This window comes from Hemitrygon akajei, chromosome 15 (assembly GCF_048418815.1).
Source record: "Hemitrygon akajei chromosome 15, sHemAka1.3, whole genome shotgun sequence".
In the NCBI taxonomy this organism is placed as follows: Eukaryota; Metazoa; Chordata; class Chondrichthyes; order Myliobatiformes; family Dasyatidae; genus Hemitrygon; species Hemitrygon akajei.
The window spans coordinates 47,787,149-47,931,327 of NC_133138.1; the positions used below are offsets into that span (position 1 = coordinate 47,787,149).

The 144,179-nt window shown below is 39.4% G+C and overlaps 2 protein-coding genes and 1 long non-coding RNA gene across 9 annotated transcripts; 1 reads left to right on the forward strand and 2 right to left on the reverse strand.

Annotated features, from left to right (window-relative positions):
- Nucleotides 1-1,506: 1,506 nt before the first annotated feature.
- Nucleotides 1,507-54,178, reverse strand: LOC140739326 (mitogen-activated protein kinase 9). 7 transcript variants are annotated; one of them, XM_073067517.1, is made up of 13 exons: nucleotides 54,055-54,168; nucleotides 50,332-50,402; nucleotides 39,790-39,951; nucleotides 38,878-39,007; nucleotides 38,332-38,390; nucleotides 38,081-38,219; nucleotides 37,634-37,799; nucleotides 35,479-35,550; nucleotides 29,730-29,912; nucleotides 27,394-27,518; nucleotides 22,301-22,364; nucleotides 13,846-13,923; nucleotides 1,507-6,474 (listed from the first exon to the last, which is right to left on the reverse strand). In XM_073067517.1, the coding sequence occupies exons 3-13, from the start codon at nucleotides 39,909-39,911 to the stop codon at nucleotides 6,332-6,334; spliced, it is 1,281 nt and encodes a 426-aa protein (XP_072923618.1). In that variant the 5' UTR covers nucleotides 39,912-39,951; nucleotides 50,332-50,402; nucleotides 54,055-54,168; the 3' UTR covers nucleotides 1,507-6,331. The 7 variants fall into 7 exon arrangements, with proteins under 7 accessions (XP_072923618.1, XP_072923617.1, XP_072923621.1 ...); XM_073067516.1 differs by having other exon boundaries at nucleotides 54,028-54,140; XM_073067520.1 differs by lacking the exon at nucleotides 50,332-50,402 and having other exon boundaries at nucleotides 1,507-6,479; nucleotides 54,055-54,178.
- Nucleotides 54,179-54,289: 111 nt separating this feature from the next.
- Nucleotides 54,290-61,440, forward strand: LOC140739327 (uncharacterized). Its single transcript, XR_012101604.1, has 2 exons — nucleotides 54,290-54,335; nucleotides 60,566-61,440. It is a non-coding gene; the product is annotated as an uncharacterized lncRNA (long non-coding RNA).
- Nucleotides 61,441-94,528: 33,088 nt separating this feature from the next.
- LOC140739592 (glutamine--fructose-6-phosphate aminotransferase [isomerizing] 2-like) lies at nucleotides 94,529-137,958 on the reverse strand. Its single transcript, XM_073067991.1, has 19 exons — nucleotides 137,829-137,958; nucleotides 127,912-128,019; nucleotides 124,788-124,892; nucleotides 123,194-123,319; nucleotides 118,992-119,050; nucleotides 118,771-118,905; nucleotides 117,885-117,946; nucleotides 113,814-113,893; nucleotides 112,928-113,036; nucleotides 110,058-110,221; nucleotides 108,220-108,315; nucleotides 107,989-108,086; nucleotides 105,099-105,219; nucleotides 104,677-104,834; nucleotides 102,336-102,450; nucleotides 100,970-101,097; nucleotides 99,061-99,228; nucleotides 96,252-96,413; nucleotides 94,529-95,152 (listed from the first exon to the last, which is right to left on the reverse strand). Exons 1-19 carry the CDS (start codon nucleotides 137,833-137,835, stop codon nucleotides 95,108-95,110), a joined length of 2,046 nt encoding a protein of 681 aa, XP_072924092.1. The 5' UTR covers nucleotides 137,836-137,958; the 3' UTR covers nucleotides 94,529-95,107.
- Nucleotides 137,959-144,179: the final 6,221 nt, after the last annotated feature.

A 144,179-nucleotide genomic window follows, 5' to 3' on the forward strand; every position in this document is an offset into this window, starting at 1 on the left:
GAGAGCAAACAGACTAAAAACAACCATTTTGTGCAGCACCTGTGCTCTGTCCACAATGACCGCCTTAGCTCTCAAATTCATGCCATTTCAACTCCCCTTCCCAAATATACGGCTCTGTTATTGGCCTTCAGTGCCATGGCGAGGCCAAGTGCCAATCAGAACACCTCATATCCTAGTGGTATGGACATTAAATTTACCATTTTCTGGTAACTCACATCCCTTTTCCATCTGATCCATCCAGCTTTCTCACTCCTTTCTCCATATCCCCATTATCTAGCTTTATTCCCCTGCCAGTTGACTCCATTTGCTCATCACCCACACATTTTACTGCTGGGTCTCCTGTCCAAACCCCTCCACTCAAATTTGTTCCAGATGCCCAACAGATTCAACGACCATTTTCCACCTTCTAGCCTGTTTCTACCTCACACTCAACCCACCTTGGATCCATGACCCCTCCCATTTTTCCTGCTTGCTCTCTTTATATTGTTCACCCACCACCCGCTCTCTCCCAATTCCATTCATCTGCTACCTGACCCCATATATCCATCACTTTGTTTTACCTTGGCGCACCCTTCCTATCAACTCTTGATGATCATCTCCTCTTTACATACCGAGTCCTGAAGTTAGGTTTCAATCATATTGACCTTCCTTTTACCACTATAGATGCTGCGTAATCCCATTGTTCCTTTAGCAATTTTGACCCCAGAGCTTGAATTATAAAGAGAGTAGATAGGCTAGGTCATTTTCTTTGGAACAAAAGATGCCATGTGATAACACAAGTATTTAAAATTATGAGAAGCATAGATCTCTTCATAAAGGTGTCCAAAGTTAGAGAGCATAAGCTTAAGGTGAGAGGGAGGAAATTTAAAGGGTTATTGAGGGATTTTTTTCACTCAAAAACTGATTGGTATCTGAAATAAGCGGCCAGAGGAGGAACAGTAACAATATTTAGCAAGAATTTTCATTGGTGCACGAATGAGCAGGAAATAGGGCACAGAGGGGAGTAGAATTAACACAGGACTGATGATTGACATGAAGGGTCTGTTTCTATTCTGTATGATTCTAGGAGAGGCAAGTATTCAACAATTCACACTTCAAGCTTCCCTTGCCAGCTAAATTCTGAAAAGTCAGTCTCTTCCTCTTTCACTCACCCATTTTTGTGGCATTTTATGGAATTCTATACCATACAGACTGACCTTTTAAAATAAAAAGGGGAAAGGAGGAGCCGATACAATGACCAAATACTAAAATCCTACCAATATTTCCTCTTGTCACTGAAAATGTGATTGGAATGACAAACTTCTAAGGATTACACTACTTTATAATCATTATGGGAAAATACATTTCTTGAATTTAACTATCCAGAAATAACATGCATTGACATTGTTCAGAAATGTAAATGAACATAATATGCAAATAACATTGAGATATAAATGTAGATTCACACTACATTTTTATGGCAATTTGATGAGTGTGGTTTATGAGGAAAAATATAAAAATTCACAGTGTTTTTGAAGACCACAGTTTTATTTGCATTCACATGTGAATCCTCTGTAGAGAGGCTCTTAGGTAAAATTGCTTTTGGAAAAACCTTCAGATTTATCTTAAACCATTCTATATCCTGGAGCAGTTGACGTTAGCTGATCATAATAGTTCCTTTAAAAACAAAGTAATCTATAAAAATCTTTTCTTAAAAAAAACAAAAAGCAGAACTGTTGTCAGTACAAAAAAAAGCACCATCTAATGTCAAACTTGAAATCAAAATAAAAAATCCAGCATGAATGTCAATTGGCAACAATCTTTATATACAAGATCTCTTATTGCACAAACACCGTGTAACAGGCAGACGATGGAACATAGCTGGTTAGGTTGCAAGTACATTTTCAAGTAACTACTTTAAAAGCACTTGTAACATTAACAGCTTCAGGATACCAGTATTTAACAGCAGCCCTTTCTGTCAACATTATGCTTACTCAATGGAAATGACTCAGAGCATGAACAGAAAAACACTTTGCAAATATCAGGCCTTGACGCTGCTAATCTTTGACAACTATAACAGAAAAACATGGCAGTCTACAGAATTCACAACTCAATTTGTACATTGTATTATGTTGCAGGGGGCCTGAAATTGACAAAACATTGATACTGATTTTATTTAGCTCTGGTTTAGCGTCAAGCCCTGATGCACACTGAGATCAAACATATACATATACACCTATAGTGGCTACAAACAGTTAAAAGCTTTACACTTATCTTTCTCCAATCTTAATACAATCATTCTAAACAGCTTAAGGAAATCAAATTTTTGTGCAAACCACCTTCATGTGCAGTTTGTGCAATCTTGCCATGAGGCTTAGGCACCCAATGATTATAAACAAACATGCTTAAAGATGCAATTGTTTCAATTCATCATAACATTGCCTCTAAGACACATTACTCCTCAAACAGACACAAAACTGTAAAGCCCCAAAATCATTCCAGGTGAGCAGTTGAGTTCTAGCAAATTTTAAATACTTCATAAGTGCAAACAAGGGACAAATGTGATACAAGGTTTTTTAAGCAAAGAATTTGGATATGGAAATGTGAACTCAGTATTTTATATGCAGCTTCTATAGAAAATTAATATATAACAAATGAGCAAGATACCAAAAGTCAGACCTAGCATACGTGACAAGGCAAATCAATATTTTCCATTAAATGTTAAATGCCACAGTATCTTAAATTTCTCCACAGATGTGGCACATTTAGGAAGTATTTCCAGCTTCCATTGAATGTGATTAATTTATTTTGGGAAGGGTTTGTATTATATGCTAATCAAACTGCAGTTATGTTGCTGAGGCAAGACTTCATTCACTTAAAGCTAATCCATCTAATAACAATTGGATTTCAGTTGAAAGATGATTTAACTCCACTCAGCTTTAATTTGCTGTCAATTGAACAGAACTACTAGTAATTGAAGGTAAAATTATTTTTCTATTAACTATACATAATCCAAAAATAAGTTACTGAAACAATTTCAAATGTTTTGATAAAACAAGGCACTATTTCATTAGTCTTACTGAGAAAATTCTTTTAAAATCTCCTTGTTTCAGTACTACCTTGCAACTAAAGCTAGATTGTAAAACATTAGTACTACTGTATCACCATTGTTAATTTTTTCCCATGAAACAAGAACTTCAACATCAGAAGTGAAGGTTAACTACATATCTTAAGAAAAAAAGGAAATGAACACATTTATGTCAAAACCCAGGTGGGTCTGGATTAAATTATCAGGAAATTTGCAGTGATACACTGTAAATAATTGGGTGGGAGGGTGGAGATACATCTCTACCAAAAGAGGTGTAAGGTGCTTCTTCCCTCTGCTAGCCTGAAGGTCACCCTAGGACAAGGAGACACCTGCTTAGCTCCCCCATCAGGGTCACGTGAAGCCATGGGAGCAGGTGGTGCATATCACAAGTCCTGATTATGTGATCACTGATGCCAAGAAGACAATCTCTGAAGAGTATTGATAATGGCTGGGGTCACCCCTCCTGGAAAGACACTGCCCAGAAGGCAGCAATGGCAAACCACTTCTGTAGAAAAATTTGCCAAGAACAATCATGGTCATAGAAAGACCATGATCGCCCATGTCATACAATGTGGCATATAATGATGATGACTGTAAATACAGGTGATAGAACTTTGTTACAACAAACATTCCTGGGCAATATTTCATTCAGTTAGTATTGAAAATTATCCTTAAACAACGTAATGCAAAGATTAAAAATTAAAGACTTGCAGGAAAAAAAATCATACATTTCCATTATACAAGCCACAGCTCAAATTAATTGTGCCTTTACTATGAAGCAAGGTTTTAAACATTGAGTTTAACCATCCTAGTTCACTACACAGAAAAATTATTTTGCAAACATGTGTGAAACAACTTATAAAATCTACTTTGGTTTGGAGTTTATTTACTACATGAACCTACTGCTCCATCTTTAATTCAAAGCATTTTGTTTTTAATTTACAATTTAAGAGATGCACTTTGTTCAAAGATGAATGTACTGCAGCTAATTTAGATCTTTAATCCAAGTCCTCTGATGACAAGGCCATGTACTTAAGCCTCTCTTATTTACCTATACTTCAAATTCTATTGCTCATAAATTCAGCATCAGCTGATGTTTTACTGGCAAAGTGCAGGTGGGAGGGGAAACCCTAATCTGAAATGGTTCAACCTCTTTTCTCCCCTTTATGAATTCTAGGACAATAAAAACCTAAAATTATATTGGCCAGCTAAATTTGTTTATTCCAACATCTACAAGGAAAATACATGATCAAAGGTTTTCATTTATTCCAGGAAATGCAGGCCTGCCTACATATTCCTGACATCTTGCCATACTAAGGCAAGAGGAGATGTCAGGGTGGAGCATGAAGTGAAATACCTACATTCAAAGAATGATCTGTTTACTTTTTTCAATTATAGCACTAATTAACACAATGCCAAAAATGACAGAATTCAGCACCGGGGATGGTTTGAGTCAATCCACTCCAAACAGGTAGGAATCTGAAACAGTATAACCCCTAGGCACAAAATATCCTAAAAAACTTGGCTTTAGGATATTCAAATAGACAAAACACAGTGCTAGAGGGCACTTGGCAATTCCACTTTGCTCTTTCCAAGTGCCAAACCAGTAACTTTCAAGCCATTGGCACAGAGAGAATGCCAAATTATTCAAATACTATCTGCACAAAAAAATCAGCGATTATTTATATTGAAATTAACAATTCTATTTAACATGTTATAAAATTCATGTCTAGATTTAATTTAATTTCAATTTTTACCTTCAATTGACAAAACCAGTTTGTAATAATAGCCGAAAACCAAAAACACCTTCATGACAATCTCTCTTCAATAACCTGCCATTCCACTCTTTCAGTTTGCAGTTACCGTCTGGTAGAAGACCACAATTTTGTTCAAGTAGCATATAAGGGCAGGCCTTACGTTAAACAACAGATACTTGCATCAGCAGAGCTATTCAAATTTAAGAGAAATTTACGCTCCAACAAAAGAGATAGGGATGACTTCCTCTGTGCATAATATATTCAGAAATCTGATAAGTTTAGTGTATAATTTTGCTACAGATCATAGAAGAAATTTTGCCTATACATTCCATAATAATGCAATCTTTTTTTTGGTTTGAATTATTTAACTTTACCGGCAAGTTGAAATTCTTGCCATTAGTGCAGTTTTAAAAAGGCATACTGGTTAGTTGTTGCCGTATAAGTTTAAGGCAATAGATTTTAACTACAATTTATTCTGGACTAAATGGATTTACTCTAGTGGGATACACAATAAGTATTCTAAACAGAAGTTTTTCATGATAACCTTTGGCTTATTCTCCAAGCAATGAAAACTTTACAAGGCACATTAAATGTTAATATTGGGTTTGTATTTCTATGAATTCGTTTTGAAAATCCCAAATGAACTCATTTCAAAAACCCGCATTTCAACATTTTCAAATGGCTTTAGCAATGTTCCTCCACAACAGGGAAATCATTACTATAACTCTGAGCAATTTGTTAAAACGTAGTAATTTAGAAGCTATTTTCTCTTTTTTCCCCCGTTTAAACTATAGACATGAAGCTGAGTTCTGTCCTTCTTGGTCATCTTGGACAATCAAATTTGCCTAACAAATTACAAGTGTATCATTTGACCAATTAGAAAATCCATTTTACAAGGTCTTAAACTGGATCTTTATTCTAATCTAGCCAATGAAAAGTAAGTTAAAAGCTCAGACCAACATCATACAAAAACTTTTATCTTGCTTTCTACTACCAGAAATAATTGCTTAAATAATTAACGTAATAGATCTGAAGTCCACAACATTGCATCTTTAGAGCTCATTAATATACCAGTAACATATGGAATATGTGAAGAAATGATTAGAAAATATGAAGGGCTGCTAGTTGCTTCCTTTACATACTTTTGGAATGTACTTAAATCTTAAACAAATGTGTGAGATCATGAGGACGAAGTGTTGGTATATTTTGCACACATTTATATTCTTCATATTTTTCCCACATCTGCTCATCTGAATTTGGGGCTAAGAGCAGTTTGCACAAATATACATTGCATTATAAATTTCCTTTTCAAATTTTACAAGACTTATTTGTAACCAAAACCAGGCAATCATACAGTAAAGCACAGGCATTATGTTTGTGGTACATGCAACATATATGTATATATAATCATTGTAATGGGGTTTCATTAAATTAAAAGCAACTCAAGCCAAGAATAACAGTTGTAGTTACTTTCTGATAATGCTCATTTTTGAAGTCAGGAGGCTGATCACCTGCAACCATCAAGTGGTCCTGTTGAAGCATCCAGGCTGCTGTCGGTATCGGAAGCCAAGGTCTGCTCTGTTGACATGGATGATATGTCATTGATGGAGGAAGACTGAGAGGGACTGTTGTTGTTATTCACTGCTGCATCTGTTCTAAGAAAACAAAAAAAGTAATAAAACCTGAGAAAATAGCAAATTGTTTTGCAAATGCATGCCCCAGAATACTTTTTAAGAAAAGGAACAGCAAAACTCACACAAACTATCTACGCTAAAATGCCTGCAAGGGAGATAAATGAAGATCTCAAATTTCTTATTCCACACAAAGAAATAATCAGAAGCTAAGAGGATATAGACAGTGTAGACCCTATTTGGTAATTCACAAGAGAAAGAGTGATACTTTCTCCTTTCCTATAATTTATACAAACAAAAAAATACAATGCTCTAAAAGATAAACATTCTAATAATGAGTTAGAGCAGTACGAGTTCTAAACTACCGTAGATTCCGGACTACAGAGTGCACCTGATTAAAAGCCGCTGGCTCTAATTTTAGAAAGAAAATCAATTTTTTACTTGTATAGGCCGCACCGGATTTTAGGCCGCACCGGATTTTCGGCCACAGGTGTCCCACGTTGTAATATGAGATATTTACACAGAAAGATATTACACGTGAGGATTTTTTAACTTTTAATTAAATCCATATGGTAACATAAACAAATACATATTGCAAATGCTTTTTTTCGAACCGTGCCTGTAACGTGGCTACTTTTAAATATACGTTGCGTATACTTTTTTACTGAACAACATTCCAATATCTCCTAACGACTGGTAAAAAATATATATACTGCAGCCTACCAGGAAAAGTTATTGATCGCCTTTAACTTAAAAGCAGCGTTCGCTCAGATCCAATGCCGCTCGCGTAATGCGCTCCCCCCCTCCTTCCCGTTTATCGCAAACTGGCATTTTTCCCACAAGACGCGGCGAAACCGGGTGTGACGTCATAGCATCCCGCGATGTAGTACAGAAAACAAATATAGTTAAAACACTTCTAACTTTAACTAGAAAATGAATTACTAAGCGAAAATATTATAAACTAAATAACTGCCATAAAGGCAGCACAATGCTTTTCTTCGAGTGTTTTCCATGTTGATGAGGGTGAGTACAAATGACTGATTTACAATAATTTAATTGTGAAAGTGCGCTTGATTTATCGTACAATTTCATTGGACCTCTGTGAACTACTCATCAATTTTATTGGTCTACTGTTACGAGGCAAAATGTTTTGGGCGGCTTGAAAAAAATCATGCATTAGTCGCCCCGTATTAAAGGCCGCAGTGTTCAAAGCTGTTCAAAATGTGGGAAAAAAGTAGCGGCTTATAATCCGACATCTACGGTATCTTGGCACAAAGTGCAAAAGGTAGAATCAGTTTACATTGTGAAAAAGAAGCTTCTGGTAGGACCAGTCTACAAGCCTCCAAATAACAATTACAATCAGAACAAAGTACAAGTTTAAAAAAAAAATGGGCCTTTAAAAATAGTGCTGCAGTAATCCTTATAAAATTGGATATGTCAAACTAGCAAAGGCTTTGTGTGAATGAAAGGTATAAACTGTTGTGACAACTACTGGTAAATTAGGAAACATTTAAGAAACTAAAGGATGACTTAAAAATAAATAAATCAGTAGAAGTACGATAACAGAGACCGACCAATGTAGTGGCTTGGGATTCAATGCAACAACACCCTGCTGTCCACAATTTAGAATATACTAAGATGGCCACACTTTCAGGAGAAAAATACATCATATTTTTCTGCACTGGAGTAGGAGTTGTGTGGTGCAAGGGTGCAGCGTAGTGGTTCACATAACACTTTAAAGCAGCAGTGATCAGGGTTCAATTCTCGCTACTGTCTGTAAGGAGCTTATATGTTTTCCCTGTGACCACGCGAGTTTCCCCTCGGCTACTCCAGTGTCTTCCAATGTTCCAAAAGATATACAAGTTAGGGTTAGTAAGTGTGGGCATGCCATGTTGAATCTGCAGGCTCCCCCAGCACACCTTAACTGCGTTGGTAATTGACGCAAACAATGCATTTCCTTGTACGTTTTGATGTACATTTGACAAATAAAGTAAATCTTCAAAAACTTGTGATGAAACAGCAATCTGTTTTATTTACTTAGTTTAAAGTAAATCTAGCAGTTACACATAAATACTTAATGTTTAATCTATTTACAAGTTTTCTAATATTTGGAAAAACAATTAACATGCAAGTCATCAACTTGCCGAACTTCTGTTATCACAGGCATTTTCTGTTTGTTGCAGGAATCACTTCAGTCTTTTTTTTGCATTAATGCACAGTACAGGTTTCCCCGCTATCTGAAGGTAGAGCGTTCCTATGAAACCGTTTGTAAACCCAAATGTCGTAACGCAAAGAAGCAATTTCCATTAATTTACATGGGAAAAATTTCTGAGCATTCCCAGACCCAAAAAAAAACCTACCAAATCAAAACAAATAACATAAAACCTAAAATAACACGAACATATAGTAAAAGCAGGAATGATATGATAAATATACAGCCTATATAAAGTAGAAATATTGTATGTACAGTGTAGTTTCACTTAGCAAAATCGGGAAGACAGTGAGCCAAAATCGATGTGGAGAGAAAAAAAAAAAAATCGGCACATACACGCATGCACACACAACTGCCCGCACAAAGCTTCACGGTCACGGTAGTCTTTCTTGGGGTAAACACACATATAAAACAGGCGTCTTTTTTTCCCCATAAAAGTGAAAATCCTCTTTGGTTAGCAAAAACAGGTACTAATGTAGGTCTTTCATAACAGCAAGCTGTCGTAAAGTGAACGTTCGAAAAATGGGGGCCACCTGTACTGACAAAAACTTAGTAGCTATTACAACCCAGAGAAGAATGAAGAATGTTCTTCCATGAAGAACATGGCTCTGAATTTAGCAAACTATGAATTTCAGCTTTTGTATAAAAGTAGCTTTTGTTTGTTCCTTCCAATACAGTACTTACATTAAATTCGAAGTTGCTCAATTCCAAATACCTGGGTCTACTTTTCATTCAAACACACCTACTTGTAGAGAATTATAAACCCTCAATATCTGTAACATTCAGAACAGCAGAAGGAGCTACCAAACAGTTCCATTCACCTTGGACCCCACTGTCCCAATGAAGTGGTGAAAAAGATTCAAAAGGTCTTAAAAATGTTGTACTGAAACAACATGCTCTTAGAAGTTAATGAATAAAGCCTTTGCAGTACATTATTGGCAGTATGGTGGGTCACAATCAGGATAGTCTGGTTCACAGTAAAAGGACAGATAAGACCACTGCTTTAAGCTGGATCAATTTCAATACACACAGCTTACCTGGTAAGGTAGACGTACACTGGGTGTGGATTGCCTCCAAAGATTGGGATATTGTGACCATAGCAGAAATGTGGCTGACAGAAGTACAGGACTGACAGCTCAATGTGCTGGGATATTGATGCTTTAGGTGTGACAGAAGAACAAGTAGGAGTGGAGAGAGGTTGCACTTTTAACAAGGAAGGACAAAACAACAGTGCTTGAGAGAATATTCTTGAGTATGCTAGTGAGATTTTCCTAGTATCGACTGGACCACCCAGACAACCAAAGAGGGGTTGTACATTCAAGACAGAGATGATGGAATTTAATATGGACAAATGTAAGGTGTTAAACTTTGGGATGAAAAACCAGGGTAGGACTTATATGGTGAGCAGAAGGGAATTGAGAAGTGCAGTAGAACAGAGAAACCTAAGAATATGGAGTCATGTTCATTGAAAGTGGTGTCACAAGCAGATAGGGTCATAAGGAGAGCTTTTGACATATTGGTCTTCATAAATCAGAGTACAGAGGATGTTATGTTGAAGTTGCACAAGATATGAATGAGGCCTAATTGGAATATTTTGTGCAGTTCTGATCAACTATCTACAGAAAGATATCAATAAGATTGAAAGAGTGCAGAAAAAAATTTCCAAGAGTGTTGCCATGACTTCAGGACCTTTGTTACAGAGAAACCTTGAATAGAAGGTTAGGACTTTATTCCCTAGAACATAGAAGAATGAATTGATAAAGGTGTACAAAATTATGGGAGGTATAGACAGGGTAAATGCAAGCAGGCTTTTTCCACCAAGGTTGGGGCAGACGAGAACTAAAGGTCATGGATTAAGAGTGAAAGATGAACTATTTAAGGAAAATATGAGGAGGAACTTCTTCACTCGAGACAATGGTGAGAGTGTGGAACTTGCTGCCAGCAGAAGTGGTGGACTCTGGTTTGATTTCAACACTTAAGAGAAATTTGGATTGATACTTGGATGAGAGAGGTATGGATGGCTATGATCCAGATACAGGACGATGCAACCAGGCAGATTAATAATTTGACATAGACTAAAGGGTCAAATGGCCTGTTTTGGTGCTACAGTGTTCTATAGTTCTATTACTTTAAGACTCACAATAAATAGAGGAACCTTCTCTTAGGGAATGAGGGGAGCATGTAACTGAACTGGCAGTTGGGGAGCACTTTGGATCCAGTAAATACAAGTCTATTAGTTTTAAATAGTTATGCAAATAGATAAACCACTTCTACAGATTGAAGTCCTGAACTGGAGAAGGGCCAACCTTGAGGCTAGTCGGCAGGATCGACCTGGGGCCATAAAGGCAAAGGAACAGTTGGCAAGTGGGAGAATTTTAAAAGGATCATATTAGGAGTCCAGAGGCAGCAAGTTCCTGTTAGGGTGAAGTATCCCTGGCTGATGAGCAATAAGCAAGATTGAAAGAGTACAGAGAAAATTTACAAGGATATTGCCGGGTCTGGAGGACCTGAGTTATAAGGAAGGATTGAATAGGTTAGGATTTTATTTCTTGGAGTGTAGAAGATTGAGAGGAGATTTGATAGATGTATACAAAATTATAAGGGGTATTAATAGGGTGCATAGTTCGCTGAAAGAAACCACACAACAGGGCTGTGAAGATGTTTAGCATGCTGGCTAAATGGAGACAGGCTAGCCCCTATTAACATCAATGAATCTGGGGTTGAGAAGGTGAACAGCTTCAAGTTCCTCAGCACTGAGAATCTCACGTGGTCTGTACAGACCGGCTGTGTGGTGAAAAAGGTACAACAGCACCCCTTGGGCCCCCAAATCCTAAGAACTTTCTATAGGGGCACAATTGAGAGCATCCGGACTAGCTGCATCACTGCCTGGTATGGGAACAGTACCTCTCTCAATCGCAGGACTCTGCAGAGAGTGGTGCGGACAGCCCAGTGCATCTGTAGATGTGAACTTCCCACTATTGAGGACATTTACAGAGACAGGTGTGTAAAAAGGGCCCAAAGGATCATTAGGAACCCAAGACACCATGACCACAAACTGTTCCAGCTGCTACCATCCGGGAAATGGTACTGCAGCATAGAAGGCAGGACCAACAGGCTCTGAAACAGCTTCTTCCACCAGTCCATTAGACTGCTTAATTCATACTGACACAAATGTATTTCTATATTCCAGACTGTCCTGTTGTATATGCTATTTATTATAAATTACTATAAACTGCACATTTAGACAGAGAAGTAACGTGAAGATTTTTTACTCCTATGTATATGAAGGAAGTAAGTAATAAAGTCAATTCAATTCATCAGTTGGAGCATGTGTTTGGGAGCAGGGACATCATTTGCTGCTACATGTCACTGGTGTGGCTGCTCTTGGAATATTGTGTGCAATTTTAGTTACTGCCTTATACAAAAGACATTATCAAGCTGGAGAGGGTGCAGGAGAAATATACGAGGATGCACTCTGAACTAGAGGAACTTAGTTATAGAGAGAAGTTGGTCACGCTAGATCTTTATTCCTTTGGGCATAAGAGATTGACAAGTGACCTTATAGATTTATTAAATCATGAAGGGTATGGATAAGATGGATGGTAATAGTCTTTTTCCTAGGGTTGGGGAGTCCAAAACTAGAAGGCACAAATACAAGATAAGAGGGGAAGGGTGTAAAGGAGATCTGAGAAGTAACCTCCAGAAGAAACAGTCAAGCAGGTACAGTTACAGCATTTAGATGACGCATGTGGATAGGTACATGCAGGGGAAGAACTTGGAGGGTTAAGAACCAAACGTGGGTAACTGTGACTAGCAGGGAGGATCACAAACATGAGAAAATCTGCAGATGCTGGAAATCCAATGCTGGAATAACTTAGCAGGTTAGGCAGCATCTATGGAAATGAATAAACAGTTGACATTTCAAACTGAGACCTTTCATTAGGAGTCCTGACGAAGGGTCTTAACCCGAAGCATCGACTGTATATTCTTTTCCATAGATGCTGCCTGGCCTTCAGCATTTTGTGTGTTTATCAGGGAGGATGCTGGGGTCAGTATTGATCAGTTGGGCTGAAGGTTCTGTTTCTGTGCAATATTAACTTAACCTATCCAGACATGGTTTTAACACCCATTGGTCGACCATGGATGTTGTGTCCTAGCTGTCTTACTGTGTCCAAGTCAGGGCAGTACAATATGGAGGGCAAGCTGTTACCCATGCAGCAGGCTCCCTTCTCCACTCAGATGAATAATCAAAAGGAACGGCAGAGATCAATACAGTTTGGCACCAGCAGTGTCACAGAAATTGCCAGTCAGTGTTAAACTCAACATGGGATTGCCATAGGGACTCCTACTCTTGATTTTTTCTTTGGGGTTTACTCCTGAAGCACCCCCTCCCTTGAGTGAATATAGCTGCAAGGCAGCAGAGGTTTGAGATCAGAGTTTTCCTTCTCCTAGATGAGCTACCAACCATGGCTGATGAACCCCATCTGCCCGAAGTGACAGGTTTTAGCAACCCTCCTTTGCCCCTTCTCCTATCAGCAGAAACAGTTCTGTCAGGCTTAGTAGTTAAGCCACAAATGAAGGCCAGGAGCTTGATTTGGTTGTCAGCAGCTATTTGAGACGGACACCATTGAGAACATTTAATAGGCAGTGGAAGTTTATCACCACTTCCTTTCCTGGTTATGACAACCTTAAGGAACCTAGGTACACCCATGTCTCATATTTCCACAATCCTTTCAAATGATGACAGTGGGTGGATCAAACAAAGGCTGGGCAGTTAATTATCCCAGCCAATATTTTTAACAATGATACGCTGTATAGCATTACAAGGAGTGGTTTAGAGAAACAGGTTTCATGTAATTCTAAAACTAACCTGATACTACTGGGTATCAGAAAAGAAAACTGGCAAGTAAACTTAAAAGCAAGTTCTACTTCACACAAGTTGTCAACTCATCACTACAAATTACTAACCAGAACATGTCCTTACAGCCAATCAAAGTACTGACAATTATTTTCCATATACTAACCATTTGATTATTTATCTCAGGTACCTATCCAGTCTAATGTTAATGTTAGTAACTTACTGCAGTTTCTCACATTGATAAGTACAGTAAATATGGTCTTAGCAAGGTTCAAACCAAAGGAATTTAATAAAATTGAAAACCAAAAGTAACCACCAACCTGAAGGTAAGGGTTGTTCCTTAATAACACCATTCTTATTTCTTTCCTCCCAGTCCACAACTTCTTTGTATATCAATTCTGAAAAAACAAGTTTATAATGATGATATTTAATTGCTCAGAGACAATGAAGCAGTGGAAAATAATGAGCTGCAAAAGAATGAAGAAACATATGAGAAATCTGGGCCATGGCAAAGGAGGGAAAAACAGTCAAAGCAATAGAATTGATGACATTGACCTTAATGACAAAGTCAAGCAAATCTTTGTCCTGCATGTTGGAAGAGAAGGAGCTGTTAAGAAGTCCAATAGCATGGTCCACAGTAAAATAGTCAAAATTTACCCGTCTTCAAGTTCAGGAGTAACTGAAAGCTTTGACAGCTCAAAAAGTATGTGATGATCCGCCCAGATTTGGTGATTGATAAATCAACCAGATTCTTCTGCCCTTCAATCCTCTCCAACTCCCACATTTACTTGAACCCATGTTCAAGAGACAAGTGTGCAACAGAAGGAGTATAACAAAGGCAGACCTGAATTAGTACAATTAATGTTATGACCATTTCCTTGGCAACAAGAAAATCAAGGTGGAACTCCAGTAAACTGTTAGCACCTATGAGATAATTCTCCAGCACAAAAAAATTATCGGTATGTGCCCAAGAAACATATCAACACTACAGCACAAAACCTCTTCCCTTGCTTCTCATAGTAACCTGGAGTACATCCAGTACAGCCCCAGGGACTTAACTATTCTAATGTTTTTCCAAAAGTTCCAGCACATCCCCTTTTTAACGTCAACATGTTCCAGCGTATTAGCTTGTTCTATACCGTCGTCATATTTTCAAGGTCCCTCTCACTGGTGAGCACTGAAAACAAAGTATTCATTAACTGCAGTCATAGGGGTTTGCTTTTCTCCGTTCCTCCTACAGTCCACGACTAGCTCCTTTATCTTTGTGACATTGAGGGAGAGGTTGTTTTCTTGACACCACTATGTCAGGCTACCTCATTATTATCTGAGATAAGGCTAATCATTATAGTATCATCTGCAAATTTAATTAGCAGATTGGAGCAGCAGGTGGCGACAGTCTTAGGTAAACAGAGAGTAAAGGAGGACACAGCCCTGAGGGGCACCTGTGCTGAGGGTCAGAGAGGCAAAGGTGAGGAAGCCCACTCTTACCACCTACCAGCTATCTGACAGGAAGTCCAGGATCCAGCTGCACAAGGCAGGGTGAAGACCGAGGTCTCTGAGCTTCTCGTCAAGCCTGGAGGGAATTTTGGTGTTGAATGCTGAACTGTAAAAAAGATTTAGCTCATCTGGGAGAGAGGCAGCAATGTTGACAGCGCCACTGTGCTTAGCTTTGAAGTCTGCGATGGTGTGCAGACCTTGCCATAAGCTGCACGTGTTGTTGGTGGTGACTTGTGTCTTGATCTTGTCTGTGTATTGTTGTTTCGCTGCCTTGATGACTTTGCGTAGACTGTAGCTGCATTTCTTGAGTTCTTGCTGATTACCGGCAATGTAAGCTCTGTCTCGTGCGATTAATGCTGCTCGCACAGAACTGTTGATCCAGTGTTCAACCAATGCTCACCCACTGAGAGACTGACACTTAACTTGGTCATTGCCGAGCACCCGATCCAATACGGCCTCTCCTCTAGTCAGCCTGTCTATATAATGTGTAAGGAATCTTTCCTGGATGTACCTAACAAATTCTACCCTGTCTAAACCTTTAGCAGTACAGAGGTGCTAATCAATAATAGGGTAGTTGAAATCACCGATGACAATGACCCTCTTAATTTTGCACCTTTCCAAAATCTGCTTCCAATTCTCTGCACTGCTCAAGTATTTTGTGTAGGTGAATAGATATGTTGAACAAAAGCATCGAAAGTACAGACTGTTAATTCACTGCAAAGACTGAAATAACATTAAGGTAAAGGATGAGTGGGATAAAATTGAAGATGTGAGAAAGAAGCCTGCTGAACAAAATAGAAGTGGAGAAGAAGGAAGAGCGATGTTGTGCTAATTATATAACCAGCTACAGTGCCTCTAAGGTATCTCTAGACCAGGGGTTCCCCACCTGGAATTTCAGGGGGTGCGACAAAGAGTGGCTTGTGTCCTTGAGTGACGAGTCACGAGTCATCATTCAGCCAACTGCCAGTGTGCCTTGAGAAGTGATAGTAACGTTTGTCCCAAGCACACTCCAGTCTCCCGCTGCCTGCGTCAGCATTGAGGATTCTCATTAGTGTTACCTGGGAAGTTGCACCTCAGAGTTGAGGAGTCTCATCAATATTAGCTAGAAGGTTACATCTCAGAGTTAAAAATCATCTCATAATGCCAAAATGTTTATACATCCAGAATCAACCATCGAGTTACGACTTCACGTTAAAACCAAACCTGCAGACAGTAGGTAAATTACTCAATTATATAATTTTAAAAAGCCGTATTTTGTTAAAAAGCAGCTGAAGTCATTCATTCATATTTGTCTCAATGCATTACAGAAGTTTTTGAATTTCAAAGGTTTTTTTCTTGAATCGTTGATAATTTTGAATTGTGTTAGTTGAGGAGGTATCATGGTTAACACCGAGGACTTTGAATTGTGTGATGGGAGTTCATATCTCCGGTAATCATCGGAAATAGGTGTGTAAATTCAGTACAGAGTAGCCTAATAAGTCGCGTCGCGTCCCCGTAGCATTGCCACCTGACAATATATCTCGGCGTAACCGCAGATATTGTCGTAATATAATATTCGAAAGCGTATTTCTCGCGATACTTTGCTATAGGCGTGTCTGGTTGAGTAAAGCGGTCATCCCTGACTTAGTCAGGTAGTTTTTCTCATATTAGCTCATATTTTTCTCTTTACCCTTAACCCTTCATTAACCCTTCATCACGTCAAAAAGAAGGAAATGGAATGATGACTATGTGTGCTTTGGTTTCACTTGCACAACAGGAAATGATGGCTTGCAAAAACACCAGTGCATTCTTTGTAGCGTTGTGTTTTCCAACTCAAATTTGAAGCCGTCCAAGCTTCAAGAGCACTTCAAGATCAAGCATGGTGGAGCTGATGTTGAAGGACATGATGTTGGGTCATTGAAAATCAAAAGAGTTCATTTTGATTCACAAGGAACTCTTCCAAAATTAGGTTTTGTTTCTGTTGAAAAACCACTACTTCTTGCTTCATACCAAGTGGCATATTAAGTGGCCAAATCCAAGAAGCCCCATACAATTGCGGAAGATCTCATCAAGCCATGTGCACTGGAAATGGCAACAATTATCCTGGTCAAAGAAGCAAGAAAAAAATTTGAACAGGTGCCCCTATCAAATAATGTCACTCACAACCGAATCAGTGATTTGAGTGAAGATATTTTGAATCAAGTCATCTCAGATGTCAGAGCAAGTCCTCTTAAAATCTCTATTCAGTTGGATGAGTCAACTGATGTCTCCAGTTGTAGTCAACTCATCACATTAGTGAGGTATGTCAATGATGGTGCTGTGAAGGAAGATTTCCTGTTTTGTAAAGATCTGAAAACAAACACAACTGCAAAGAACAACACACACAAAATGCTGGTAGAACACAGCAGGCTAGGCAGCATCTATAGGGAGAAGCGCTGTCGACGTTTCGGGCCGAGACCCTTCGTCAGGACTAACCGAAAGGAAAGGATACAACTGCTTCACAACTGCAAAGGATGTGATGCAGCTGGTGAAAGACTTCTTTGCCAAACATGATTTAGATATCAAAGTCATTGGTTCTGTGTGCACTGACGGGGCACCTGCAATGCTTGGAAATAAATCTGGCTTTTCTGCATTGATGAAAAAGGAGATTCCAGACTTGCAAGTTACCCATTGTTTTCTTCATTGGCATGCTTTGGCATCAAAAATATTGCCTCCAAATTTGAAGAAAGTCCTTGATACTTGTGTGAAGATCATCAACTGGATCAGGGGGCGTGCTTTGAACCATTGCATCTTCAAATCATTTTGTGAGGATCTGGGAAGTGAGTATTCAGTTTTGCTTTTCCACACAGAAGTCCATTGGTTGTCACGAAGCTTTAACACGCTTCTTTGAACTGTGGGAAGAAATCAAAGTTTTTCCTGGAGGAGTGTGAATGTGATCTGGTTGGGGCAATGGAATCACAGGAATTCGCCCAAATGCTGGTTTACTTAGCTGACATTTTCACTTGTATGAATGACCTGAGTGTTTCTCTTCAAGGAAAAGGGATAAACATATTGAAGGCTTGTGAAAAGTTGAATGCCTTCAAAGAAAAGTTATGTCTTTGGCGTCAAAGGATGGAAAGAAGCAGTCTCTCAAATTTTCCTTCACTAGAAGAAATGGTTGATGATGCTGGATCCATAACTCCTACTGTGCGTGAAGAAATCGTGGCACATTTGGAAATGCTGTCAGAATTGTTTGATGGATATTTTGCTGCTGGAGACCTGAAGATTTCAGAAGAATGGATCATGAATCCCTATTCCTACAATTTGGAGAAAATGTCAGATGATGAAGAGCTGAAGGAAGATCTTACAGATTTGCGGACAAATTGAGCTCTTGAAATGCAATTTGAAAGCAAGACTTTGGAGGAGTTTTGGTGTGTAGCACTGGATATGTTCCTAAGACTTGGTGGAAAAGCACTCCGTGTCCTCATTCCATTTGCAACAACATACGTGGGTGAATCTGGATTCAGTTCACTTTTGTCAATCAAGACAAAATCTAGGAACCACCTGGATCCACAGGCAGACCTGCGGATTGCAGTTAGCAAGATAGTTCCACATTTTGACAAAATCATGAATGAGAAGCAGGAGCAAAGAAGTCGTTGAATTTTATGTTCACAATTGGGATTGATTTTGCTGTTTACAATTTTTTCTGAATAAATTAGAATCCGATTGCTCAATTTATATTTGCATTTTATGCACTGAGTTAAAAGCTTATTTTTTTAAGTTCAATTTGTTCACCGGCAGAATTGTACGTGGTTCAAAAATTAGAAATTAGACTTCTTCATCTTCAAATGTGATATTACTTTTGTAGGGGGTGTGAACATTAATCAAACATTTCCTAGGGGTGTGGGGCATAGAAAAGGTTGGGAACCACTGCTCTAGACAATGTAACTGGTCTTATAACAGGGCCATCGCAGACTACCACGATAGGACAGTAGTGAAGCAGAGAAATTGAAATGCATCAAGGTAAGCACAAAATATTAGTACAGAACTTTAAAAGGAAACTACATAACAGAAAAACAAAGTAACAGTTCCAATTAAAAAAAACAGCATAAATAATGAAACATTCAAGCTGAGAAACTAAAGTAACAAATTATTCCAGGATTTCATATCCAGAATCCACAACAATTGTGCACTGAAGAGATTCAGCTCTGCAACGAACAATGATTGGTTATCTTAGCTGGGATGAGTTACTTTAAATTATAAAGGAATTGCAACTGAGGCAAAGCATGACAGTCAAGATAATGCAAGATGGTCTGTATGGCAGAAAAATCCATGCATCCAAAAAATAAAACAAGCAATGCACTGGACATTAAAACAACATGATAAAAACATGTTCCTATAGCTTAAACAAAGCTGCATTTACTCTACAATAGGTGACAGGTGCTGGAATACAAGGCTGTTGAAAAAATAGTAATGGAGGTCGTGGTCAACCATGGGTACTGTGCCTCTGGTAGTCACTGGTTCGTCGAGCAGCGTTGACTGTGGCTATTGAGGCCAATCCTGGAACGGCAGGCTCTGACACAGTTGCTGCATGTGTAGGGTGTTGTGGAATTGTTGTCCGCTGTGCTCTCCGCTCCTCAAACTGACTCAGGGTCACTCTTTCACCTTGCTCTAGGTATTGCTGAAGAGTACCTCGCTATTTGATGCGGTCATCTGCTGTATCCTCCCAGCACTCTGTGTTAATTTTCAAGGCTTTCATGTCGCGCTTGCAGAGGTCCTTGAAGCGAAGCTGGGCTCTACCAACGTTCCTCTTGCCTGTTGCTAGTTCTCCGTAGAGGATGTCCTTTGGCAGTCTACCATCCTTCATTTGACAAACACGGCCCAGCCAGCACAGTCTGCATTGTCTTAAAAGTGTGGACATTGTGGGAAGTCCAGTGCGGGAGAGGACCTCAGAGTTTGGGACTTTGTCTCTCCAGGTTATGCCGAGGAAGCGGTGAAGGCTGCGCAGGTGAGAACTAGTGAGTTTCCTCTCCTGTTTGGAGTAGATGGTCCAAGTCTCGCTACCGTACAGGAGGGTGCTGATAACGCATGCAATGTACACAGCAGTCTTGGTCTTTGTAGCGAGTTTTGGATTCTCCCAGACCTGCGAGGAGAGTCGAGCAAAGATCGATGTTGCTTTGCCGCTACGCCTATTGATTTCAGCATCGATGGTCGATCCCAAGTATGTGAACTCATGGACCACTTCTAGATCATAAATGTCGATGGTAATGACTGGTGTCCCCACTACGTTCTGGGCAAAGTCATTTGTTTTCTTTAGGCTGATGGTAAGTCCGAAGTCCTTGCATGCCTTAGAGAACCGGTCCATGAGAGTTTGTAGTTGCTGTTTGGTGTGCGAGGTTGTAGCAGCGTCATCGGCAAAGAGCATGTCACATATTAAGATCTTTCGCACCTTTGTTCTTGCTCTCAGGCACGCAGGGTTGAACAGCCACCTATCAGACCTGGTGTGCATGTAGATGCCTTCTGTCAACATCCCAAACGCGTGCTTCAATAGCATAGAGAAAAAGATGCCGAATAATGTTGGGGCCAACACGCATCCTTATTTGACTCCACTATGAATAGTGAAGAGTTCTGATGAGCTGCCATCGTACTGAACAGTAGCCCAGCCGATCTTGAGGAGAATCTGAAAGAGCTCATCCCTGCTGACAAGGTCAAACGCCTTGGTCAAGTCGATGAAAGCGACATAGACCAAGACACTCCAAACAAACTGGAAAACTTCGTATCAACACAACAGAGATGAAACAGTCAGAAAAGATTGACCAGTTTGCCAAGTCAGTACAGGGTGCTATGACTACCTCCTCACATGGAGATACTGCAACAGAACAATGGTCATACCTTTGCAACACTATCCGCGAATCAGCACCCTCTATCTTTGGAAGAAAGACCACAAAGAGCAGTGACTGGTTTGAGGCAAAGTGTAACATCATGACTCCTGTTATCATTGAAGCCAAGCGTGCAGCTCTCACAGAGTACAAGCGCTTACCATCTAACCAAACACTCCAGGCACTTCGAGCTGCTAGAAGCAAAGTGCAACAGACTGCAAGGCAGTGTGCAAATGAGTACTGGCTCCAGCTCAGTGAGGACATTCAGACAGCAGCTGTGACAGGCAACAACAGATCGATGTATAATGGTATCAAAAAGGCCCTTGGCTCATTGCAGAGCAAGACAGCACCCCTGAAGTCATCCAGCGGTGAAATAATCACCGATAAAAGCAAGCAGATGGAACGCTGGGTAGAACACTACTCTGAGCTCTACTCGAGGGAAAATGTTGTTGTTAGCTCAGCCATTGATTGTCTACCAGTCATGGATAAACTCAACTCTGAACCAACCATTGAGGACCTCAGCAAGGCAACTGACAGTCTGGCTCCAGGGAAAGCTCCTGGCAATGATGGGATTCCTCCAGACCTGATCAAACACTGCAAGGGCTCACTCCTCCAACCTTTACACGAGGTCCTCCATCAGTGCTGTAAGTAAAGAGCCATACCACAGGATATGTACGACTCCAAAATTGCCACTTTGTGCAGGAACAAGGGTGATAGGAGCGACTGCAACAACTTCAGGGGTATCTCCCTCCTGAGTATTGTTAGCAAAGTTTTTGCTCGTGTAGCTCTGGCACGTCTACAAACAAGTCTACCCAGAGACCTGTTGTGGTTTACATGCAAGGAGGTCAACTGTTGACATGATTTTCTCACTCTGTCAACTCCAGGAAAAGTGCAGGGAACAACAGTGATGGAGGACAATGAACAAAATTACTACAAGAGTTCTTTAGAGAGCTGCCAGTATAGAAATTATTATTTAACCTTATTACCAAGATTGAGCAATGTTGAACAAGGAGATAAAGATTTCATACTCAGGCACCTCTTTAAAATCTATTTGATAAAGCAAGAATGTATTAATTGAATTGTTAAACTTAATTGTTAACTTCATGTTTAGAGTTGTGTTGCGACAATGATAGTAGTATATTGAATGACATTTCCTTGCAACTGTGAAATATTTTTATATAAACATTTCTATCATGTCCCTAAAATAGGAAAATGATTAACCTGAATTTTTATGCTATTTATTCTAGAATTTCTTTTGTAATAAGGAAGTGATTTGATCAAAATTATAACAATGTAGAACCAGCTTGATGTTTAAATATAACACAGCTGCACATTCAGATCTCTTTAAAATACAGCACAAGAAATGAAGTTTCAGTACAAAACAATGGAACTCCAGTGGAAGAGAAATAACAATGATAAAGAACAACATATGAATGTTTACCTTTCCATTCCTCTATAGTGTGCTCCCTTTCTTCCAACTGTTTATCATATATCTGTGGAGGGGGCTATTGCACAAACAAAACCTTATTAGAATGAGATACATTAAAGGCTGTATGATAACTATAACAATCATAATCTTACATATGCGTAACACTTTAATGTAATTATAGCTCAATGGTTGGTTTTTAGTTTACTGGACTATTAATTACATAAATACTCTAAAATCATAGAAGTTCATTGATTAAGTTCAAGTGGTATATGTAGCATGGTCCCATCAATTTGAATGGAGTTGCCCACCTGAATTGAAATGTTTAGTGCATTTTCCCCTTTATTTTGTTATAGATAGATACTTCATTGATCCCAAAGGAAATTACAGTATCACAGAGGCATTGTAAGTGCACAGATATACAAATATTAGAAGAAAGAATAAAAAGTAAGTTACCTCAAAACATTTTAATAGGAGGGGTTCATCACTTCCCCAGCTATAGGTTGACTCATTATAGAGCCTAATGGCCAGGGTAAGAATATAATGCTCCCTGGAGCAGTGTTGTTGTCTTAGTCTTGTCCTTGCAAATTGAATTATACAACAACATAAGACTCAAGCTCCTATACGCAATGCCACGACCGATGAAGACCAACACACTAAATGTCTTTTTCACCACCCTGTCTACCTGTGACAATGCTGTCAACCGACTACGTACTTGTACTCAATTCCTCTGTTCCACTACACTCTCTAATGCCCTATCATTCACAGTATCAGTCCTAAACTCGTTGGTCTTTCCAAAATGCATTACCTCATAATTATCTGTATTGAAATCCATTTGCTACTTCTCAGCCCACTTCCCTAACTGATCAAGACTCTTCACTCCCCCCATAATTCATAACAACCTCCTTCACTATCAATCTTTCAATTTCATGTCATCCTCAAAAGTACTGCTCAAGCCTTGTGCATTCACATCCAAATCATTCAGATAAAGAACAAAACTAATACACCACTAGCTAATGGTCTCCATTCCAAGAAACAACCTTTAACTATCACCCTGTTTCCTACTACTTCCAATCTAATTTTGAATCCTCCTAACTAGCTCTCTCTGGATTCCATGGGACCTAACCTTGCAGATCAGCCTCTCATATGGGACTGTCAAAAGTCTTGCTAAAATCCATACAAACAACATTCACTACCCTACCCTCATATCTTTTTGGTTACCACTTCAAAAAAATTATAAAAGCTTTGCTAAATATGATTTCCGATGCACAAAACCTAGCTGAATCCTCCTAATCAGGCTATGTCGATCTAAATGCTGGTTGACTAAAGACTCAGCACGAAACAAGTAAAGGATAACAGTAACTAATCTGGTAGATGCACACATACATATAAAAACACAGGAGTGTAACTGTTAGCACAACACTATTACATCTCGGGGCGGAGTTCAGAATTTAATCCCGGTATCCACTATAGGATTTCTTATGTGTGGGTTTTGTCCAGGTGCTCCAGTTTTCTCCCACAGTCAAAAGACATACCGGTTAGTAGGTTAATTGGTCACTGTAAATTGTCCCATTATTAGGCTAGGGTTAAATTGGGCTTTGTTGGGCAGTGTGGCTTAAAGGACTGGAAAGGTCTACTCTGCAATGTATTTCCAAATAAACAACTACAAACCCAATTTCCAGAAAAGTTGGGATATTTTCCAAAATGCAATAAAAACAAAAATCTGTGATATGTTAATTCACGTGAACCTTTATTTAACTGACAAAAGTACAAAGAAAAGATTTTCAATAGCTTTACTGACCAACTTAATTGTATTTTGTAAATATACACAAACTTAGAATTTAATGGCTGCAACACACTCAACAAAAGTTGGGACAGAGGCATGTTTACCATTGTGTTACATCACCTTTCTTTTTAATAACACTTTTTAATTGTTTTGGAACTGAGGATACTAATTGTAGTAGATTTGCAATTGGAAATTTTGTCCATTCTTGCTTGATATAAGACTTCAGCTGCTCAACAGTCCGTGGTCTCCGTTGTCTGATTCTCCTCTTCATGATGCGCCATACATTTTCAATAGGAGATAGATCTGGACTGGCAGCAGGCCAGTCAAGCACACGCACTCTGTGTCTACAAAGCCACGCTGTTGTAGCCCGTGCAGAATGTGGTCTGGCATTGTCCTGCTGAAATAAGCATGGACGTCCCGGGAAGAGATGTCACCCTGATGGCAACATATGTCTCTCTAAAATCCTAATATATGCCTCAGAGTCAATGGTACCTTTACATACATGCAACTCACCCATGCCATGGGCACTGATGCACCCCCATACCATCACAGATGCTGGCTTTTGCACCTTTCGGTGATAACAATCAGGATGGTCATTTTCATCTTTGGCACGGAGAACTCGTTGCCCGTTTTTTCCGAAAACTAGCTGCAATGTGGACTCATCTGACCACAGCCCACGGTTCCACAGTCTTTCGGTCCATCTGCGATGAGCTCGGGCCCAGAGAAGTCGCCAGCGTTTCTGCATAGAGTTGATGTATGGCTTCCTCCTTGCGTAATACAGTTTCAAGTTGCATTTCTGGATGCAGCGACGGATTGTGTTAAGTGACAATGGTTTTCCAAAGTACTCCCGAGCCCAGGTGGCTATAATTGTCACAGTAACATGACGGTTTCTTAGGCAGTGCCGCCTGAGGGCTCAAAGATCACGTGCATTCAACAGTGGTTTCTGACCTTGCCCTTTACGCACTGAGATGTCTCTGAATTCTCTGAATCTTTTCACAATATTATGTACTGTAGATGTTGAAAGACCTAAATTCTCTGCAATCTTGCGTTGGGAAATGTTCTTTTGAACTGACTAACAATTTTCTCACGAATTTTGGCACAAAGGGGTGAGCCACGACCCATCCTTGCTTGCAAAGACTGAGCCTTTGATGGACTCTACTTTTATACCCAGTAATGATACCTCACCTGCTACCAATTAGCCTGCTTAATGTGGAGTCTTCCAAACCGGTGTTACTTGAATATTCTGTTCACTTTTCAATCTTATTTTAACTCTGTCCCAACTTTTGTTGAGTGTGTTGCAGCCATCAAATTCTAAATTTGTGTATATTTACAAAATACAATTAAGTTGGTCAGTAAAACTATTGAAGATCTTTTCTTTGTACTTTTGTCAGTTAAATAAAGGTTTACGTGAATTAACATATCACAGATTTTCGTTTTTATTGCATTTTGGAAAATATCCCAACTTTTCTGGAAATGGGGTTTGTAATATAAAAAACAGCAAAAAAAAGTGACTATTGCACCATTGTGTAATGTAGATCATGGACTCCAAAACACTGTGCTCTTCAATACAGATCTGGAAGCTCAAACAAAACACCATGGACTATCAGCAGCAGGAGCCTCATTAGAAGCAGTTATAATCTGATCAAGGGTGACAAATTAAATATTCCAGCATGTTTAACTTTAAAAAGAGGAAGGCAAAATGGAAAATAAATGAAAGCGCAATTCCAACATTAAAGAATGTGATAAAAGGCCTCAGCTTCTAATCAGTAATTAAAATCGAGAAACAGCAAGGAGCAGCAAACATTGGTAGGAATATTATAAACTCCAAACAGTAGTAGCAATGCACAGCATTGTATAAATCACATAATTACAGGTGCACACACAAAGATAATGCAATAATCGTGGGAGCCTTTAATCTGTATGTAGACTGAGCAAAACAAATTCAGTAGTACTGTGGAGGATGCATTTATGAAATGTGTACGAAATAATTTGTTGGGAATCAACAAGTGAGCAAACTATTCTAGATCTGCTGTTGTGTAATTGTGAACTAAATAATGATCTGGTACCTAGACTTTCACGGGCTAGTAATCATAATATGGTAGTTCTGTAAAAAAAAAGGTGGTGATTTAACTGGAAACTAGAATCTGAAGGAATGAGGTTTGAATTGCCTAGGTTGATTGAGAAGCATTGAAATAAATGACAGGAAGCAAGCAATGGTCGTTTAAATAATTAATGCTTAGTGAACTAGTTTTTTTTAAAAAAGACAAACATTTTAAAAAAGCAATTGGAAGAGTTGTGCAATCATGGTCATCAAGTTACAGTAATATATATCAAAGGAAAAGGAATACAATGTGCCAAGAAAAGTTAGCACGAAAGATTAGGAAAATCGGAAATCAGCAAAGGAGATTCAAAGTACTGAAAGAGGGTTACAAGAATGGCTAGAAGGAAACATAAAAATGTAGGAAGACCCAGATTAGTTGCCTCCCCATCCACTAAAATAAACATTTATCTTCTTCAGTTTGCTCTGTCCACAAAAGGACTGAGGTTTCCCACCTTGGATACTTCACTGGCACCTTCTAAAACTTCAGACTACCTATTATTCTATTAGCTAAGCAGACAACATCATCAAGCCATACATTATCTTAACTGAAAAATCTATTGCTCTTCCTTTTTAATGTCAAGGATAAATCCTGGAACTCCCTCTAGCCAGGAACTAACTTCACAAGAAGGTCTGCATTGCTACCTTCACCATCATGAGTCAATTAAGGGTAGACTATAAATGCTAATCTTGCCAAAAACCCACAATCTATTGGGGGGGGGGGGGGAATTGCCAATTGTCTCTTGAAAACTAAGCAGAAGATTCCCTGCAACATGCTTATGTCACTCATCCCAGATTCTGGAGCATTTTTGGCACTTGTATCATTCTTTTCAATTGCAAATAGAGTAAAGGGCATGAATGTGCATCTATCATTAGAAACAGAAAGAACAAACAGGTTTTCTAACAGTAAAGTCACTCTTATCCTGTAAAATGTTTTTTTAAAAAACTAGATTCCAAAGGTAAATTTACTGGAAAGAACCATACAGGTCAACTGTTGCTACTAGTCAACAGAAACTCCTAATTAATCAATTTAAAATGGATACTAACATGTTTAGTAGTCTTGTTGCATGTTGAATGGGTTAGAAAATTTGCATCCAAAAGGGATGTTAGGAAAGAACTCTATTCAATGCTACATTTCACTGTAATTAAGCACCAATGCAAAGCAGATGTGAAGCAATCAATCATTAGTTCAAAAATAGTCATGATGAAAAATAATTTGCTTACTGCTTCTACTTCAGAAGGATCATACCAGACGGAAATATATGGATGCTGTAAGGCATCATCCACAGAAATTCTCTTGTCAGGATCAATCACTAGCATTTTCGAGAGAAGATCTCTGGCCTGACTTACTGCAATTTAACACAACATACATATTTTAATGGCTGACATATTTATAATTTACTCACTTTACAAGTTGTGTGGTTCTAATAAATACTGAAGGACCCAAGTCTTCAATAAATCTACACAAGAGGAAATGTACCCCAAGAAAATATCTTAGACTATACTTGCAAAATCTACAGTGATGCTAGAATGTTTGTGAACCCTGTAGAACTTTCTCTATTTCTACATAAATATGATCCAAAATGTGATCAGATTTTCACACAAGTCCTAAAACTAAATAAAGAGAACCTAATGTTGCCTGGATTGTGGAGCATGCCTTCTGAGAAGAGGTCAAGTAAACTTGGCCTCGTCTTCGGAGTGGTGGAGGATGAGAGGTGACCAGATAGAGGTGTATAAGATGATGAGAGGCATTGGTCGTGTGGATAGTCAGAGGCTTTTTCCCAGGGCTGAAATGGCTAATGTGAGAGGGCACAGTTTTAAGGTGCTTGGAAGTAGGTACAGAGGAGATGTCAGGAGTAACTGATTTTTTTTTTTAAACCACAGAGTGGTGAGTGCGTGGAATGGGCTGCTGGCAATGATGGTGGAGGCAGATACGATAGGGTCTTTTAAGAGACTCCCGGAAAGGTATATGGAGCTTAGAAAAATAGAGGGCTAAATTAGGTAATCTCTAAATAAGAACAAGTTCGGCACAGCATTGTGGGCCGAAGGCCTGTATTGTGCTGTAGGTTTTCTATGCTTCTAATTAAACAAATAACATAAAAATCATTATACATTTATTTTATTTATTGAAAATAATGATCCAATAATACATGCATTTGTTGGAAAAGTATATGAACCTTTGTTTTCAGTAACTAATGTGACCCCTTGTACAGCAATAACTTCAATCAAATGTTTCCGGTAACTGTTGATCAGTCCTGCACATCGGCTTGTAGGAATTTTAGACCATTCCTCCTTACAAAACTGCTTCAACTCTGGGATGCTGGTGGACTTCCTTGCATACTGTTTGCTTCAGGTCCTTCAACAACACTTCTATAGGACTAAGGTCAGGATTTTGACTTGGCCATTCCAAAACATGAGTTTTCTTCTTTTTAAACCATTCAGTTGTTGATTTACTCGTCTTTTGGATCACTGTCTTGTTACATTATCCAACTTCTATTAAACTTCAGGTAACTGACTGCTACCCTGACTTTCTGCTGGAAAAATATGGATACAAATTTGAATTGATTGTTCCCTCGACAACTGCAAGCTGTCCAGTCCCTGAGGCAGCAAAGCAGCCCCAAACCGTGATGCTCCTTCCACCATGCTCCACAGATGGAATGAGATTTTGGTGTTGGTGCAGTGCCCTTTTTCCTCCAAACATAGCAATGTGCATTTCTGCCAAAAAGTTCAACTTTTGTCTCATCTGTCCATAGAACATTGTCTCAGAAGCATTACGGGACATCCAGGTGGTCCTATGCAAATCTGAGATGTGCAGCACTTTTATCCCCCAGAGAGCAGTGGTTTCTTCTGTGGTGCCCTTCCATGAACACTATTCTTGCTTAGTATTTCTCTTACAGTGGACATATGAACAGAAACTTTAGCAAGTTCTAGAGATTTCTGCAGGTCTTTTGCTGTTACCTGACTTTGTGCATCTTTTTTTATAGGGCAAGGCACCTCTACAACCCACACCTCCAAACTCATCTCATTGACTGGAACACCTGACTCCAAATAGCTAATGTAAAGGCATTACCCCAGAGGTTCACATACTTTTCCCAAAAATACATAATATTGGATAATTTTTCTCAATAAATGAATAATTATAACGTTTTTGTATTGTTTATTTAATTGAGTTCTCTTTATCTAGTTTTAGATGAAGATCTGATCACATTTAGATCATATTTATGCAGAAATAGGGAAAATTCTACAGCATTCACAAATTTTCTAGCATCACTGTATCTACTTCCTTTTAAGTATTTTGGTTACAAAATTCCAAAGCAAAAATCACAAATAACAAAATTAATTGAGCTATTTTAATATTCCCCCTAATGTCACAAAATTGAAATATCCAATATTTTCACAAAGTAATGGTTAATTTGTGACTGGTATATTACAGATAAAACAATACTGTCTTTCAGCAACTGATTCATAAGTAGTTTTATTTCAGCTTATTTTTCTTTAACCTTAAAACCTCAAGCATATTTGAACTTAATTGAAGTACCATTTAAAAAAGTAAAGCATACCTTTTAACTTGTCTCGCTCAGAATCTGCTGGAAAAACCCAATCTGGAAATAACGTTTCAAAACCAAGCCCTGGATACTTAGGCCGATTCTCTACATAATTTCGTACAGTTGGCTGCAATTTCTTCATGAATTCTGCAGATGGGGTTCCTAGCTGTTCAATGACTTTATTCCACTGATCAATATCTGTGCCAACTGGTTCAGGAAAACAGGTCCACACAATCTCAAGCCCCTAAGTTTTATTATTTTAACTGTAATAAATTTTATTAATTCACTTTAAAATGACTTCCTATTTTCATTTGCTTTCTATTTGGACTTTCAACTCTATATTTATATTTCTATATTTCTCTATATTCCAAACAGTATATTTAGCAAAAATGTTTTGAAATACATATTCCAAATGAAACAAAACATTTAAGGAGAAACAGGTACTAAACTTCAATTTAATTTAAGCAATGTTAAGGCTACTAAGCAATTCATCCACATTCAGGGTCATGGACAAAAAAGACCTGAATTAGCAAAGAATGAAGACAATGGAAAGTAAAAAAAAAAAATCACAAAATTATAAAGTAATTAAGAATCAAGGTTAGCTTCAAGTACATCTTCAAAATGTTAATTTTAGCTCATGATTAATTAGGCTACCCGATAATGAACATACTTAAAATATCCCTTTCACTGAGTATTGCTCTTTACTAATCCTCCATCTATATGCAGAAACCTATTTGGAAGTTTAGTTGATCTCAGAGCTTAGCAAAATGTTTGCAGATGCCTCGACTCCAATTGAGAAGCCATTATCAGTGCGCAGCTGAGGATGTTGTCTCCTCAGAATGCTGGCTTATATACTCCTCCAGGATCTGAATGGATATTGATTAGACATGGTGATCTGGTTGGCTGGTTCAAAACACTGAACAGTTTACCAGTAGCAGATTCTGATTGGCTAGTCCCTCAAAGCTAGCCAATCAGAATCTGCTACTGCTAAACTGTTCATAGTGTTTTGAACCAGCCAACCAGATCACCACATCTAATCAATGTCCATTTGGACCTGGAGTATATCAGCCATCATTCTGAATAAGACAACATCCTCAATGTGCACTGTGGTGCATGGCCAAGTGGTTAAGGCATTGGACTAGAGATCTGAAGGTTGTGAGTTCTAGCCCCAGCCCAGGCAGCGTCTTGAGCAAGGCACTTAACCACACATTGCTCCAGTCCACCCAGCTGAAACTGGGTATTGAGAAAATGCTGGGGGGGTAACCTTGTGTCCTATCTGGAGGGGGGGGGGGAGAGAAAGAGAGAGTCTCGTACTCTCAGTCGCTTCACGCCATGGAAGCCGGCATAAGCACCGGTCTGATGAGCCTATAAGGCTCGGGACAGACTAACTTCAATGCGCACTGACTGGCTTCTCAACTGGAGCCAAAATGTCTGCAAACATTTGGCCAAGCTAGGCAATCAGCCAAACTTCCAAATAGCCAATCTGAACTACCAATATTCTGCAATATGTCAGAAATCTATTTATAAATAGCAATCCTGATAATCCAGAATTCTTCTAAAGCATTAGCCTTAAAATTGCAAAAGGAGCAAAGGAATTTAGTTTCTATATTTTAGCTTTGAAGGAGGATAGAGTTATCTATGCAATTACCCTTGGTTTCAATACAATTACAATACTGGCAGTAAATTATGGAGGCAGTACCAGAACCAAGGGTTAAATAATCAGGAAATTAAGCCTACTGGTACTTGTCTTAAACATGCAGAACTACTTTTGACAACAGTTTACCTTTTTAAAAACATCTTTAATACTGCCAGACACTCCAAACTACTTTGTAATATCTGATCCAAAGAGGACTATGCAGCAAAGAAACCATCAGGACAGAGTGTTCAAACAGGCTTAAGGATGTAAAACCAGAAAATGCCTGAAATACCCAGGCCCAGCAGCAAAAAGAGAATAAATACTTCAGGTTGATAATTTTTCCATTATAAATGGGGAAAGTTAGATATCAAGCATGTTTTAAGTTGTACTCCACCCCACCACAGACACTGTTTCCTCCAAGCTGTGTGGGTATGCAGCTACGCAATAACTGAAATGCTCCCACACACACGGCCCTTGGTGCTACGCAGCTGAAATCTTCTTTCATAAAATATTTTATTAAAATGCCACACAGTTTTCAGGCCATGTAAAAATTTCCTACTCAAAGCAATGGTTGGTCTGCAGAGCTGTAAAAATAAAACTTAGAGGGAATGCGGATCAGACATTCCCTTTGTTCTCTCTATCTCTCCTTGCAACTAATTTCTTTTATAGTTCTGATACAAGGTTATGACCCACAATAATACGTTTTCTCCTCACAAATGTAGCCTGAACTTTGTCATTATTTCAGATTTTCAGCAACAGCACTTGCCGCTTTTCTATTAGTATAAAGGATGCCATTATGAGAAGGAATTTCCCAGATAATCCATTTGTACAGAAGCTATTGGAAAACAACAAGGTTCAATGGCCTTTAGAGCCTTATGGAAATCTAGCTCTGGATGGCTAAGCTATCTTGTGCTAGATACGATCATCTCTGTACCTCGTAAACTCCTAGAATCAAGACAGCAAGGTTGGGGCCATTCTGAGTGGATAGGATGGCAGAGAGGGGTAAAAGCTTTTACACAGACAAAGCTGTTGCATGTATTGAATCTTCACAAAGGGAAATATAGAATTATTTTGATATTAAAACTAAATCTTCTAAATAAACAAATCATTTTGAGATGGAGGGTTAAGGTCTTCAGGTCCTATGGATCCAAATGAAGTTTCTCACTTCTTTTAATGGCATAGATTATTAGGCATTTTTGCAGTTGAAGCTCTCTCAATAGGTATCTTGCTTAAATGCTCTTGGGAGGAGGTCATAGTAATGACATCACAAAATCATTTTATGCCCTTATGTTTAGTTAAAACTAGTTATTACATTTCAGTGTAATGTAAATCAGTTGTAGCCTGTCTGAATGATTACCATCCTGTCACCCTGACCCTCATAGTGATGAAATATTTTGAACGGCTTTGTCAAGCCTCATATCACAGCCAGCCTCCCCTCATCGCTGGATCCTCTAAAGTTTGCTTATCGTCCAAATCGCTCTACGGAGGACGCAATATCCACCACACTGCTCACAGTTCTCTCTCACTTGAACAATAAAGACACTTATGTCAGAATCCTGTACATTGATTTCAATTCAGCGTTCAATACCATCATCCCGCAGAGACTAGTGGAGAAACTGTCGCTGCTTGGCCTTAACACTGTCATGTGTCGCTAGATTCTGGATTTCTTGACAGAGAGACCACAGTCAGTCCATGTTGGCAGCAACATCTCTGACTCCATCACACTGAGCACTGGATCCCCACAAGGCTGTGTGCTCAGCCCATTGCTGTTTACACTGCTAACACATGACTGTGCAGCCAGATTCAAGGGGAACCTGATCATTAAATTTGCTGATGATACCACAGTGGTGGGGCTCATCAGCAAAAATGATGAAACAATGTACAGGGAGGAGGTCAAACACCTAGAGAGCTGGTGCAGTGACAACAACTTGATACTTAATGTCACCAAAACCAAGGAGATGACTGTTGATTTCAGACGGTCTCAGCCTGAACACACACCCCTTAGCATCAGCAGCTCCACAGTGGAGAGAGTGGAAAACATCAAGTTCCTTGGGGTGCAGATCTCGGACAATCTCACCTGGTCCAGGAACACCACCGGGATTGTGAAACGGGCCCAGCAGAGATTGCACTTTCTGAGGAAGCTTAAACAAGCATCACTCCCCACTAACATCTTAACTACATTCTACAGAGGCATGGTTGAGAGTGTGCTGACCTTTTGCATCACAACCTGGTACTCCAGCTGCAGTGCTGCCACCAAAAACGCCTTGCAGAGGGTGGTTAGGGGAGCAGAGAAGGTTATTGGAGTCTCCCTACCTTCTGTCCAAGACCTCTCTCAGAGTTGATGCCTCCAGAAGACATAGTACATCATTAAAGACCCCTCACACCCTCTCCATAAACTGTTTGTTCTTCTGCCATCAGGCAAACGTTACAGGAGCAGCTTCCTCCCACAGGCAGTCAGACTGCTAAATAGCTGCGCTACCTGACTCTGCTTTGGACACTTTTAACTTGCACTGGACACTTATAACTTGATGTTAACCGACATGTGGCTGTTGTGTTTTACTATTTATTGTTGTGTTTATTATTTAGTGTTGCATTTGTTATGTTATGATTGCACTTGCCCCTGGGAAACGCTGTCTCATTCTGCCCTGCAGAGCTGATGTACGGTTAGCATGACAATAAAGTTTTTGAATCTTGAATCAGTACATCAAAGATGCTACACAGCTGAGAAAGCTCATTTTCGTTTAATCAATTCCCTTACATCCGTCTGAAGCAGAACTTCCCACCCTGTTTCATGCCATGGATCAATACCATTAAGCAAAGGGCCCATAAACCTCAGGTTAGGAACACCAGAAAGAAATAAAGTTTAATCTATCTCATGTTCACTAATTTATGGATTTTTATGTTATCACTCAAAGCAAAGATTAAAGAATCTGAGTCAATCGAGTGTCTAAATATTCTGCCTGCATGGTTTATCTTGGCCAGTATCTGAAGTAGGGCAAATTAAATATTTTCAAATCATGAGAACATTTCAGTAACAATCGGAGAAAATACTGTAAACGCGCTGCATGATACATTGAATATTAGCCAATAATTACAATACTCATCAATATGCAGATATTGCAAATTTACTGCCACTATATAATGTGATCAGACTAATTATTTAAGATACAACTTTTATCTTGGAATTCTTAAATACCTGCAATTTCTTTCAACTGATTATTTGTCAGGAAACTAGCAACAACATGAAATTACAGTTATATTGATGTGATCAAACAACCGCATAACACATGATGCATCAAGAAATGATATGGAATCAGTATCAATGCTCTGCACAGTGGCTTGCATGCATATCAGAAGAAACATCCAAATAGAAACAGACTAGAGCAATACAATCTGAAATGATTGTTGGATAATTTTATATGAAAAGAATTTACATAAACGGGCAAAGTTAATGAATTAAAGTATAACAGATTTCAGTTTTTAAAAAAATTGGTCTTAGTGTATTTTTTTGTATAGACAAAACCCAAAAGTATGCTTTTTTATTTCTGTCACTTGCCGTTCTAAAGGGTGAATTGTGAAATTTCATTGAAGTTATACTAAACTCAAATGGGAATTTTATGATTTACATTTTTACAAAACTAAAATCATTTGCATGAAAAGCCTTCAAATGCAGTAAATGTCAAAACTTCAAATAATAAATAGCATCAAATATAATCTATAATCTTAAATACAACTTGTACACAAAATACAATTTATAAAAAAAATTTTTGTCAATGATTTAGCCAAAATTTGGCTAAATCATGTTCTTTGTGAGTGTACCAATTCACTTCAGAAACTACTGCTTACTCTCTTTTGTTGGACAAATATTTTCAAACAGCAAAAGTTATGATCCAGGTGGAAAGGAGAATTTTAAATGTCATTAGCAGAGGTAATTAACGTCATGCATGCCAATAGATTAAAGAAAAACACATACAGACAGCTTCACAAGAAAACATTCAAGAATGGCAAACTAAAATAACCTCTATTTTCACCTTAAAACTATTTTTGGTCCTCAGAATGAGGGAAAGTAATTGTCTTTTTGCCTGAACATGTATGACTCTAGATTCGGAAATGGCTGGGCAAGGATACGATCAGTGCCTTGGAATAGCACAGAACCTTTCAGCATTTCTCCCATGATGCACCCCACTGACCAGATATCAACTGAAAATAAAATGAAATGATGGATAATTAACATGCCTGTCAGAAAATAAAAACCAACAATAAAAAAATGTATTGAAATTTACACAATGTGACAATGACAAAGAATATCAATTTGAGCATTAAGACATTGCAGGGTTTGGGAAATGCATAGAAGCAAGCCCAGTATGCTTTTATATATTTTTAAACAATTAATGTAAATAAACAAACATGTATTTCTGTATGTACAAGGATACAATCCCTTCCAGAGAACAGGATTTTGTGGAGCACCATTTCTGCCATAATGCAACCAACAGACCATAAATCCACTGTATGGTTTACGTGGGTAAGGTTAACAAAACAAAAATGAAAAAAAAATTCTATTTAACATGTTACTGATCAAGTGCAGAAAAAGCAATTAAAAAAGGGTGACAATGGCACAATTTACCAGTCTTGGTACTGAAAACTTCGATTACATAATGATACATTGTTTTATTATTTGAGCAATAAGTGTCATGCAATTGCAAGCATTAAGATACACATCAGATTATGGGGTTTTAAGTGCTGAATTTTAAAACAAAGATTTTAAATTTTAATTAAGAAATTCTTAAAACAATGTCTGAAATCTACTTGATCTACATGCAACTAGTCTTGAACCAGACACTATTTAAGTTTAAATGTTTCTACAATGTGCCTATCTATTCTACAAATTGTATTCTCAAAGAAAAAAATATCAAGAAAATAAAAAAGGTGCATTTCCAACTCAGCTGGAATTTAATAAGTAATTTGCTATGATACTCCGTGATGAAAAACTTGAATAATATGGGAAAGTCATTTTTACAAATGCCACAGATCCTTTAAAAAGAGACACTGATACAGTTTTAAAATTCATTACACCCTCAGTCAATTATCAGCAACTTTTTAAGAACTACCATTTGTTTTTTTTTAAAAAGTCTGATCATTTAAAAATATTCTATTTCAATATTTACCGATGTGAATCAGATTACAAATAACTGGAACAATCCATATTAATATTATTTCTGTTTCTTTCACACTGCTTTAAGAAATTGTATTGCAGGCCCCTACAGGGGCACTACAAATTTAGTATTTTGCTTAGTTAAATTGTGACATGTAGCTTCATCAATTCCCCTCCACTTTATTTTTAAAAATAAAGCTAAATAAATATAAGGTAGATTTGAACTACTTGAGCAATCCTTCTGGTCACCCACTCAACAGCATTGCTGGATATTCCACACAGAGTTGGAATTCACTACCTGCCATTATTATGAAGCTTAAAAGGGAAAGCTTGTTGCAGCATGTCAAATCTAAGCCCTTTGCAATTTGAGGCTTACTGGGACTGATCAGCCTAGAGTCGAAAGTCATGGAAAATTTGGCTGCTTAGTAGTTCAAGATTCTGTAACAGGACTAATTCTGGTAAACTGGACTAATTAGCAATTTTAACAATAAACTATTTCAATCGGTTAAGTTAGAAATATCCAATATGAAATAGCAAGGTGAATAAAACTTCAAATTTATGTAATGCATGGAAGAGAAGAAAATCCCAGAGACACACTATTAATGTAAGAGATCATAGAACAGTTTCAAAACCTTATTTGGGTAATGTTTTGAAAGACATGCTTTCTACTTTCCCAATGTCAATTATGTTCAATTCTACATCCTTGTTTTTATACTGTACTAATAAAAGTAAACCATGCTGATTAAAGTATTTATATGCTGGTTTCAGCTGAATAAACTTATCATAACCAAACTGAACTTAAATACTTCTTGCGGGTTTAGTACAGACAATCTCAGGATAACTATGGCTAAAACGGTTGTATCAGATACTTTTTTCCTGTCAAAAAGTATATGTGGGAATGCATTTACTGACTAGATCAGTCTTAGCTATGATGTCCACCAGAAATCAAAGGGTCAATTGCCAACACATTAAGAAAGAAAACTGGGGTCATTTTATGCAACACTATTGGCAACAGGGTACATATCATCAAAACAAAAACTAACACCTGCAGTTGATAAAGGGGCAACAATGGCTCATGTTTCAGGAATTCATTGTGTCCTGTAAGTAATGCATCCAGCAAGAAATCCTTACCGTTTTCTTTGTACCCCATTCCTAGGATAACTTCAGGTGCTCTATAATATCGTGTCACTACATATGGGGTCATCATAAAATTAGTACAGGCAGTCCTTGCCAGTCCAAAATCTAGAATTTTCAGTGTGCAGTCTGACTTTACTACTATGTTGCTGGGTTTCAAATCCTATTGCAAACAAGAGATAACAGCTTTAATATTTAAAAAGATAACACACAGGAATTCACCAACTTAAAATAGTTTTTAAAAAGTCAACAATTCAATCCTTTAATGTCATGCTACAAACTGGCTTCCCATATCATTAATAGATCATGAAATATTTACAAACACTACAATAAAACTTAACATTAACAATGTAAGAGAGGGAATAAAGGATTTGTTTTCAAAACACAATGCTTTCTTTAAATGATGATTCAAAAATTGAATAAATTAAAACCCTGAGTACCTACTCTGTGGATAATGCCAGCTGAGTGAAGGTGTTTAATACCACATAACATCTGGTAAAGAAGGTAGGACATTCTCTCATGGTCTAGCTCCATATGGATAACCTGGCATAAGTTGGCATCCATCAACTCCATAACCAAGTAACTACAGAATACAGAATTAAAGATACAACCTTTACGAACTTCACGACAAACTATTCCACTACAACTAAAATTTAGAATCTACAACTCTTGTCAAATTTTATTCAAATACTTACACATCTTGGAATTCTTCTAAAGACTTCTGTGGTGTAAATACATTCAACAAACTAATAATCTGCAAGAAGAATTTTATGTTATCAGATTTGTAGGCAAACAATTTTTTCTTTCTCTATGTGCCTTTATTTTGGCAATAAACCAAGCATTAACAAACAGTTCCTGACTGCTCAATGAAATAAACATTATTGTACAACTAGAACTCTTGAAATTTTGCATAGCAAGCAGCTGAATATTATGTCTGGATCACAACTAGAAAGCAACAAAACTATTACTTCTAAACATTCTCACTGAACCACATTTACAAAGAAAAGTCATTTAATTTTAAGTGTACTTCAATTATAGATGAATGCAACCATCAATTCTGCTATAATAAATTTACTTTGAACTTTAAGTAAACCAGATAAACAATACTGCAATGTTTCATGCTGATACATTTCAATGCAGTGGCACAAAATGTGTAATATTCAATACAGTTTTATCCAATTTTAAAAACTCAACATATATAATCCTCTTACGATACAGGAACACATAAAACAGTTGCTCACATTTTTATGATTTACACATTTTAGAAGAACAAGTTCCCTGTAAGCTCTCTTGGCGTGAGTTTGGTTCTGAAAAGGCCTGCTGAGTTTCTTAACAGCAACACTTCCATCAAGTATACAATCAAATGCAGCACTGTAATTCAAAAAGAGTTTATATAAATCTTTTAGCATTCAAAAGCCAGAAAACAAAGTCATAATCGGCATCCAGTAGTCAACACAATTGACTTAATAAATACAAAAAGAAACTTACGAATTATAATTGTACAATTATGTTCTGAAGAGCGTACCACAGAATATGATGCACCTTTTATTATATTGCCTTCATATTTTTGAATAAACTTATTTTGTGATATGCAAAATGCAAATGACAAAACAAACTAATTAATGTACTATAAATTAGGTGCAACATATATATTGAAATAAACCTAGGAAGAAGCCAATCACAATAGCTGACATTTAAATGATACTGTGCAAAATAAAAATGAGGTGCAAATAATACTTTCAAAATTCTATGACAGAAGTGGATTTTGCTCTCAGGCTTATTTGAAAAACTGCATTTCCATTTTAATGACACTTTGTTGAACATGAACCAATTTCTAATTAACTACAATGAAGAAGAACTGAGATGCAAACAATTGCAAAAAAAGAACAAAGATGAAAGGGACTAGGGATTGCCAAGATAGGGAAGAGTAAATGAACATTTTTGAGAAAGGGGGATGGGATTAGGAAAAGAGGACAGGCAGGAGAGAATATAAAGTGAAAGCGAACTATCAGATAAGCAGAACATACATAAAAATACAAGCAAGATAATGCATAACTGAGAGTACCCTGGCCCTTCATGAATTTAAATAGAACAAGTGTTTCAGTTTGTGACCCAATTAATTACATTTTGAGATCTGCACAATATACACTTACCAAACAATTCCCTGTGCCCCTGAACCTATGGGCTTCAATGACTGGTATCGCTTAAGAACCGTGAAGGTGGAATCACCAACTTGTACACTATAGAATCCTGCTTCACTGTTAATTTCACTCATGGTGTAGTGTTTTTTGCAACAGAATCTTTATCACTCAGTTCTGAAAAAAAAACAAACTCAGCAATAACAAGGATTGAATGCCAATATGATAATTGAATTCAAACAGTGAAATTAACTTTTTGAATGAAAAATAAGCATCTACCTGCAATTGATAAACAATTACCTAGTCCAATTATTAGCAAGACCCTTACTGAAAAATCCTGTGTTAATAGGATACAATGCACAAGCACAATTATCATCAGTATGCTTGCTCATCCACCTTCTCAGTTTATTGTACCAAAAGTATATTCTACTCTGCATTCTGTCCCCCTCCCCATACCCATCCTTAACGTTAGCTAAACAAATTGATAAAGGCTGGTGCAGCAGTATGGAGAATTGATGTTCGTCCAGTGCAAATGGAATACAGTATCCTACCACTAGTCGTATCTTCCCCTTTTGTGTTCTGCAGGAACCACTCAATGACTGCCTAGTTCATGACTAAGACTGGCTGGATATTTCCTTTGCAGCTACTTCACTCTGGTACACACAAATTGGTTTAAAGTGAATTTACACCAACCAAAAGAATTTCAACATAATTCATTTTTCATTTGGTGTCAAGGGGAACAATGAATAAGAAGCACAAAGAAAACTTGGCAATCATTTACATTGAGCTAGAGGCTGATGCTTTGCTTATCCCTAACACTATGAAGATGATGAGTATGTCCATCAGCCATCTCTGATTTGTCAGCACAAGTAGCAGATTAATTAGGAAATGGAAGGGCACAGTAATGTTAAACAAGAGAACATCTGCAGATGCTGGAATCCAAAGCAACACACACAAAATGTTGGAGGAACTCAGCAGGCCAGGCAGCACATATGGAAAAAAGAGTACAGTCAACATTTAAAAACGCAAACACGAGGAAATCTGCAGATGCTGGAAATTCAAGCAACACACACAAAATGTTGGTGGAACGCAGCAGGCCAGGCAGCATCTATAGGAATATATATGCTGCCTGGCCTGCTGCGTTCCACCAGCATCTTGTGTGTGTTGATAGTCAACATTTTGGGCCTGGTCCCTGGACTGGCTTTAGATTGTCACAAACATAAACTGGTTCACAGCATGCTTCAAGTCTGTGCTGTAGTCTATCACAAGCTAGCAAACTATTACACAAACCAAAAGCAATAAATGCATCTTACCAATAGAAGTGATAGCTACAGAATAAATATGTTAAAAAAGTTTGTAGAGTTGAGAACATTAAGGAAGAAACAACTTATTTCCTGCAACATTTTATAATTACTTTTGTGACTTCAAATTAAAAGTGTCTTAGCTTTACAAAGCTACTTGTGGCTGACAGCAAGCCGAACCATGAACAGGGTCTTGCTTTTCACATAGGCTAAGTCTTGTCTTTATTAAAGCTTAACTGACATCATGACTGGTAACATGCTGCAAAACTGCAGCAGTCCTCTGGGATACGTATATTGATGTTGCTCAACTGGAACCCTGCCCCTGAAACACTGGCTGCTCATCACAAATTTGGAAATGGTGCACCATACTCATGAGTGGAAAGGTTGAAAATATAGAGGTTACACACAAGTAAGAATAACCTAAATAAAAATTAAATAGTTCTCATAAGTTAAGCAAAACTGGGAAATTCACTAGCTTTACAGCTGCGCATCTTTAGAAATGTGGTAGGAATGTCATTCATTTCATGTGTCACACAGTGCTACCACATTTTCAAGGCAGATTATTTACTAATACATTGTCAGCTATCATTCAGCTATGAATGATAAAATTAATTCCGGTAAAATATAAATGACTACTGGACATACAATAATTACTGAACAAAAAGGAAAGGAAAACTGCAATAAGAATATTAGGAACTAACCATTTCACAGCAAACTACGTCATATCCCTCAAAAGGCTTCAGCACCTCAAACAGCTGATTTGAAATTCATGTTTTCTTGACAGCTATCACTTCTTATTAAAAAATGATAAAAGATCTTATGCAGACAGTTCTTTCATGCATCTCAAATGACAACTCTATGATCATTAACACAATTAGCAGATTAACTCAACAAATAAAAAGACATTGTTATCTCTTAACAGCAAAAGCTTAAAAAATCCTCTCACAATTAGGTCAATGGAGAAGACATATGAAACATCTTTTATAATCCAATTCCAAGTTTCTCCACTTCTTCTAAAGTTAACTGGTATTTTAAATTTTTTTCTTGGGTAAATTACCTCAGTTTTTTCCTTTAAAAATCTAATATTGACAGCTTACTAAAGGCTACAGCACAACAAGAAAACCTGCTTTCCTCACCCTTATACATTTGCTGTCCACAACACCTGCTCATTTAGTTCTCTGAACTGCACATTTCACCTCTTTTATTTGTCTTTTCATCTGAGCTATCACAATCTCCCCAGAAGCATAAACTTCCTTCCAAACAGTGACGCAAACCCACCAACTGTTCAGTTGGAGTAGAAAATTTCAATTTTGTAACTGTACCAAGTATTGGCTACATAGTCCTGGTTTCCAGGATGTCAAATTATCTTCAGTCAGATTCTACACTTTTGGAGAAGTAATCCGTCATAAAGCTTCACTTGCTGGAACTCAAGCACTTTCCACAAAAACTCTGAAAAAGAATGTTTACCATCATTATGGTGAACACATTCCATCCTTACTGTATAATAAATACTTAACAATATAACTTATATAACAATATAATATGACAGACCGTGGTGGGTCTCATTAGCAAGAATGACGAGAGGAGGTGCAGTGGCTAATGGACTGGTACAGAGTCAACAGCCTGTCTCTGAATGTGAACAAAACAAAAGAGATGGTTGTTGACTTCAGGAGGGCATGGAGCGACCACTCCCCACTGAACATCGATGGCTCCTCGGTAGAGATCGTTAAGAGCACCAAATTTCTTGGTGTTCACCTGGCGGAGAATCTCACCTGGTCCCTCAACACCAGCTCCATAGCAAAGAAAGCCCAGCAGCGTCTCTACTTTCTGTGAAGTCTGAGGAAGTCCATCTCCCACCCCCCATCGTCATCACATTCTACAGGGGTTGTATTGAGAGCATCCTGAGCAGCTGCATCACTGCCTGGTTTGGAAATTGCAAGACCCTGCAGCGGATAGGGAGGTCAGCTGAGAAGATCATCGGGGTCTCTCTTCCCGCCATTACAGACATTTACACTACACGCTGCATCCGCAAAGCAAACAGCATTACGAAGGACCCCACGCACCCCTCATACAAACTCTTCTCCCTCCTGCCATCTGGGAAAAGACACGGTAGCATTTGGGCTCTCACGACCAGACTATGTAACAGTTTCTTCCCCCAAGCTATCAGACTCCTCAATACCCAGAGCCTGGACTGACACCTTGCCCTATTGTCTTGTTTATTATTTATTGTAATGTCTGCACTGTTTTGTGCACTTTATGCAGTCCTGGGTAGGTCTGTAGTCTAGTATAGCTTTTTTCCGTATTGCTTTTTTACGTAGTTCAGACTAGTTTTTGTACTGTTTCATGTAACACCATGGTCCTGAAAAACGTTGTCTCGTTTTTACTGTGTACTGTACCAGCAGTTATGGTCAAAGTGACAATAAAAAGTGACTTGACTTGAACTATGATAGGACTCCATACTTTTTTCAACCAGATTATCCCACAAACTGGCTTTCATAAGTCTTAAAATATACCCTGACAGTAGATTATTGCCTCTATGCAAGCCTTGGTCCATAGCCCTTTGAAAGCTTTTGAAAATTCAGAAAGGATTGATGAATTATCAGATGCAGATTAAATTCTAAATATGAGCCTCAAGGAATAAAATATGGAGGCAACAATGAGTTCAAATTCTCAGACATTTAGAAGTGCTAAATTAATAAAGCTCGAAAAAAATGGAATCCCATGCCTTAAACAGACACTTAGAAAGAAAAAATGCTAAAGTAATATCTTTTATAAATTAAGCTTCAATTAAGATAATCCTAATTCAAGAATATTACCAAAGCCTAAGAAGGTACAAAGAAGATTTGACATTAGAAATAATTGGGACTGTCTTCATTAAAACATCAGTTATGAAGAATAAGCTTCACTAAAAGCAATGTTAGGGAATGAGATTGGGAAACTCAATAGCTGCTGCAACCCAAACTGATCCAAGTCACAAACTTTGAAAATTATTCTAAATAAATTTTTCAGAAAAAGCACAAATAACCTAAAGTACAAATTGTTGCATCATGCCCTCAGCAGTTAACATACATTTAAATGAATGAGGGATGTCCTGCATTATCCAATAAATCCACAGTTGTCCAAAAGGATTCTTCACCTTAAGTATTGTAGAATTTCCCCACATTCACTCTGCCATGCTGGTCAATGAGGACTCTAAAATCAAAGAAACACCAACCAGCGGCAAGGAGAAACTTAGGACCTTATGCATGCAACAGCAGAGATGCTGAACCTCTTGGCAATTACTGGGAAACATCAGCATTTCCCCCATAAATGCCAAACCAAGAGGAAGATAAATTCTTAAATATGTAGTGATCGGTCAAACATGACATAAGAATTTAATGAAATCAGCCACTGAGAGTTGCCTTTGAAATCCTTTTCTCATTATCCATCTTTATAAAGTTCATAGATTACACACATCAGGATTTCCAAATGGTGTTCAAAGACCTCAAACCCTCAGATCTTTCAGTTGCCTTATTAAAATATAACCCAAAGCGCTGCCCAGATAAAATGGATGGAAAAAGTAATGGGCTCACTGTCTCATAATAAAGGTACTAGGATGACAAAAAAATTCTTTAAACAGAGATTAGTGTATTGGGATTCTCTACCTGGGAGGCTATGGAAATTCAGCCATCAAATTCATTCAAAACAGAGATTAATAGAGTTGAAGGTTTTAAGGAAATTGGATGTTTCTGCACTAAGATTGAAGATTGGCCATGAGCCAAATGGCTCTCTCCTGCTCCTATTTCCTCTGTTCTGGAAATGTCAATGATCATTATGCTTATGAGTTACAAAGCAATCTAATGCTGGAATTACTTCAAGGTGGCCTAGGCCTCAATTGTCAATTTCTGAAACAGACATTAACCTGGATCTTGAGGCAATTTTCTTGATTAGGAACTACTGTTCCTCCATTCAAGAGAGAACATCTTAAATCTTCAGAATATTACATTGTAGATATAGTCAGTTAGCAATCAGGATAACTTACTAATAAGTTTAGTGTTGATTATTTTAAAAATGATGCGATATTCAGTTGAGACAGGAATGACAATAATCATCAATAAGAAAGACTAATGATACAGATGAGATTAATTATCTTAGTTATAACTTTCAGTTTGAACCTAGCTATAGATGAATCAGTCACCACAGGGACGTACGTCTAGATAGAAACGCTTCAGATTACTGGGACATTGGGCAGAATTCTGGGGCAAGAGGAACCTGTTCTGAACAACTCAACATTACGGGGTAATGTTCTCACAAAAAAGCTTCATGGGAATATTTAAAGCAACAAAAGGAAAGGCTCTAGCATTTATCAGCAGAAAATGTGAAGCAGCACTGATGGAAGAAGATGTTATAATGATGGATAGGGGGTAAGTCTTGGGGTATAAACGACAGAATTTATTTGATTAGAGTTAAGGAGGAGGACACTGTCAAACACCTGGGGTTACTCAATATATTACCAAAAATTAAGAAGGTAAAAGAACAAATCTGTCACAAAATAACAAAACCTTTGTGTGGAATATTGAATATATTCAGAAGGATTTCCTCATGTTTTTAGCTTTATGATGAAACAAGATGTAAAACTTAATTGCTGCATGGTTCATGAAACAGAATCAATCAGGGCTTTCAAAACAAGACGATCAATACCCGAGGGAGAACAATGTGCAGAACGACAGAGAAATGAGGGTTAAGTAAATCTGACAGAATCATTCTACACTGGTGTAGACTATATGGGCAGGTCAGCCTTCTTCTATGCCATTATCTTAATATAATGATTAGTAGACAGCATTTCGTAAATAGATACTCCTCTAATTGCACTATTCCATCCCCTCATAGGGAGAGATGTCTACAATTGCTCTTAATAAATCCAATTTCCCAGCTCATTCTCCACACACTTACTTCCTCCAGAGCACACTATTTATCTCCACCAACTTATGAACTGCTTACTCATCCGGTGCAATCTCTCCACATGAATCTTCGAGGACAATGCCACCCCAATTTCATTAGCGAGATCTTTCTATGGCATTGATCTGCCACAAAAGGTGACTGTAACAATCCTCCTCGCACAAAAGTGCTTTTTAAGCATCATCTAAATATCTTAACAATGAAATACTTACTTAAATACGTATAGGGGCATGCAAAAGTTTGGGCACCCCTGCTTAAAATTGCTGTTACTGTAAATAAATAGATTTAATGAGTAGAAGATGAACTGATCTCCAAAAGTCATAAAGTTAAAGATGAAACATTCTTTTCAAATTTTAAGCAAGATTAGTGTATTATTTTTGTTTTGTACAATTTTAGAGTGAAAAAATGGAAAGGAGGACCATGCAAAAGTTTGGGCACCCCAAGAGATTTGAGCTCTCAGATAACTTTTACCAAGGTCTCAGACCTTAATTAGCTTGTTACAGCTATGGCTAACAAGTGCTGACCATGCAGAGTGCCCAAACTTTTGCTTCGGGCCCTTTTCCTTTTTTGTTATTTTGAAACTGTAAAAGATGGAAATAAAAAAGTAATCTTGCTTAAAATATTAAAGAAATGTGTCATCTTTAACTTTATGCCTTTTGGAAATCAGGTCATCTTTTACTCACTTAGCTATTCACAGTAACAGAAACTTTGACCAGGAGTGCCTAAACTTTTGCATGCTAGGTACATCCAAAAATACTCAGCATAAAGCAACACAAATTAAACATTAATATAAATAGAAGTGCAGATATTTCTCTCCTTAGAAATTAAAGCCGAGAATCATCCTCTGGCAAAGTCATCTTGAAAAACATGTTCATTTGAGCAAATACTAGGAAACTGCTAAACTTCTGCACTCTCTCCACAAGAACTCAGCAAATTGTAGATGAAAGAAATGCTAGTGAACAGCCAGTCCAGACTTCCATATTCACACACGTCAGGAAATCTTGACCTTGGTGACACTTACGAGGGGAATTACCAGCAATTGTATTGCTGATCCAATATCACAGATATTGGAGTATTAACATCTACTGGGCAAACAGAATTCGTAAAAGTACTGTAGAGGTTAAGTTCACTGAAGATTTCAGGGATCAACTGGAGAAAAGACAATCTGGCAGAGTTAATTAGGATATTAATAAGGATCCTCAAAGGAAAAGCACTCATAATATAAATAGAGTACATGCAGTTTAAGTGAGAAGTAGTTCAATAAGAAACTGCAACTATTAAAGAAGCAAAATATATAGGTTATGGCAAGGGCTAGGTTTGGAAATATTTTAAAAATTATTGCTCTAGAAATGAAACATACAGTTAAAGTAGTAACAGAAAATTCTCATTTGGGAAGCTAAGGAATGTTAATAAACAGAGAGGATTAAGTCCTCAGTTCCGAGAAAGTGGGAACACATGTAGTTAGGATGGTGAAAGTGGCATACAGTATGCTTACCTTCATCAGTTGGATCCTATAATATAAAAGCTGGGATATAATGTTACAATCTTAGAAAACACTTACAGTACTGTGTTCATTTCTATTTGACACAATATAGGTTGCCCTGGAGAGAATGCAGAAGAGATTCACCAGGATGTTAATTGGATTGGAGGATATGAATGTGCTACTTTTCTCCCCTGTAGTGTAGGAGGCTGAAGGATCACCTGTTCAGAGGTATTTCAAATTTAACAAGGGCTAGAAAGGGTAGATAAAATCCTTTTCCCCATGGTAGTTGTATCAAAAATAAGAGTGAACAGGTGTAAGGTGAGGGGAATGAGTTTTAAAAGAGACAGTACTGGAAATACACAGAGCGGATTATATCCTGATTTCAATGCCAGAGGAAATTGTAGGAATTAGATACAATCACTAAACTTAACCCTTACACTTCACCTTCACAGTATGGTCCAGGTCAATTTTGACCCGGCCCAAGAATCCGCTCATAACAAGTGTCTACACCAAAATTTGGACCGCAGATCTATTTAGAATCTATAAATAGCCTATCTGACATTAATAAATGGGTGATTAATCCTTAATTAATGTTTCAGAGATCTAAAATCCATTTCAATAGACAGGGGTCAAATTTGACCTGGAACAGCCTCAATGTACAAAAATTTGTAGCACCTGTACAAAAGTATAATTTTTAAAATATTTTCAATTTTGCACTTTTTGGGTCACTTTAGGAAAAGTCATCAAATTTCGGCTTTAAAAAAATGGCATTTAGGGTGTTTTTACTGCTGTCAAATGTCAAAATGGGTCAAATTTGACCTGAACAGTACGTAAGGGCTAAGATATTTTTGGCAGGTGCTTGAACAGGCAAGGCATAAAACAAAAAGCACTTAATTGCAGGTAATGGGATTAGTGTAGATGGGCAAAAAATTAATCGTGGACATGGTGGGGTGGGTCAAAGGTCCTGGTCCTGTGTTATACAACTCTATTTAAATGTACATATTGTAGACACAATATACAAAAATAAAAATGTGATGAATTTGTAACCAACAATGAAAATACAGAATCACATTAAAAGGCTTTTATATGATTGTATATGAATAATTGATAGAATTTTAGGAGGCAAAGAATGACCAATAAATTGATAAAGATAAAAGATCATTAAAATGTAAAACTTTCTGCATTCTTATTTTAAAAAGTTATTAAAATAACAGTAAATCCTGATGAGCTTATGACAAGGATTATAGAAACACAAAGAATGTTCAAAATTAAGCAGTTATTTAATGTCTGCACATGAGCATCTCTAAGAGTTTGAAGTAACTCATTACACAAAGACAAAGTACCAGAGAAACTAAAAGTGACCTAAAATAGGGAAATTGCCTGTATCCCAAGAAACCAAAAACAGGCAGTTTCAAAGAGTCCGTATCTGCTTACAAAAAGTCCTAGACAACATTCTGACATGCACAAGTGGCAAGTAAAATCCACCACACAGGGGTGTCATGCAACTGCTATCTCCTGCAGTAAAATCCAACATTATCATCACCAGAATACCAATCAGCAATGTTCTAGAAATCACCACTGACCTGAAATTCAATGTACAAGCCACACAAATACCGTCTGCAAGGGAAGGTCAGAGACTGGGTATCATTATGAATCTATGTATACTCTTTCTATTTTTTAAAAATCTTTAAATTCTTCTCATTTACAAACTTTTCATTTCTTTCACTTTATTCATTTCCTCTGAAAGAGAAAAGTTTATTTGGACTTAAAACAATCTACCAAAATAATAATGGTAAGTTTCCACAAAAATATTATAAGAGAATTAAACAAACATAAAAATAAACAAGTGCCCAAACAGGAAAAAAGTTATACAAATTAAAAGTTATAATTAAAATTTTAGCCTCATTTTCTCCTTCACATGAACCCCAACATTTATAACCCATTATAAACTTACATACTTATGCTTTATCCTCCAATTGTTAATTTGAAAACATGTAGTGTGCAAAATATTACATCAAAAATTGTATCCTTAATTGCACATTAGTTAATACCTTATCTTCCAGTTTTACTTCACATGACTGGCTTAATTCAAAACTTCAGTACAAAAAAAATCTAATAACTACTCTTTTTCCAAAATCATAACTGCATTATAATTTATACTTCTTTGTACATTTCTCCATTGAATTGAAATATTTAATAGCTTTGCTATATAAACAATACTTTAGTTTTGTCTCCACCAAACCATCCAAAAATCTATGCTATATTCATCAGATTTCAAAATCTGATTAAGATCATGGGAGACATAGACAGTAAATAAAGAGACACTATTCCCATCAGAGACCCTGAAGCACAGGACAGAAGGCATAGGGGGACAACCATAGAGAAAATATATCATACAAATAGTTTAGATTGGAGTTCATTGTGCAAGGGAGAAGGAAGCAGCACACTTAGTAATTTCAGAAGGGAACTGGATCAACATTAAGGAGAAAATCTGGAGGAAAGAAAAAAAATGCTGGGACTGGTATAAATTCAATGGGTCAAGTAGCCTCCTCACAACCCATAACATTTTTTGATTCCATTTTTGTGATCAGTAGCAACCTCAAACAAAAAAAGTTACTCCACATTTGGTGGAAAATATGGAAAATTAATTTTTCTTACAATTTTCCAGCACATCTTCATAAACTGCTGCTGACATGTGCAGTTCAAGCTCAAGTAACACTGCATTGCTTGGTTTTCACTGAATTATTATGGGCCTTATGCAAGCACTTTCACTAATGATGTACATCAACAATTTCTCTCAATATTTTCCCAATAACCTTTCAGGTTTTTGGTTACCTGTTGATCTAGGATCATCTGCTCGCATACTCTTCTCAAGTATCAGTTTAACTGGTGCTCTATTTTTCCCCCTTCAAAATCAGACAGCAAAAAAAAAACATAACATTATGATAATTCTATATATAAAAGTGGCATTTTAGTATTAAAATTATCCTGCAGGTTACAATTTCTAAAAACTACAGAATTGTCTGTCACACAGAAAGGCTATGAAAGGTTCACATAAATTCTGTAGAGAAAAGTCTATCTGTGGCTAAATCCCCCCAAAGGAACTCCTACAAATATTTCCATTTCCTTTAAAGGGTCTATGACCTGCAATGCCACTTCTCTTTTGACAGATTAATCCTGATCGGCTGAATGTTTTATCACGTTTTCTGCTTTCTCAGATTTCCAGCAGAGAAGACTTTTGATTTCTATTCAAATATTTCTCAGCTCTTTCCACCTATAACTTTCTAAACACTTATGTAATAATCAGATTTATTTATCATATGTGCATCGAAAGAGCGAAATGTGTCCTTTGTGTTAACCAATACAATCTAGGATGTGCTGGGGACAGCCCACAAGAGTCGACACACATTCAGGCACCAACATAGCATGCCTTCAGTGCCTAGCAGAACCACACTGAACACAGCAAATCAAGCTCCTTTCATTCCTCCCTGCCACCACCCACACGGAGAATATTCCAACCCTAAGATCCTCTGAGCCTCCTGCCACAAGGCTTTACCCATCAGGCTTCAACTTCTGACTGACTTTCAATCTGTGCTGTCAACCCCCAGACTAGCCAATAACAGGACTCCAAACTCCAGGCTCACCAATCCACCCATCCTCATGCCCCTTGCTCACATGGACATCCAATTCTAGAACCCACTGACCTAGGACATCCAAATCACTGGCCTTCAAGTGTGAGCAGAGGACTGGACTCAGGGTATCTTCATCCCATACCCATATCACAGGCCTTTGAGTGCGCAATAGAGGCCTGGACTCTGGATGTCCTTTGTCCCATTCTTAAATATCATTAATTTTCTTGAATATTATTAAACTTCTCTCCAATGATCATCTTGGCGAACTGTTCCTGTATGAAAAACCTAACACAAAAAGGCAGCCATTGGAAATAAGAGGTCATTACAACAACCTCTAACTCAATGTCAGCAAGAGCTGATTATAGACTTCAGAAAGAAACCAGAAGTCCATGAGCCAGTCCTCATCAGAGAATCAGAGGTGGAGAGGATTAGCTACTTTAAATTCCTCAGTATTATTATTTCAGAGGACCTGTTTTGGGCCTAGCATGCAAGTACAATTACGAAGAAAGCACGGTACCCCCACTACTTCCTTCACAGGTTGTGGAGATTTGGCATGGCATTTAAGACTTTGACAAACTTTTACAGATGTGTGATGGAGAATATATTGACTGGCTGCATCACAGCCAGGTATGGAAACACCTACATAAAGTAGTGGATACAGCCCAGTCCATCACGGGTAAAGTCCTCCCAAACATTGAGCGCATTTACATGAAATGCTGTCACAGGAAAGCAGCATCCATCATCAGGGACCCTCACCACGCAGATCTCGCTCTCTTCTCGCTGCTGTCATTAGGAAGAAGGTACAGGAACCTCAGGACTCACACCACCAGGTTCGGGACAACTTCATTCAGTTTCACTTGTTCTATCATTGAAATGTTCACACAAACTATGAGCTTACTTTCAAGAACTCTTAATCTCAGGTTCTTGATATTTATTGCATATTTAATTCTTCTCTTTGTATTTGCAGAGTGTATTTGTTGTCTTCCACACTCTGGGTAAACACACCAGTTGGTGATCTGTCATTGATTCTGTATGATTATTACTCTATTGAGTATGCCCAGAAGAATATGAATCTCGGTGCTGTAAACAGTGACATATATGTACTTTGATAATAAAATTTACTCTGAACTTTCAATCTCATAAAAGTTTGAAATACAGTTTCACTATGCTTGTGAAAAAGTCTCAGATTTTTATTTTCCCACCACAACATGCACATAATTTATATCACTACCATCAATCCCTAAAATCTCTACATGGCACAAAAGTATTTAATATCCATTAAAAAAAATCACTGTAATATACCAACAAACAAAAATGACTAACTTTGTGAACACAGAATCCAGAATGGAAAAAGATCAAAATCAGGTATATTATCAGTCTCATATGATGTGAAATTTGTTTTGCAGCAGTAGAACAGTTAAAGACATAAAATTGCTATAAATTACAAAATAAATTAGGTGGTGCATAAAGAAAAGAACAGGTAGCAGTGTTCATGGATTGTTCGGAAATCTGATGGAGTGGAGCAATCTGTTCCTGAATGGTCCTTTGAGGCTCCTGGAGCCTTGAGACCTACAATCCTGGATGGTAAGGGTTCTTTAATGATATATGTGTTCTCGTTTAAACACTGTCTTAATAATGACATTGATGCCATGATGGAGTTGGCTGAGTCTACAACCGTCTGCAGTAGCTTGCAATTCAGTGCATTCGAGCCTCCATACTATGCTGTGATGCAACCGGTTCACTGTACATCTGTAGACATTTGCAAGAGCTCCTGGTGACATACCAAATCTCTTCTAACAAAACAGAGCTGCTGGTGTGCCTTCTTCATGATCACATCAATGTGTGGATTAGATGCTTCTGGGTGTCAAGTTATGTATCATAAACATCACATCCTAGTTGTGATCTCCATATAATGCTGCTCCCTTATCTTCATGGGAGGGTGGGGGGAGATGGAGGTCTTATTAGGATGAGTGGATACATTTGGCTAAGCTGGACATTTGGAATAATCACCATTGTAATTTGTTTTTGATACTATGAACAACACAGCAATAAAATGAAAAATATGAAGACAACTGGGTGAAATTTGTCAGTATAGTCATCCACACCTATAAACTACTTCAGTTCAGACCAGTTTTAGAGGTCCAAACTCTAAAACCTTCCAAAGAAGTGAAGTCATTAGACCAAATTGAATTCTCCTCAATTAAATGGCTATTGGAAAATAACTATAATAGCTATTAAGCACAAAGAAAAATGAAAAGTCACGCCATATAATGTTTCATTCAAGGATGCAATAATCAGCAGTGTACTTATCCAAAATTTGTTCTGATTACAGCAGAGTAACTAAATACATAACTTCATATATTTTAGTTCTCTTAACTTTCGTATCCGTTCACTTAATTTCAAATATGTTGACCTCAGCCCGAAGTACGTTTTTTTAAAAATAAACTTAAAGACACAATTAATCCAAAATTTAAACCTTTCTTTAATAAGTATTGGCGGTCATTAAAGTGAAGGGGCGGGTAACAAAAAAACATGCATACAACTAAAATTTATCCTTGCAGAAGTGTAACTAAATTACTGCTATAATTTAACGCTCTTAACTTCAATAGGTCGGAGGGGGAGGGGTTCATGGATCTGCATTTAAAGAACTCCGCAGCGAAACGTGCCACTATTGCACCTCTGCGATTCTATTGCACCAACACTGTAGTTTTGGAGCTGCCGACCAACAGAACGACAGAAAGAAAGTGCGCGGTCCATCCACGCCGGGCTGTCGCTAATGAATTAGCCAGAAAGGCCGCACAGCCTTACCAAGGACGGGCTGAACTGAATTACGTACCTCACCACATCCGCTAGAAGAAAAAGTTTTTTAAAAGTAAAAGAAAACAGAAGAGTTAAACACCTTGTTACACATTTAAAAGGAGCTAACCGTGACTCTGAGCGGTGTGAAGGAGGGGTGTTTGCCGACAATCTGTCACGGTCTCAGTGCCATAGTTGCCCCAGTACCGCAGCACTCAGGTACGTCACCACGTAACTACCGCCGGCTCACCAACTGGAGGAGCGCAACCAAAACTCAGCGGCAAGTGGAACAGCTCTGATTGACAGCCAAACTGACCACTAGGCTGATCAACTCTGCGTCACAACCAATCGCCGGCATCAGGAGGCGGAAAATCTTGCTCGAACTTTGGACTGGTCTCTCGGATGAGGAGGGTGTGTGATTCTCTCCTTCGTAACTGCGCGTTTACTGTTATTGTTACAGAAAAGCATACTGGTTGTAAAGTATTTCAAACGTTTTTAAGGATAGGATTTATAATCTGTCCCACAAACCGGAGCCTTCGCATCGACAAACCTTTGCTTCAATATCAATATTTATTACTCTTCGTTATATCCACATTCTTACCCATTATTTCCGATGTTCCCATGGTTAGACATAAACGTGATTCCCAGCTAATAATTTCTTCCTTTCACCAAAGAAACACTGTCCAACATAAATTAAGATTGCCCGTGTCATTGCCTTGGGCATTTCCGCCTCTCTCTATATAAAAACATTCCAGTTTCTAATCTAGCCCTTTCCCTGTCCCTACCTGCTTGCTAGGTAATTACACACAGACTCCATTTCCACTTTGGAATTAACTAGTTCATGCTATATTGTATTTCAACATCCCCCATCAACCTTTTATGAGAAAACTAAAAATCATTGCATGCCTCAATTCAATTCAGAGTCAATGAAGGTATATTGCTAAGTTTAAATAAAATGAGATTTTTTGTCTTTGTTAATGAATTTGGCGGCAACAACACAGATGAAAAATTAAAAAAAACCTTGTACAAATTTGTCCAAATATGCTTGTAAAGTAAAACTTCCGGGTGATGAAAAGGTAATAATGAAATAACACCTACCTGACATATTTTCCTCTCTCCAGAGATATTCTTTACTGGCTGGGCATCTTCAGTATTTTCTGTTTTTATTTGTGTGTGTGTTCTTAGTGCTTCAGTTTGTTTACTATCATCACTGATGATGTGTCCAGAAGCACACAGTTAAATTCAAAATCTGTATAGCTTATATTATTGATATTAAACTATCGGTTTATGTTTTCCTGGTTTAATGTTATTGTTCTCAACAGATGTTGTTTGATTACCAAATTTCAGATCTGTTGTCCAATTTATATATCCCAGAAAAATGACAAGATCATTTTCAAGAGATAAGAATCTTTACTTTTGCCATGATAGTTTTTGTTTAGATTTTGGTGTGTGCTATCAGGACCTGATAAAATGTTGACCTCCCAGATTACAACCAGTGCCATATGATTGTGAATACAAAAATAGGAAATGAATGTAAATGGATGTGTAGTTGAAGAGATTGTACATTCAGATTTCAGATTTAGTTTTAGTTTGTGACAAAGTCAGTGGGAAAGGGGCTGCCACTAAAATCCAAGTAAGAAGGAGATTGCTAGTGGCATTAGTGATGTTGCCTGCAATTCGGATGCAAAAGGTACAGTTTCAATAAAACATATTGGAAGACAGAGGAAACAAGGGCTGAGGAAAACAACATTAATCCCTTAAATAAGTAAATAAAGTGGTTAAGAAAGCAATTAGGTAATTGACTGAAGCTTCACTAAAAGTGCCAAAAGGGAATGTGCAATAAAGAGTCTGTGGGCTACTGTTAGATTGCTTTGCCCGTTTTCTTAGGTCATCCAATGATTTATGAGGTGTAGATGAGGTAGATGTTGGGCAAAGAGGTGCTTGGTTGGAGAGCATGAGGTAGTTTGGGAGGTAGAGAGATCATTTCTACCATTTAGGCCAGGTTTTTGTGTACTTCTGATAGAAGAACCAGCTGAAACACTCTTTCTCCATTCTGAATAAGCCAGGGAATCAAGACTCAGTGGGAATATTATATTTTTCAAAGTGGCTTGGAGAACAAAATTGAATTGTTTCTTCTGTCTACTTGGTAATCATTTGCTGTGAGAAAGCTCTTAACAGGGTGCCTGTTTTAAGATTGATGTCAGGGGACCAAACAATGTGGCCCTGCATTGGAGATGACTGAGAATAATTAGAACCCTTATTGAAGATGTTGGTCTGAGATTTGTTCACTTAGGCTGCAAATGGATCAGGAGAATTTTGTGGTGACAGCTCCCTTCTTGTGCTCTGAAGAGTCTGCTGTGGATAATCCATGTCTCCACATGGATTCAAGAGGGCAAAGATTGTTGCTGCATGGTAGACCAGGTCAGTTTTGAGGGGCTGATCTTTAAATATTTGTTTCCTCAGATGGCCGAACGCTGAGCTAGTGCATTGAAGTCTAAAAGATTCCTCCCAAGATCATGGAAGTGATTCATATTTTTCAGTGTCTTCTCATGACCTTTATTGGAAGTGGAGTTGGTAATGGACCTTTGTTTTGCACGTGTTTAACTTTAGAGACAACTAAAATATGCAAACGTATTAGACAAATTGCAGTTTGATGACCATGGTTCTGGAGAGGAGACAGCATAGAGTGAACAGTTTCCCAATTGTCATGCAAGTTAGGCATAGTCAACACTGAACTTCTTGGAGGACAGGTGCAGCATTGCGGCAGAAAAGATTAAGATGGTGCTAGTGACATAGCTTTACTTGACACTATTCAAGTTAGATTGGTCAAGATGGCTTCTATCCAAGGTAGTGTTAATCTAAGCATGTTTGAGTGTTTTCTAAAGTATGTCATTTCAGTTCCTATTTTTCTTTGTAAATTTTCCAGATCACTTTCGGACCCAGATGTTATGCCAAAAGAATGTGTTAATATGGGTATGGTGAAAGTGTCTATTACCTTTTGTTATATTTTTACTGTTGAGCTCTGTTTGACAGAATTTCTTAAGCTTATTGAAGTAAATTCTGTCAAAAGACTTCCCTTAATCACACTGTGATCTATTTTCTTTGCCTGTTGATATCCCAGATACTTATATGTTGCATATTCATCCATCGGTTGTACTGTACCCTTCTGCTCTGTTTTGTATTCTGTTAGCTCCATTGCACCTTTCTTTGTGTTCAATGTTCTGCCCAAAGTTGTTGCTCTTCTTCTTCTTCTTCTTCTTATTGTTTATTTTTTCTCAGCCCAGGCTGGTAAAACCTGAGGTATGAGCATAGCCAAACATGCTCATTTGTCAGTTGCTAGGAACCTTAGAGCTATTCTATTTCTTTTTTTTCTCTTTTGATTTGCATTTGCAGTTTGTTGTCTTTTGCACACTGGCTGTCCGGCCTGTTGGTGTGGTCTTTCATTCATTCTATTATAGTTATTGGATTTATTGAGTAAGAAAGTTAATCTCAGGGTGTTTATCATGATATATATGTACTTTGATAATAACTTAACTTTGAACTTTGAGTCACGTGTTCCAAGATTTAAATCTGAGAACAAAGAAGGCAAAGGGGGATGATGTGCAGGTATAACTTGGAAGGGGACCTGTAGATGGCAGTATTGCCATACACCTACTGACTGACATTTATCCGAGGTTCCAGATTTGGAAAGTCCCATTCAAGTCCAAGGTGTAATATCTGTATTTTGTAGATATTACACCCTGGAGCTACAGTGTATCACCGGTGGAGGTAATGTACATTTAAGGGTAGTGGATGGGGCTCAATTAATATCGGCTAATTTGCCTTTGATAATGTTGAGCTGCTTGGGTGTGGTTAGAACTGCACTCATCTAGGGAAATGGAGGGATTACAATGCCAGGACATAGGCCACTTACTGCACTATACCCAGTTTCTAACCTAGTCCAGTGGCCACAGAATCTTTTGTCAATTGAATTTCTGGTTAATGATGACATCCGGAAGTATTGATTGTGGGAAACTTGGTGATGGAATTGCAATTAGGTGTAATTGGCAGGTAGTTCAACATAAGGCCATAAGATATAGGAGCAGATTTAGGCCATTTCACCCGTCGAGTTTGCTTTACCATTCCACCATGGCAAATTTATTAACCGTCTCAATCTCATTCTCATGCCTTCTCCCCATAACCTTTGATGCCCTGACTGTTCAAGAACCTATCAAACTCTGCTTTAAATGTACCCAAATGACTCGGCCTCTACAACCATCTGTGGCAATGAAATCCACAGATTCACTACCCTCTGGTGAAAGGAATTCTTCCTTACCTCTGTTCTAAATGTTCTAGTTCATTCTTCTGAATTAAGTGCATACAGGCTCCTTATATGTTCACCCTTTCATTCCCAGTTCATTCTCGTGAAACTCCTCTGGACCCTCTCCAATGCTAGCTCATCTTGTCTTACATAAGGGGTCCAAAACTGCTCACGATACTCCAAGTGCAATCTGACCAATGCCTTATAAAGCCTCACCAATATATCCTTGCTCTTATATTCTAGTCCTCTCAAAACGAATGCTAATGTTGCATTTGTCTTCCTTATCACTGACTCAACCTGTAAATTAACGTTTAGGGAATCCCGCACAAGGACTCCTAAGTCATCTTGCACCTATGATTTTTTAATTTTCTCTCTGTTTAGAAAATAGTCTATGTTTTTATTCCTTGCACTGAAGTGCATGACCATACACTTCCTGACACTGTGTTCCATCTGATATGTCTTTGCCCATTTTTTTCAATCTATCTAAGTCCTCTGGAGACTCCCTGCTTCCTCAACACTTCTTGCCCCTCCACCTATCTTTGTATTGTCAACAAACTTGGCCATAAAGCCATCAATTCCATCATCCAAATCATTGACGTATAACATAAAAATAAGCGATTCCAACACAAACCCCTGTGGAACACCACTAATCACAGGCTGCCAACCAGAAAAGGCCCCCTTAATTCCTACTCTTTGCCTCCTGCCAGTCAGCCAATCTTATATTCAGAGCAACACACATAAAATGTTGGGGGAACTCAGACTGTGAGACAGCATCTGTGGAAATGAATAAACAGGCAATGTTTAGGGCTGAGACCTTACTTCATGACTGGAAAGGAAGGGGTATGAAGCCAAAATAAGAAGAAAGGAGAGGATAAGGACAAGTTATAAGGTGATAGCTGAAGCCAGGTGAGTAGGAGAGGGGGGACTGGAGTAAGAAGCTGGGAGGTGATAGGGTGAAGAGGCAAAGGGCTGGGGAAGAAGGAATCTGATAAGAAACCTTTCAGCTTCCTAAGCACCTTCTCCTTAGTATTAGCAACTACATTCATCTCTGCCCCCTGACACTCCTGAATTTCTGGCATACTGCTGTTGTCCTCCACAGTGAAGACTGGTGCAAAATAGTTATTAAGTTTGTCTGCCATTTCTTGGTACTCCATTATTACCTGTCCAGCCCCATTTTCCAGAGGTCCGATATGCACTCTTGCCTCTCTTTTATTCTTTATGAATCTAAAAAAACTTTTGGCAACCCCTTTTATATTATTGGCTAGCTTACCTTCATATTTCATTTATTCTCTCTTCATCACTTTCTAGTTGCCACCTTTTGGTTTCTAAAAGCTTTCTAATCCCCTGCCTTCTAATTTTTGATATGTTATATGCCCTCACTTTTGCTTTAATGCTGTCTTTGATTTCCCTTGCGGTTGCCTCATCCTCCCCTTAGAATAGTTCTTCATCTTAGTGATGTACTGTATCTATCCTGTGCCTTCCGCAATTCTCCCAGGAACTCCAGCCACTGTTCTTCTGTTATGATCCCTGCTAGTCTCTCTTATGTTTTGTAACTTCAAAACTCCAACTCCTAGAGAATGCATCTCAACTATATAGAATATAATACAACCACTATATACAGACATACACAGCATAGTCAATTTTAAATTGTCCCATTCAGGCATAAAGATTAAATCACTATTGTGAGATGAAGTTTTTTTCTAACAAGGGGGATCACTCGGCTTAGCAGGTGCGACTTGTGGCTGTGAAACAATCTTAGGTTCTGGGACCCTGACCTCCTCTGTGTTGGTGGTAGGTGTTGACTCTGAGACTGCAGGAAGTGGTTTTGATAGTGGTCGCCAACTTTCTTCTCTAACAATTAACTCTGTGCTCCTCAGTGATGTGTTTTCAGCAGATAATATCAGATGCAATCTACACTGTATAGGAGACTCGTCCAATTCTGTCCTTACCGGGTTTCCGAGTACCCACTTTTGGTCATGTCTGTTGTCCCTCGCTAGGACTGTTTGTCCAGGAGTGAAACATTGAACCTCTTTGTTTGAGGAGCCCTCCATTTGTCTCCGCTGTTTGTCCTGCATACATAGATTGGGTTTCAGAATGCCCAAGCGTGAGCACAAGAGAAGACCAAGGAACAGTATAGCTGGGAGTTGTTGGTTGAGGAGCACGTTATATTACAATAAACAAGGAGGAAATTGGTGAGCTTCCGGTTCAGTGTTAGTGTAGTGTGCTCTGCTGACATTGCTTGCAATGCACTCTTGAGACACTGGACAAAACTTTCTGTGAAGCCATGTGTAGCTGGGTGGTATGGTGTAGAGCTAATATGTCTTATTCTGTTCATTTCCAGGAATGATTGAAACTGTTCCCCCACAAGCTGTGGTCCATTGTCACTGACTAAGTGTTCTGGAGCACCCATCCTTGAGAAGAATCCTCTCAACACATCAACAGTGTGAGAGGCTGTAGTAGAGGCTATTGCGACCACCTCTGACCACTTTGTAGCTGCATCCACTACTACCAAGAAGTCTCTGCCCATAAATGGTCTGGCAAAATCCACATGAATCCTCTGCCAGGGCAATGCAGGCCATTGCCAGGGATGGAGAGGTGCTGCTTTGGCATCTTCTGGACATGTTGGCATCCTGTACAGTGCATGGCAATTGCTCGATCTGCTGATCTATTCCAGGCCACCAAAGCTTCAAGCCAATGCTTTCATTTTGACCACACCTAGATGACCAGCATGTGGCTCCTCCAACTCTTTAGCTCTCAGCTTGGATGGTACAACAATTCTTAATTTCCACATAAGGCAACCCCTGTGAAGGGCAAGTTCATCATGGCACTGCTATAACTGGGGGAACTGGAGTTTCTGCTGCAAATGTCAGCTATTTTGGGTGACAATGTAGACCTGAGACAGTGAGGGGTCTTGTCTGGTTTCCCTTTGGATCATCTCTGCCTTAACAGGGAGATTTTCCATTTGCATTAGGGAGAATGCGTCCTTTTTTTTAAATCACTAATTTTTATTGCAACACCAACAAATTACATTCAATACAACCAGCTGCTGATTACATTTTGACTGTTTAACCCAGCCATCCTCAACCCTCATCCCCATCCCTCCCCCCCACCCCTCTCCCCTCTACCAACCAACTGAATAGTACTGCATACACAGACAGAGCATTCCTATTTTAGCAGAAGATCTTTTAAGTTAGATATTAAATCTGTCCACATTAAGATTGTGTTCGGTCGTGCATCATTTACTTTTGCTGATGATAATGTCCAAAAAGCTCTGAAGCCAGTGAGTATTTGAAATATCATGGGGAAGTTTCCAACGCTGGACTACAATCTTCTTAGCTGCAGTCAGGCCTGCCAGCCAAACTTTGCGTGTTTTTTCTGTAAAGGAAAGGTGGGAGTCATCATTTAGAAGATATACAGCGGGGTCCATTGGTAATTTTACCCCCATTAGTTCTGTAAGAGTACTGATAACCTTCCCCCACAAACCAAAAACCCCCTGGACATTCCCATACAACATGTATAAAAGAGCCAACGGTTCTGTGGGAGCAAAATGAGCAGGAACCAGTCCCATTTGATGTCTAATTCTCAGTGTTAGATATGCTCTATGACAAAATTTCAAGTGTATATACCGATGATTTGGGTTTTTTGAAGCACCAACAGCATCATCCCAAATCGCATCCGGGTCTAAGTTTTGTCCCAATTCAGATATGTCCCTATCCCAGGCTGTTGTGATGGAAATGAGACAGATTCTTTGGCTTTCAAAAGCAAGAGCTCTGGACACACAGTGTTAATAATAAGGAGTTTATTTACAAAGGCAGAAAAGCTTGGGAACAACACAAGTGGCTACAATATTCACAAAAATGTGCTTAGAATAGACGAGTGTGGGAAAAGTCGGGTCGGCAGTACAATACACGGGAAAACAGTGTGGGGACAGAGTACAGGTACACATACAAGCAAGGGAAAAGTAACTACAATGCCTGCCACCCCTTGTCTATGGGCAGGCATGGGTCTCTGGTACAGGGATGACAATAAATGCTCCCACAACCCTCTTCGATGCACACCTTACCACATGTTTCCAGCGTTATTCTGCAGTCTTCAGCCTGGGGTGAAGCAGGGTGGTCCCTCAAGGATGGCAAAAAGAGAGCGAGCCAAGCACATGTAGCACCCTGTATAGGTCAGGGGGCTGGAGGGTCCAGCCCAAGTGATTCACCGGGGGTCCAACGGCTTGGTGCTAGACAGGTTAATCCAACTAAGGTGGCCAATGGTTAAGTGTGCATTGATTAGTTGGGAGGGGCGAAATGTTGACTGGCAGGTGGTGTGACTTCTGACCAGGTGAGGGCAGTGCTGTCACATGACAGGCACGGCTCTCTGGATACACAGGCTTTCATTCCTGATGTGGGCATATATTTCTGGGATTTTAATTTATCATAGATATATGTCTTGGAGCACTCTGTATCCAACTTAAAATGGGATGAGGAGTGTCCTCTTCTGTAAATTTTTCAGGTATTTCTTTTTCCAAGGGTAAACAGGACAATTTGTCACCCTCAATTAGTCATCCTCTTGAATTTGATCTTATAATTGTGTCTTCCATGAAGCAGCCCATCTCTGCATTTGTGGTGTTGTTGTTAGTGGAACACTCCTCTACAGATTGAAAATGGACACCAATGGTTGATGGTCAGTAAACTCTGTCCCACACAAGTCCTGGTTGAAACATTTACATCCCAAACCAGACTCAAGGCCTTTCTGTCAATCTGTAAGTAATTTTTTCTCTGCAGCAGTAAAGGAATGTGGTAAAAAAAAAACTATGGGGTGTTCACTTCCATCACTCACAGCATGTGACATAACTGCACCTATACCATAAGGTAAGGTATAGACAAGTTTCACTGGACGATGTGGATCATAATGTATGACTACAGTGTCTGACGTCACCACTTTCTTTACCTTTTTGAAAGCCACCTCCTACTACTTTGTCCATTTCCATTTTTTCTTGATCTGCAGTAATGACTTCACAGGGTGGAGCACAGTAACCAGGTCTGGCAGGAGCCTGTTATAGTAGTAAATGTGACAGGTCATTTATCCACCACTGCTTTCTCAGCAGACCTGTGTGTCAATCCTGTGACCGCAGTAAAAAACGCATGGTTTAAATTCATTCTTGTCACATCATGCTCTGAACCCATAATCTTCTAACCTTTTTAACACTTTCTTGACTGTTTGGAGATGTTCCTTGTCGTCCTTACCAATAACAATATATTATCCAGGTAACATTGAGTGCCTGGGAAGCCTTGCAGCACCTGGCCCATAGCTTTCTGCCAGAATGCAGGTGCAGATGCTCCAAAAATAAGCCTATTATAATGATAAAGCCTTTTGTGACTGAGAAACACTTTGGACTCTTCTTCTGTCTCCATCAGTAAGTAGGCCTCAGGGAAGTCCACTTTGCTGAAGTGTTTTCCTCTAGAAAGGTTTGCAAAGATCCTCTATCCTGGGCAGGTGGCACTGATCTACTTTCAGTATTGGGTTGATGGTAACCTTAAAACTACCATAAACCCTGACAGACCTATTCTTCATGGCTACTGAGATCCATGGTGTTCCCCATGGGTTCCACTCAACCATGGAAAGAATTCCCTTAGCCTCCATGAGAGCTAGCTCACTGGCTACTTTATCATGGATGGTATAAGGAACTGGATGGGCTTTGCAAAACTTGGTTGTGGCACTTTCATTTAATGCTATTTTACTCTTGAAATGTTTGAGTTCCAATGACATTCTTGAACATTGCTGCAGCATCATCCAGGATCATTCTTAATTCACTTTCATATGGCTTCATTGCAGCAGATGTATCATGCAAATGGTGGATGGATCTCTCATCAAGTTGTAGATTCTCAGTCACTCATGTCCCCACAATGCTGGTCCTCTTGTTCTTACCACATACAAGACCGATATGTCTAGTAGGTTGTTGTATTTCACTGTATGGATATCATTCCCTCAGGAGTTATCTTTTCTTCAGTATAAGTTCTTAGTTGGATACCTGCAGGCTTCAGTGTCTTTCAAATGCTATTCAAATTCATTTTGTGGAATGACTGAAACAGCCGAACCAGTGTCCAATTCCATTTTAATTGATTTGCCATTCTCTTCTGGTGTAAGCCATATTGCTTGTCTCCAGTTAGTTTTCACACTATCAATTTTAAGGTTATACAATCCTGTGTCACTCTCATCATTATCAGATTTTTCATCAACAGCATGCAGATTAGTTTAGTGCTCTTTTTGAAACTGCAACAACTTTTTCCTTTTCTCTCTTGCCTGGACAATCTATTTATTTTTGTCTGCCTGACGTGCTCTTTGTATGTGTCCTACTCTGTTGCATTTTCTGCAAGTTTCACTTTTAAACCAGCATTTGTTTGATGTATGTGAGTCCCTGCCATAACAGTAACACAATTTGTTCAGCCAGGCCAGCTTCTGCCTAATCATCCTATTCTCACCCGCACTGGCACATGACACAGGCAACAATCCAGAAATGACTACCCTGGAGGTCCTGCTTTTCAGCTTTCTACTTAATTCCCTATATTCTCTCTTCAGGACCTCCTCCCTTTTCCTACCTACAGTATATTGTTGGTACCAATATGTACTGTGACTTCCAACTGCTCCCTCTGTCCCTTTGGATCTGAACTGAAGCATCCATGACCCTAGCTGCTAGGAGGCAACATATCGCCTGAGTGGCTCTTTCACATCCACAGAATCTCCTGTCTGCTTTTCTAACTATGGAATTCCCTACTACTAATGCACTCCTCTTTCCCCCCTCCTGTCTGAGCCACTAAGCCAAACACAGTGACAGAGACCTGACCAATGTGGCTTTCCTCTGCTAGGGCACCATTCCCCCCCACTTCCTTTTCCATCCTAGACCCCCGCCCTCCACCTGTCACTCAGTTGCCTGTGTCCTGTTAGAAACATGTTTGTGTTTGAAATTTTTGTGACATGGTTGTCAGTTGACAGTTATCACCCTATGCCTGAATGTTGTCAAGGTCTAACTTGATGCAGGCAAGGAATGCTTCTTTGCTGAGCAGTGGCAAACGGAAGCAAACAATGCCATTTCTCACCTGAGTTTATGCTTATCCTGAGCAGCTGAGTGGTTGGATTCAGAATGCTGCTCTGACGAAGCCCTGCAGTGAAGGCCGTAGAGATAGTTCTGTCTTGATAAAACATTTTGCTGAGGGAGCTTGTACAGCCTGGGACTAAATTGAAGGTAGAACCTCAAAATAAAATTCTCTGAATTGTCATCAAAGCAATGAGTAAATTCTCGCGGGATTTAGAGGGACAGGGAGTTGAATGCGTGGCTCAAAGAAGATATAAGTATAACTTGCTATTAAAAGACAGGATGGAGGGAGGAAACAGGGAATCTGGAACTGGTAGATAGACACAAGAATATGAACAGATTGGAGGGATATGGATGATACACAGGGAGGAGGACATTTAGTACAAATTGGCATCAAGATCGGCACAACATCATGGGCTAAACAGCCCGTCCAGGGCTGAAGTTTTCTATGTTCTACACTCTAAGTCCAGACGACTGATTGGTTTTTGTCAGCAACTCCGTGGCAGCAGAGTCACGGATTGTAGACAGATGTCAGATAGAACTGGTTAAAAAAGATAGCTTAATGTTTGACAGAGCATGAAAAGTAGCTTCCTCATGGAAAAAATATTCACAAAAATAATGCAGTTTCATGTGAAGCATGAATCTGAAATGTGGGTGTTGGCCACATGAAAGAAAATGGTAATAGCAATGTCAGTTTTGCCTATAGCTTTGTGTCATGCGTTCAGCAAGAAATTCTTGTACTTTCAAGGAAAGACCTGGATAACTATCTTGAAGTGTTTTCTACATACACCACAAGCACAAGCATCTGAGGAAGAATCAGAAGTTTATAGTACCTTTTCAGTGGTAGATGAAAGATTGCAGTATGGTAGTGTTGATAAGACCATTGTTAAATAAATATCTGCGAAGATATTGGTTGATTGATTTAAGATGACAGCAGATATGAGGAGTTGTTCAGTGTAATACATCGGGGAACTGTTGCACTGCTTTATGGATGAGTTTTGGAGAGGATCTTCAGATTCTGATTGAAGTATCAGATATTGTAATATGTTTTGATTGATCAAGATATTAATGATCTGGAGAAGTCCTTCTTGGTGCTTTCTGCTCAAGCTCCAGTATGGAGATGGCTAGCTCTTCCATCTTATACAAAGAATTTTTCAACAGAAATCGGACTATTCTTCCAAAAGAGGTCAGAAGTCCCACCGTTTGAATCATATATCTGCAGTCCACTGAAGTCCTGTTTGTACAACCATGACCTCTCTGCAGAATTAGTTTCTGATTCAGATCAGCGCACTTTGTCAGATTTTTCTGCTGAAACAGAATTTGTCCTACCATTCCCCAACTCAGTTAACAGCCAAATCAGGAGACTAAATAACATCATTATCACAGAATCAAGTATATCTAGGGTGGACATTTTATGGGTATCAAAACATTCTTACACTTGAGAAAATTGTAAACATTAAGAAAACAGGTGGATCAATATAATTTATGCTGTTGACCAGGTACTTATAGTTAACTGTTTAATTGATGATGTGAAGTATTATATAGGTAGATTTCAGTTTACAACAGGATTCTATTCCTGAGAAATGTTTGTATTTGGTCTGCTTGTAATTAAGAAATGAATAAAAATATGTAGAGGGGAGGATCACCAAACCAATTCTGACGCAAGTGTAATCAAGCAGAAAGAACAGCTTCCAGCTGGTCTCGCTGATTCAATGAGTGAGGGAGTGAGACTGCCCAACACTCCCTGTTCTGCTTGGCTCAACCCACTCTCTGATTGTTGTGGCGTGGAGGTGAGGTGGGTGTGGGAAACCCTGCTCACACCCAGCTCTTCAGCAGCCAGCAAATCCACCTCCAGCCATTCTGCCAGTCTCCCAAAAGCTCGTACGTATGTACAGTGTGCCTCTATGTCAGGCATTCATTACCTTGTGAGTACTAGTGTGTAGCTTTGTTAACATCACATTGTTATTATTGTAGGGACAAAATATATAAAGTATGTTGAATCTATCTATTGTGAGATCCTAATAGTTTGACAATAAACTCAGCAGATAGTGTTTACTGTGTTCCCTTTCAGCTTACTAGCAAACCAGTTCCCACGTTGTCTTCAAACCGATTAGCTCCTGCTCCTCAGGTTTTTAAATTTTGCAGATTTTTAGAAAATTGGCTATATTACATCTTTAAAAAAAGTGAATTTAAAAGTAGTGAATAATGTGTTGGGTTATTCATAGAATAACTTGCTAGTGTAGAAAATCTGCCAATCTAGTATCACCATATCCACAGTATATTCGATTATCAGTTTTATTCTATATTGAATGTTAAAAAACATAGTTAAAAAACTATGTGCACTATATACTTTGCCTTTTGATATACAGTGTATAGTTTAATTAGAGACTGCAATTAGTTGAATGCTGTCATTTAATGACATTTAGTTTGAAATTAATGTTAACTTGTTAATAATAATGTAGAAGAACCTATGGGCAATTCCTACTTTATATAGTTGAATGGCAAGAATGCCTTTGAGGTCATTATATGTTAATTTTTGTATCAATTTGGAAGCTATAGAGTTGACAGCTAACAAAAACAGAAGATCTTGGCCAGTTCAGGCAGCATCTGTGGAGAGAGAAACGAAGTTAACTTTTCAGATCAATGGCCTTTCATCAAGATGGGCATATTCCATTAGTTTAATGATTCGAAGTCATCATTGTAAACTCATGTCCAGTTAACTCAGAGTTTGACATGTAAAATCAGATCTGACAAACTGACGGACGTTCAGTATGTCAGGTCTTCGCTGTCAATTCCATTCAGAACCTTTCACTCACATTGTTGGATTTTCTGGATCAATGAATATGCCCATTAGTTTGACGTTATTTCTACTGAAATATTAGTATGACTGGTTAGAAAAGGATGTATTCCAGGTTCTTCAAAAAAATCAATGTTTCTCATAGTTGCTTGTACACATGGAAGTATCAGAATGGTATGAGGCAATTGCTGCAGGGTGATCAAATCACATTATCTCATAATCCCACACCCTTGTTAGGAAAGACCAGCAGAGCAACATAGCAATCTGGCATAGTCTTATCTGTAAATATATACATAAATACTGCAGAATAGGAACTGGATCAATTAGGATGTTGAACTGTATTTTTAAAAAAATGTTTATTTTGTCCAGGGTAGATTTTGGGTCATGTAATAACTGATACTGTGATTGCTATTGAAATCCCACTGGTTTCCTTGGCTGCGTAAGTCCAAGGAAGACACATTCTGATCCCGCCAAACCTGTGAGGTTGAGGCGGCTCTCCCACCCCAACACTGGTTTGTGTTTATGCTGTGTAATTTGTTACCCTGTTATGACTCAGTGCCAAGAAACAACAGTCAGCACACTACATACGATTAAAGGAATTATATTTTTGAATCTTAACTAAAGGGTTATTAAGGAAAAAAAAGAAAAAAACAAAAAGGGCCCATTATAATTAAACAGTCTAATGTGCACCAGTTAGAGCTCAATTCACCAATCTTCAATTGATCTCGTTGCCCAGCTCCATCGAATCACGATCTCCCCACCGGGTTACATCATGCGACCGGTTCTCTCCAGCATCTTCTCTCTTCATTGCCCGCCAAACAAATGACCCCGCTCACATTCCAAAACACCCGTTATCTCTAACCATAACTCAAACACTGCTTCTACAGAAAGGCTATTACATTGGCAGTGAAACCTTTTCCAGGGTGTTACACTATAAAAATCCATATATTTAATTAATATTAATTCAATTCCCACCTGTCTGTAAGGGGTTTCTACTTTCTCACCGTGACAGCGTGGGTTTCCTTCAGGTGCTCCAGTTTCCTCACACGTTCTAAAGACACACGGGTTAGGGTTAGTAAGTTCTGTGCATGCTATGTTGGTGCCAGAACCACAGTGATGTTTGTGGGTTGTCCCCAGCACATTTTAGGGCTGTGTTGGTTCAGCACGGACTAGAAGGGCTGAGATGACCTGGTTCCATGCTGTAATTGTTGTATGGTTATAACAATATGGTTAACCATATGGTTATATGGTAAATGCAAAATCATGCAAAATCTATGCTTCAGCTCTCCGCATACCCAAGTTCCAACCTGATGGTATGAACACTGATTTCTCTAACGTAATAATTTTTACCCTCCCTCCTGTTTTTCTTCTCATCTGCCCATCACCTCCCTCTGGTTCCCCTCCTCCTCCCTGTCCTCTCCTATCTGATTCCTTTCTTTTCAGCCCTTTCACTCATCCATTTTGTCCTCCAACCCACTTTCCCTCTCACCTACTGTAGTCTCGCCCATCACCAGCCAGCTTGTAGTCCTTCCCCTGCTCCCACCTTCTTACTCTGGTTTCTGCCTCCTCCCTTTCCAATCCTGATGAAGGGTCTCAGACTGAAACGTTCACTATTCATTCCCCTCCATTGATGTTGTCTGACTTGCTGAGTTCCTCCAGAACTTTGTGTGTGTGTTGCTTAAAAATTTAGCCACCATGCTGTTAATTTGACTAGGTTTGATCCAGAATTCTGGTCCATTCTGAAAGTTACTAGGTCTTTTGGGGCTTCAGTGAAAACTTCTGGTTCCATGTCTGTCATGTGTACTGGCCATTCAGGCCACAGGCCTTACATTGTGCACATGCTGTTGGCATTAGTGGTGAGGAGCTATACATCTGCATCTAGTATCATCTAGCATTGGCTGATGAACTGTATAGGTGCACTCATGGCCAGGGTTACCACTTCCTAGAAGGCTGCAGGGATCAAAGGGTCTTCAAGCTGAACTGTTGACGCTTGATTCTCTTTCCACAGATGCAGATGTCAGACATCTTTCAAAAGGGTGAGCCCTTGTATGGTGTTAGGACCTGATGGTGTACTTGGTAGGGTTCAGAAAATAAATGCCAACCAGCTGGTGGGAGTGTGCAAGGACATCTTCAATCTCTCACTGCTGCAGTCGGAGGTTCCCACCTGTTTCACAAGATAACAAGACAAAGAAGCAGAAGTACGCCATTCGGCCCATCGAGTCTGCTCTGCCACTCCACCATGAGCTAAACTATTCTCCCATCTAGTTCCAGTTTCCGGCTTTTTTCCCATATCCCTTGATATCCTGACTAATCAGATACCTGTCAATCTCCTCCTTAAAAACCTTCAATGATTGGGCCTCCACAGCTGTATGTGGCAATGAATTCCATAAATCCCTGACCCTCTGGCTAAAAAAATTTCTCCTCATCTCTGTTTTAAATGGGTACCCTCTAATTCTAGGACTGTGACCTCTTGTCCTGGACTCACCCACCAAGGGAAACAGCCTTTCCACATCTACTCTGTCCAACCCTTTCAACATTCGAAATGTTTCTATGAGATCCCCTCTAATTCTTCTATACTCTAATGAATACAATCCAAGAGCCGATAAACGCTCCTCATATGTTAGTCCCTGCATTCCAGGAATCATCCTAGTGAATCTTCTCTGAACTCTCTCCAACATCAGCACATCCTTTCTAAGATAGGGGGCCCAAAACTGCACACAGTATTCCAAATGGGGTCTCACCAGTGCCCCATCAACACCTCCTTACTCTTATACACTATTCCTCTTGAAATGAATGCCAACATAGCATTTGCTTTCCTTACTGCCGATCCAACCTGGTGGTTAACCTTTAGGGTATCTTGCACGAGGACCCCCAAGTCCCTTTGCACTTCCGATTTTTGAATTTTCTCCCCATCTAAATAATAATCTGCCCGATTGTTTCTTCTTCCAAACTGTACAACCATACATTTCTCAACGTTGTATCTCATCTGCCATTTCTTTGCCCACTCTCCTAAACTGACCAAGTCTGTCTGCAACCTTTCCGTTTCTTAAACACTTCCTGCTCCTCTACCTATCTTGGTGTCATCCGCAAACTTAGCCACAAAACCATTTAATCCATAATCTAAATCATCAATATACAGTGTAAAACGAAGAGAAGGGTAACAATCATACCATTGCCCAGGAAGAGCAGGGTGAGCTGCCTCAATTACTATTGCCCAGTGGTGTTCACATTTACTGCAATAAAGTGTTTTGAGAGGAAGGTCATGGCTAGAGTAAGCTCCTGCTTAAGCAAGGGCTCGGATCTGTTACAACTTGTCTATTGCCACAATAGGTCTACAGGCAATGCTATCTCATTGGTTCTCTGCTTGACCTTGGATCACCTAAATAATAGTAATACTTTTGTCAGGCTGCTGTTATTGATTACAGCTAGGCATTCAACATAATCATACCCTCAGTTCTAATTAACAAGCTCCAAACCTGGTCCTCTGTACCTCCCTCTGCAACTGGATTCTTGACCTTCTCACCGAAAAACCACAGTCTCTGAGGATTGGAAATAATGCTTCCTCCTCACTGACAGTGAACACAGGCACACCTCAAGGAGATGTGGTTAACTCACTGCTCCACTCTCTCTACACCCTGACTGTGGGGCACAGCACAACTTAAACACCGCCTATAAATTTGCCAAAGGCACAACTATTGTTGGCAGAGTTTCAAATGGTGATGAGGAAGTGTAGAAGAGCAAAATAGATCAAAGAGTTGAGTGATGTCACAACAACAACCTTGTGTGTAACATCAGTGAGATCAAGGAATTGATTGTGGATTTCAAGAAGGGGAGGTTGAAGGAACACATACCTTCCCTCACTGAGGGATCAGCACTAGAAAGGATGTTTCAAATTCCTGGTTGTCAACATCTCTTGACGATCTATCCTGGGCCCAACATACTGATGCAACTACAAAGAACGTATGACGGAGAACAGATTTCTGAATCGACAATGACCCATGAACACTACCTCAGTATTCCTTTCCTCTCTTTTTGCACTACTTATTTACTACCGTAGATTCCGGATTTTAAGCCGCTACTTTTTTCCCACATTTTGAACAGCTTTGAACTTTGCGGCCAATAATCCGAAGCGGCTAATGCATGATTTTTTTCATGCCGCCTCGTAAACATTTTGCCTCATAACAGTAGACCAATAAAATTGATGAGTAGTTCACAGAGGTCCAATGAAATTGTACGATAAATCAAGCGCACTTTCACAATTAAATTATTGTAAATCAGTCATTTGTACTCACCCTCATCAACATGGAAAACACTCGAAGCATTGTGCTGCCTACTTAGTTTAAACTATATTTGTTTTCTGTACTACATCGCGGGATGCTATGACGTCACACCCGGTTTCGCGGTGTCTTGTGGGAAAATGCCGGTTTGCGATGAAACGGGACGGAGGGAGGGAGCGCATTACGCGAGCGGCTTTGGATCTGAGCGAAAACGCTGCTTTTAAGTTAAAGGTGATCAATAACTTTTCCTGGTAGGCTGCAATATATATATTTTTTTACCAGTCGTTAGGAGATATTGGAATGTTGTTCAGTAAAGAAGTATACGCAACGTATATTTAAAAGTAGCCGCATACGGGCACGGTTCGAAAAAAAGCATTTGCAATATGTATTTGTTTTTGTTACCATATGGATTTAATTAAAAGTTAAAAAAATCCTCACGTGTAATATCTTTCTGTGTAAATATCTCATATTACAACGTGGGACACCTGCGGCCGAAAATCCGGTGCGGCCTAAAATCCGATGCGGCCTTTACAATTAAAAAAATGATTTTATTTCTAAAATTAGAGCCAGCGGCTTTTAATCAGGTGCGCTCTGTAGTCCGGAATCTACGGTATATATACACACACACACAAACACACACACACGTATGTATGTATGTTTGTACATACATACACACACAATACCTTGGAAAAAGTATTCAGCTACCAACCCTTTGTTCACATAAATGAGTATTACAACCAGAGGTTTTGATCAATTTAACTGAGAAATTTTATTTGTGAATTACATGCTCCTTTTTCACAGCAGAGCCTAAAATCAGGGAAAATTGTAAAGTATGAAAGACTAAAAATTCAAAAACTGAAATGTCAGCAGTTCAAAAGTATTCATCCCCTTTTGCTCAGTACCTGGTTGAATCACCTCTCACAACTACTATAGCCAATAGTCTTTTTGGATTATTCTCTATTAGCTTTGCACAACATGATGGAGCAAGATTTGCCCATTCCTCCTTGGACAATTGCTCAAGCTGTGCCAGATTATTTGGGGAGCAGTGGTGGACATCAGTCTCGAGGTCTTGCCAGAGGTGTTTAATCAGATTAAGATCAGGATTCTGACTGGGCCACTAAAGGACATCAATTTTCTTCATCTGAAGCCACTCCATGGTTGGTCTGGGTCATTGTCCTGCTGAAAGATGAACTTCCTTCTCAGCTTGAGCTTTCTGGCAGAAGGTAGCAGGTTTTCATCCAGGATCTCTCAATATTTAGCAGCATTCATCTTCCCATCTATCATATATAACCATATAACAATTACAGCACGGAAACAGGCCATCTTGGCCCTTCTAGTCCGTGCCGAACGCTTACTCTTACCTAGTCCCACTGACCCGCACTCAGCCCATAACCCTCCATTCCTTTCCTGTCCATATACCTATCCAATTTTACTTTAAATGACAATACAGAACCTGCCTCTACCACTTCTACTGGAAGCTCATTCCACACAGCTACCACTGTGAAGTAAAGAAGTTCCCCCTGGTGTTACTCCTAAATTTTTGCCCCCTAACTCTCAACTCATGTCCTCTTGTTTGAATCTCCCCTACTCTCAATGGAAAAAGCCTATCCACATCAACTCTATCTATCCCCCTCATAATTTTAAGTACCTCTATCAAGTCCCCCCTCAACCTTCTATGCTCCAAAGAATAAAGACCTAACTTGTTCAACCTTTCCCTGTAACTTAGGTGCTGAAACCCAGGTAACATTCTAGTAAATGTTCTCTGTACTCTCTCTATTTTGTTGACATCTTTCCTATAATTCGGTGACCAGAACTGTACACAATACTCCAAATTCGGCCTTAACAATGCCTTGTACAATTTTAACATTACATCCCAACTCCTATACTCAATGCTCTGATTTATAAAAGCCAACATACCAAAAGCTTTCTTCACCACTCTATCCACATGAGATTCTACCTTCAGGGAACTATGCACCATTATTCCTAGATCACTCCGTTCTACTGACTAGATTTCCAGTCTCAGCTACTGAAAAGCATCTCAGAGCATGATGCTACCTCCAGCTTACTATACAGTAGGGATGGTGTTACCTGGCTGATGTGCAGTATTAAATTTATGCCACAGTTACCACTTGGTGTTGAGGCCAAAAAGTTCCACTTTAGTCTCATACAACCACAAGAGCTTCTTCCACATCTTTTTAGTATCTGCTAAGTGATGCTTTGCAAAGTTTTTATAGGCAAGGATATGCTTTTTTTTAGCCAGAGCTTCTTCCTTGCCACTCCTCCATAAATACCCATTTTGTACAAGGCCTTAGAGATTGTGGAGTTATGAACTTCATCTCCCGTTGCAGCCATTGAATTCTGCTGCTCATTCAGACTGGCTGTTGGCATCATATAACCTCTGTTACGTAAAAGTAATTCTCCTCTGGCAACTGTTTAGAGGGCTGGCCTGACCTAGGTAGTGTGTCTGTGGTTTCACTGAGCTCAGTGGTATGTTCAGTGCCTTATACCCTTCTCCAGATTGGTGCTTTGCTATTATTATTTCCCTGACATGAATACTCTTGTCTTCAGTTTTGATTGGTCTGTTGAAGATCTACCACTCTGCTGCACTTTACGGAGAGAAGGTGATTTATTCTTATGAATTCATTGAAATCAGGTGATTTCAATTTTCTACATACATCAACAAATTAGGTGAGTTGGTGAGGTAACATATTGTTCTGCACCTGAGGAAAGTTAGCATAGTGATTACAAAGGGGATGAATAGTTTTACAGCCTCACAATTTTGGATTTTAATTTTCAGTAAACTGTTGACAGGTTTTGAAACTTTTCTTTTGATTTGACATGATGCACAAAGTTTTGTGGATTATCTCAGAAAATCCAGCTTCAATATATTTAATTTTAGAAAACGAAACAGTAAAAAATGAAAATAGTTATGGGGCTGAATATTTTTCAAGGCACTATATATATCTTTTTATTTATAATAGTTTATGTATTGCAATGTACTGCTGCAGCAAAACAACAAATTTTTGACATATAGCAGAGATATTAATCCTGATTCTGATTCCAATTCTGCTACCCCAGCATTTTCTTCTTGTTTCAGAACTCACTTTAGAGGGCTGTGCATGGATACTTCAAAACAGAAACCTGAAAATATAATCCAACACCAGAGCACTGCACTCAATATCTGGATACATGGTGCCATTGCTGGAACCAGACTGAAACTTCAAGTCAAATTGAAGCAGTGGAGCCCACGCCCAAGTGCAAAACATGAATAGATTTTTAGCTGATTTAAACACTGTAAGTCATAGTCACCATTTTGCAAAACATATCTCTTATTCTGTTGGCCAACCTGCGCTTTTAATTTCAATGTACTGCTTGCAATTTGAACACCAGTCCTTCTTTGAACTAATATCTGCTATATTAATTTAACTCCAGAATACTCTGTAACAGAGAAGAAGGAAGATGTCATAGCACATCATATGTCACAGACAGGAGCAAAGTAATAGACACAATGGTACAGATTGAAGTTTAATAGTTTGAGAGATTTTAGGAAGCTAAGTAGAAAACTGAAAGGCAGGAGCTCCAGGGCAATAATCTCTGGATTGCTGCCTGTGCCATGCGCTAGTGAGGTTAAGAATGGGATGATTTGGCAGATGAATGCGTGGCTGAGGATCTGGTGCAGGGGGCATGGGTTCGGATCTCTGGATCATTTGGATCTCCTTTGGGGAAGATGTGACCTGTACAAAAGGGATGTGCAACACTTGTGAATGCTTGTTTTATCTCGTGTGACTCATCGTCACACTCTTTATGAGAAAAATCAAATTCCATAGTACTACACTAGGTGCTAGTAGGGCATCAGAAGCTCTAGATATCGTAAGGAGGCAGTGAATAGAGAACACACACTTAAGACCATAAGACCATAAGATATAGGAGCAAAAGTAGACCATTCAGCCCATCGAGTCCACTCTACTATTCAATCATGGCTGATCCAATTCTTCCAGTCATTCCCACTCCCCTGCCTTCTCCTGATACCCTTTGATGCCCTGGCTAATAAAGAACTTACCGATCTCTGCCTTAAATGCACCCAACGTCTTGGCCTCCACAGCTGCTCATGGCAGCAAATTCCACAGATTTACCTCCCTCTGACTAAAGTAATTTTTCAACATCTCTGTTCTAAATGGACGTCCTTCAATCCTGAAGTCATGCCCTCTTGTCCTAGACTCCCCTACCTTGGGGAAAAAACTTTGTCATATCTAATCTGTTCAGGTCTTTTAACATTCGGAATGTTTCTATGAGATCCCCCTCCTCATACGGTAACCCTTTCATTCCTGGAATCATTCTCGTGAATCTTCTCTGAACCCTCTCCAATGTCAATATATCCTTTCTAAAATAAGGAGCCCAAAACTGCACACAATACTCCAAGTGTGGTCTCACAAGTGCCTTACAGAGCCTCAACATCACATCCCTGCTCTTATATTCTATACCTCTAGAAATGAATGCCAACATTACATTCACCTTCTTCACCATCTGGAGGTTAACCTTTAGGTTATCTTGCACAAGGACTCCCAAGTCCCTTTGCATCTCTGTGTTTTGAATTCTCTCCCCATCTAAATAATAGTCTGCCCGTTTATTTCTTCCACCAAAGTGCATGACCATACACTTTCCAACATTGTATTTCATTTGGCACTTCTTCGTCCATTCCCCTAAACTATCTATGTCTCTTCGCAGGCTCTCTGTTTCCTCAACACTACCCACTCCTCCACCTACCTTTGTATCATTGGCAAATTTAGCCACAAATCCATTAATCCCATAGTCCAAATCATTGACATACATCATAAAGAACAGCGGTCCCAACACCGACCCCTGTGGAACTCCACTGGTAACCAGCAGCTAGCCAGAACAGGATCCCTTTATTCCCATTCTCTGCTTTCTGCCGATCAACCAATGCTCCACCCATGCAGGTAACTTGTTTGTAATTCCATGGGCTCTTATCTAGCTAAGCAGCCTCCTGTGCGTCACTTTGTCAAAGACCTTCTGAAAATCCAAGTACACCACATTCACTGCATCTTCTTTGTCTACACTACTTGTAATTTCCTCAAAAAATAGCAGTCGGTTAGTCAAGCAGAATTTTCCTATCAGGAAACCATGCTGGCTTTGGCCTATCTTGTCATGTGCCTCCAGGTACTCCATAATCTCATCCCAAACAATTGATTCCAACACCTTCCCAACCACTGATGTCAGGCTAACAGGTCTATAGTTTCCTTTCTGCTGCCTCCCACCCTTCTTAACTAGCGGAGTAACATTTGCAATTTTCCAGTCATCTGGTACAATGCCAGAATCTATTGATTCTTGAAAGATCATTGTTAATGCCTCCGCAATCTCTCCAGCTACTTCCTTCAGAACCTGAGGGTGCATTCCATCAGGTCCAGGAGATTTATCCACCTCAGACCATTAAGCTTCCTGAGCACCTTCTCAGTTGTAATTTTCACTGCACATACTTCACTTCCCTGACACTCTTGAATATCCGGTATACCGCAGGTGTCTTCCACTGTGAAGACTGATGCATAATATGCATTCAGTTCCTCTGCCATCTCTACATCTCTCATTACAATATCTCCAGTGTCATTTTGTATTGGTCCTTTATCTACCTTCGACTCTCTTTTACCCTTTATCTACTTAAAAAAGCTGACAATTGAAGTCAGAGCTAAAGTAAAAGCAAAAGAGGAGGCATACTATGAAGCAAAAGCCAGTGGGAAGACAGAGGATTGGGAAGCTTTTAAAAACTTGCAGAAGGAAACGAAGGAGGTCATTAGGAAGGAAAAGATGGATTATGAAAGGAAGCTGGTGACTAATATCAAAGAAGATACTAATGAAGACATTCTGACTTGAACTGAAACACACCACGTGGGTATCTCTTATCAGGCTGACAGAACCTCTTGTCTGTTCCTTTCAATATGGAATCCCCCACGACTCCACATTCCTCATCTTCTTCTCTCCCTTCGGCACCCTGGAACCAGGCTCAGTGCCAGAGACCTGATCGCCATGGTCATCCTCTTTCAGGTCACCCCCCCACAACAGCATCCAAAACGAGATACTGAGGGGGATGGCCACAGAAGTGCTCTCTACTATCCAAAGGTACTATAGTTCTGGAGGTAAGCTTTGTTTATAAAAAAAGGTATACAAAATATTTACATGAGTAAAAACAATTAAAAATTCCAACCTTCTGTTTAGGTTCCAAATCTCAGATATCAACAGAAACCAAATTTCTGTTTAGTTAGAAGCAGTGATATTCATTAGAATAACCTTTGTTACTTCGATTTCTTTAATTAATTAGATTTGGTGTTATTCCCTATTTAAAGGTTTACAGACTAACTTTTCCCTTTTTTTAGAGAAAATAATTGCATTCCTATTCTTAAGTATTATGGTTAACTTCAGTTTCAGTTCAAGTCAGAATGTCTTCAAATTCAAAAATCATATATCTTAACTCATTTCATGTCAATTCTCCAACATCACAACTTTTAAACAAAGTAATTCTCATTCAGTAACTTATCAAAATCTTTGCAAAAATAGTCAGTTCTTTCAGAAAATCAAATTCCGATCCTTCAAATGAAAATAAACTTATACATCCAACTGTTTTAAATCGTCTATGTCATGAAACATTTCGTTCCTGCGCTGGTTCTTCATCTTGGATGGCTCATCATCTTGCTTGTTTTGTTGGATTAAATAGTTGATCATTCACAGAAGGTTGATTCACAACTGTACCGTATAGCCTACAGTATAATAAGGGACTACTTTATGTTTTAGTAACACATGGTTGAATGAACTATTGGGTGCATATTGAGCATTTTGATCTGTACGTGTGTGCTGAGTTTGGTTTCTGCCAGTAAAGAACCATGAAACGTAGCTCCTGTCTCCAGCGTTTTTATTAATGACATTGTTGCGTAACCAGGCCACATACACAACAAACTGGCGAGTGGTTAACAAACCTACATCTTATCAGAATGCCGTGTTTTAGTTGATAACAACACTTGGAGGAAGAGCGCAAGGAATGAGCCAAGGAGCCGGGGAAGGAGGTAGAGCGAGGCCGCGAGTCTGAAAGGAAGCAGGAGCACAGCTGGGGTCGGGAATGTCGGGAGACCAAGAGACACAGTCGGAGCCGCAGCACGTCCAGGCAAGTTATATTACGATAAGAGATGGTATCATAAAGGTCAGGCTATCTATTTGGAATTTAAGGAGAATACGAAGATTGGCTGTGTAGTTAGCTCAGTTGGAACAAATGAGATAAGGGTAAGGAAGACAAGTGATAGCACAAAGATGCGTATGTATCTAGGACAGCTGCACAGAGGAGTCTTCATTATACAGAGGCTGTCTTAGCAAGTTGGAGGCACACATCTTCTTAACTCTCTATGCTCAGAAGTCAACTTTTTCATGACTTTTATATGGAAATCTGTATTAAAACAAACAAGCTTATTGACAGATGTTACCCGGATAGGTAGAGAAGACCCCCCCCCCTCCCCGAGACTTGAGTTATATATGGGTCTTAGACCAAAAGTTAAAAATAAAGGCTTGTTATAAGTTGATATTACTATGTTACTTTGTTATAATTTGATATTATTAAGTTACTAAGTAAACAAATTGTAGGTGTTTGTATGTTAAGGGTAAACATACTTGTTTAGCATAGTGCCCCAGTAAAAAAAGCAGTTGGTACACTATTAAAATAAAAGGGGAGGAGTGTACCATATAGCCTACAGTAGAATAAGGGTCTACTTTATGTTTTAGTATCATGTCGTTGAATGCGCTATTGGGTGCATATTGAGCATGCACTATTAGGTGTGTATTGATCTGTACGTGTGTGCTGAGTTCAGATTCTGCCTGTAAAGAACCATGAAAGTTAGCTCCCAACTCCAGTGTTTTTATTAATAGAATTGTTATGTAACCAGGCCACATACACAAGAACAACATACAAAAAAAAACCCTGACCTGTATACAACAGAATTACAATTTGTAAGTTTTTATACACATTCTATTTTCTATTTCAAAATAACTTCATATCGCCTTGTCATTTCCAAACATTTCTCAGTTACACGACTGAACATATTTCATACACAAATTTATACACTCAGAACAGTAAAAGTTTTAACTCAACAAACCCCCTGGTGTGATTTAACAAAACGAAATCCCGGTTAGACGATAGGGATTCTGTACACTCATCTCTGCCGATATTGTGTCGTTACAGCTGCTGCTTGTTAAAGCTGTAGTTTCTATAGATCTTTTATTGCCATCATCTCTCCTCCAGGGGTTTCACCCTGAGGTTTTCAAGTAAGCAGGGTAGAGATACTCACTACTAATTCCAGTTTTAACAGTTTATATCTTTAGTCTCTAATAGTTTCTCTCACTTTCCCACACTGTGTCAGCCACGCCTCATTCTCACATAGCTTTTTTTTAATCCAAGTTCTCTTTTTTAAAAATTTCAGTAAACCTCATCTTCATCCCTCCACAGGTGGAGTTTTCTAACATTACATCTTTTGGGTTTAATTAACCTGGGTTACAGATGGGTTACATCTGAACCCAAGGGAAACCACATCCTAGCAGGCAGATTTGCTAGAGCTGTTCAGGAGGGTCCTAACTAATTTGGCAGGGGGATGGGAACTAGAATGATAGGCTGAGAATGGGGTAGTTGGTTTGTAGTGAGACTACTGGTAAGGAGGAGGTGATGGTGGCAAAATTGCAGTCAGCAGGATGAAATGCAATGTAAAAGGGGGAAATTTGTAAAGGGTGATGAATACAGGACTGAAGGTGTTATATTTGAATGCACATGGTATATGGAATAAGGTGGATGAACTTATAGTAGTTATTGAATGGAATTGACTTTTTTACTTACATCCTTCACATAAATGAGGAGTAAAAATTTTTACATTACGTTTCCGTCTAAATGTCCAATGTGCAATTTATAGTAATTTGTAATAAGTAGTATGTACAACAGGACAGTCAATATAACATAGAAATACTACTGTATCAGCGTGAATTAATCAGTGTGATGGCCTGGTGGAAGAAGCTGTCCCGGAGACTGTTGGTCCTGGCTTTTAAGCTGCAGTTTCCTGGATGGTAACAGCTGGAACAGTTTGTGGTTGGGGTGACTCCGGGCCCCAATGATCCTTCGGGCCCTTTTCTCTGTAAATGTTCTGAATAGTGGGAAGTTCCAATCTACAGATGTGCTGGGCTGTCCACACCACTCTCTGCAGAGTCCTGCGATTGAGGGAAGTACAGGTCCCATACCAGGCAGTGATACACCCAGTCAGGATGCTCTCAATTGGTATGTATGATTTTGTGGGCATCATTGAATTACAGCTGAAAGAAGATTATAGCCAGGAGTTTACCGTCCAAGGATACACATTGTATCAAAACTACAGGCAGGTAGGCAGAGGGGATGAGAAAGCTCTGTTGGTAAACATGAAATGAAACCATTAAACGGAAGTGACATAGGATTGGAAGATGTAGAATCATTGTGGGTAGAGCTAAGAAACTGCAAGAGTAAAAAGATACCGAGGGGAGTTACATGCAGACCTCTGAACAGTAGTAAAGATGTGGTCTACAAATTACAACAGGATTTAGAGAACGCATGTCAAAGGGGCAATGTTACAATAATCATGGAGTATTTCAATATGCTGGTAGAATGAGAAAATCAGGTTGGTGCTGGATCCCAAGAGAGAAAATTTGTAGAATACCTACAAACTTGCTTTTTAGAGCAGCTTGTGGTTGAACCTGCCAGGGGATGAGTTTTTCTAGATTGGGTGTTGGGCAATGAACTGAAATTGATTAAAGAACTTAAGATAAAGGAACTCTTGGAGACAGTGATCATAATATAGTAAAATTCACCTGCAATTTGAGAAGGAGAATCTAAAGTCAGATGTATCAGTATTACAGTGGAGTAAAGGGAATTACAGAGGCATTAGAGAGGAACTGGCCAAAATTGTTTGCAAGAGGTGGGGCGGAATTTGTTAGGAGTATCTAGGGGGATTTCTTAAATCAGTATGTAAATAGTCCAACAAGAGGAAGGGGTGTACTGGATCTGGATGTTGGGTGATAAGCCCAGCTAGGTGACCGACCTTTCAGTGGGTGGGCACTTACAGAACAGTGACTACAACTCCTGAAGTTTTACGATAGCTATAGAACTTGAAGGAGAATATTGAACTGGAGCTGGGCAAATTACTAGAGTATTAGGCAGGAATCAGGAAGAATTAATTGGGAACAGCAGTTTTAGGGCAAGTCCATATCTGACATGTGGAGAGTGTTTGAAGGCCGACTACACAGAGTACTGGTCAGGTACTGTATGTTCCAGTAAAAAGGAAGGATATGGGTGACAAAGTAAGAGAACCTAGGATATCAAAATTGATCAAAAGAATTGATCACTTTAGTCAGGAAGAATAAGAAGTATGCAAACCATAGGAGGGATTAGAATCATATAGAACCCTTGAGGATCATAATGAAGCCTGAAGGGAATTACAAAAGCCAGGAGGGGCCATGAAAAATTCTTGGCAAGCAGGCTTAAAGAGAATCGCAAGGCATTCTTACATCCAATACAACAAGAGCAAGAGGATAGCTAAGGAGAGAGCAAGACCACTCAAGGATAAAAGGGGGAACATTTGCTTGAATATGCAGAATGTGGGTGAGGTCCTCAATGCATCAATATTTACCAAGGAGAAGGATGCGGAGGAAAGGGAGATCAGTGTTAAGTATATTGATATGCTGGGACATTTAGAGGTAAAGGAGGAGGTAGTGTTGGGTCTCTTAAAGAGCATTAAGTTGGGTAAGGTGCTGGTCTGCCGGCCTGACTTTTGGTTGAATATTCCGGCAGGGTGCATGGACGTCCCATGTCATAGGCATTTGAACATGGAGTGGAGACTTAGGCTCCAAACTGTCATCTAATTTCATCACATCCCTGTCCCTAAACCCTAACTTGATCCCTAACTCTCAACTCCTAACTTCCCTCTTTGTCCCCAAAACTGTTCTGTTTGATATCTTAGTAGTAATATAGTAAACATATTGTTTTATTAAGCATTTTTGTTCATTTAAATAATTCATTATGGGTTATATAAGTGAAAATAAGTGAATTGCAAACATTGTGACATTACCGCGTGATACGTGCATGCCTCACTTAAAGTAAAACAAAATTAAGTACACAAGTTTTCCTTATGTAAATAATATTTTATGTATATTCAGAAGGAAAGGGGAAGAGGAGAGTGGTAGTGACAGGGGATTCAATAGTTAGTGATCAGATTGGAAATATTGTGGATTTGAAAGAGAGATCCAGATAATGTGTTATCTCCCATGTGCCAGGGTCAGTGACGTCTCAGATTTGGTTTCAGGGCAAGGGTGAGCAGCCAAAAGTCATGGTACCAACAACATAGACAGGAAAAGGGATGAAGTCCTGAAGAGTGAATATAGTGAGCTAAGTAGGAAACTGAAAAGCTGGACCTCAGGGGTAGTAATCTCTGGATTGCTGCCTGGGCCATGTATTAGTGAGGGTAAGAATAGAATGATGTGGCAGATGAATGTGTGTCTGAAGAATTGGTGCAGGGAACAGGGTTTCGAATTCTGGAACTTCAGGATCACTTTTGGGGAAGGTATGATGTGTACAAAAGGACCAGATTACACTTGAACTCGAGGGGTATCAATATTTTAGTGGGCAGGCTTACTAGTGCAGCTGGGGAGAATTTTAACTAGTTTGGCAAGGGGATAGGAACAAGAGTGATAGGTCAGAGGATAGAGCAGTCGGTATATAGGTAGATGCAAAATGTAGAGAAACCGAGAGGAAGAATAGGCTATGGATATGGCATAAAGGCAGTCAGCTGGATAGGATAAAATGTGTCTTTTTAATGCCAGAGGCATCAGGAACAAGGATGAAGAACTCAGATCATGGATCAATCAATACGTGGAATTATGATGTTATGGTCATTACAGAGACTTGGCTGTCAGAACAGCAGGAATGGCTGCTGGTTTTTCTATGTTTTAGATATTTCAAAAGGGGCAGGGAGGGAGTAAAAGAGGTGGGGAGTGGTATTGCTAATTAGGGATTGCAAATCAGCTGCAGAAAGGGAGGAGGTCGGAGTGATCATCCACTGAGTCTGTGTGGGTGGAAGTCAGTAACAGGGAGCAATCACTCTAATGTGAGTATTCTATAGGCCTCCAATAGCATCAGGGACAACGAGGAGCAGACTGGGAGGCAGATTCTGGAAAGGTGCAAAAATAACAGGGTTGTTGTCAAGTGTCAACTTGCCTGATATTTATTGACACACCCTTCATGCAAAATGCTTAGATGGGGCAGAATTTGTTTGGTGTATCCAGGAAGAATTCCTGACATAGTATGTAGATAGGCTGACAAGAGGAGAGGCTATACTGGATCCAATACGAGGCAATGAATGTAGTCAGGTGACAGTTCCTCAGTAGGTAGGCATTTTGGAGATGGTGACTGCAGCTCCCAGACCTTTACCATAAACTTGGAGAGGAAAAGTAATTGGAGGAGAGGAAATTTTGATGCTATTAGGCAGGAGCTTGGGAGCATAAATCAGGACCAACGTACTTGGGGAAATTCAGAATGGAAATATCGAGGTTATTAGCGAGCACTTGCATGGAGTTCTGAATAAGCTTGTCCCGTTGAGGTCCGGAAAGAATGTGAAGGAACCATGGTTGACAAGAGATGTAGAGAGGAAGTCAAGAGGAAGGAAGAAGCATACTGGTGGTTTAGGAGGCAAGGATTAGACAGGGCTCTGGAGAGTTATTGGGTAGCCAGGAAGGAGATAAAGAAGGGATTTGGAGAGTTGGAAGGGAACATGAGAAGGCCTTGGCGAGTAGGATTAAGGAATGCCCCAAGACATTCCACATATATGTGAAGAATAGGAGGATGACTATAGTGAGGGTAGGACTGATCAGGGATAAAAGAAGAAACATGTACCTGGAATCAGAGGAGTAAGAGAAGGTCTTAGAAAATAGAAACATAAAAACATAGAAAACCTACAGCACAATACAGGCCCTTCAGCCCTCAAAGCTTTGCCGAACATGTCCTTACCTTAGAAATTACCTAGGGTTACCCATAACCCTCTATTTTTTTGAGCTCCATGTACCTGTCCAGGAGTCTCTTAAAAGACCCTATCATATCCCCCTCCACCACCATTGCCGGCAGCCCATTCCACGCCTATTTACCCCTGACATCTCCTCTGTACCTACTTCCAAGCACCTTAAAATGGTGCCCTCTCATGCTAGCCATTTCAGCCCTGGGAAAAAGCCTCTGACTATCCACACAATCAATGCTCTCATCATCTTATACACCTCTATCAGGTCACCTCTCATCCTCCATCACTCCAAGGAAAAAAGGCCGAGTTCACTCAACATATTCTCATAAGGCATGCTCCCCAATCCAGGCAACATCCTTGTGAATCTCCTCTGCACCCTTTCTATGGCTTCCACATCCTTCCTGTAGTAAGGCAACCAAAACTGAGCACAGTACTCCAAGTGGGGTCTGACCAGGGTGCTATATAGCTGCAGCATTACCTCTCGGCTCCTAAACTCAATCCCACAATTGATGAAGGCCAATGCACCATATGCTTTCTTAACCACAGAGTCAACCTGCACAGCAGCTTTGAGTGTCCTATGGACTTGGACCCCAAGATCCTCTGATCCTCCACACTGCCAAGAGTCTACCATTAATACTATATTCTGCCATCATATTTGACTTTCCAAAATGAACCACATCATGCTTATCTGGGTTGAAATCCATCTGCCACTTCTCAGCCCAGTTTTGCATCCTATCAATGTCCTGCTGTAACCTCTGACAGCCCTCCACACTATCCACTACACTCCCAACCTTTGTGTCAGCAGCAAATTTGCTAACTCATCCCTCCACTTCCTCATCTGGGTCTTTTATAAAAATCACAAAGAGTAGGGGTCCCAGAACAGATCCCTGAGGCACACCACTGGTCACCAGCCTCCGTGCAGAATATGACCCATCTACAACCACTCTTTGCCTTCTGTGGGCAAACCAGTTCTGGATCCACAGAGCAATGTCCCCTTGGATCCCATGCCTCCTTACTTTCTCAGTAAGCCTTGCATGGGCTACCTTGTCCATATATACTACATCTACTGCTCTACTTTCATCAATGTGTTTCGTCACATCCTCAAAAAATTCAATTAGGCTCGTAAGGCACGACCTGCCTTTGACAAAGCCATGCTGACTATTCCTAATCATATTATGCCTCTCCAAATATTCATAAATCCTGCCTCTCAGGATCTTCTCCATCAACTTATCAACCACTGAAGTAAGATTCACTGTTCTATAATTTCCTGGGCTATCCCTACTCCCTTTCTTGAATAATGGAACAACATCCGCAACCGTCCAATCCTCTGGAAACTCTCCCATCCCCATTGATGATGCAAAGATCATTGCCAGAGGCTCAGCAATCTCCTTCGTCACCTCCCAAAGTAGCCTGGAGTACATCTCGTCTGGTCCCGGTGACTTATCCAACTTGATGCTTTCCAAAAGTTCCAGCACATCCTCTTTCTTAATATCTACATGCTCAAGCTTTTCCTTCTGCTGTAAGTCATCCCTACAATCGCCAAGATCATTTTCCGTAGTGAATACTGAAGCAATGTATTCATTAAGTACCTCTGCTATCTCGTCTGGTTCCATATACACTTTTCCACTGTCATACTTGTTTGGTGCTATTCTCTCACATCTTATCCTCTTGCTCTTCACATGCTTGTAGAATGTCTTCCAAGGCTTTCTCATGACCCCTTCTGGCTCTCCTAATTTCTTTCTAAAGCTCCTTCCTGCTAGCTTTATAATCTTCCAGATCTCTATCATTACTTAGTTTTTTGAACCTTTTGTAAGCTCTTTTCTTCTTGATTAGATTTACAACAGACTTCATACACCATGGTTCCTGTACACTACCATCCTTTCCCTGTCTCATTGGAGCATACCTTTGCAGAACCCCACGCAAATATCTCCTGAACATTTGCTACATTTCTTCCGTACATTTCTCTGAGAACATCTGTTCTCAATTTATGCTTCCAAGTTCCTGCCTGATAGCCTCATATTTCCCCTTATTCCAATTAAACACTTTCCTAACTTGTCTGTTCCTATCCCACTCCAATGCTATGGTAAAGGAGATAGAATTGTGATCACAATTGTCTTTGTGTCTTTAATGAATACTTTGCTTCAGTATTCACCAGAGAGAGGGACTTGATGAATGTGAGCACAGTGTAAATCAGGCTGGCATGCTTAAACTTTGATGAACATTAGAATGATTTTCCAAACATCTTAGTGCTGAACAGGATATATCCCAGGTTACTACGAGAAACTAGAGAAGAGATTGGTGCATCTTTGGTTGTGATCTTCGCATCTTCACTGGCCAGGAGTGGTACCAGAAGACTGAAGAATGGCAAATGTTACTCCATTGTTCAAGAAAGGTATTAGGGATAATCCTGAGAATTATGGATCAGTAAGTTTACATGAGTAATGGGCAAAAAATGGAGAGGATTCTTAGAGACAGGATTTATGAGAATTTAGGGAAGCATAATTTGATTGGGGATAGTCAGTACGGCTTTGTGAGAGGCAGGTAATAGAAAAGTACAGCACAGTATTCTGGAGTTATGTGAATATAGTAGCAAATACTAATTCAAGCAAGAACCAGTCCAATTCTTCAATGTAAATTGCAAACAGTACAATAAACTGAAGTAGTGACCTTTGTAAATAAACAATACTGTTTGTGGTACACAGGCTGGCTCACAGACTAAGAGATATGGTTCATCATATGGTGATCATATGGCATTTGCATATGCATCGGCCTAACATTAACACAATAGGGTTGAGTTAATTGGCCTGCGTCAATCCAGGTAACTATGGGTTTAAATCATTTGCACTATTGTAAACAAGCTCAAGGAAGTTTGTAGTCCAGACTGATACTGTCACTTAGCACATCTGTTAGCAGATCTATCAATAGTTGGCTATCCGGCTCTCCATCCTCAGACTTTTTTAGAATATGTGTTTAATTAGTTTCTCCTAACAAAGCTGTTTGAATCTTCAATGTGTTTCCACAGTAAATGTGTACCTCAAAGGAACCATTTGCCAACTGTTACGAAGGTGAAGCAACTCTGAGGGGCCGAAGGGTACAAAGTCGCCCCCTCCTTTTTGAGAATCGCAAGATCGCTATTATTTCGGGTCTGAGACCCAGGAAATGAGAGAGAGACACGCAGAATACACAACCAGGTGGAATGTCTCCTGACATAAGCGGAACGGAACCACTGACTACTGCTATTGTCTCTTGGAGAAGGAATTGTGTATTGAGTACTGTACTATTCATTGAAACCCCTCAGGGGACAACCAGAGTGGTCTGGTTGAGGGATTGCATCATCCCAACCTGATTGACATCTGACACCCCGTGAGTAAGGATAAAAGAGGGGTCTGGGGAACACCCCTTTAGACGCACCAGGAGAAACGCTAGAGATCCAGGGACAGCGTTTTATAGCAAAAGCCGGTGAGAGCTCGTGTGCGTCCTCCCTTGCCTGGGTGGCGGGCTCATCACGGAAGAACGGTTTAGCTAAAGGAGAGATCACACTTGAACGGCCACACCAACGAGACACCGACGGACCGAAATCATAAAGGAAGGTTGGAAAAACCCGTAGCGGTAACTGTTCCCATTCTCCTAATCTCTCTCTCTCTCCAACAATTGTAACACAGTGGTCCCCAACGGCTGCAGCCTGTATGAACTGAACAAACTTTATATTTCCATCGGACAATACATTATCCCCTAGACAACGATAGAGCTTATTTCTTATTGATTATTATTATACCCGCACTTTTAGGTTTAGTATTGATGACGTATATTATCTGTATATTTGCATTGATATTATTTTTGTGTATTTTACTAATAATTACTGTTAAAAATAGTATCACCAGACTCCAACGGACGTCTCTATCTTTGCTGGTAAGTGACCCAGTTACGGGGTTCATAACAACGTGGGGCCTCGTCTCAAGATTTGATACCAAATTGGAGGGCCAGTAAATCGGGCTTTTAAGTCCAAACTTGGATCTGGTTGCGCGGGTAACCAGACAGGAAACCAGCAAAGATGGACGTAGACGAATTTATAAAAAACCCGACTCTGGAGGCGCTAGAGGCAGCCACAAAGTCGGACTTGATAAATGTTGCGAAAGGACTAAATCTCGCAGAGGTGAGGTTGTCAATGAAAAAGCGGGAGGTGCGGAGGGCCATAACTCAGTATTATATTGTGAAGAATGTGTTTTCGGCTGAGGTATTGGAAAATATCCCTGAAAAGGTACCAGCTAGTGGGACGGCTCAGTTAGAGTTGGAGAAATTGAGGCTGGATGCGGAACAGAGGAAAAGGGAGTATGAGCTCCAGCTAAAGGAGTTAGAGGTGAAAAGGGAGCAGGAAAGAGCTGAAAAGCAGAGGGAGCATGAAATTAAGTTAAAACAGCTGGAAGCAGCTGAAAAGGAGAAGGAAAGAGCTGAAAAAGAAGGAAAGAGCTGAAAAGGAGAGGGAGTATGAGGAGAAGGAGAAACAGAGGAAACATGAGCTGGACATGGAGAAGTTCAGGCAAGAGCGAAGAGCTCAAGGGCCAGACTGAGAGGAGAGGTTTAATGTTAGTAGGGAGTTTAGGTTAGTACCTCCGTTCGAGGAGACGGATGTTGATAGTTATTTCTTGCATTTTGAAAAGGTGGCAGTGAGTCAGAAGTGGCCCAGAGATCAGTGGGTGGCGTTGTTACAAAGTGTGTTAAAAGGAAAGGCACAACGGGCATATGCGGCGTTGTCTATGGAGGAGGAGGAGTCTGAGAATTATGAGGAAGTAAAAGAGGCCATTCTTCGGGCCTACGAATTGGTACCTGAGGCCTATAGACAAAAGTTCAGAAATTTAAAGAAAGTGTGGAATCAGACGAATGCAGAGTTTGCCTATGAGAAGGGTGTGCTCTTGGATCGTTGGTGTGCAGCAGAAATGGTGGAAGAGGATTTTCGGCGTTTAAGGGAGTTAATTCTGATTGAGGAATTTAAAGGTTGTGTTTCGGATGATATCCGGATGTATTTGAACAAGAAACCGAATAAGTCCATATCCGAATTTGCTAGGTTCGCAGATGAATATGCCCTAACCCACAAGACAAAGTTTTCCTCGAATAAGAGTTACCAGAAAGACCGTGGGAGCGGTAGAGAAAGCCTGCCGGCTGAGGCAGAGATTCAGCTGGGAGCTAGTGGTAAAAATAAGGTGGAAGAAAGGCAAGATGGCAGGAGGGGTCCTGGCTTGACCTGTTTTAATTGTGGAAAGGTTGGTCATATTGCATTTAAGTGCTTTGCTCCGAGGAAGGAGACAGGAAAAGGGAAAGCAGCAGTCCCTACAGGATGTATTGTATTGATCAATAAATCGACGAGAAAGCCCCAGGTAGATAGAATATGAGAGGGGCGTGAGAAATTTATTTCAGAAGGGACCGTGTCTGTGAAAGAGGGAGAAACACCAGTTCCAGTGCGGATCTGGAGAGACACTGGAATTGAGCAGTCATTGATTCTCAGTAAGGTACTAGATTTTGGTCCTGAGACGGGAGAGGTAGCTTTGAGAGGCATAGGAAAAGGGACAGAAGCTGTGCCTTTGCATAGGATCATTATAAATTGTGAACTGGTATCTGGACCAATTGAAATAAGGGTGCGATCAGAATTTCTGAGAACTGACGTAGACGTCCTTCTGGGTAACGATTTAGCTGGTGGTGAAGTCTGGTCGGCCACGGAGCTGACGAGCCAGCCTGTAAGTGCTGAGGTCCCGCCCCTAGATTCCAAGATCTATCCCACATGCGCGACCACTCGCAGCATGTCGAGAAAGGCAGGTGAGAAAGAGACCAGTTTAATTCAGGTCAGTATCGATTTGGCTGAGACGTTTTTACCGACCCTGCACCAAGAGGGGTTAGAGGGTGGTAAAACGGAGAATAGGGAGGTGAAAGAGAGTAAGGGAGAGGAGGTAGACCTACCCTTAGCCAGGAGGAAATTTATAGAGGCATGGAGTAAAAATGAGAAACAGATAAGGCTGTTAGAAGGTCCAGAGTTGGACATGGATGATCTGTCTGGCTTGACAGAACTGTTTGAAGAAGTTGAAAATTTTAAAGGTGTTCCCGATAATGAAATGAGGGCAGTCCTAGATTAAAAGGATGCCATTACCTTGAAGGAGTCTGCTGGGTTGGCAGATGAGGGTGTTTCAGCCCGCGGGGTTGAGTTTACTCCGGAAGGGAGTTGCCCAGAGAGTAACTGGGAGGATCAGGGGAACTTAGAATTTGAAAAGGGTACGGGTATTGAAAGCCTGGAAGAGGCAGACGTCCCGTTTGAGTGTGTTCAAGATGTGGATGCACGTGGTATTGAACCTAGTAATGAAACTCAGGAAAAGTCTGAGGTATTTGATTCAGTTAAAAAGGAATGCAGTCCTTGTGGGTCAGATGGACTTGGTTCAGTGAAGAAAGGGTTAACCTTGGTACTAGTGGGAAGTGAGAATTCCCAGTTGTTTGTGTTCGGAGGTGTGTTAAAAATTAGTGAGGAGATAAAAGGTGGTGAGGTGAATATTATTATTGGAGGGAAAGGGAAAGGTGTAGTTCCTAAATTGAATGAAGAAAATTTAAAGTCTGGATTGGTGTCAGAAGCAGTAACCAGGCTGAAGGGACAATGGCTTGTTAACACGATGCCTGCGAATCAATTACAGTTTGATTTGGAATGTAAAGGTGCCCCACTTGCTAATGTTATGCAAGGGTGTGCTGAGAAGAGGCAGAATTTGAAATGTTGGTTGGACAAAGAGGGGTCGCTTGCAGATTTTAAACTGAAAACCAATAGAATGAAGGTTCCTGAAGATAAAACTAACGACTTGCTTAAAAATAAAGAATTGTGTGGAAGTTCAGAAAATGGGCTACGTGTGGAAAACATTGTTGATAAAATAACTCCTATGAAAGGAGCATGCAAAAGCCTATTCCACACTGGTACGCAAACTAACCACGTGGGAGTTAACTGGAAAAGGGGCGAGGGTTGACGGGATGCCACTTTAAATAACAGGATCCGGTTTAAAGGGATTTCGACAAAGCATGTAAATAATAAAGACAACACCATGGAAGATTGACGGTTAAGTTTGAAAGTAAAATAAAGATTAGTATTTGCATGAACTTTTGTAATATACACGAAAGCTAAGATCACAACTCTTTAGTTTTGTTTTGCTGAAGAAAAGGAATAAAAATAGGTGGTTATTAAATTGGAGTCTGATGCTACAGGAATTTATTAAGGTCCAAGATATTAAGATATTAAAGGAAGTGACAATGTAATTGCTAACTGTTTAGATGTTGAATTGAATGTGTAACTGTATTACTCTGTAGTGAAAAAAACCCTCTTTTGTATTATGTTAGATTCTGAAATCCTGTAAGACTCTGTATTAATTAATTTTTACCTGTGGCAAAAATCCTTAGAAGGAAGGGGGTGTTACGAATGTGCAGCAACTCTGAGGGGCCGAAGGGTACAAAGTCGCCCCCTCCTTTTTGAGAATCGCAAGATCGCTATTATTTCGGGTCTGAGACCCAGGAAATGAGAGAGAGACACGCAGAATACACAACCAGGTGGAATGTCTCCTGACATAAGCGGAACGGAACCACTGACTACTGCTATTGTCTCTTGGAGAAGGAATTGTGTATTGAGTACTGTACTATTCATTGAAACCCCTCAGGGGACAACCAGAGTGGTCTGGTTGAGGGATTGCATCATCCCAACCTGATTGACATCTGACACCCCGTGAGTAAGGATAAAAGAGGGTCTGGGGAACACCCCTTTAGACACACCAGGAGAAACGCTAGAGATCCAGGGACAGCGTTTTATAGCAAAAGCCGGTGAGAGCTCGTGTGCGTCCTCCCTTGCCTGGGTGGCGGGCTCATCACGGAAGAACGGTTTAGCTAAAGGAGAGGTCACACTTGAACGGCCACACCAACGAGACACCGACGGACCGAAATCATAAAGTAAGGTTGGAAAAACCCGTAGCGGTAACTGTTCCCATTCTCCTAATCTCTCTCTCTCCAACAATTGCAACACAGCAGTCCCCAACGGCTGCAGCCTGTATGAACTGAATGAACTTTATATTTCCATCGGACAATACATTATCCCCTAGACAACGATAGAGCTTATTTCTTATTGATTATTATTATACCCGCACTTTTAGGTTTAGTATTGATGATGTATATTATCTGTATATTTGCATTGATATTATTTTTGTGTATTTTTACTAATAAATACTGTTAAAAATAGTATCATCAGACTTCAACGGACATCTCTATCTTTGCTGGTAAGTCACCCAGTTACAGGGTTCGTAACACAACCCAGATTATTGAAGTAAACGATGCCATACTAATTACTGAAATTGTATCGAATTATCTTCCTGTTTTGTGAATATGTGTGACTCTACCAGGAAGGTCTTCAAGAGGATGTTTGTTTGTCGTGATAAATACTTACATAACCACAATTTCTCCAGGGACTTAGGTTACAGTCACAACTCTAGATAGACCACACTTGGGGCATTGTGTTCAGTTTAGGTCACCTCAGTATAGGAAGGATGTGGAAGCATTAGAGAGGGTGCAGAGGAGATTTACCAGGATGCTGCCTGGACTAGAAAGCGCGTCTTATGAGGATAGGCAAAGTGAGCTATTGCTTTACTTATTGGAGTAAAGAAAGGTGAGAGGTGACTTGATATGATGTACAACATGATGAGGGGCATAGATAGGTTGGACAGTCAGTGACTTTTCCCCAGGGTGGAAATGGCTAAAATAAGAGGGCATAACTTTAAGGTGATTAAGGGCAAGTATGGGGGAGGGGGCTGCCAGTGTAAGTTTTTTTCCACACAGATAGTGGTGGGTGGGTGTAATGCGCTGCCAGTGGTGGTGGTAGAGGCAGATGCATTAAGGACAGTAAAGAGACATTTAGATAGGCATATGATGATTAAAAGAATGGAGGAGCATGTAGGAGGAACGGGTTAGATTGATCTTGGAATAGGTTCAAAGGTCAGCACAACATTGTGGGCTGAAGGGCCTGTAGAGTTCTATGTTCTATGTTATGACCAAAATACAAGACACATATACACAATCTTTTTAAACCAGCTTTTATATTTTATTTAAATATGAGTAAATGTGACAGCAAATGAAAAACAGAAACACTTCATTTTGTGTCTTTACTCAGCTTAAACTTTCAATTAATCCCTTTAGACTTAAAAAAGATATATAATTAATAAAATACATTTTCAGTGATCACTGTAGGTATCTTCAACACAAAACTGATTCTTTGTAAAATCTATAGGTAGTCTAAAAAGCATAATAAAGAAGAAATATAGATCAAGTTTTACAATTGATTTTCTTGGTATTTAATATTGCACTTTTGTTTGTATCCCTTCTATCAGTTTATGTAAACAGTTTCTTTAATCAAGGTAGCTACCTGATGATACATTTAGCAGATGAATAAAACACACAGGAAGAGGCACTTAATATTGTAACCTGGCCATACACAGTATCACTTGATTTGTATCAAATATGCAACAGGCATATATTCTTCTTCACTGTAGACACCCTGATTAGATAATTTAATTATAAGCATCATTTCACAATAAATAATAGCCAAAAGAGAATACCAAAGGTTGGTCAGAAATTCAGACTTGAAATGGGTGAGGTATTCAGATCCTCATTCAACAGTGACAGATTTGGCCAGGTTTCGAGGAAAGTCAACCTGAAATAAATAATTCAATGTAATTAATAATCATCTATTTTAATAACATTTTCTTTCCTACCCAGGAAGAAACTAAGGTGAACAGTAAAAGGCTGATGAACTCTGAAGTCTTTGTCATCTCCAGCTACTTGGAGGAGCATCAGAAAGATGTTACTGGGGTTATTTGTTAATTCTGGTGATGTTCCTGCCCTGCCCAGCTAGGGCCACTCTAACAATTAGGATAATTCACCATAGAGGAGGCCTAAAAAAGATGTGCTTCAAAAGGCGACATCCATCATCCAGGACCCTCACCAACCAGGACATGTCCTCTTCTCATTACCATTTTCAGGGAGAAGTTACGAGTCTGAAGATGCACGCTCAACAGTTTAGCAACAGCTTCTTCCCCTCCACCATCACATTTTAGAGTGGTCCATGAACACGACCTCACTATTCCTCTTTCCCATTATTATTTTTTTTTATTGTAACTAACAGTAATTTTTAAAAATATCTTACACTGTGCAGCTGCCACAAAACACATTTCATGAAATATGTCAGTGATATAAAAAATGATTCTGATTCAATGCATGGGAATTCCTAATGATTAGATATGATTCCCATGAACAGAGGGTAAAAGTGAAGAGGAAGTTACATCATTTTGAATTGTCCTAGGGACATTCAATGATGTTTCTTCATTTTGAACTGTCCTAGGGATATCCAATGATGTTTCTTTCACTACAGCCTGCTAGTCATGAACTTTTAAAGATTCAAAAGCTAAGACAACTCAACCAACTAACTCAGAACCTGCCACTTGCTTTATTTTCTCTTGGGCCAACATAAACCTACTTGAGGAATTCAAATAGACATTCTTTTTCAGAAGCAATTTGAGAGTCACTAGTAATAATCTCTTTACCACCAAATTCTATACAAGTACAAACAATGGACTCTTTAACAAGACAAGTATCAAGCAGAACCTGTTTATTATTCAATTTAAGCTTCTAAATTTTGTATTTTAAATTAGTATTTTGAAAAGATACACATTTAAAAATATTTGGATCCTTTCATTTGAATAATATAATCATGCTATGTAGGTAGTACATCTTAAGAAGTAAAAGTAACTCACATCATATCCTCGAAGAACAGCCAAATGGAATGAAAGAAGTTGAAGAGGAATTACAGTTAAAATTCCCTGTAAACAGTCAACTAAATGTGGAATTTCAATAGTTTTGTATGCACATTTCTTACTCTCCTCATCATTCTTCGTGCAGAGTAGTATTGGACGGCCCTAAAAAACACAGGAAGCACCTGTCAGAACCACTCAACAAATTCATGGTGACACAAACAAAAAAAAATGAAGTTAATTATTTCAGTCTAAAGAAGCAGTGGCTACTAAAATGCACAATGTACATTATACAGCACTTTCTGTCCGTGCATTTCAAACGAAATAATTTTAAACACCAAGTATTGCAAGGGTGATATTCATTTCTCAGGACCAGTTAACGTGCAAACAAGATCCAAATTTAAAATTAGCTATACAAGTTCAATTGCTACTTCAGCAGCTGTAATTTCAAAAGCTGTTTCCATTTAAATGATTTGAACAAAAGTACCATCTTCTCATACAGTCTGAAAGTATGACTTTGGTAGCTGCATCTATAATTCTCTATCCTACTTCCTCTGCCTCTGCCCCTTGGCCTCTTACAATATTCCAATCAGGCTAAATACAAGCTTGACAAATACTTTTTTAAATGTACTTAGAAGGTTCAAAAAAGTGACCATCGCGAGGGGTTACTTTTGTATGCACTTCAGATTCAGATTAACAAGTACTCCCGTTTACAACAATTCCAGCTGAAATCTGCAGCCGCAGACACTGCAGTAAGTTACATTGTGTCAAGCTATTTTGAAGAAACTGCAATTTTTGGAACCAGCAAACTCAAAACTCTGACCACCCAGAGAGTGAGTGCAGGAGCTGAGAGAGCGAGCTGTTTCCCATGCTAACAGTTCTTGTCTCAGTACTACTGGAACTCCGGCCTGAGGAGATTGTTGGACAGATAGGAGAGGTAATTGACAATGCTGAGGGTCCTGCCTATATAGCGCTCTTGATAAATATCTCTGATGGGTGAAAGAGAGACCCCGATGATCCTCTCAGCAGTCCTTGCAATCCTTTGTATGGACTTGCAGTCAGATGTCTTGCATTCCCATACCAGACGTTGATGCAGCTGCCCAGGACACTTTTGATGGTGCTCCTGTAAAAATTGATTAGAAGGAAGGATGGGGGAAACCTCAATCTCTTCAGGAAGAGGAGACACTACCGTGCTTTCTCTACTGTGGAGCAAGGTGGTGTTGAAGGATGAAGTGAGATCATTAGTTATGTGCACTCCCGGAAACTTGGTGCTCCTAACTCTCTCCACAAAGCAGCCATGTATATGCAGTGAGGAGTGGTTTATTAGAACTAACTCCTGCCTGAGTAAGGATCTGGACCTGCTGCAATTTGTCTATGGCCACAACTGGTCTACAGCAGACGCAATCACACTGGCTTTGAAGCACCTAGACAACAGCAATAGATACATCAGACTATAGTTTATTGATTACAGCTCAGCATTCAACCTCAGTACTAACCTACAAGCTTCAAAACCTGGGCCACTATACCCCCCTCTGCAGCTGGACCCTCAGCTTCCTTATAGGGGACCACAATCAGTGTGGAACAGAAACAACAACTCCTGCTTGCTTACAGTCAGCATAGGCACACTTGAAGGATGTGTGCTTAGTCAGCTGCTCTACTCTCTACATTCATGACTGCGGGGCTCAGCACAGCTCAAACACCATCTGTAAATTTGCTGATGACACCACTGTTGGGGGCAGTATCTCTGATGGTGATGAGGAGTGAGACACATGAGCTGATGGAGTGGTGTCGCAACAACAACCTTGCATTCAACATCAGTAAGATCAAAGAATTGATTGTGGACTTCAGGTCAGGACAGACTCTGAGAAGTGAGCAGCGTCAAGCTCCTGGGTGTCAATATCTAAGGATCTCTGTTGGGCCTGAACAGGGTGCACCAGTAGGAGTTTGAGGAGATTTGGTCTGTCACCAAAGACTTACAAATTTCTACAAATGTGCAGTAGAGAGCATTGTTACCGGTTGCATCACAGTCTGGTATGAAGACTCCAATACAATGGATCGAAAGAGGCTGCAGAGAGTTGTAGACTCAGCCAGTTCCATCATGGGCACAATTCTGCCCACCACCCAGGGCATCTTCAAAAGAGGAGGGTCCTCAAGAAGGTGGCATTTTACCATTGAGGACCCTCATTATCTGAAGCATGTTCTCTTCTTGTTAGTATTATCAGGAGGAGGTACAGGAGCCTGAGACCCACACTTAACATTTTAAGAACAGCTTCTTCCCCTCCACCATCAGATGTGTGAACAGTCCACAAACACAAATTTGTTATTCCTATTTTGCATTAATTATTTTTGTAACTTTGTCATTTTTATGTCTTACACTGTACTGTTGCAGCGAAAAAAATCACTACATGTCAGTGATAATATACCTGATTCTGATTGTTACAGACTTCAGGATTCAGCATTGACACAGATCATTTAATAATCCTACTCTTACCATTAAAATCCTTTCTTGTCCTAACTTTTGTCCTTTTACATCCCATTCCCATTTTGCCTTGTATCATCATCAATTGGTATTCAACATCTTCGACCATTTTGTCACAGATCTTTACTTTGTTCTTCCATTGCCTATAACTGACCTCTCTCATTCCAAGGTATTGCCTAATTATTTTTATCTCTTTCAATTATTTATGATGGAGTTAATTTGATCAGAAAGTTCAAATGCAACTCCTCCTACTGCAGTTGAAGAGGATAACATACAAAAATGAAAGCAATGCAATATCAGATAAACTCTAAGAGAAAATGACAATAACTTTACCTGTCGAGCAGCGACCTGTTGCATAGCATTCTGACACTTTGTGTAGCATGAATCCTTCATAATAATCATTATAACAGGCATCAGCTTGTCAATTAAAGCTAAAGGACCATGTTTTAACTCTCCTGCCAAGATCCCTTCAGAATGCATGTAAGTGATTTCTTTGATTTTCTATTGACAGAACCAAAAAAAGATCATTACCATTCAGAGCAATCAATATTTTATATAAAGCTATATAATTAAACTAGAAAGGGCAAAAAAAGAGAATCATATCCCTCCCCACACACAATTAAGTACCAATAAATTATTCACTGCTATTTTCATTATTTACATTCAAGTCTGCAAACAGATATACAAAGCTTGCACACATTTAGAGGAACATTACCTTGTGCAACCCAATAGATAATTATAAATAATTTGTCAGATTAAATTTAATGTGAAGTATTATGAAGTCATTTGCTTTGAATAAGGCTTAAAAAAAGTATTTTCTTAATGATAAGTGATTTGGTATTTAGGATTTAAGTGTTCTTTCCACAAATCACTTTTACTTATAGTTATCAAAAACCAAGTACTGTACTTCTCTAAAAATGCTTAGATAAATATCATCTGAAGGGAGATGGAATATAAAAAGTAAGGAAGTGATGCACCAGCTAAACTTTGGAAAACAAAAATGCAGACTTCATCTGAAATTATCAGGACACCTCAATTTTAAGAGTCACTTAATTTTATTAAGTTCACCATGATATTACCAGAATTGAAATTATGGGAGCACGTTGTATGATTATGGCTTATATTCCTAGTGTTGCCAAAAGTGAGGAATCATTTAATCATATATGATAAAAACAATTGAGGTTTGCAAGTCTTTTCAAGTGAATGACTTGGTGATAGATTATTGACTTGAAACATTAACTCAATTTCTGCTGAATAGTCCGAATATTTCATTGGGATTGCTCTCCATAGGACTCCCTTGTACACTCATCCCTCCCCGCTGATCTCCCTCCTGGCACTTATCCCTGCAAGCATGACAAGTGGTGCAAATGCCCCTGCACCTCCTTGCTCACCACCAGGGCACCAAACAGTCTTCCAGGTGAGGCGACGCTTCACCGGCGAGTCTGTTGGGGTCATCTGTTGTACCTGGTGCTCCTGAAGTGGCCTCCTCTACTTTGGTGAGATCTGAAGCAGATTTGGGCACAACTTCATTGAGTACCACAACTATCTGCTGCAGAAAAACAGGATATCTTGCTGGCTACCCATTTCAATCTAACTTCCCATTCCCATTCTGACCTATTGTCTGTGGTCTCCTGTGCTGCCACAATGAGGCCAGATTCAGGTTGGAGAAGCAACGTCTCATATTCTGTCTTGGTAGACTCCAACCTGACGGCAGGAACATCGATTTCTCTAACTTCTGCTAAAGAAACCCCCTCCACCCTTCTCCCTTTGTCCATTTCCCATTCTGGTTACCCCTCCCACCCTTTCTCTTCTCCTCATCTACCTATCACTTCACTCCTCCTTCCCTTTTTCCATGGCTAACTGTCCTTTCCTATTAGATTCCTGCTTCAGCCCTTTATCTCTTCCACCTGTCACCTTCCAGCTTTTCACATCATCCACTTCCCTGCACCCAGCCACCTTTCCCTTCCCCTGGTCTCATTTATCGCTCGCCAGCCTGTAACTCACTCCCCCCACCCACCTCGCCTTCTTAGTGTGGCTTTTGCCTCTTTCTTTTCCAGTCCTTTTGAAGGGTCTTGTCCAAAACTTCAAATGTTTATTCCCCTTCATAGATGTTGCCTGACTTACTAAATTCCTCTAGCATTCTGTATGTGTTGCCCAAGCACTTGCATTTTTTTTACTTCAGCATATAGCAGCCTTTGATTATTTTTCCCACGAGGAGGAATTTTACAGAGTTTCTACTTACTAAAGCTCCTTCAAGGCAGGTAGCGTAATGATACCCACGGCCCATGACGAGGAGTGATTTGTGCTGGAACAGCTCTCGGGCCAATTGTTCAATTTTTTCATCCAAGGACAAAACTTCTTTGATTGAGTCTAAGAGAAGTGACATGGAGATTTAAAAAAAGTGAGTAAATGAGGCAGCTGTAAATGCTCCTGAACTAATGTCATTATCATCTAAAGTTTCAGTGATTTGCAATCAAAGCAACAAGCATGTAAATACTCAATAAGAAAATAAACATTTTGTTTTCCAGTACAATCATGTTTACCACAATTTTCCCCAAGTTCTATTTTGGATCTTTCCTGGACTAGACCTAATCACAATGGCCTATTCTTCCTGTATAATCATACAAATTAATCTGCTTCAAACATTTATTATTTGAATGGAAAACTATTCCATGCTTCAGTCATTATCAGTAGAAGGAAACTCCTCCAAACTTTCAAATTGATTGACGATCCCTCATTACCAAGTTCCCCAGGTGAATTCGGACAGGAAACTTTCTCTTGCTGGGCAACATGGAACTAGGAGTCAATGTTTAAAAACAAGTGCTTGCTCACTTAAAACAGAGGTTTGGAGATTTTGTCCCCCTCTGTGAATGTCACAACTCATTAGAACTTTCCTTCAGAAGTGTAGAGATTGCTGGTGTAATTCCCTACGTTTGATAAGGTGAAAAGTGAAAGATATGATTGGTTATGATGCCAAGTGAGAGAATGCAAGGGCTTGCTTATTGGAACCAGTCCATCTGAAGGAGGTGTAAATAAAGGGGAATGAGTGATGACAGAGTAAAGGAACAATGTTAGAACCACAAGATGCAAAGTACTGTCATTGCTGCAAGTTTAAAACAGAAGAAATGCCCAGCAAGTCCCGCAGAATTCAGGAGAGAAAATTGAATCCCCAATTTAAATTCAGTTGAAGCAAGGCATTTGGACAAGGGAACCCTTAATTAGAAATCTGCATAGTCACACAGGCATGAGATAAAAAATATTTAACGCTGCTATGTCTTTGTTCCCACATAGGACTGAATCCTACCCAGACGTGATGTGGAGGCTGATGGGCAGGAGACCACCACCTGGAGTCAAAAGGATTAATCCTCAACTCTAAATTTAGGGAGTATGTGGTCAAGAGATGATCACTGATGGTTAGGGGAACAAGAGGAAAATTTAAGATTTCCTCACTGGACTGGGTAGAAATAAACAGGTCTTAAAGTGATTCAAAAGAACAGGCCAACTTTTAAAAGATAAACCTAGTTAATTTTATGTACTTCTCAACAATAATTTAATAAATGATTGCCTGGTTAAATTTCAGTTATTGTTTGATAAACAATGATAGGCACCTGGTAAGGATTGAAGGCTGGCGATAATGTCCTTTCTCCTTTCCTGCATTGAGATGCGATCTTCAGACATCATGAGGCCAAACATAATTAAGGAAACAAACTGGCTCGTATAGGCCTGAAAATAAGTTGATAAAACCATTATCAGGAGGTTTACCATGATATATTTAAGAAATATTTAAAAGATCTAAAAAAAATTGTGCTGGTATACGGATTATCAAGCATTGTTCATTTTAAAGTAAGGTATATTTTATCAGTTCACTCCGCACATATTCCTCACAATGCTACTTGCAAATTCACTTCAGTTTCTAGCTCAAGGTAACCAACTTGGGATCTAATTTGAACAATACAAATGGTTCTATAATAGTTCACACATATGAGCCATATTATAAAATTTATGTTATATTCATTTGAAAATGGAATAAATTGAGAGATTTTCCAAAAGGGAACCGAGAAGGTTGGCCAGTGCTAATAAATGTAAAATAGACATCTTGACCGAGGGGTTCTTTGATTTCCAAGCTTCATGTACGTTCTTTCTTTGAAATAACTGATTCCAAACAAAAGCACTTTTAGAGAAGAGTTCAGCTTGAGCTCCAGCAGAGGGCAAATCAAAGAGAGACCCAAATAGAGAAATGGAAGACTAGAACAAGACAACTAATATTATGCTGACTGAACTTCAGAGTTGAACAATCCTAAACTTGTATTCTACTTGCTTACTTTTCATATATACCATCTACAGACAAAGAAAATATACTTAATACAAAGAAAACCATTTTGGTTATTCCAACGCATGATTTCAGCTGGGAATCACAGTAAATCTCTGATAACCCATCATGCTCTGGATGTTTGTGGTGCCGGACTGTCACTTGGACTACCTCATTAATTCTTATACTTTGACATACACTTTATGTGTTTACTCTGTAGTGTAATAAATTTTCCAATGAACAATTTTGAAATGAGCCATATGGCCAAAATGGGGATTTCTGAACAACTGGACAATGGAGGGTACACACTGCTCTCCTCGTTCATTCTTGCTTCAAATTTCATTGAGAATGTCACTACATCGCTTCCAAAGCAAATCATTTAAATCCCTTTTCTCTCTCAATTAGCCAGGAACTAAAGACCTGCTTCTTTCAACAGCTAAAATTGAGAGTTAAGGGGCAGAAGTTTAGGGGGTAACATGACGGGGAACTTCTTTACTCAGAGAGTGGTAGCTGTGTGGAACGAGCTTCCAGTAGAAGTGGTTCAGGCAGGTACAATTTTGTCATTTAAAAAAAATTTGGATAGGAATATGGACAGGAAAGGAATGGAGGATTATGGGCTGAGTGGAGGTAGGTAGGACTAGATGAGAGTAAGTGTTCAGCACGGACTAGAAGGGCAAAGATGGCCTGTTTCCGTGCTGTAAGTGTTATATTGTTATAAATGGTTAAAATAAAATTCGACTGAACAGAAGTTAAGCTGGATATTTTTTGGTGAAAGAATCCCTTTCATTGAAAGTGAAAGTGAAGAGGAGAGATGCCAGATCTTTTGATGTCAAAGTAGGTATTCTATTTCATCCAAGTGCATGGTCATCCAAACTGTAAGGCTATTACTTACAGTTTTCACCAGATGCACCGGCAGATTTTCCAGATGATCAATATAAAGGGCTAATAATGTCTTTAATGACTATGGAATCTTCAGGTTTTCTGTCACAGTCACAGAGATTATGATATCCTTGGGGAAATTTGCTCTTGATTTAAATAGGTACAGTGGGTACAAATTGCTGGGAAAAGGTCATTATATATGGTGAAAGATTGTGAAATTCTTATCAGTTGAAGACCACATAATTGAAATCATCTCTCCAAAGTAAGAACATACAAGGCATCACAAAATGTCACATCATTGGAATCGAGCCCCAGACTTGAAACATTCGCTGTTTCACTATCCATTGATGCTGCCCAACCTGCCGAGTACTTCCAGCTCACACGTTGCACTATTAATGTGCATCAGTATTCACGGTTAAGAACATCATACACTGAACATTATCAGTAATATCGAAGCAACGATAAGACACAAAAGTTTACTTGAAGAAAGTAATGTAATAAATAAGACAAAACTTCAGATGGTTCCTATCCCTAGGTTTTAAAAGGAAATTACATTTTCTGATTTTCTCTCAATTAGAGAGTAGTTTGTCTAGATTGGAAAATTCCATGTGTCTCTTTACTATTGAGATGAATTAAGAATTTCTCTTGCCTGCCCAGCTGAGTATTGATGTTTTCAGTTTTTATTGCTTAGTTGCATAGTGTTGTTTCAGTGGTATTCACAGAATTAAAATAACATTGATTGCTGAAGAGAAGTCACAAACCTTTGTGCTTGCTACTCCAATTTCAGGTCCAGCATTAATATGTATACCACAATCTGTTTCTCGAGAAATCGAGCTTCCAACTGTGTTTGTAATACCAACAGTCAGGGCACCACGATTTTTGCAGTATCGCAGAGCCATGAGAGAATCGGCAGTTTCACCTGTTAAAACAGAAAAAGATTTGGGCATGATGTAAACTGATATTTTCTAGGATACAAAATGATATAATTTTATACAATTATCTTCTTTCATCTGAACTCAGCAATTAAAATGATTACAGACTATGTTATTTTTCAAAGAACTCATCTTGCAGCTTCACAAGTATATCCGCTGAAGTGGCAGAAGGGTAATCTGCTCATAACTACACATAGATATATGTTATAACAAGAAATAATAAAATTTTTAAATCTGGTTTTAATACCTACCTGACTGGCTAATGAAAAAACAGACATCATCTCTGAAAACAGGCGTATTTCTGTCCAAGAAATCACTGGCAAGTTCAACCATCACCGGCAGTTCTGTTAGTTCTTCCAATGCTTGACGTGTCTAAAATGATTAAAAACTAAAATGCAGTGATCCATCTACACTGGTTATGTAATAAAATGGACACCTACAGGTGTACACAACTCAAGGTAAATTTTGTTCAAGCTTCCTGGAATTATTCACTCACAAGCAGATGTGAGTTACAACATTGAATGTGATTTTGTTTTATTTTTGTTTTGTTTTTTTTGAGAGATACGTCACCTACTGCCCCACAAGCCTCCGTATCCAGCACATAACTCTGCCGTCTCTAAAGGGATCCCACCACCAAACACATCTTTCCCTCCCCCCCCCCCCACTTTCTGCTTTCCTCAGGGATCGCTCCCTACACGACTCCCTTGTCCATCCATCCCTCCCCACTGATTTCCCTCCTGGTACTTATCCTTGCAAGCAGAACAAGTGCCACACCTGCCCCTACACCTCCTCCCTCACTACCATTCAGGGCTCCAACCAGTCCTTCCAGGTGAGATGACACTTCACCTGTGAGTCTGTTGGGGTCATATACTGTATCCGGTACTCCCCATGTGGCCTACTGTACATCAGTGACACCCAGTGTAGATTGGGAAATGGCTTCATCAAGCACCTTTGCTCTGTCCGCCACGAAAAGCAGGATTTCCCAGTGGCCACCTATTTCAATTCTATCTCCTGTTCCCATTCTGACATGTCAGTTCATGGCCCCCTCTGCTGGCTTGATAAGCACACTTAGATTGGAGGAGCAACACCTTATATTCTGTCCGGATTGCCTCCAACCTGATGGCATGAACATTGATTTCTCAAATGACCAGTAATTACCCCTGCACTGCTCCTTCACCATTCCCCATTCGTTTCCCTCTCACACCTTCTCTTCTTAAACGCCCATCACCTCTGGTGCTGCTCCCCTTTCCCTTTCTCCCATGGTCTTCTACCCTCTGCTATCAGATCTCCACTCTTCCATCAATCTTTACACCTCTTTACTTCGCACCCTCCCCCTCTCCCGGTTACACCTCGATTACTTGTTCATCTTTTCAGTGAATTAGAGACTTGCCAGAGGTAGTTTTGTTGGTACTTTTAGAGTGAAGAGTGATGTCTGTAGTTCTGGTCTCAGAAGCACAGTCGATAATAATTAACGAGAAAGGAAGCACCCAGTAGCCAATTGCAGGATTTTTATTTGCCCCTCCCAAATTCTCTCAAAATGTCCCAGAATGTATCTGAAATTCCTCAGATAATCTCAGACGCCACTGATTGCGCCTCACTAGGGCTCTTGCCATTTATATTCTAAAGCCTCAAAGAGAATGCTATATGGCTATATGGTTATATGACTATATGGTTATATGTTATATGGTTAATGCTGAAGTCCACAGACATCCACATAGATGAGAAGCATTCCTTCATATTTCAGAAGTCCACACCATGCATTCATTTACAAGCCTTCCTGAAAACTGCAACAGGTTGGCCTAGAACATTCATTCAAGAAGTGACAGAATTTCTTCTGCAAGTTAAGTTTTTCCAGAACATTAGTTAATTTCAGTGAGAAATGAATGAATGGTAATAGAAAAATCGAGTCCCAAAAAGGTACAAAATAGTTTTCCGCAACATTAATCATGGTGAAAGACTTTAAAAAAACCTAAACATTGTGCACAAACCAAATCTAAACAGAATTTCTGGATGATTATTACAGCAATAACATATAACCCAGTTCCTAAATGCATCCGGACATTGTGTCCCAATATATTTCTAGAGGTAGCTTGAAATGCAGTGACATAAATAGCATGCAACATTTGCTTTAATGTCACTTGTAATGTTTTAAATTGCACTTATTGTACCTGGGAGCACAAAAACTGATGTAGGATTTAACTGGAAATGCAAAGAGCTGGCTGGGCATTGGTTAAAAACCTCCACCTTACCTCTGCTACTGCCAGAGTGCCTGAAGTCTCCAAGAAAGTTCTCCTTTAAAGTATTCATTTTAATTATTACTACCCCCTTCCTTCCCTGAAATACTCAGTTTATTTCCACAAAAGTGATCACGTTCCCATCAAACCCCACAGTTACCACTTCCTCCCCCAAATGAGTTCCCCAACAACCTCTTTCTATCTGAGAAAACACAACCCTAATTATTGCCTTCAATGGCTTACCCTGTGATCTTATTGCCCCCTCCCATAACCTCCCAATCTCAATGGCTGATCTCTGTACTGCCTGAATGCCAGTACAAAACTTTTCTGACCTGAAATCTATCCACTTCCCAAAATTATCTCTCTAGATCCTCTCTTCTCTTCGTCCTTCTTAATTATCTTGCTTAAACCCACTCCAACACCAGATAGGCCTTCCTGCCCTCTTCTGCCGCAAGCTCTTCCATGGTTGCAAAGTTTTTTCTGAATCCAGGTGTGTGATGCCTTAGGCCTCTCTTAGGATAAAATGGAGCAATCAGAGTGTGGTGAACTACATATACCTGTCTGGACACGCCCCCCCCCCCCCCCCCCCGCTGACTGCTCCAGTGGCTCCTCCCACAGACCCCTGTATAAAGGCAATTGGGGCCTGAGCCCTGCCCTCAGTCTCCAGGATGTAGTATGGTGGTCAATTACTGCTTGTTCTTTCTTCCAGTCAATAAAAGCCAATATCTCGCCTCACGTCTCAGAGAGTTATTGATGGTGCATCACAGAGGGCTTTGCATGGTTGGACAGGTTTCCGCATGCACTGCTGGTTTATCCCCTTTGTACTTTTAAAGTCTACTGTGCCGAAAGACTCAGGCAAGGTAAATGAAAAGAAACTGAACAAAAGAAATGAAATGCTCAAACTTACTGCCACAGCAGCGTGGTAACTAGTGCCGCACCCAATCATCAGTAAACGTCTGCACCGCTTTATTTCTTTAATGTGGTCTCTCAATCCACCTAGTGTTACTGCAATAAATAAGAACACTTCATGTAACGGCTCGTTATTTAAAGCATACTAGCAATTTGCTAGCTGATGAGTAACATTATTGATCATATTGAAACTGAATTTTGTGCCATAAGTATAATTCTATTTTATTACCTGTGCTGTTTGTAAAATTTACTCTTCCTCGCATAGTATTAACTATAGATTCTGGCTGTTCAAAAATCTCTTTCTGCATGAATGCTTTGAAGTTACCTGCAGGGAAAAAAAATCATTACATCCCTAGTTATTGTAAGTTCAACTAGAAATGATTACATTAATATATCCTTACAGTTTTATCCCGTGTTCAACCATACTCAATTTATACAGTGGTTTAAACAAAATCAACATGACACCCTCTATCCAATTGCGGATGAGAGAGTAATTAAAAAGAAATGGGGGAAATTAAGTAAAGAATTTAACTGTTCTCCAGGACACAGTACAAAGAATAGATCAGATGGGGTAAATGGAAAAATTTGATGTTAGTAAATAATCTCCATAGTTTGGAATGATTCGTGGTAATTATGCATGAAAGCAAGGAGCCTAAAGACACTCTTCTTGGAATTGTTATTTAATTGAGAACCTTATAGAGAAATGAAAATAACTGAATGATCACTCCCAGAAAAAGCAACAGAAACACAATCGGAGGGATGCTAATGATCAGCCATTTTTGTTACTAGTTTCCTGCTAAATTGCATTTGGCCCATTGAGTTCTTCCTGTCTTACAGAGTAACCCTATTCCTTCACTCTTTTCCCTGTAAACTACTTTCCGCCAGATTTCCATCAACTCTCCCTCAGATTTAATGATACACTAGTGGTAATTTACACTGGCCAATTAACCAGCATATTGGGAATAATGAAATGAATTTGAAACCAAAGTACAGAGAAGCAGGGGCGTTCTGGTGGGGGAAATCCATGTGGTCACAAGGTTGAAAGCAGCAGAGGTCAGAAATGACTGCAGTTTTGCAGTTTGCTGGAGCTGCAAAGCAGCAGTTCTATTATGTGTGTTCCTCTTATACGCAAAGATAGCTTGAAACTGCACCCAAGAAAAAAAACCTATTATAAGGTGTAAGTGGTAACAGTCCACAAAGCCAGGTCAAGTTTGGCTACTGGGCTCTGGGGCCTTCCTGCTGTAATAGTGTCAATTGGCTGGATAGCCCTGAAGAGGCCAAAAAATCTTCGACCATCATTTAATACTCAACTGATTGGCAATTCTGTTAGAGCTTGAATGATTGGGGATATTTTTAAATAATTGTAATACATTTAAATAATTAAGTCACTTAAGTAACCAAACTGAAAGGAAAAAGCAAAGCCCTTGGCCAAGCACATTTGGTCTCTCAGTTCAGTGTGATCAGGAACCCTTGGCGTCAGTGCTGAGTCCAAGAGCTTTCTTTAGGCATCAGAGTAATTCCTTCTCATTGAAGTAAGTGGAGTCGTTGCATCTGCAGCAACAGGAAAATCAACAGCTTCCACCTGTGAGGTAGTTTACGAGTTCTATGCTCATGTACACTCTGGGGAAAATCACATGAAATATAACCAGTATTTTTAAGATAAATCTGATTACTCAAACACAAGAAATAGGACAAACACAGAGAAACTGGGGAGGGAAGGTAGCAATTAAAGGTTTCATAAATTAGTGTTGAGTTTTCATGTGCTGGACTAACATTATTAAATAAGTTTATGATTTGAAAACTATACTCAAGCGAATACCTTTAAATTGTATCATATGGCAGATGGCTACAGTATATTCCAGCAATGCATACATAGTTCAGTATTACAACCTGAAAGCTGATTTAAGAAAGTCTAGTTAAGTACATTTATTAAACTGGTGTAAGATGACACAAATCTTTAACTCTTTTGGAGAGTGTATATAACCTAGAGTATGCTTACTGTAATAAATATACAATCATGGATCAATTTGATTTTTTTTTAAAACTGTTTCTGCAGACACCACATACCTTTCATGATTTGTTGCAATTCCATCTGCAGAGTATGAATGGTTCTGGATGCCAAATCACCCACTGATCTTTTAGCACGGTGAATGGAGAGAGCACCGTCCACCACTGCAGCAATGTCGTCATCTTCCAGAAACATCACTCGTTTTGTGTGCTCAATGATGGCACTGTTGACAAATTCATGAATAATTAAGCCATTAAGTATTTAATATATGTATTTATACATATATATTCCAACAAGCTAGCACAACTTAGATAATAACAGAAATATTATTATTTCCTATATATGTTTTACAGCATTATTTATCAAGTCAATGATGGATAAGTATTTCCTGCAATTTAAATCTGCTGAGACATCATTTCAGATTTTCTTTAGCATTACTGTAATAATGTTGCACCTTTCATATTAATGTTTTTAATATTGTAAGGCACCTGAACTGTTTCATCACATTAAAGTCACTAAGTAAATGCAAGTGGTTGATCACTTAAGATATACACAGAGAACACAGCTCATCCCAATCTCAGGATGTTCCACAAGACATGTCAACCACTTAACCGTTTTAAAAGCAGAGTTCCTATAATGCAGCAGTGACTCACCACAACTATGCCTGACTGTAATTAATTAATTTATCCATTTGATCACTTGACTGAAATAACATTAGCTGGCATATTTTTAAAAACAGTGCCACAAAATTTTTATTGTCTCTGAAACCAAGGCATTAAATTTAATATAGTTATACAGCAATACAGCACAGATATAGGCCTTTCGATGTGACCCCTGCAGCATACCACTAGTCACCAACTTCCATTCCAAGAAACAATTTTCACCAACAACCCTCAGCTTCCAAGCACTCAGCCAATTTTGAATCCACTTAGCTAGCTCTGCCTGATTTCCCTGGACCAAACCTTCCAGACCAGCCTATCATGCAGGACCTTGTCAAAGGCCTTGTTAAAGTCACTATAGACAACACCCATTGCTCTACCCTTATTTGCCTTTTAGGTTAGCTGTTCAAAAAACTCTGTATGGTTTGCCAAGGATGGCTTTCAAGGTGAAAACACATGCAGTCTTCTCCTAATCAAATTTTGTCTACCCAATTGCTGGTAGATCCTGAACCTCAGAATGTCCTCCAGTAACTTTCCCACTACTGATGTCCGGCTGACCGGCCTGTAGCTTCTGGGCTTGTCCTTGCTAACCTTGTAAGCAACTGAAAAATAATAGCCACTTTCCAGTGTGGTAACTTCACCAGCAGCTAACAATGAAACAAGAATCTCTGCAATTTCCTCCTGAGCCTCTTACAAAGTCGGAGTATGCATTTGGTCAGGCCCTGGGGATTTATCTACCTTAACGTGCTCTAAGGCTGTAAATACCTCCTCCCAGGTAATATGAATGTCCTGCAAAACACCTTCACTTGTTTCTCTTAGTTCTTCAACAACCATGACGTTCTCCTCAGTACACAGAATTTAACATTATGCCCTTATTAAAGATGGGACATTTAAATTCTTGTGAATACTTTAGCTAAAACTCCAGCTTATACACTGAGACCACAACAAAAGTACCATGGTGAAGAAGTAATATGTGAGAAGTGACAGCGTACCTCAACCAATGTCACTCTAAATAGAAGGATTCCCATGAATCTGCAGAGATCCCCCAGACTGTAAAGTACAGTTAAGCGTTTACACGGCCTTTCAAATTGTGCAGCCACAGTCAATACTGCACCATAAAGAATATGAGTGGCCAATTATTTCTCTCAAATGGAAAACTCTGACCCTATTTCACATGGTAATACTCAAAATAACCACTGAATGATAAATTACTCATCAGATTTCAGTCCCATTTGCAAAATGTTTGATGTGCATCACAACTGGAATTGACAGGTCAAATTTAATGAAAATGCAAGTTTATTGCAGATCAGACAAATCTTGCATTTCCTTCTAAAATATCATTTCTGAAAATTACATAATAATTAAGAATTGATGTCACCCAATTCATTTTCTAGGTATTTCATTAGGTATATTTAATGTCAGAGAAATGTATAGAATATATATCCTGAAAGTTTTGGTTGAAAGATGATGAATGTCAAGGCAGTACAGTGGATTGTGGTTAATTGGGACATATTGGGACCAGTGCATGTTGGCCCCAGTTAGCTGAGGTTTCATGGAAATAGTTCAAAAGGTATAAAAAAAGAAAAGCTGAGTAACAAGTTATGTATTTCTATGAAATACAAAACAATTTAGAACATTGCCAATACTACTGCAGTACTATAAAGTTTTATTAGTTCATAATAGTTATTGATGGAGTAATTTATCTGCATCACATTCTTTTGAGTGTAAATGAGCGAAATTGGCACAGACACCTAGTGCAGATAATAGACTGCATTAATTCAATACTGTCAACAAATGCATCCTCCAAATCATCATTTTCATTGTAACAATCCAGATGATTGTCAATACCTTCAAATTCTCATAGTTTCTAACCTGAAGTAGTGAAATCGTTTCATTTTCACTCTTGGACGTTTCTGGCATCTCCAAGCCTGAATGCTTGAAAGTGCCGTGAGCAAGACAGTTCTGAATGAATGGACTTACCAACTATCAATGACAAAAAAAATTGCTGCTTTTTGAACACACATATGACTGACACTAGTATAAAAAAATTTGTTCAGCAACAGTCTCCTGCCCTAATTAAGCAGCACAGTGTCCCAAATAAAGGAAAGGAATCCTGCCTATATTTCTTGATTAGTCTCTATTCTTTAAGACTTGTCCCAAATAAGAGGTGCCCCAATTAACTGCTGGCTCAATTAACCAGAATCCACAGTATATGGTGACGTATATGTCTATTGATAATAAATTTACTTTGAACTTTGAATTACACTTACCTAGCATCAGATGCAAAGTAGAATTCAACATTTTTGTCCTGTTCAAGGTGATTGCAATCTTCAAGCTCCAATTGCTCTGCTTTGGATATAGGGTTGTTTTTGTTGTTTTCTATAATGGAAAAAATATACTAGGTAGTTTAGTTGAGTTTTTCCTAAAAAGAAACAGAAGGTGAAAAAATAAGAAACTCCTTCATAAGACAGGTTAAAAATGGAAGAAAACTTTGTGTGTCCGAGTTTCAAAAGTGATCTATGAATCCACTTGAGAGAGATTAACATGGTCTTCCAGATGAAATGTTAAGCAGAAACATTGCCAACTCTTTTGGGTGGACCTAAAAAGACCCAAAGATTTGATTTGGAAAAAATGGCCAGGAGGACCTCGGTCAATAGTTATTCCTCACAAATTTGAATAGTTCAATTGGTCATTTGCTTTCATTTGGGGTTTCAGACCTCACTATGTGAAATCTGAGTGCCACATTTCCATATCTTATAATAACAGATATTCTTGGGAATAAAGGAATAGACTGGCTTTTTGTGAATCTATTTAAAAGGTGCCACAGGAAAGTTTTCTTCATGTTAATTCCATGCAAAAATTTCCGGAGGTTATTTAAACAAAGTTAAAGAGGAAGTTTACAGGTTTACATACATAAGAAATTTTTTCTCATACTGGGATGAAGTTTAAAATTTAATGACAGCAGCTTTATTTTCCCAGTGAATTTATGATGAACAAGTACAAAGTCATATTTGAGGCTATAACCAAAATTTATTGAGCTTAGCTTGAACCCAGATTGATTCTCCTTTTTGTTTACATAATTCAATTAAAAAGGCAGATTAGCAGTACAATTCTAAACAATTAACTGTCCTAATTATTTATTAATAGCCAACTTACGTGTTCGGTACAGAATTGGAATCTGGTCAGCGGAGAGACTATTCTTGCTGCGAATACCAATCAGCAGAGGGCTCCCTCGCCTAAGGGGGAATTAAAAAGAAAATACTGAATTTAAATGAAAATACTTAAAATAAATGTATAATAGAAACTATAAAGGTATTACCAACAGTGCTGGTTCATAGAGCCAAAAACATAATTAAATTTTATGTGGTATAACCTCCAGATTACCTCATCTTATTAATTTTCATATCTTATTAGTTTTATTTCTAAATATTCTAGTGATAAAATGATATTTGAAAATGACTACCTTTATTTTTGGGACACCATAACTAAAACAATAGAATTAGGAGATAATATACAGTATATACATGGACAGGGGCATTATTAACGAGGAGAAACATTCGGAATAGATGGTCAAAGTAGTAGTGCTGGGGCCTCATATATATGTAACTTGGATGAAAGAATTTGAGTCTATAGCAGCAAGGTTTTGACTCCACTTTACAGAGTGCTGGTGAGATCACACTGGAATGCTGCAGTGTTTTGGTTTCCGTATTTAAGGAAGGATATATTTGTATTGGAGACAGTACAAATAAAAGCTCAGGAGGTCAATTCCTGTGAGGCAGAGAGATTAATATTACAAGAAAGCTTGAGTAGGTTAGGCATATATTGATTGGTGTATAGAAGGTGACAGGTAATCATATGGAACATTAGATTCTGAGGCAACAGCGTGGATGCTGGGAGAAGAGGTATCTAGAAGTGGAGGACATATTTTCAGAATAAGGGGTCACTCATTTCATATAGAGTTCAGGAGCAATTTCTTCTGGGTTGTGAATCTTTGGAATTTTGAATGTGAGAGAGCTGTGGAGCATGTGATTGAATATATTCAAGGCAAAAATTAGCAGGAATTTTATCTACAAAGGAATCAATAGCTATGGGACTGAGAATGATAATCATGTTGACGCCAAGAATGGGTCAGTCATGACCACATTTAATGGTGATGCAGCCTCAAGGGCTGGCCTGCCTCCTCCTATTTGTGCTTGTATGGTTAAGACTGATTTTAACCTTGCCAGTTTCGTTGAACCAATATCACTTTGTCACCTTCCCAGCTGCCTTTTTGATGTTTAGCGTTTGAATGCACTGTTTTGCACAGGAGAGCAAATTCCTGAATGGCAGTGTGTGCCTGCCTTATCAGGATCTGCTTGTAATTTTTAATCCTATGCCTGCTTCTGCCAAGTTACTGTGGTTTTCCAGCTAAACCTAGCAAACAAAAAGGAGTGGATGCACGGACATGTTTGAAGCCCTGCGTGAATATTTTAGGCTTTACCAAGATTCCTCTTTCTATCTACAACTTTGTAAAACACTGAACTTTCTAATTATCCTGTTTCCTTGAGACTATCCTCTTGCAACTTGACAGCATCCCAAAATATGCTCTAATTTCTTAGTCTGCTATTTAAATTTACAGCATCACAGAGAGATTACAGTATGGAAAGATGTTCTTGGGAACATACAAATCCACGTTGGTTCAATGCAAGAGCAATCCTGATTGCCTCAATCATTTGTTCTCACTCCCTCTGGAGTCTTGCTTACTCCAGAACAATGCGTCCAGTACTCTTTTGAATTTTCCACCACGTTTTGGCACTGTGAATTGGAGTGTGTAGTACTGTCAAATAACTAATCAAGATTACACGAGGTCATTAATCACCTCAAGGTGTCTGGATGCTAAAAGATAAAAGTGGTACTTTTCTAAATTAATGCTAGTCTAAGTAATGTGGAACTTGGTCTGCGACCCATCTGTTATTTTTGCTGTACTGGGTACGTGGAGGAATGGAAGGGGAGATATTGCTGATCCTCCACACTCAGGAGATGGGCGGATGAGTGTAGGAAGACCACAGCGGTGAAAACAACAACTTCTTGCTCAACGTCAGCAAGACCAAGGAGCTGATTATTGACCTGAGGAGGGGGAAACCAGAGGTCTACGAGCCAGTCCACATCGGGGGATCAGAGATGGAGAGGATCAAGTTCCTCGGTGTTATCATTTCAGAGGGCCCGGCACAATTATTAAGAAAGCATGTCAGTACCTCTACTTCCTTAGGAGTTTGAAAAGATTCAGCATGACATTTATAACTTTGACTAACTTCTATAGGTGTGTGGTGGAGTGTATATTGACTGGCTGCATCACAGACTGGTATGGAAACACCAATGCCCCGAATGGAAACCTCTACAAAAATTAGTAGATACGGCCCAGTCGATCACAGAAAAAACCCTCCCCAGCAATGAGCACATCTACACAGAGTGCTGTTCATCATCAGAGACCCCCATCACACAGGTCATGCTCTCTTTTCACTGCTATCATCGAGGAGAAGGTACAGGAGCCTCAGGACTCACACCACCAGGTTCGGACACACTCATTATCCCTCAAATATCAGACTCCTGAACAAGAGGTGATAATTTCCCTCAACTTCACTTGCCCCATCACTGAACTGTTCCCACAACCTATGGACTCAATTTCAAGGTCTCCCCGATCTCATATTCTTGATATTTATTGTTTATTTATTTATGATTATTATTTCATTCTTTTTATACTTGTACAGTTCCTTGTCCTTTGCACACTGGTTGAACAGCCAAGTTTGCACAGTCTTTCACTGATCCTATTATGGTTATTATTCTATTATGGATTTATTGTGTATGCCTGCAAGAAAATAAAATTTCAGTACAGTATATGGTGACATATATGTACTTTGATAATAAACTTACTTTGAATCTGAATTTTGAATGGGCCTCAATTTATTAAATGTGATATCAAAAAGAAAATTTTAAAATTTAATTAACAAAAAATACTGAAAAAACACTAGATCACATACCAAAAACAATGAAATCATTAAACTTAAATAAAACTGTGTTGTAAGAATGATCAATTTGCCCTATCCTTCAAGCTACAAAACCCCAAATGGAGACTCTGATCCCATACCATGGCTGAAAGAATACTGGGGAATCCCAGGATGTTACAAGGAACGGGCGAACCCAAACGCAGGACACCAGCACGGAGATAAAGTTAGGATACAGACGAGCGTGTGAGCGTGGCTGCAGCTGAACAGCAAACAGGAGGGTGAACGGAAAAGCAGGAGGCAGGCAAAACTTTTCTTGATACAGGGCGTTGCTGGAGCTGAACGGCAAACAGGAGACAGGCTGCAGGCAATACTTATCTTGACACGGAGTGGCAAATGGGAAGACAAACAGCAGGCAATACTTAACTTGACTCGGAAGAGACAGAGTTACACAGGTAAACCTCAGTACTGAAGTAAAACTTTGAACACACAATCCTAAGCAGCTGGGAATGTGAATTACCACACCGGCTGAAACAACGATCTGGCGATGAGTGGATGCAAAGCTGGGATATTTATGCTGCAGGTTTAGATGAGAATCAGCAGTGCCACAATCAAAGGGAATTAGGAGAATATGGGGAATTAACGGTCGGGACCGTGACACAGGACAGTTGGTCTATATTGTTACACTCTACATGTAGTTCAGCAATGAAACAGAATGATGGTATTGCTAACAACTCTAGAAAAATGACAAGTGTACTGCTTTTAATAACAGAAAGAAAAAAAAGATGAGATTATTGATGCTGGCATCTGGAGCAAAAGATAAACTGTTGAAAAAACTCAGCAATCCAACCAATATCTGAAGAGGCAAAGAGATGGGAGATGTTTCCGGTCACCCTGAATCAGGACAGAAAGAAAATCTCTGACTTTTACAAGAACTTTGCATGAGGGTTGCTGTTCTTGCTGTTCATTATCAGAACAGTTTGGAGAAAATAGAGTTTCATACATCAATTTTGACTCTGGCTATGCATTTCACTTTCAGAGTTTATAATAAACATACACTTATTTTCAAAGATCATTTATTTTTCTACTGATTAACAGTCCTGATGCAACAGGAATTGGAATACCCATTTTAATAATCTGAAATCATTTGCATGAAATAAACAATAGTTGTTATGAAATTAAGAGACAGTCTAATTAAAAGCAAAAGGGTGTTCAATGATTTATAGAAATTATACTAGATACCAACCTCGTAGCAACAGCTTCACCTGGGAAATGTTTACTCTTGAAAACAAGAGCAAATGCTCCCTCCTGCAGGGACAAAGAAATTTTAAGTTTTGTTGCATTTCATCTTTTTGACAGCAAACAAATAAATCGATAGTGAGGAAATGAACTTTCTCGGTACAATCATGCATAATTTTCTGGATTATTCAGTGGCTTAGCATTTACAAGCACTGTGAGGAATCTTCACAGTACTTCCCAAACCTGCAACCTTTACCACAAAAAGAGGATAAGAGCACCAGAGATATGGAAACATTAATATCTCCCACCCTTTGTCAACCATGCCATTCCTTTATAAATATTGAATAAAAACCAGAACTACCTAAAACCGGCATGAACATTTTGCCTGGATTTCTAGCATCTGGAGATTTTCTCTTGTTTGTGAACATATTGCAGGCAGGTTATTAAAAGGATGGCCATTTCTATGTCATTATAAATTAGACTACTATAAATTAGGTACAGACTGAGGTGATTTAAGTGCAATTGGGGACCTACATAACTTCTGTCCTTACTTGTAATGTCACAGTACCTTTATGCACAGTAAAATTAATAAATGTAATTTTATTTCAACTCATACTGTACACATGTCTTTTTTGAATTGTTATTTAATTGAAATATCTGACAGTAGACTCCATCATGAAATATTTCAAGTAGAACATTTTGCTTTCATGAGAAAGGTCTACAGTTCCAAAATCTAGCAAATATTAACACAATTCTGTTGGAAAAAGCTGAAAAGAGTATATGAACCATAATTCAATGAATATATAAAATGAATGAGATTACTATGAACATACAAATAATGTCAGATTGTTATTTACCATGAACTGCAAATAAAAAAGTCAATTGTAACTCACCAGTTGTTGAACAACTTTTTCCACCAAAGCAGAGAATCCAATATCTTCACTTTCTCGGTTATCATATAGATACTTTGTTAGTTTAGGAATCACCTCTGTATCCGTCTCAGATTCAAACAAATAATTTTTGCTCTCCTATATTAATAGAGCACACACTGAATGTACTGGAACACATTATAGTGATGGTTAATTTTTGATTAGCTTGCTGGTATTGTACTTACCAGGAATTGTCTCAGATCTTTGTAGTTTGTGATAATTCCGTTATGAACTACCAGAAATTCTAAAATAAAGGAGTACATTCCTGTTAAATCTACAGGTTAGACTTTAAAGTACATACCAACTTAATATTAGTTATGATACCACAGACCAGTGAACTATGTGAACTATATTCCATGCCCAATGATTGTACCACTGTGTTCCTTAGAAGCTAGGGGTTTCTCCCTTCACCAATTTTAGATTAATTCTTTGTCCAGAATTTTCAAATTGAATCATTGAAGAGTATTCCAATAATCAATCAGATTCAATTTTAGGTCAGCTACATATTTAAGTTGGGCAAGGTTAATGGGCTATTTTTGTAAATATTTTTTATAAATCACACTGTAAATTCGTTGCTGTTTTTAAAGTACACTTTACTCCCTTACTGTAATGAATGCCTATAAAACAACATTACTGACAAGTAGTATACACACAGTATCTACCAAAACTATTATCATTAAGCCAATTACCAATACAGGTGTGTGGATTTCTAGTAAGCTACATTTGGCTGGTAACTAACGTACGGGAAATTGCTGTTCCAGAGAAGCCAATGATACAATTCCTTTGCTAAACTAGTATCCATTAATATACTTAATACTCAATAAAGCTTTCCAATAAGTATTAAAAAGTGTGTGACCAAATGGAATGTAGACACAAATCAATAGTGATATAGCCAAGTAGAACAACCACATCTGAAGGACATACAGCAACTTGCAGTGAGGCATATTTATCCTCCCCTAAACGGCCTGTTGTCACAAGTTGTCCAAAATGGGCTGCTCTGCCACTGGCCTCTTTAAAACACCACATCATGCTAATCTTTCCATGATTTAAGCTTTTTATATTAGTACATAATTTGTTCATTAACCCTCTAACTGAAATTTAAATTATCCATGAATAGACATTTAGATATTAATGATGTTTTAACAGTTAAGAGTGAACTACGTTGGCTGTGGAAGAGGGAAGGTGCAGAAAATCGTTTGTGAGGTAAGTCAGCAGCTTTAAATTCCTGGGGGTTAAACATCAGATGACCCGTTCTGGGCTGTGCACAAACTGCAGATGTATTCACAAGGAGAGCATGTCAACATCTTCTCATTTTCTTAGGAGATTATGAAGGTTCAGTATGTCACCAAACAATAACAAACTTCTGCCGATGTATTGTTGCAAGTGTCCCAACTGGTTTCTCTCCCCCCTCCCCCCACCTTTCAAATCTACTCCAGCTTTTCTCCTCCAGTCCTGCCAAAGGGTCTCGGCCCAAAACATCGACTGTACTCTTTTCCATAGATGCTGCCTGGCCTGCTGAGTTCCTCCAGCATTTTGTGTGTGTTGCTAACAACGCTCAGTATTTTGCATGACCTTATTTAACAGCAAGTTGACTTCAGGAAAACAATTTCTATATGCTAGCATCAAGTGTAGAGTCTTGCTCCAGCAGCAAATTCTGGCAGATAGTATTAGAAAAGATTGACATGGCAGATGATGTGAAGCTGATAGAACTGAAAAGCCTAATCTGTGGATAACAGGTAGGACAGAAAAGAGTTTCAATTTCTTTTTATTGTTCAAACGATTTCACAGCTTTATAATTAACTCCCAGAGGGTCCTTGAATATATCTGAAGATTTTTTGGACTTTAAAGGATTCATGGGGCAAGGGGGTCAAAAAGTAGACTTGAAGCAGAAGATAAACTATGATTTTATTGAATGGTGGAACAGATTTGAGGAGAAATATTGTCACAAGCAATAAACCCTATATATTCACAACAACCACCACGGCTTAAAAGGATGAGGACAGCAGGCAAATAGAGCATCAATATCACCTCCAAGTTCCATTCTACCCCAAACAAAATATATTGCCAATCTTTTATTGGGTCACTTAGCTACCTTCCTCTCAGTCCCACCTCATTCCCCACTTCTAAACATCCTGATAGTACCTTTCCTCCGCAGGTTCAAATAAACTCATAATCACTTTCAAATTAAAGTATGACTTTGCTCATATCTAAGAAACAAGCTAGGTTTCATTTGTGGCTGCAGCTTTCTCCATTTTATTTCCTAAAATCTACAAAGAGAGGGTATATAATATAGAAAAAAATATTGGAATGTTAGAGGAGTGGGAAGCTTTTAAAACACATCAGGAGGCAACTAAAAAGCCATAAGGAGAGAAAAGATGAAATATGAAAGGACGCTAGCCAACAATATAAAAGAAGATTGCAATAGTTCTTTTTCCAAATATATGAAGAGTAAAAGAGAGGAGAGAGTGGATATTGGGCCCCTGGATAAAGACACTAGATATGTAGCAATAGGGGACAAATAAATGGCAGACAAGCTTAATAATATTTTGCATTAGTCTTCACTATGGAAGACACTAACAGTACGCTAGAAATTTGAGAGTGCCAGGGACCATACACTCAGACTGGGTGTAGCTGCTATTACTAGGAAGAAGGTGCTTGGGAAGCTGAAAGGTCTGAAGATAAACAGGCCGCCTGTACCAGCTAGACTACACACCAGGGTTCTGAAAGAGTTAGCGGAAGAGATTGTAGAGCCAAAAGTACTGGTCTTTCAAGAATCACTACATTCTAGAATGGTTCCAGAGGACTGAAAATTTGCAAATGTCACTCAACTCTTTAAGAAAGGGGGAGGCAGATCAAAGAAAATTATTGGCCAGTTAGCCTTACTTCAGTGGTTGGGAACATGTTGGAGTCCATTATTTAGGATGAGGTGTCAGGGTACTTGGAGCCACATGATAAAATAGTTTCCTAAAGGGAAAATCTTGCCCCTGACAAATCTGTAGGAATTCTTTGAGGAATTAACAGTTAATTTAGACAAAGGAGAGTTGGTGGATGTTGTTTACATGCATTTTCAGAAGGCCTTTGACAAAGTGCGGCATATTAAACTGCTTAACAAGAGCTCATGGTATTACAGGAAAGACACTAGCATGGACAGAATATTGGCTGACTGGCAGGAGCCAAAGAGTGGAAATAAAGGGGGCCTTTTCTGGATGGCTACCTATAACTGGTAGTGTTCCACAGAGGTCCATGTTGAGACTGCTGCTTTTCACGTTATATGTCAATGCCTTGGATTCAGATCTAATGGGTTGTGGCCAAGTTTGTGAATGATACAAAGATGGTTAGAGAGACAGGTAGTGTTGTGAATGCAGGGAGTCTGCAGGACTAGAGAGATTAGGAGAATGGGCAAAGAAGTGGCAAATGGAATATGGTGCAGGGAGGTGTAAGCTCATGCATTTTGGTGGAAGAAGTAAAGGCAGAGATGATCTTTTAAACAGAGAGAAAATTCAAAAAAATCAGAAATGCAAAGGGACTTGGGAGTCCTCATGCAGGATTCCCTAAAGGTTAACTTGCAGGTTAATTGGATGGTAAGGAAGGCAAATGCATTGTTAGCATTCATTTCAAGAGGACTAGAATACAAAAGCAAGGATGTGATACTGAGGCTTTATAAGACACTTGTCAGACCACACTCAGAGTATTGTGAGTAGATTCGGGCTTCTAATTTAAAAAAGGTTGTGCAAGTATTGGATAGGATCCAGAGAAGGTTCATGAGAATGACTTCAAGAATGAAAGGGTTAATGTATGAGAGGTGTTTGATGGCCCTGGGCCTCTACTCACTGGAGTTTAGAAGAATGAGTGATGAATCTCATTGAAATCTGTTCAACATTGAAAGGCCTAGATAGAGTGCATGTGGGAGAGTCCAGGACCAGACGGTACAGCCTCAGAATAGAGGGACATTCATTTAGTTCAGAGAGGAGGGGGAATTTCATTTCCCAGAGGGTAGTGATGTTGTGGAATTCATTGCCACAGATGGTGGAGAAGGCCAAATCATTGGGTATATTTAAAGTGGAGATTGATACATTCTTGAGTCATCAGGGTGTCAAAGGCTACAGGGAGAAGACAGGAGAACAGAGTTGAGAGGGATAGTAAAACAGCTATAATGGAATGATGGAATAGACTCATGGCCAAATGGTCTAATTCTGCTCCTATGTCATATGGTCTTATAGATATATTCAGCACATATACTATTCAATTGCAAGGTGCACTATGTAGGTTCTATTTTAAATGGTTAACAGTGAGCTTTGGCTGCAGCTCAGTGATATGGCATGCTTGTGAATTTTTAAAAAATATTTAGATTATCTGTACATCATCTTCCACGTATTGAAACACATACCATTGTTTTTATCAGAGCGATGAGGATGACTGTTCACTTCATTTGGAACTCCGTGTGTTGCCCAGCGAGTGTGAGCAATGCCCAAGTGGATTTCAAATTCCTTGTTATAATCCAAGCTATTTAGCTCTAAAAACAACAATTATTGGACACACGTGAAGTGTTGAAGAATTACTATTTATCAATGCAGATTAACAAGGAAGTGCTTCAAAACAGAATTCATAACATTTTACATAGTAAACTGGAATGTCGAAAAACAAATTTCATCATTTAACTTCAAGAAGGCCATCTTTATGTTTGAATTAAGTATAAAGGACTCCATTTTGAAAGACCATTCTGCCTGTCACAGGACCCAGGACGACAAGTTCAAAGTCTACCTGTACTCAGGAGAATATTTCCAGACAGAAGCTGTAATGGGCAATCTTTATGGGGTATTGGAGTAAAAATAAAGGTCAAAATCAAATCTTCTGCTGTGATTGCTTCTCAGACTGGAATGAATTCTTAAGTATTTTAGCCCCTACATTTAGAAATGTTCTTCCTCTGATAATTTTTCTAAAACAATACCCGCAAAATAAAGGGGGTTGGATTTTGTGATAAAAAATTAAAAGCAACTTTCTTTAAGCTTGCAAGAAAAATCTGAAGATCTTTAGACTTATTTTCTCCAATTTGATGGTACATTATATCAAGGTAAATTGCAGTTTTTGGGTATTATGCAAGCTTAAGAAATAATCGATTTTTCTGTGCATGGCAAAGCCGGATTTGAAAAGTTATTACATAAATTTTTATCATTATAAACAAGGGAAAATTACACAAAAAGATTCGGGGGCAGTTCCTGCCTAATCATTGTGATTAAATATTTTAGCGTTTACAAAATACACCGATGAGAGCAGTGCAGATGATGTAGCCTACGTAGATTTTAACACCTTTGACAAGGAAAACCTGTCTAAGGGGTTAGAGCCCATTGGACCCAAGGTGAGATGGAAAACTGTATGTAAAATTAGCTTTGTATTAAGAGAGAGAAGGTGATTGGGGGGTAATGCACTCAAAATGCTGGAGAAACTCAGCAGGCCAGGCAGCATCTATGGAAAACAGTAAGCAGTTGATATTTCGGGCCAAGACCCTTCATCGGGAGTCCTCAAAACGTCGACTGTTTACTCTTCTACGTAGATACTGCCCAGTCTGCTGAGTTCCTCCAGTGTCTTGTGTATGTTATTTTGATTTCCAGCAGTGGGGTGGGTTGTTTTTGTGATTGGATGCCTGTATAAAGGTTTAAAGTGAGAGTGGAACAATTTAAAAGGGACTGGAGGCAACTTTTCCACATAAAGGCTGACGCGTATGAATGAACTGCCAGAAGAAATGGTAAAGGCGGGTATAACCACAGCTCTAAAAAGGCATTTAGACAGCACATGGATAGGAAAGGTTTAGAAGGATGTGGGCCAAGTACAGGTAAATGGGACTAGCTCAGCAAGACTTTAGTCGAGAAGAAAGAGTTTAGCCAAAGGACCTGCTTTTGGTGCTGAATAGATCCAGGACCCGACAATTAAACTATGCATTTTCCAAATAATAAAGTAACAACTAAAAGTTGTTGGTCACTTACCAGCTATTTTTTCAGCTAGGTCCTTCACTTTGCCTCTGTTTCTGAAGAGATTGATTTGTCCACCAATGTTTTGCTCGCTGCCATTGCCTTCATCAATTGCTAGCCCTGATATTGAAAAACAGTTGTTATTCAAAGATGAAAGTAGATTCCATCAATTTCTACAGATGAAACTACAGTATATGGAGTGTTAGCGCGAGACCCAGAGCAAAGAATTTTCAGCCTGTGAAATTCTATCATGTAGGCTACTGCAATGGTTACCAAAATTAATATTGATGCCTCCTTAAATAAGAACATTTAAGAGATTACAAGCTTGTTTATCATCTTCAAGACAGTCCCTAACTTATATGATGTATTCACCTTCAAATGCATTATTTTGTATCAGTTGTCAGAAGATACAAGTGATATGCTCCACAGCGCATCTCCCCATCTCCCCTTACTCAAACATACATTTTGAGAGAATACTTGACCTAAAGTTGCATGGCTTAGTTGGTATGGTTGTTCTGCTCCTAGCATGGTGGAGGCTGAGACAACAAGGCAAACCTTGGTAAGTTAGGTTAGAAGGATTTGCAGAAAATGATTTGATCCAACAGGTATAATGTACGTGCAATGTGCAAGGATATGCATAAAATCAATCAGAGGGATAACAAAATGCCAATCAAAGATTGCCAGGAGTAGGTAGAAATGAGTGTACAGATCACATCAGAGAGTGTCTATTCTACTAAAGGTTTGTGCTCCAGTCCTGCTCTGAATTTGTATGCATATACCTAGCACCTTGGAGGAATCGCACAAGAGCCTATGGATCAAATCACCACAATTAATTTTATATACAGTTTTCCATCTCACCTTGGGTCCAATTGCTACTTGAAACACTAATAGAAAGTATCAAACATTTGTAAAATTGTGGTGACTAACAATTATCCTGTCAGTAGTTGATTACTTATTTAAATAATGCCAATGGACATATGCTGAATGCATGATTCTACTGAAATCTGCTGAAAACAGTAGATTTTGAATTTTGTAGCCATTATCTTCAGGTGAAGAAAATGAGAAATCTAAAAATAGTGGCCAATGAATCAATAGGGCTGTAATTAAAATTTATTTTTTAAAAAAAGTTGCAGTACTGACTCATTGGTAAGTTCTGAAGTGTCAGCCTAGATTATATACTCAGAGTCTTTGAACAGACCCAGAACATATGACCTCTGACTGCAAGGTGAGAGTATTACTTCTTAAGGAAGATTGTCAAATAAATCACATGAATCCGTTTCAACTGCTTACAATTCTGAAATGCGGAAGTTCTGTTCAATGATTACTCCTGCCCTTGCTAATTTATGTTGGCTCCCTATTCCACTTATCACCTAAAACAAAATCATCATCCTGTTCTTCAAAATCCCTGCACAGTGTCTTAACAGACATCTCTGTCAACCGTTCAAGCTTTGTAACCCTTACGGTATGTTTTGATCCCGACTTTTTGGGCAATTGGCATCTTATATTCACATTGTGGCGGAGCCGTTACCAATCTCAGTCATAAATCTTTCCAACTTTCTCAAAACTCCCACTCAGCAATCTTATAACATACTGAAAACCTACTTCTCTAGTATAACTTTCAGTCACCAGTCCCAAGATTGCACAATGTTATTCTATTTCAAGTTGGGCATTTCTACATAAGCAGCATTGTACAAATTCAAATTACAGGTCTCAGATTGAATTAGATAGTTCAGCCTACACTTATGATTTTAATGTTTGTTTCTCTTTCAGGTCCCGAAAGTACTATGTATATACAGTCGATCTATATTCTTCATCAGGACTGTGCATAAGCCTGGATTTCTTTTTCCAGGAGCACTCCAGTTTGCTTACTCATCAGTACACTAGCCCACCTAGCTGAATTGTAATAGTATTTTTCAAAAGTAGTATTCCTTCACAACTATTTTCATCTTCCAAAGACAGCTAGGAGGTATCAATCTATTCAAGAGAGAAGATGGTAGAATTTTGAATATTAATAGAGGAATATGGGAGTTAGTCCTGGAAAGTGGCAGCATAGTCTCAATGGAACTGGCACAAGGGGTAAAACAGTCTAAGGCAACCTCTATTTCTTGTGTTCCTTTTTTCAGTGAGGCAAGGAGTCAATATTAAATAAAATTAGTTTCATAAGGTAAGTGAAAGTTGCCTGTTTCCAACCCTATTTGTTCAGTTTGGGCAGGAGATTAAATCTGGCTGATCAATGTTTGAAGCAATGATATAATTGGTATGGATAAGAGAGGTTAGGATGAGATAGTCCAGAGATGTGGTTAATGGCAGTCAGGGAAATGATGGTCTGGCTCACAGGAACCTTGCAGCTATCAGACAGCTATCATTTATCTGTAGCCCAATTAATGGCCAATTTTAATGATGGTTTTGACATTGCAGCAGAGAGAAGGCATCCAAAAGTAGTTAGATTAGAATAAGATAGAGAGTGGGGACTAACATCATGTTTTTTGGAAAAAGTGCTATGTGAAGAAACAAAGTGATAGGGTTGGAAGTAACTGAAAAGGAAGTGTATTTGGAAGATAGGCCTGCATCCAGTAAGTGTTCCATGGCTCCAATGTTATGATTAAGGTCCAATTTTATGTACTCTTATTTCTAATGCCTCATTTCAGAGGTATTCAAATTCCCTTGATGTCTTGAATGTCTAATTCTTTTATTTCTCATTGGGTTGAATAGTAGCAATTTTTATCTTCCTTTCATGAGATCGCAAGATTGAATGGGGAAGTCCCAAAGTTTCCTGCTACATTTTGTAGATAGCTCTAAGCTCTGACGCTGGATCTGCAGCAAGTACAGCAGTCCCTCTCTCCATTAATTCAGATTCATTAATGAAGAGAGGGATCTTGACCCAAAACAGGATCCATTTGTGTCTTATTTTTTGTTTTTGAAAAGTAGCAATAACCTTCAGGAAAGTTGACCACAGGAAGGTTGGTCTGGGCATTTGAGTGTGCTTTTCACTGCTAGGGTTTTCCTCAATGTCAGTCGTGTAACTAATGATGTCACATGTTACTCAGACAAACATACAATCTTTGGAAACGTGTGCTCTGCAAAGTATCTCTATAAAATAGAATAGATTCAAAATTTTATATACATTTTATAAGTTTACCTGCTGAATCATAGCCTCTGTATTCAAGTCTCTGCAAACCTTTGATCAAGATCTCCAAGATCACCTTCTGCGTTTGAGGGACTCGGTAGTTCAAATATGCAAAGATCCCTGCAAAATTAAATTTTGATAAATAAACTGAAGATTTCATTGAACACACCAACAATATTCAATAAAATTAAACCATGGTTCACCAAGTAAAAAATATCAAAGTACATATATGTCACCAGATACGTAGAACCCTGAGATTCATTTTCTTGTGGGCATACACAGTGGATCCAAGATTCAATGAAAGACCGCACCCAACGGGATGGACAAACAGCCAATATGCAAAGGACAACAAACTGTGCAAATATGAAATAAGTAAGTAAATAAGCAATAAATATCAAAAACATGAGATTAAGAATCCTTGAAAGTGAGTCCATAGGTTGTGTGAACAGTTCAGTGATAGGCCAAGTGAAGTTGGGTGAAGTTATTCCCTTTGGTTCAGGAGACTGGAGGTTGAAGGGTGATAACTGTTCCTAAACCTGGTGGTGTGGGTCCTGAGGTTCCTGTACCTTCTTCCTGGTGGCGGCAGTGAAAAGTGATCGTGGCCTGGGCGGTCGGGATCCTTGATGATGGATGCTGTTTTCCTGCAACAGTGTTTCATGTAGATGTGCTCAGTGGTGGGGAGGGTTTACCCGTGATGGACTGGGTCACATCCACTACTTTTAGTAGGAGTTTCCATTCAAGGGCGTTGGTTTTTCCATACTAGACTGTGTTGCAATCAGTCCACTGCACATCTATAGAAGTTTGTCAAAGTTTTAGATGTCATGCCAAATCTTCACAAACTTCATGCTGGGCCCAGGACAGATCCTCTGAAATGATAACACTAAAGAATTTAAAGTTGCTGAGCCTCTTCACTCTAATTCCCCCGAGGACGGTTGGCTCATGGTTCTCATTTCCCCCTCCTGAAGTCAATAAGCAGCTCTTTGGTCTTGCTGACATTGAGCGAGAGGCTGTTGTTGCGGCACCACTCTGCCAGATATTCACTCTCCCTCCTATATGCTGATTCGTCACCACCTTTGATTTGGCCAGTGACAGTGGTGTCGGCAGTAAACTTGGAGATGGCATTGGAGCCGTGCTTAGCCTCACAGTCTAAGTGTAAAGTGAGTAGAGCAGGGGGTAAAGCACACAGCCTTGTGGTGCACCTGTGCTGATGGAGATTGTAGAAGAGATGTCGTTGCCAATCCAAACTGACTGGGGTCTGCAAATGAGGATACTGAGGATGCACAAGAGGGTATTGAGGCCAAGGTCTTGAAGCTTATTGATTAGTTTTGAGAAGATAATAGTGTTGAATGCTGAGCTGTAGATGATGTAGAAAACCCTGATTTAAGCACCTTTGTTGTCCAGACGTTCCCAGGTTGAGTGAAGAGTTGAAATGGCATCTGCTGTGAACCTGTTGCGTTGGTCGGCCAATTGGAGTGGATCCAAGTCACTTCTCAGAAAGGAGCTGATATGCTTCATCACCAACCTCTCAAAGTATTTCTTCACAGTGGATGTAAGGGCTACTGGCCAAGTCCTTGAGGCAGATTACCACATTCTTCTTAGGCACCGGTGCATTTGAAGCTTGCTTGAAGCAGTGGGTATTTCATACTGCCAAAGCAAGAGGTTAAAGATATAGGTGAACACTCTAGCCAGTTGATTGGTACAGGTCCTTAGTACTTGGCCAGGTACCCCACCTGGTGCAGGTGCTTTCTGTGGGTTCACCCTGCTGAAGGATGCTCTCATGTTGGCCTCCGAGACTGAAATCCCAGTGTCACTGGGAGCTGTGGAAGTTCGTAAACGTTCTTCTATGTTTTAATGTTCAAAGTCAGCATAGAGGCATTGAGTTCAACTGGGAGCGAAGCCTTGTTGTCACCTACGCATTTGGTTTTACTTTGTAAGAGCTAACCTGCCACAGCTGTCGAGCATCCACCAGTGACTCAAGTTTTGTCCAGAATTGCCACTTTGCATGTGAAATGCAATATCAGAAAACAAGTAGAATCAAGTTTGGAAAGACAAAGTTTTGACTTCCAACTTTTGAAGTAAATCAGTCTTCAAGAAGAATCATACCATTTTAAAGAACAGAAAGTGATTAGTCTTTTTGTTTTTGTTGAATACTCATAGAAACCATAGTTGATCCTCCATTCTTCCAGGCCATTCCTAGCAGAGATTTTGCATGGATTACAAAATATGGGATAAGCATACTTTCCCATCACTATTATGAATTGCACTTTGATAGACTAGTGTTCAATATACCTCTACACTTCTTAAGCTTTTTAAACTATAGAACTTATAATTGGCATGGACATATAAATCTCTGTAAACAATCCATAATAAAAAGAGTCAGATGACTAGATATTAAGCTAAAACTATTGAGAAAATAATGAAACAAAGTGGTAAAAATAAATTGGGACTATTAGTATGAGAAAAAAGTAACAGAATAGGAGAGCAATCACAAAGATTTAACTATAAGAAGGTCTACCCAATGTTGATACCATAAAATGAATTTCATGGTCTGTGATTTGTTCGTCTAGGTCTGGAACCTTACCATTAACTGAGGGGTCTGTAGACCCCATGTTGGGAACCCCTGATCTAGGTCCATCCAAAGCTTCCTCCATGTTCTGCAAGGGCTTGTTTTATTGCAGTAATCTGTCCCCTGGCCTTGCTGGCACAAATGAAATTAGCACTGTATACTGCTGGATACCATTTCATATGTTTGAATGCATTCATGCAGTTGAATGTCAAACACACAAAGAATTCCCAATAAACTGCAGCAGTGCGCAAAAGAGCCTAATTAGCTTTTTCTTCATATAGAATATTGTACTGCTGAATAGAATATCTAGTATATCTCTTTAAAATAGCACCATTGAAACCTTGGAGAAAAACAGAACTATGGGTGTGGAATGAATTTGAACCAAAAACAGAAATGCTTTTGCTGCATGGAAAAAAGCCTTCTACTCGCTGACTAGGAATGTTGACTGGTTTCTCTTTCCCCAGATGCAGCTTGATCGGCCAAATTCTTCCAGAATTTCTGTTTTTGCTTCAGTTATTCTACAGCTGGATTAGTAAATATGTTATTAATTCTGCTGACTCATGGATACTATGATAATTAAATCAGTTTGTGTCGATATACTCCCATTAGAGAGCCATGACTAAGATATAAACACACCCAGAAAATACATTACATCTGAGAGAATATATATCAGGATTAATGAATGCAAACGTAAAAATATTAGCTGAGACTCTATTGAAGAAATTCTGACTAGAACATTTTTTTTGATTGAGGAAGATAGCCAAAAAATCCTCATTCATCATTTAAATGATAAACTTCCAAAGAACTTATTAAGCTATAAGAGATTTGGTCATTACTAATCATTTGACAGCAATGACATATTTCAGCTCTAACTGATTAATAACTGGTGATACTTTTTTTCCAGGTACAAGTTAGTTTGAAAGCTTGCAATGATCAAATTAAATAAAATAGCAAATGGTCAGTGCTAACTCTTCACATAAAATCACCACCAAAAAGTGGCATTCTGAAGTTATTTTAGTATTTGGAGAAATTATTCCTATTCCTCTCATAATGTTCCCTTTATTCTTTGGCTGGTTTAAATTTCATTTTCAAGTGCATCCGCATTTGCTTCTACACATGCAAGCCATAAGGCTCACCAGTCACTGGAGAACATTTCTCTGAAACAGAATGTCTCAAAATTAGCTGCCAAAGTCCGAAGTAACATTTCCTGGACTAAAGTCAAACAAATTGTGCTTCCACTACATTGAACGTTTTCCATGCAGCAGATGCTAAGTTCTAGTAGTGGCATCGCTGTCTTCCGAATAGAATACTGTTCTTCAAAATAATTTTTATATTCAGACAACAACCCTCTTATATCCAAAACTGTCTGAGCTTACTGGCAGCATACCAGAACACAGATTAGGAACAAAATAGCCACTGGAAAAGCGAGTCATGAGTCAACCAAAAAATGTAAAAAGGTTCATCCTTGGTCATTACAGCACTCTATAGTAGCGGCTTCACATTCTACTTCCACTTTCAACAGTCAGTGGAGCAGAATTTCAAAAGCAAATTAGAATCCATAGGAATTGTGAGCCATATCTGTTCCATTACGTTGTCCCCACAACTCCGATTATATCCCACAGCAGAGCAACAATGGCAACTATCTCAAGGGTTTTGCCTCTCAGTTAAGAAGTGATCTGCAATATTGATAGGAAGCAACTGCAAAAAAGGATTTATTCTAATTAAGTTCATCAATGTTACATAAAATATAGTTAAATTATATTAAAAAACTGCTCAAACTATTCTGCAGGGCTACAGTTCATGGAAGAAAGGAATTTTAAAATCTTGTTTGTAAAAAGAGGCTTTTATTTTCCTCAATTAGTGACAATAGAAATTTTAGATCTGTATCATTTTATTTCACTAGGATTTTATTTAATGGACATATGATTGCCAAAACTTTTGGCAGAAAACCTTGGAAATTTTAATCTGTCCAAAAAACATTTGGTTAATTCAAATAAGTAAAGTTGAAGTAATCCTTAATTCTAATGAATATGTTAAATTAAATGCATAACTAAGATTAAAAGAAACAAATATTTGTTTCTCCATCTTCAGCCAACAGCTCACTTAATTTTGTCACAGGTATGGAAATCATGCTATATAATTAACAATGCCTGACAAAAAACAGTCCTCGATTCTTCATCAGTAGTCTGCATATGCAACCTAGATCCAAACTGCAGAAACTAATGTAGCAGAGAAACTAACATATTCAAATCAGTAGCTACCATCAGTGATGTTGAAAACATATGGAACTATGCATTATTACAAATATCCAGATCTGGAGAAGAGGCAGGGAAAAAGAAGACGAGATAGAGAGATGGAGAAATAGATAGAGAGAGAAATCAGCAAACCATATAAAAACAAGCTATATCATCATATTATTGGTAAACTTGAATAACTTAAGCCAAATGAAAAACATAGAGCTATATATTCAAATTTATCAATGACAATTAAGACAAATAAAAGGGAAACATAAATGAACAGGTGAAACTACAGCTGACAGATACTAAAATTAACTACTTCCACCTAATAACACCTTTTTCTCTATAATGAAGTAAACCATGCTACAGTACTTTACATGAGCGATTACCGAAAAAAAATTAATATAGCACATCAGAAAATGAAAAGGGAGAGGTGAGGGACTTCAGGTGGGAACTGGAAAGGGAGAGGTGAGGGACTGCAGGTGGGAATTGGAAAGGGAGAGGTGAGGGACTGCAGGTGGGAATTGGAAAGGGAGAGGTGAAGGACTGCAGGTGGGAATTGGAAAGGGAGAGGTGAAGGACTGCAGGTGGGAATTGGAAAGGGAGAGGTGAGGGACTGCAGGTGGGAACAGGAAAGGGAGAAGTGAGGGACTGCAGGTGGGAATTGGAAAGGGAGAGGTGAGGGACTGCAGGTGGGAACTGGAAAGGGAGAGGTGAGGGACTGCAGGTGGGAACTGGAAAGGGAGAGGTGAGGGACTGCAGGTGGGAACTGGAAAGGGAGAGGTGAGGGACTGCAGGTGGGAACTGGAAAGGGAGAGGTGAGGGACTGCAGGTGGGAACTGGAAAGGGAGAGGTGAGGGACTGCAGGTGGGAACTGGAAAGGGAGAGGTGAGGGACTGCAGGTGGGAATTGGAAAGGGAGAGTTGTGGGACTGCAGGTGGGAATTGGAAAGGGAGAGTTGTGGGACTGCAGGTGGGAACTGGAAAGGGAGAGGTAAGGGACTGCAGGTGGGAACTGGAAAGGGAGAGGTAAGGGACTGCAGGTGGGAACTGGAAAGGGAGAGGTGAGGGACTGCAGGTGGGAACTGGAAACAGTTCGGTGAAGGACTGCAGGTGGGAATTGGAAAGGGAGAGTTGTGGGACTGCAGGTGGGAATTGGAAAGGGAGAGGTGAGGGACTGCAGGTGGGAACTGGAAAGGGAGAGGTGAGGGACTGCAGGTGGGAACTGGAAAGGGAGAGGTGAAGGACTGCAGGTGGGAACTGGAAAGGGAGAGGTGAGGGACTGCAGGTGGGAACTGGAAAGGGAGAGGTGAAGGACTGCAGGTGGGAATTGGAAAGGGAGAGTTGTGGGACTGCAGGTGGGAATTGGAAAGGGAGAGTTGTGGGACTGCAGGTGGGAACTGGAAAGGGAGAGGTAAGGGACTGCAGGTGGGAACTGGAAAGGGAGAGGTAAGGGACTGCAGGTGGGAACTGGAAAGGGAGAGGTGAGGGACAGCAGGTGGGAAATGGAAAGGGAGAGGTGAAGGACTGCAGGTGGGAACTGGAAACAGTTCGGTGAAGGACTGCAGGTGGGAATTGGAAAGGGAGAGTTGTGGGACTGCAGGTGGGAATTGGAAAGGGAGAGGTGAGGGACTGCAGGTGGGAATTGGAAAGGGAGAGGTGAGGGACTGCAGGTGGGAATTGGAAAGGGAGAGGTGAGGGACTGCAGGTGGGAATTGGAAAGGGAGAGGTGAGGGACTGCAGGTGGGAATTGGAAAGGGAGAGGTGAGGGACTGCAGGTGGGAATTGGAAAGGGAGAGGTGAAGGACTCCAGGTGGGAACTGGAAAGGGAGAGGTGAAGGACTGCAGGTGGGAATTGGAAAGGGAGAGTTGTGGGACTGCAGGTGGGAATTGGAAAGGGAGAGGTGAGGGACTGCAGGTGGGAATTGGAAAGGGAGAGGTGAGGGACTGCAGGTGGGAATTGGAAAGGGAGAGGTGAGGGACTGCAGGTGGGAATTGGAAAGGGAGAGGTGAGGGACTGCAGGTGGGAATTGGAAAGGGAGAGGTGAGGGACTGCAGGTGGGAATTGGAAAGGGAGAGGTGAGGGACTGCAGGTGGGAATTGGAAAGGGAGAGGTGAAGGACTCCAGGTGGGAACTGGAAAGGGAGAGGTGAATGACTGCAGGTGGGAATTGGAAAGGGAGAGGTGAGGGACTGCAGGTGGGAATTGGAAAGGGAGAGGTGAGGGACTGCAGGTGGGAACTGGAAAGGGAGAGGTGAGGGACTGCAGGTGGGAACTGGAAAGGGAGAGGTGAAGGACTGCAGGTGGGAATTGGAAAGGGAGAGGTGAGGGACTCCAGGTGGGAACTGGAAAGGGAGAGGTGAAGGACTGCAGGTGGGAACTGGAAAGGGAGAGGTGAAGGACTGCAGGTGAGAACTGGAAAGGGAGAGGTGAAGGACTGCAGGTGACAACTGGAAATGGAGAGGTGAAGGACTGCAGATGGGAACTGGAAAGGGAGAGGTGAAGGACTGCAGGTAGGAACTGGAAAGGGAGAGGTGAAGGACTGCAGGTGGGAACTGGAAAGGGAGAGGTGAGGGACTGCAGGTGGGAACTGGAAAGGGAGAGGTGAAGGACTGCAGGTGGGAACTGGAAAGGGAGAGGTGAAGGACTGCAGGTGGGAACTGGAAAGGGAGAGGTGAATGACTGCAGGTGGGAATTGGAAAGGGAGAGGTGAGGGACTGCAGGTGGGAACTGGAAAGGGAGAGGTGTGGGACTGCAGGTGGGAACTGGAAAGGGAGAGGTGAGGGACTGCAGGTGGGAACTGGAAAGGGAGACGTGAGGGACTGCAGGTGGGAATTGGAAAGGGAGACGTGAGGGACTGCAGGTGGGAATTGGAAAGGGAGAGGTGAAGGACTGCAGGTGGGAACTGGAAAGGGAGAGGTGAAGGACTGCAGGTGGGAACTGGAAAGGGAGAGGTGAAGGACTGCAGGTGGGAATTGGAAAGGGAGAGGTGAAGGACTGCAGGTGGGAACTGGAAAGGGAGAGGTGAAGGACTGCAGGTGGGAATTGGAAAGGGAGAGTTGAAGGACTGCAGGTGGGAACTGGAAAGGGAGAGGTGTGGGACTGCAGGTGGGAATTGGAAAGGGAGAGGTGAGGGACTGCAGGTGGGAACTGGAAAGGGAGAGGTGAAGGACTGCAGGTGGGAATTGGAAAGGGAGAGTTGTGGGACTGCAGGTGGGAACTGGAAAGGGAGAGGTGAGGGACTGCAGGTGGGAACTGGAAAGGGAGAGGTGAGGGACTGCAGATGGGAATTGGAAAGGGAGAGGTGAGGGACTGCAGGTGGGAATTGGAAAGGGAGAGGTGAGGGACTGCAGGTGGGAATTGGAAAGGGAGAGGTGAAGGTCTGCAGGTGGGAACTGGAAACAGTTCGGTGAAGGACTGCAGGTGGGAATTGGAAAGGGAGAGGTGAAGGACTGCAGGTGGGAACTGGAAAGGGAGAGGTGAAGGACTGCAGGTGGGAATTGGAAAGGGAGAGGTGAAGGACTGCAGGTGGGAACTGGAAAGGGAGAGGTGTGGGACTGTTGGTGGGAATTGGAAATGTGCAAAAGGTTGGAATTTGAGAGCTCAGAGGGTTGCAGGGTTTGAGGAGTTACAGAGTTTGGATGTGAGGTAAAATGTGATAGAAGTGTTTGAAATCGAAAATTAGAACTTTAAAGTTTCGCATTTGCTGGAATGCACATCTGTGAAAACAAGCATGATGTCATTGGGGACTAGGTTCAAGTTAAAGAATTCTCAGTTTGTTTGGATGAGGTCAGGTTATGAAAAGTGCTGGACTGATGCCTCTCCTGATAAAGAATGAACTCAATTTAGAGGAAACAAAACCATGGATAAGAGAACTTCTCCAACAATTGGAAGTCTGGGGCTGAGACAACAGTCTTTCTATTGGACTCTGCTCAGACCGCTGCATGACTAATTAGGGGCGGTAATAGGAAACTGCACTTAACACAAATCTAGTGGATCTCCAGATGATTGTGAGAATTTCAAATTTCTAATATTCATATTTATAAGTATAAGGAAGGAATATAAATTCAAATGTATTAAGACATACTTAATATGCTGTTGAATCGCGTCTTAACTGAACGATTCATCAAACATGAGGAGCAGAATGGCCAACTTCAGCGTAGTGAGTAGACCCTGCAATTCCATTACTTCATTACTATACAAAAACTGAATTTAATGCTCTCTGAAATATACAGAAAATAATAACAATAGACACGAGGATGCCCGACGTTTATGACACTTTGAAGTCAGATTTTCAATTAAAAAGAAAACATTATAGAAAACATTTTACTAAACATCTCCGAAGTTGAAGGCTTTGTGGAAGAGCAACGTTTATTCGGAACCTGCCTCCAGCAGAGGTGGTCCATTAATCCGGCGCAAGATCTAAATGTTTAGTTTACACAAGTGATTTTTTAAATCATTTTGATCAACATTTACTTTTCAACAAATAACGGCAAAACAGATTACTTGTAGTTTTCTGCGTTGCTTTTACCAAAATCTTTCTGTACGCAAGCAAATAGGACTTTAAACTACAGTGACATTAGATACAGATTTCCGTATTTCAAAAGCTCATAATGGCCCCCATATCTACGTAAGATACAACAGTTACACTTAACTTTGTATTGCTTAGAAACATTTTATAGTTAATCCACGAAACTTCTTCAAAGAAAGGTTATTTTCTGGCTGGCGAGTTCTTTTCTAGGTTGTCTAATCTGTGTCAACAGATTGGCCAAAATAATACACTGTGAATTTACTAAACCGTTCAGAATTATGAGACCCAATGGAAATTTCCTTGCTGCTATCGCACCTAAACACGATACGTACACGGCGAAAAAAAGTACTTCTACATTGTGAGAAACTACGCAGTAATGCACCCGTCGGACTTCAGAGCCAAAACGCGAGGTTATGCGAAAGGAAAAGTAAACTCTGACGAAAGAAATCAAGTTCGGGGTTCGTGGTTGGGGAGAAGGGATGGTTGGTGGGAAGGGTGGTGGGTGAGGAAGGTAGAGCAGAGTGTGAGAGACCTCCGTTCACGATGCATTGTAAAAAATCCCCAGCATTTTAAAACTGGCTTTCTGTCTTGCTTACCACACATCGTACTAGAAACAACTCCAAGACTCGAGAAACTGTCCGAATAGCTCTCCCCAGCGACTATGAGACTTCCTCCAGGACTGCCTGCTCAACTATTCTTCCTCCTCCTCTCTGTCCTATTTAAAACAGCGCGCATCCTGAAACTTCAATGTCCTTGACTCTGATTGGCGCTCTGTGCTTGACGAGATTGACAAGGAGCAATGCCACAGAACTGGGCGCGGTTGTCCCTCTCCAGTTAGACAGGTTGGGGTGCCTTGGTCGTCCGGGATACTTAAGAGCGAAGTTACGCAAATTAATATTGCAGCTACACGTCAGTGTCGATTGATGAAAATGCCTTTCATTAATTATTTTACACTCAAATCCGGAATTACAATTTAGTTGGATTATAAAACAAGGAAATAAATTATTTGGAATAATACACAAGAGTGTTACCAGTAAAACTTATAAATGTACAGTTAATATAAAAGTTTTCAAACTGTGTTTCAGATTTCTATCTGATGAATGCCTATATAAACTTATGGAATATTAAATTCCCTTCGGATTTTTTCGGAGGAAAAGAGACGGGAGAGCTTTGGTGGCACAAGAGATTGCCGATGTCCCCAGGGAGTTTTTTTTATCCACATCACTAAAGATTTTTTTCATCCTGGTCTCTAACTTCACAATTCTCAGCTCTGTTCAGTATGCTACTACCTTCTTCCAAAGTCCATGACAGGATTATACTGGTAGGTGTATCATTCCAGCCCAGTCTTCAGTCACATTATTGCAACACCGCTTGACTATCCTTTATCCTCTTTCCCTCCTGTGTCTGTAGATCTTCTGGTATCTTTTTCCATTTTAATAATTCCTTTCTTAGCAGAAACCAGACCTTTCCCCCATGTCACCACATTGTCCACATGACTGAACATGTCCCTAAATTGAACAACTTTTTATCTGACTCCACTCACTTCCTCTAATGGGAATTAGCATGGATCCTTCATTTGTGTGGCATTAATATATTTTAAAGTTACCAGTTTTCTGGGAACTCGTGTTGTCAGATAGGCCAATATTTATTGTTCATCCCTGACACCCCTTGAGAAAATGGTGGAGCTACCTTCTTGAAATATTGTAGTCCTCCTTGTGAAGAGCCTTGTGAATAGTGTCAGAAGAGCCAGAGTGAATAACTGCAGTGCATCTGGTAAATAGTGTATATAACAGTGTACATTGCACCTGGTAAACAGTGTACACTGCAGCCACCGTCTGTAACTGGGATGTTGGCTCATCTCATGGGCATTGCTCTCAGCCATTTCTAGATTTCACAAGGAGCGAAACTAATTAGCTGGACACCGGCTTCTATTGAAGGCAATCCCTGAGATCATTCACCAGTTTGTCATTTCTGGTTGAACATTCTTTCTTCTGGTATTACTCAGATCCCCTCCTATACCTAGGGCAATGATATATTTACCTCTGCTATTTCCTTCTTTTGAATTGAAATGGAAAATTTACTTACTTCGGTGTCCTCTAGCCTACCTTCGACTCTTTCCTCCCCTTCTATTTATCTATCCCCATTTCTCAGAAAAGGCAAGTATTGAATATAAAGTGTAAACTCAGCAATTCCTTCTTTCTTTCTTTCTCAGTCTATTTATTTATTTATGTATTTGTTTGTTTGTTTTTTTTCTGGTCAGTTAGTTATTTATTTAGAGACATAGAGTGGTACAGCCCTTCTGACCCAGTGAGTTGTGCTGCCAAGCAGTTCATCTATATAACATTAGCCTAATCACAGGACAATTTACAATGACCAATTAACCTACTAACCAGTATGCCTATGGACTATGGGAGAAACCGGAGCACCCAGAGGAAACCCACGTGGTCATGGAAAGAATGTCAAATTCCTTAAAGAGCAGCGCTGGATTTGAACTCCGAACTCCAAGGCCCTAGGTTGGAATAATGACACGCTAACCACTACGCTACCGTGGCATCTGTGCATCTGCCTTTTCACTCTACTTCCTGTAAGGACATTGTTATATTCCTACCCTTTTTCTGTCTGTCTTATGGTGCTACCTCAAATTTAGGTGCCCCCTATTTGTAACCACCTTTCATTATATTAGTCATTAATTTATGACAAGTGCAATTTAACACTGCCTCTAGTAATATCATTATATCACTTCTCTCTTTCTCCTGGAACATATTGCCATGGTTCTAACCAACACCCAACACCTCCACTGTACATGGTCTACCCACACAATCCCCTTTCCACTGCAAGCACAAAAGGCACAATATTTGCACTTTTGTCTTCATCCCACTATCCACAACCCTAGATATAGTTGAAATTTCCAATTCAAGAAATTGTCAATAGAACCTCAAGCTCAACAGGGTGGGGCATTTCAACTCGGGAATTAGACTGGAATGTTTATTAAACTCACTTTGTGACTTATTGTGAAACTCATTAATATATTGCTTCCCTGAATGCATCATTATTAAACAATGAAAAAGCTTACCAATCACATTTATTTTTAGTCTTTTTTTCATATGTTGAATTGTACTGAATTTATCAGGAGAACTGAAAGTAAACATTTCTGAATAATATTAATTTGCAAATTTCAATGGCATGAGTGCACCACCTGTAAAACTCTTAAATGAACAGTTTGTCAAACCTGGTTTCAAACATTTTTATCAGTTCTGTTAATCATGATCAACATCTGCCTGCCCACTCCTCCACACTGATCACCTTCTCATATCATCTGTGTCAACGCAGGTGAGGTAGCACTGCTCTTCAATGTTCAACACCCAATGTTCTTTCCAAGTGAAATGTTGAATTTAGCAGACAAATTGCAGATTAGATGACTGCTTCAAAGGTGGTGACGGATCAGAATATAGAAGGGAGGTTGGAAATCTGGTTGAATGATGCCATAACAACAGTCTCTCACTCAACATCAATCATCCAAAGAGCTACTATTGATGACAGGAGGACGGTCCATGCCCTCTTCTTGCCGTTGGGAAACAGATATAGGAGTCTTCCTAGGTTCAGGAACAGTTTTTACCCTTCAATCATTAGGTTCCTGAAATTTCACCTCAACTCTGAACTGATTCCACAGTCTATGGACTCACTTTCAAGGGCACTACAACTCATGCTCTCAATATTTATTTGTTTGTTTGTTAGTTTGCTTGCTTATTTATTTATTTATTTATTTATTTATTTTGTATTTGCACAGCTTATCTTCTTTTGAACATTGGTTGTTTGTCAGTGTCTGTGTACAGTTTTTCATTAATTCTATTGCATTTCTTCAGTCTACTGTGAATGCCTGCAAGGAAATGAATCTCAGGGTAGTATATGGTGACATATGTATGCTTTGATAGGAAATTTACCTTGAACTTTGCCTGGTAACCTCTATGCAGATTGCAAGCTGGAAATGGTTGGTGCTTTCAGTTGCCTGTCACTTAATTCCTACTGGCATCCTGGCCATCAGCCTCCTAAATAATTCCACTGATGCTTAATGTATAGTATGCTTAAAGAAAGCATCTGGAATTTCATCAGTATATAACGTGGCCTCCCAAATTCAGTATTCAGTTGCAACTTTCAGATAACCATTCTGCTAGTCCTTGTTTTACTTCCTTCAAACTAGATTTTTGTTCTTTTATATGTTCCATTACAACCTGATATCACTTGATCTCTTCTGCCTCCACCTTTCCTCGCCTCCTCCCCTTCTCTACTGCTGTATTACTTCACATACCACACAGTCCATTCAGTTTATTGTGTCTGAGATAATCAAGACAGCAAAACAACACATTTCACACCAGAGATAATAAACCTGGTTCTGATTCTGAAAGAGCTACCCAGCCTAATCCCAGATCCAACCCTCAGTCAGCAGCCTTGTAGAAAACAGCTCTTCAAGTACACATCCAAGCATGCTTTAGATGTGATAAAGGTCTGTAACCCAACACTCCCCCACTCCACTCCCAACCTCAAGCAGTGACCCCCCCCCCCCCCGATCTCTGCCAGCATCCTCGTATCCCTCTCAGTAGCTCCACAAGTCACCTTAAATCTATGACCAAGGGGTTTCCATCTGTTATGTGAAACAGGTCCACCATATCCAAACAAGTCACAATTTCATGTGTTTCAACCACTTCTCCACCCAGTTTCCTCTGTTCCAGAGGAAATAACTCCATTTTACATCATCTTTAGGATTAAGCAAATCATAATGGTACAGAAGGCCATTTGGCCTTTTGATTTAATCGTTCCATTCCCTTCTTGTTTCTCCAAAGACCTGTAATTTTTTTTGCTTCATTTGCCTATCTATTTCATTTTTGAAAGCCTTCACTAACTCAGTTTTCATCATGGTTACAAATATTGCATTCCAGCCGTCTTTGTCTTTTATTTGTCTTTCTGTGCCTTTTACCAATCTCTCCAATAATAAACTTGTACAACTCAGACAAATGCCCTTTCAGTCGATTTTGCTCCAAGGAGAATAACATCAGCCACTGCAGGCTAACCTTCCAGCAGAAGTTATCAGAATCAGAATCAGGTTTATTGCGATTGGCATGAGATGTGAAATTACCATGGAACTACTCTTATAAATGCCTTCTGTGTCTTTTAAGGCTCATTTCATTCTCCTTAAAGTGTCCCGATCGGAACTGGATGCAACATTTCAGTTGAGGCAAAACTGGTTCTTTATAAAAGGGAAAAATTCCTTGTTTTTAACTACAGCGACTATTGAAGCCCAGGACCCCATAAGCTCTACTCAGACCTTCAGATAAGCCCTGCCATGTTAAGGATTTGAGCAGATTGTTCTGATCCTGCACATCTTTTAGAACTGCGCCATTTAACCTAACTTGTTTCTCCTCATTCTTTTCTGCAAAGTATCACTGCACACCAATTGATTTTTATCTGCCTTCTGATAGCTCATTCTGCCAGCCAAACTTCCTGGTGTATTAATTTGCTATCTTCCTGATTGTTTACACAGCTCCAGGTTTGATGTCAACTTCAAAATTTTCATATTTATCCTATATGCCTATATCAAAATCGCTAAAATATAAAATGATGAAGCAGTTATTCTACCAGTGACCTCCACCTCAAAGAATAGATATATGTCTACCATTATATATTGATTTTCCCTTGATATTGCTAACCAGCCTTTTATATAAGACTTTATCACACATTTTCTGAAAATCCATGCAGACAATATTCCGTCTGCATTCCCCTTATCAATCTTTCGTTGCCTCTTCAAAAAATTCCATCAAATTTTTCAAACATGTCTTGCAATTATCTAATTCACACTGGTCTCTTTAATTAATTTAAGTTTCTTTAATTGGCTCTCAGTTCTCTCTATTGTTTCTGAAATCTTCCTTCTACTGTGATTGAATTGGTCAGTCTGCAGTTGGGGAGATAATAAAAGGTATGTCTAATAATTCAGCAAATTGTTTGAATTAACCAACAAAATGAGATGAATCTGAGTGGAAAAATATGGGAGACCAGAATCAGAAGGAATTTGGAGGAGTGTGGCCTACAGAGTTGGAAGAGATTACAGAGAAAAGAAGGATACTTAGTTCAAGGCAGAGAATTTAAATGTGAATCATTCCAGAAATGAGCAGAGAGGTGATGGGTGATCAGGACACAAAGCTGGAGCAGAGCAGTATTTATTGAAGGATGGGTCACAGAGGTTGTAAGCTGGTCCGTAGAGAGTACAAAATGGTAATTTTTGAGGTAACAAAAGTCATGCTCATCAGGGAAAATAATTCATCATTGAAGAATTGAGGAATATTGGGGGCTGGTTCAGATGAGGAATTGAGCCTGGCATAGCTCAGTCATGATCACATTGAGTGGCAGGGCAAGCTTGAGGGACCTACTGACTTCTCCCTGTTCCTTTCCTTGAGTATGCAGCAGTGAGAGCAGAGGCAGATAATGATGCAAAGGTGGATTTCAGCAATCTTTAAAGGTGAGATTATGGAATTTGAATCACAGCATGGAGTTGAATAAGATACTTGTATTTACTTGCACTTTGTGATAGTGTTATGATAACAGGAGTAGCATAGCCATATGTTATGCACAAGTTGCCTCACCACAGCCAAACAAAGCCTTAATTGTCAAGCTGACCAGATGTTGGTGCTTCTGTTCATGATTAAAGGTTTGTGCTTGATACACAATGTCTGAACAGGAACCAAGGGGTGTTTCTGTATGCCTAACATACCAGAGTTGCTCAAAGAATCAGTAGCTCTATCATCAGATTTTTCTTGGATTTCAGGAAACTGTTTCAAATTGTATGAATAACAGGCAACATTTTCATTTGTTGCAGCTGAAATGTGACTTGTTTATTGGTTTAAGTGTGTTTTCAGACTTTTTGAAATAATCAAAGTAGATATATTTTGAAAGCTCTT

Bases quoted from the DNA above. Each gene is read 5' to 3' on its own strand.
- LOC140739326 (XM_073067519.1), bottom strand. From the start codon at position 39,911: ATGAGTGAAATTAACAGTGAAGCAGGATTCTATAGTGTACAAGTTGGT. The intron at 38,391-38,877 runs GTGAGCAACTGT...TTCTTCTTGCAG, and splicing joins AATGTGTAAATCATAAAAAT to ATTATTAGTTTGTTGAATGT. The intron at 22,365-27,393 runs GTAAGCAAATTA...TTTGTGCAATAG, and splicing joins ATCCTTCTGAAGTAGAAGCA to CCCCCTCCACAGATATATGA.
- LOC140739592 (XM_073067991.1), bottom strand. The intron at 108,316-110,057 runs GTATGTGGTGTC...TTTTCCCTGCAG, and splicing joins ATTGCAACAAATCATGAAAG to GTAACTTCAAAGCATTCATG. The intron at 99,229-100,969 runs GTAAGTAGAAAC...TTCTGTCAATAG, and splicing joins CCTGCCTTGAAGGAGCTTTA to AAAATCAAAGAAATCACTTA.